This window comes from Anas platyrhynchos, chromosome 11, assembly GCF_047663525.1.
Source record: "Anas platyrhynchos isolate ZD024472 breed Pekin duck chromosome 11, IASCAAS_PekinDuck_T2T, whole genome shotgun sequence".
NCBI classification, from domain to species: Eukaryota; Metazoa; Chordata; class Aves; order Anseriformes; family Anatidae; genus Anas; species Anas platyrhynchos.
This window is the reverse complement of record NC_092597.1, coordinates 1,708,225-1,852,403: the sequence shown is the minus strand read 5'-3', so window position 1 is coordinate 1,852,403 and position 144,179 is coordinate 1,708,225.

Below are 144,179 nucleotides of genomic sequence, written 5' to 3'. Positions count from 1 at the left end.
GTTCGTCCATCCAGAAGTGCCCCTAAAGGAAGGCTTTGGGTACAAGTGAACTCCCCAGGGGAGCCTTTATGCAGCCCCACATGCAACTGGACCCTCCGTATTCGCACTTTCACCACAAGCCTAAATATAGCCCTCGGCGCAATGGGAGAAGGCTGAAAAAGCGGGCCTCAGAAAACGCATTGCGATTCCCCTTGGACCATCCAAAGGTGGCCCCAAAGGAAGGCTTTGGGTACAAGTGAACTCCCCAGGGGAGCCTTTACGCAGCCCCACATGCAACTGGACCCTCCGTGTTCGCTCTTTACAAGCAACCCTAAATATAACACTAGCCAGCATGGCAGAAGACTGAAAACTCGGGACACAGAAAAAGAGTTTCAAGCCCCATTCACCCATCCAGAAGTGCCCCCAGAGGAAGGCTTTGGGTACAACTGAACTCCCCAGGGGAGCCTTTATGCAGCCCCACATGCAACATGACCCTCCGTATTCGCTCTTTCACAGCAACCCTAAATATAACCCTGGCCCGCATGGCAGACGACTGAAAAATCGGGCCCCAGAAAACGCGTTACAAGCCCCATTCGCCCATACAGAAGTGCCCCCAGAGGAAGGCTTTGGGTACAACTGAACTCCCCAGGGGAGCCTTTATGCAGCCCCACATGCAACTGGACCCTCCGCGTTCACTCTTTCACCGCAAGCCTAGATACATCCCTCGGCGCAATGGGAGAAGACTGAAAAAGCGGGCCTCACAAAACGCATTAAGATTCCCCTGGGACCATCCAAAAGTGCCGCCAGAGGAAGGCTTTGGGTACAAGTGAACTCCCCAAGGGAGCCTCTATGAAGCCCCACATGCAACTGGACCCTCCGGGTTCGCTCTTTCCAAGCAACCCTAAATATAACACTAGCCAGCATGGCAGTCGACTGAAAACTCGGGACACAGAAAAAGCGTTACAAGCCCCATTCGCCCATCGAGATGTGCCCCCCGAGGAAGGCTTTGGGTACAACTGAACTCCCCAGGGGAGCCTTTATGCAGCCCCACATGCAACATGACCCTCCGTATTCGCACTTTCACAGCAACACTAAACATAACCCTAGCCGGCATGGGAGACGACTGAAAACTCGGGCCCCAGAAAACGCTTTCCGAGCCCCTTTCGACCATTCAAAAGTGCCCCCAGAGGAAGGCTTAAGGTACAACTGAACTCTCCAGGGGAGACTTTATGCAGCCCCACATGCAACTGGACCCTCCGGGTTCGCTCTTTCCAAGCAACCCTAAATATAACCCTAGCCAGCATGGCAGTTGACTGAAAACTTGGGCCACAGTAAAAGAGTTTCAAGCCCCGTTCGTCCATCCAGAATTGCCCCTAAAGGAAGGCTTTGGGTACAAGTGAACTCCCCAGGCGAGCCTTTATGCAGCCCCACATGCAACTGGACCCTCCGTATTCGCTCTTTCACAGCAACCCTAAATATAACCCTGGCCCGCATGGAAGATGACTGAAAAATCGGGCCCCAGAAAACGCGTTACAAGCCTCATTCGCCCATCCAGAAGTGCCCCCAGAGGAAGGCTTTGGGTACAACTGAACCCCCCAGGGGAGCCTTTATGCAGCCCCACATGCAACTGGACCCTCCGTATTCGCACTTTCACCGCAAGCCTAAATATAGCCCTCGGCGCAATGGGAGAAGACTGAAAAAGCGGGCCTCAGAAAACGCATTGCGATTCCCCTTGGACCATCCAAAAGTGCCTCCAAAGGAAGGCTTTGGGTACAAGTGAACTCCCCAGGGGAGCCTTTATGCAGCCCCACATGCAACTGGACCCTCCGGGTTCACTCTTTGACCGCAAGCCTAGATATAGCCCTCGGCGCAATGGGAGAAGACTGAAAAAGCGGGCCTCAGAAAACGCATTGCGATTTGCCTTGGACCATCCAAAAGTGTCCCCAAAGGAAGGCTTTAGGTACATCTGAACTCCCCAGGCGAGCCTTTATGCAGCCCCACATGCAACTGGACCCTCCGGGTTCACTCTTTCAATGCAAGCCTAGATATAGCCCTCGGCGCAATGGGAGAAGACTGAAAAAGCGGGCCTCAGAAAACGCATTGCGATTCCCCTTGGACCATCAAATAGTGGCCCCAAAGGAAGGCTTTGGGTACAACTGAACTCCCCAGGGGAGCCTTTATGCAGCCCCACATGCAACTGGACCCTCCGGGTTCGCTCCTTCCGAGCAACACTAAACATAACCCTAGCCGGCATGGGAGACGACTGAAAATTCAAGCCCCATTAAACGCTTTCCGAGCCCCTTTCGCCCATTCAAAAGTGCCCCCAGAGGAAGGCTTTGGGTACAACTGAACTCCCCAGGGGAGCCTTTAGGCAGCCCCACATGCAACTGGACCCTCCGGGTTCGCTCTTTCACAGCAACTCTAAATATAACCCTAGACAGCATGGCAGAAGACTGAAAACTGGGGCCACAGAAAAAAAGTTTCATGCCTCGTTCGTCCATCCAGAAGTGCCCCTAAAGGAAGGCTTTGGGTACAAGTGAACTCCCCAGGGGAGCCTTTATGCAGCCCCACATGCAACTGGACCCTCCGTATTCGCACTTTCACCACAAGCCTAAATATAGCCCTCGGCGCAATGGGAGAAGGCTGAAAAAGCGGGCCTCAGAAAACGCATTGCGATTCCCCTTGGACCATCCAAAGGTGGCCCCAAAGGAAGGCTTTGGGTACAAGTGAACTCCCCAGGGGAGCCTTTACGCAGCCCCACATGCAACTGGACCCTCCGTGTTCGCTCTTTACAAGCAACCCTAAATATAACACTAGCCAGCATGGCAGAAGACTGAAAACTCGGGACACAGAAAAAGAGTTTCAAGCCCCATTCACCCATCCAGAAGTGCCCCCAGAGGAAGGCTTTGGGTACAACTGAACTCCCCAGGGGAGCCTTTATGCAGCCCCACATGCAACATGACCCTCCGTATTCGCTCTTTCACAGCAACCCTAAATATAACCCTGGCCCGCATGGCAGACGACTGAAAAATCGGGCCCCAGAAAACGCGTTACAAGCCCCATTCGCCCATACAGAAGTGCCCCCAGAGGAAGGCTTTGGGTACAACTGAACTCCCCAGGGGAGCCTTTATGCAGCCCCACATGCAACTGGACCCTCCGGGTTCACTCTTTCACCGCAAGCCTAGATACATCCCTCGGCGCAATGGGAGAAGACTGAAAAAGCGGGCCTCACAAAACGCATTAAGATTCCCCTGGGACCATCCAAAAGTGCCGCCAGAGGAAGGCTTTGGGTACAAGTGAACTCCCCAAGGGAGCCTCTATGAAGCCCCACATGCAACTGGACCCTCCGGGTTCGCTCTTTCCAAGCAACCCTAAATATAACACTAGCCAGCATGGCAGTCGACTGAAAACTCGGGACACAGAAAAAGCGTTACAAGCCCCATTCGCCCATCGAGATGTGCCCCCCGAGGAAGGCTTTGGGTACAACTGAACTCCCCAGGGGAGCCTTTATGCAGCCCCACATGCAACATGACCCTCCGTATTCGCACTTTCACAGCAACACTAAACATAACCCTAGCCGGCATGGGAGACGACTGAAAACTCGGGCCCCAGAAAACGCTTTCCGAGCCCCTTTCGACCATTCAAAAGTGCCCCCAGAGGAAGGCTTAAGGTACAACTGAACTCTCCAGGGGAGACTTTATGCAGCCCCACATGCAACTGGACCCTCCGGGTTCGCTCTTTCCAAGCAACCCTAAATATAACCCTAGCCAGCATGGCAGTTGACTGAAAACTTGGGCCACAGTAAAAGAGTTTCAAGCCCCGTTCGTCCATCCAGAATTGCCCCTAAAGGAAGGCTTTGGGTACAAGTGAACTCCCCAGGCGAGCCTTTATGCAGCCCCACATGCAACTGGACCCTCCGTATTCGCTCTTTCACAGCAACCCTAAATATAACCCTGGCCCGCATGGAAGATGACTGAAAAATCGGGCCCCAGAAAACGCGTTACAAGCCTCATTCGCCCATCCAGAAGTGCCCCCAGAGGAAGGCTTTGGGTACAACTGAACCCCCCAGGGGAGCCTTTATGCAGCCCCACATGCAACTGGACCCTCCGTATTCGCACTTTCACCGCAAGCCTAAATATAGCCCTCGGCGCAATGGGAGAAGACTGAAAAAGCGGGCCTCAGAAAACGCATTGCGATTCCCCTTGGACCATCCAAAAGTGCCTCCAAAGGAAGGCTTTGGGTACAAGTGAACTCCCCAGGGGAGCCTTTATGCAGCCCCACATGCAACTGGACCCTCCGGGTTCACTCTTTGACCGCAAGCCTAGATATAGCCCTCGGCGCAATGGGAGAAGACTGAAAAAGCGGGCCTCAGAAAACGCATTGCGATTTGCCTTGGACCATCCAAAAGTGTCCCCAAAGGAAGGCTTTAGGTACATCTGAACTCCCCAGGCGAGCCTTTATGCAGCCCCACATGCAACTGGACCCTCCGGGTTCACTCTTTCAATGCAAGCCTAGATATAGCCCTCGGCGCAATGGGAGAAGACTGAAAAAGCGGGCCTCAGAAAACGCATTGCGATTCCCCTTGGACCATCAAATAGTGGCCCCAAAGGAAGGCTTTGGGTACAACTGAACTCCCCAGGGGAGCCTTTATGCAGCCCCACATGCAACTGGACCCTCCGGGTTCGCTCCTTCCGAGCAACACTAAACATAACCCTAGCCGGCATGGGAGACGACTGAAAATTCAAGCCCCATTAAACGCTTTCCGAGCCCCTTTCGCCCATTCAAAAGTGCCCCCAGAGGAAGGCTTTGGGTACAACTGAACTCCCCAGGGGAGCCTTTAGGCAGCCCCACATGCAACTGGACCCTCCGGGTTCGCTCTTTCACAGCAACTCTAAATATAACCCTAGACAGCATGGCAGAAGACTGAAAACTGGGGCCACAGAAAAAAAGTTTCATGCCTCGTTCGTCCATCCAGAAGTGCCCCTAAAGGAAGGCTTTGGGTACAAGTGAACTCCCCAGGGGAGCCTTTATGCAGCCCCACATGCAACTGGACCCTCCGTATTCGCACTTTCACCACAAGCCTAAATATAGCCCTCGGCGCAATGGGAGAAGGCTGAAAAAGCGGGCCTCAGAAAACGCATTGCGATTCCCCTTGGACCATCCAAAGGTGGCCCCAAAGGAAGGCTTTGGGTACAAGTGAACTCCCCAGGGGAGCCTTTACGCAGCCCCACATGCAACTGGACCCTCCGTGTTCGCTCTTTACAAGCAACCCTAAATATAACACTAGCCAGCATGGCAGAAGACTGAAAACTCGGGACACAGAAAAAGAGTTTCAAGCCCCATTCACCCATCCAGAAGTGCCCCCAGAGGAAGGCTTTGGGTACAACTGAACTCCCCAGGGGAGCCTTTATGCAGCCCCACATGCAACATGACCCTCCGTATTCGCTCTTTCACAGCAACCCTAAATATAACCCTGGCCCGCATGGCAGACGACTGAAAAATCGGGCCCCAGAAAACGCGTTACAAGCCCCATTCGCCCATACAGAAGTGCCCCCAGAGGAAGGCTTTGGGTACAACTGAACTCCCCAGGGGAGCCTTTATGCAGCCCCACATGCAACTGGACCCTCCGCGTTCACTCTTTCACCGCAAGCCTAGATACATCCCTCGGCGCAATGGGAGAAGACTGAAAAAGCGGGCCTCACAAAACGCATTAAGATTCCCCTGGGACCATCCAAAAGTGCCGCCAGAGGAAGGCTTTGGGTACAAGTGAACTCCCCAAGGGAGCCTCTATGAAGCCCCACATGCAACTGGACCCTCCGGGTTCGCTCTTTCCAAGCAACCCTAAATATAACACTAGCCAGCATGGCAGAAGACTGAAAACTCGGGACACAGAAAAAGCGTTACAAGCCCCATTCGCCCATCGAGATGTGCCCCCCGAGGAAGGCTTTGGGTACAACTGAACTCCCCAGGGGAGCCTTTATGCAGCCCCACATGCAACATGACCCTCCGTATTCGCACTTTCACAGCAACACTAAACATAACCCTAGCCGGCATGGGAGACGACTGAAAACTCGGGCCCCAGAAAACGCTTTCCGAGCCCCTTTCGACCATTCAAAAGTGCCCCCAGAGGAAGGCTTAAGGTACAACTGAACTCTCCAGGGGAGACTTTATGCAGCCCCACATGCAACTGGACCCTCCGGGTTCGCTCTTTCCAAGCAACCCTAAATATAACCCTAGCCAGCATGGCAGTTGACTGAAAACTTGGGCCACAGTAAAAGAGTTTCAAGCCCCGTTCGTCCATCCAGAATTGCCCCTAAAGGAAGGCTTTGGGTACAAGTGAACTCCCCAGGCGAGCCTTTATGCAGCCCCACATGCAACTGGACCCTCCGTATTCGCTCTTTCACAGCAACCCTAAATATAACCCTGGCCCGCATGGAAGATGACTGAAAAATCGGGCCCCAGAAAACGCGTTACAAGCCTCATTCGCCCATCCAGAAGTGCCCCCAGAGGAAGGCTTTGGGTACAACTGAACCCCCCAGGGGAGCCTTTATGCAGCCCCACATGCAACTGGACCCTCCGTATTCGCACTTTCACCGCAAGCCTAAATATAGCCCTCGGCGCAATGGGAGAAGACTGAAAAAGCGGGCCTCAGAAAACGCATTGCGATTCCCCTTGGACCATCCAAAAGTGCCTCCAAAGGAAGGCTTTGGGTACAAGTGAACTCCCCAGGGGAGCCTTTATGCAGCCCCACATGCAACTGGACCCTCCGGGTTCACTCTTTGACCGCAAGCCTAGATATAGCCCTCGGCGCAATGGGAGAAGACTGAAAAAGCGGGCCTCAGAAAACGCATTGCGATTTGCCTTGGACCATCCAAAAGTGTCCCCAAAGGAAGGCTTTAGGTACATCTGAACTCCCCAGGCGAGCCTTTATGCAGCCCCACATGCAACTGGACCCTCCGGGTTCACTCTTTCAATGCAAGCCTAGATATAGCCCTCGGCGCAATGGGAGAAGACTGAAAAAGCGGGCCTCAGAAAACGCATTGCGATTCCCCTTGGACCATCAAATAGTGGCCCCAAAGGAAGGCTTTGGGTACAACTGAACTCCCCAGGGGAGCCTTTATGCAGCCCCACATGCAACTGGACCCTCCGGGTTCGCTCCTTCCGAGCAACACTAAACATATCCCTAGCCGGCATGGGAGACGACTGAAAACTCGAGCCCCATTAAACGCTTTCCGAGCCCCTTTCGCCCATTCAAAAGTGCCCCCAGAGGAAGACTTTGGGTACAAGTGAACTCCCCAGGGGAGCCTTTACGCAGCCCCACATGCAACTGGACCCTCCAGGTTCGCACTTTCCAAGCAACCCTAAATATAACACTAGCCAGCATGGCAGAAGGCTGAAAACTCGGGCCACAGAAAAAGAGTTTCAAGCTTCGTTCGTCCATCCAGAAGTGCCCCTAAAGGAAGGCTTTGGGTACAACTGAACTCCCCAGGGGAGCCTTTATGCAGCCCCACATGCAACTGGACCCTCCGTATTCGCTCTTTCACAGCAACCCTAAATATAACCCTGGCCCACATGGCAGACGACTGAAAACTCGGGCCCCAGAAAACGCGTTACAAGCCCCATTCACCCATACAGAAGTGCCCCCAGAGGAAGGCTTTGGGTACAACTGAACTCCCCAGGGGAGCCTTTATGCAGCCCCACATGCAACTGGACCCTCCGGGTTCACTCTTTGACCGCAAGCCTAGATACAGCCCTAGGCGCAATGGGAGAAGACTGAAAAAGCGGGCCTCAGAAAACGTATTGGAGTCCCCTTGGACCATCCAAAAGTGGCCCCAAAGGAAAGCTTTGGGTACAAGTGAACTACCCAGGGGAGCCTTTATGAAGCCCCACATGCAACTGGACCCTCCGGGTTCGCTCTTTCCAAGCAACCCTAAATATAACACTAGCCAGCATGTTAGAAGACTGAAAACTCGGGACACAGAAAAAGCGTTACAAGCCCCATTCGCCCATCGAGAAGTGCCCCCCGAGGAAGGCTTTGGGTACAACTGAACTCCCCAGGGGAGCCTTTATGCAGCCCCACATGCAACATGACCCTCCGTATTCGCACTTTCACAGCAACAGTAAACATAACCCTAGCCGGCATGGGAGACGACTTAAAACTCGGGCCCCAGAAAACGCTTTCCGAGCCCCTTTCACCCATTCAAAAGTGCCCTCAGAGGAAGGCTTTAGGTACAACTGAACTCTCCAGGGGAGACTTTACGCAGCCCCACATGCAACTGGACCCTCCGTGTTCGCTCTTTCCAAGCAACCCTAAATATAACCCTAGCCAGCATGGCAGTCGACTGAAAACTCGGGCCACAATAAAGGAGTTTCAAGCCCCGTTCGTCCATCCAGAATTGCCCCTAAAGGAAGGCTTTGGGTACAAGTGAACTCCCCAGGCGAGCATTTATGCAGCCTCACATGCAACTGGACCCTCCGTATTTGCACTTTCACAGCAAGCCTAAATATAGCCCTCGGCGCAATGGAAGAAGACTGAAAAAGCGGGCCTCAGAAAACGCATTGCGATTCCCCTTGGACCATCCAAAAGTGCCTCCAAAGGAAGGCTTTGGGTACAAGTGAACTCCCCAGGGGAGCCTGTATGCAGCCCCACATGCAACTGGACCCTCCGGGTTCACTCTTTGACCGCAAGCCGAGATATAGCCCTCGGCGCAATGGGAGAAGACTGAAAAAGCGGGCCTCAGAAAACGCATTGCGATTCCCCTTGGACCATCCAAAAGCACCCCCAAAGAAGGTTTAGTTACAAGTGAAGTCCCCAGGGGAGCATTTATGTAGCCCCACATGCAACTGGACCCTTCGGGTTCGCTGTTTCCGAGCAACACTAAATATAACACTAGCCGGCATTGGAGAGAACTGAAAACTCGGCCCCCAGAAAACGCATTCCGAGCCCCTTTCACCCATCCAAAAGTGCCCCCAGAGGAAGCCTTTGAGTACAAGTGAACTCCCCAGGGGAGCCTTTATGCAGCCCCACATGCAACTGGACCCTCCCGGTTCTCTGTGTCCGAGCAAAACTAAATATATCCCTAGCCGGCATGGGAGACGACTGAAAACTCGGGCCACAGTAAAAGAGTTTCAAGCCCCGTTCGTCCATCCAGAAGTGCCCCTAAAGGAAGGCTTTGGGTACAAGTGAACTCCCCAGGGGAGCCTTTACGCAGCCCCACATGCAACTGGACCCTCCTGGTTCGCTATTCAAAAGCAACCCTAAATATAACACTAGCCAGCATGGCAGAAGGCTGAAAACTCGGTCCACAGAAAAAGAGTTTCAAGCCCCGTTCGTCCATCCAGAAGTGCCCCTAAAGGAAGGCTTTGGGTACAAGTGAACTCCCCAGGGGAGCCTTTATGCAGCCCCACATGCAACTGGACCCTCCGTATTCGCTCTTTCACAGCAACCCTAAATATAACCCTGGCCCGCATGGCAGACGACTGAAAAATCGGGCCCCAGAAAACGCGTTACAAGCCCCATTAGCCCATACAGAAGTGCCCCCAGAGGAAGGCTTTGGGTACAAGTGAACTCCCCAGGGGAGCCTTTATGCAGCCCTACATGCAACTGGACCCTCCGGGTTCACTCTTTGACCGCAAGCCTAGATACAGCCCTAGGCGCAATGTGAGAAGACTGAAAATGCGGGCCTCAGAAAACGCATTGCGATTCCCCTTGGACCATCCAAAAGTGGCCCCAAAGGAAGGCTTTGGGTACAAGTGAACTACCCAGGGGAGCCTTTATGAAGCCCCACATGCAACTGGACCCTCCGGGTTCGCTCTTTCCAAGCAACCCTAAATATAACACTAGCCAGCATGTTAGAAGACTGAAAACTCGGGACACAGAAAAAGCGTTACAAGCCCCATTAGCCCATCGAGAAGTGCCCCCCGAGGAAGGCTTTGGGTACAACTGAACTCCCCAGGGGAGCCTTTATGCAGCCCCACATGCAACATGACCCTCCGTATTCGCACTTTCACAGCAACACTAAACATAACCCTAGCCGGCATGGGAGACGACTGAAAACTCGGGCCCCAGAAAACGCTTTCCGAGCCCCTTTCACCCATTCAAAAGTGCCCTCAGAGGAAGGCTTTAGGTACAACTGAACTCTCCAAGGGAGACTTTACGCAGCCCCACATGCAACTGGACCCTCTGGGTTCGCTCTTTCCAAGCAACCCTAAATATAACCCTAGCCAGCATGGCAGTCGACTGAAAAATCGGGCCACAGTAAAAGAGTTTCAAGCCCCGTTCGTCCATCCAGAATTGCCCCTAAAGGAAGGCTTTGGGTACAAGTAAACTCCCCAGGCGAGCCTTTATGCAGCCCCACATGCAACTGGACCCTCCGTATTCACACTTTCACAGCAAGCATAAATATAGCCCTCGGCGCAATGGGAGAACACTGAAAAAGCGGGCCTCAGAAAACGCATTGCGATTCCCCTTGGACCATCCAGAAGTGCCCCTAAAGGAAGGCTTTGGGTACAAGTGAACTCCCCAGGGGAGCCTTTATGCAGCCCCACATGCAACTGGACCCTCCGTATTCGCTCTTTCACAGCAACCCTAAATATAACCCTGGCCCGCATGGAAGACGACTGAAAACTCGGGCCCCAGAAAACGCGTTACAAGCCCCATTCGCCCATCCAGAAGTGCCCCAGAGGAAGGCTTTGGGTACAACTGAACCCCCCAGGCGAGCCTTTATGCAGCCCCACATGCAACTGGACCCTCCGGGTTCACTCTTTCACCGCAAGCCTAAATATAGCACTCGGCGCAATGGGAGAAGACTGAAAAAGCGGGCCTCAGAAAACGCATTACGATTCCTCTTGGACCATCCAAAAGTGCCCCCAAAGGAAGGCTTTGGGTACATCTGAACTCCCCAGGGGAGCCTTTATGCAGCCCCACATGCAACTGGACCCTCCGGGTTCGCTCTTTCCGAGCAACACTAAACATAGCCCTAGCCGGCATGGGAGACGACTGAAAACTCGAGCCCCATTAAACGCATTCCGAGCCCCTTTCGCCGATTCAAAAATGCCCCCAGAGGAAGGCTTTGGGTACAAGTGAACTCCCCAGGGGAGCCTTTACGCAGCCCCACATGCAACTGGACCCTCCGTGTTCGCTCTTTAAAAGCAACCCTAAATACAACCCTAGCCAGCATGGCAGAAGACTGAAAACTCGGGCCACAGAAAAAGAGTTTCAAGCCCCGTTCTTCCATCCAGAAGTGCCCCTAAAGGAAGGCTTTGGGTACAAATGAACTCCCCAGGGGAGACTTTATGCAGCCCCACATGCAACTGGACCCTCCCGGTTCGCTGTATCCGAGGAACACTAAATAGAGCCTTAGCCGGCATAGCAGACGACTGAAAAAAATGGCCAAAAAAAACGCATTACAAGACCCTTACGCCCATCGAAAAATGTCCCTGAAGGAAGGCTTTAAGTACAACTGAACTCCCCAGGGGAGCCTTTATGCAGCCCCACATGCAACTGGACCCTCCGTATTCGCACTTTCACAGCAACTCTAAATATAGCCCTGGCCCGCATGGCAGACGACTGAAAACTCGGGCCCAGAAAACGCGTTACAAGCCCCATTTGACCATCCAAAAGTGCCCTTAAAGTAAGGCTTTGGGTACAAGTGAAATCCCCATGGGAGCTTTTATGCAGCCCCACATGCAACTGGACCCTCCGGGTTCACTCTTTAACCGCAAGCCTAAATATAGCCCTCGGCGCAATGGGAGAAGACTGAAAAAGCGGGCCTCAGAAAACGCATTGCGATTCCCCTTGGACCATCCAGAAGTGCCCCCATAACAAGGCTTTGGGTACATCTGAACTCCCCAGGGGAGCCTTTATGCAGCCCCACATGCAACATGACCCTCCGTATTCGCTCTTTCACAGCAACCATTAATATAACCCTGGCCCGCATGGCAGACGACTGAAAACTCGGGCCACAGAAAACACGTTACAAGCCCCATTCACCCATCCAGAAGTGCCCCCAAAGGAAGGCTTTGGGTACAACTGAACTCCCCAGGGGAGCCTTTATGCAGCCCCACATGCAACTGGACCCTCCGGGTTCGCTCTTTCCAAGCAACACTAAACATAGCCCTAGCCGGCATGGGAGACGACTGAAAACTCGGGCCCCAGAAAACGCATTCCGAGCCCCTTTCGCCGATTCAAAAATGCCCCCAGAGGAAGGCTTGGGGTACAAGTGAACTCCCCAGGGAGCCTTTACGCAGCCCCACATGCAGCTAGACCCTCCGGGTTCGCTCTTTACAAGCAACCCTAAATATAACACTAGCCAGCATGGCAGAAGACTGAAAACTCGGGCCACAGAAAAAGAGTTTCAAGCCCCGTTCGTCCATCCAGAAGTGCCCCTAAAGGAAGGCTTTGGGTACAAGTGAACTCCCCAGGGGAGCCTTTATGCAGCCCCACATGCAACTGGACCCTCCGTATTCGCTCTTTCACAGCAACCCTAAATATAACCCTGGCCCGCATGGCAGACGACAGAAAAATCAGGCCCCAGAAAACGCGTTACAAGCCCCATTCGCGAATCCAGAAGTGCCCCCAGAGGAAGGCTTTGGGTACAAGTGAACTCCCCAGGGGAGCCTTTATGCAGCCCCACATGCAACTGGACCCTCCGGGTTCACTCTTTCACCGCAAGACTAAATATATCGCTCGGCGCAATGGGAGAAGAGTGAAAAAGCGGGCCTCAGAAAACGCATTGCGATTCCCCTTGGACCATCCAAAAGCACCCCCAAAGAAGGTTTAGTTACAAGTGAAGTCCCCAGGGGAGCATTTATGTAGCCCCACATGCAACTGGACCCTTCGGGTTCGCTGTTTCCGAGCAACACTAAATATAGCACTAGCCGGCATTGGAGAGAACTGAAAACTCGGCCCCCAGAAAACGCATTCCGAGCCCCTTTCGCCCATCCAAAAGTGCCCCCAAAGGAAGGCTTTGGGTACATCTGAACTCCCCAGGGGAGCCTTTATGCAGCCCCACATGCAACTGGACCCTCCGGGTTCGCTCTTTCCGAGCAACACTAAACATAGCCCTAGCCGGCATGGGAGACGACTGAAAACTCGAGCCCCATTAAACGCATTCCGAGCCCCTTTCGCCGATTCAAAAATGCCCCCAGAGGAAGGCTTTGGGTACAAGTGAACTCCCCAGGGGAGCCTTTACGCAGCCCCACATGCAACTGGACCCTCCGTGTTCGCTCTTTAAAAGCAACCCTAAATATAACCCTAGCCAGCATGGCAGAAGACTGAAAACTCGGGCCACAGAAAAAGAGTTTCAAGCCCCGTTCTTCCATCCAGAAGTGCCCCTAAAGGAAGGCTTTGGGTACAAATGAACTCCCCAGGGGAGACTTTATGCAGCCCCACATGCAACTGGACCCTCCCGGTTCGCTGTATCCGAGGAACACTAAATAGAGCCTTAGCCGGCATAGCAGACGACTGAAAAAAATGGCCAAAAAAAACGCATTACAAGACCCTTACGCCCATCGAAAAATGTCCCTGAAGGAAGGCTTTAAGTACAACTGAACTCCCCAGGGGAGCCTTTATGCAGCCCCACATGCAACTGGACCCTCCGTATTCGCACTTTCACAGCAACTCTAAATATAGCCCTGGCCCGCATGGCAGACGACTGAAAACTCGGGCCCCAGAAAACGCGTTACAAGCCCCATTTGACCATCCAAAAGTGCCCTTAAAGTAAGGCTTTGGGTACAAGTGAAATCCCCATGGGAGCTTTTATGCAGCCCCACATGCAACTGGACCCTCCGGGTTCACTCTTTAACCGCAAGCCTAAATATAGCCCTCGGCGCAATGGGAGAAGACTGAAAAAGCGGGCCTCAGAAAACGCATTGCGATTCCCCTTGGACCATCCAGAAGTGCCCCCATAACAAGGCTTTGGGTACATCTGAACTCCCCAGGGGAGCCTTTATGCAGCCCCACATGCAACATGACCCTCCGTATTCGCTCTTTCACAGCAACCATTAATATAACCCTGGCCCGCATGGCAGACGACTGAAAACTCGGGCCACAGAAAACACGTTACAAGCCCCATTCACCCATCCAGAAGTGCCCCCAAAGGAAGGCTTTGGGTACAACTGAACTCCCCAGGGGAGCCTTTATGCAGCCCCACATGCAACTGGACCCTCCGGGTTCGCTCTTTCCAAGCAACACTAAACATAGCCCTAGCCGGCATGGGAGACGACTGAAAACTCGAGCCCCAGAAAACGCATTCCGAGCCCCTTTCGCCGATTCAAAAATGCCCCCAGAGGAAGGCTTGGGGTACAAGTGAACTCCCCAGGGAGCCTTTACGCAGCCCCACATGCAGCTAGACCCTCCGGGTTCGCTCTTTACAAGCAACCCTAAATATAACACTAGCCAGCATGGCAGAAGACTGAAAACTCGGGCCACAGAAAAAGAGTTTCAAGCCCCGTTCGTCCATCCAGAAGTGCCCCTAAAGGAAGGCTTTGGGTACAAGTGAACTCCCCAGGGGAGCCTTTATGCAGCCCCACATGCAACTGGACCCTCCGTATTCGCTCTTTCACAGCAACCCTAAATATAACCCTGGCCCGCATGGCAGACGACTGAAAACTCGGGCCACAGAAAACACGTTACAAGCCCCATTCACCCATCCAGAAGTGCCCCCAAAGGAAGGCTTTGGGTACAACTGAACTCCCCAGGGGAGCCTTTATGCAGCCCCACATGCAACTGGACCCTCCGGGTTCGCTCTTTCCAAGCAACACTAAACATAGCCCTAGCCGGCATGGGAGACGACTGAAAACTCGAGCCCCAGAAAACGCATTCCGAGCCCCTTTCGCCGATTCAAAAATGCCCCCAGAGGAAGGCTTGGGGTACAAGTGAACTCCCCAGGGAGCCTTTACGCAGCCCCACATGCAGCTAGACCCTCCGGGTTCGCTCTTTACAAGCAACCCTAAATATAACACTAGCCAGCATGGCAGAAGACTGAAAACTCGGGCCACAGAAAAAGAGTTTCAAGCCCCGTTCGTCCATCCAGAAGTGCCCCTAAAGGAAGGCTTTGGGTACAAGTGAACTCCCCAGGGGAGCCTTTATGCAGCCCCACATGCAACTGGACCCTCCGTATTCGCTCTTTCACAGCAACCCTAAATATAACCCTGGCCCGCATGGCAGACGACAGAAAAATCAGGCCCCAGAAAACGCGTTACAAGCCCCATTCGCGAATCCAGAAGTGCCCCCAGAGGAAGGCTTTGGGTACAAGTGAACTCCCCAGGGGAGCCTTTATGCAGCCCCACATGCAACTGGACCCTCCGGGTTCACTCTTTCACCGCAAGACTAAATATAGCCCTCGGCGCAATGGGAGAAGAGTGAAAAAGCGGGCCTCAGAAAACGCATTGCGATTCCCCTTGGACCATCCAAAAGCACCCCCAAAGAAGGTTTAGTTACAAGTGAAGTCCCCAGGGGAGCATTTATGTAGCCCCACATGCAACTGGACCCTTCGGGTTCGCTGTTTCCGAGCAACACTAAATATAGCACTAGCCGGCATTGGAGAGAACTGAAAACTCGGGCCCCAGAAAACGCATTCCGAGCCCCTTTCGCCCATCCAAAATTGCCCCCAGAGGAAGGCTTTGAGTACAAGTGAACTCCCCAGGGGAGCCTTTATGCAGCCCCACAGGCAACTGGACCCTCCCGGTTCTCTGTGTCCGAGCAAAACTAAATATATCCCTAGCCGGCATGGGAGACGACTGAAAAATCGGGCCAAAAAAAACGCATTACAAGACGCTTTCGCCCATCGAAATATGCCCATAAAAGAAGGCTTTGGGTACAACTGAACTCCCCAGGGGAGCCTTTATGCAGCCCCACATGCAACTGGACCCTCCGTATTCGCTCTTTCACAGCAACCCTAAATATAGCCCTGGCCCGAATGGCATACGACTGAAAAATAGGGTGCCAGAAAACGCGTTACAAGCCCCATTCGCCCATCCAGAAGTGCCCCCAAAGGAAGGCTTTGGGTACAACTGAACTCCCCAGGGGAGCCTTTATGCAGCCCCACATGCAACTGGACCCTCCGGTTTTGCTCTTTCCGAGAAACACTAAACATATCCCTAGCTGGCATGGCAGACGATTGAAAACTCGGGCCCCAGAAAACGCTTTCCAAGACCCTTTCGCCCATCCAAAAGTGCCCCCAGAGGAAGGCTTTGGGTACAAGTGAACTCCCCAGGGGAGCCTTTATGCAGCCCCACATGCAACTGGACCCTCCGTATTCGCTCTTTCACAGCAAGCCTAAATATAGCCCTGGCCCGAATGGCATATGACTGAAAACTCGGGCCACAGAAAAAGCGTTTCAAGCCCCATTCACCCATCCAGAAGTGCCCCCAAAGGAAGGCTTTGGGTACATCTGAACTCCCCAGGGGAGCCTTTATGCAGCCCCACATGCAACTGGACCCTCCGGTTTCGCTCTTTCCGAGAAACACTAAACATATCCCTAGCTGGCATGGCAGACGATTGAAAACTCTGGCCCGAGAAATCGCTTTCCGAGACCCTTTCGCCCATCCAAAAGTGCCCCCAGAGGAAGGCTTTGGGTACAACTGAACTCCCCAGGGGAGCCTTTATGCAGCCCCACATGCAACTGGACCCTCCGGTTTCACTCTTTCACCGCAAGACTAAATATAGGCCTCGGCGCAATGGGAGAAGATTGAAAAAGCGGGCCTCAGAATACGCATTGCGATTCCCCTTGGAACATCCAGAAGTGCCCCCAAAGGAAGGATTAGTTACAAGTGAACTCCCCAGGGGAGCCTTTATGCAGCCCCACATGCAACTGGACCCTCCGGGTTCACTCTTTCACCGCAAGCCTAAATATATCCCTCGGCGCAATGGGAGAAGACTGAAAAAGCAGGCTCAGAATACGCATTGCCATTCCCCTTGGACCATCCAGAAGTGCCCCCAAAGGAAGGTTCAGTTACAAGTGGACTCCCCAGGGGAGCCTTTATGCAGCCCCACATGCAACTGGACCCTCCGGGTTCGCTCTTTCCGAGCAACACTAAACATAGCCCTAGCCGGCATGGGAGACGACTGAAAACTCGGGCCAAAGAAAACGCTTTCCGAGCAGCTTTCGCCCATCCAAAAGTGCCCCCAGAGGAAGGCTTTGGGTACAAATGAACTCCCCAGGGGAGACTTTATGCAGCCCCACATGCAACTGGACCCTCCCGGTTCGCTGTATCCGAGGAACACTAAATAGATCCCTAGCCGTCATGGCAGACGACTGAAAAATCTGGCCAAAAAAAACGCCTTACAAGACCCTTTCGCCCATCGAAAAGTGTCCCTAATGGAAGGCTTTGGGTACATGTGAGCTCCCCAGGGGAGCCTTTATGCAGCCCCACATGCAACATGACCCTCCGTATTCGCTCTTTCACAGCAACCCTAAATATATCCCTGGCCCTCATGGCAGACGACTGAAAAATCGGGCCCCAGAAAACGCGTTACAAGCCCCATTCGCCCATCCAGAATTGCCCCCAAAGGAAGGCTTTGGGTACAACTGAACTCCCCAGGGGAGCCTTTATGCAGCCCCCCATGCAACTGGACCCTCCGGGTTTGCTCTTTCCGAGCAACACTAAACATAGCCCTAGCCGGCATTGGGATACGACTGAAAACATGGGCCCCAGAAAACGCATTCCGAGCCCCTTTCGCCCATCCAAAAGTGCCCCCAGAGGAAGGCTTTGGGTACAAGTGAACTCCCCAGGGGAGCCTTTATGCAGCCCCCCATGCAACTGGACCCTCCCGGTTCGCTGTGTCCGAGCAACACTAAATATATCCCTAGCCGGCAAGGGAGACGACTGAAAAATCGGGCCAAATAAAACGCCTTACGAGACCCTTTCGCCCATCCAGAAGTGCCCCCAGAGGAAGGCTTTGGGTACAAGTGATCTCCCCAGGGGAGCCTTTATGCAGCCCCACATGCAACTGGACCCTCCGGGTTCACTCTTTCACCGTAAGCCTAAATATATCCCTCGGCGCAAAGGGAGAAGACTGAGAAGTCGGGCCTCAGAAAACGCATTGCGATTCCCCTTGGACCATCCAAAAGTGCCCCCAGAGGAAGGCTTTGGGTACAAGTGAACTCCCCAGGGGAGCCTTTATGCAGCCCCACATGCAACTAGACCCTCCGGGTTCGCTCTTTCCGAGCAACACTAAACATATCCCTAGCCGGCATGGGAGACGACTGAAAACTCAGGCCCCTGAAAACTCATTCCAAACCCTTTCGCCCATCCAGAAGTGCCCCCAAAGGAAGGCTTTGGGTAGAACTGAACTCCCCAGGAGAGCCTTAACGCAGCCCCACATGCAAGTGGACCCTTCGGGTTCGCTGTTTCCGAGCAACACTCAATATAGCCCTAGCTGGCATGGCAGACGACTGAAAACTCGGGCCTCAGAGAACGCATTCCGAGCCCCTTTCGCCCATCCAAAAGTGCCCCCAAAGGAAGGCTTTGGGTACATCTGAACTCCCCAGGGGAGACTTTATGCAGCCCCACATGCAACTGGACCCTCCGGGTTCACACTTTCACCGCAAGACTAAATATAGCCCTCGGCGCAATGGGAGAAGACTGAAAAAGCGGGCCTTAGAATACGCATTGCGATTCCCCTTGGACCATCCATATGTGCCCCAAAGGAAGGCTTTGGGTACAGGTGAACTCCCCAGGGGAGCCTTTATGCAGCCCCACGTGCAACTGGACACTCCGGATTCGCTCTTTCCGAGCAACCCTAAATATAACACTAGCCAGCATGGCAGAAGACTGAAAACTCGGGCCACAGAAAAAGTGTTTCAAGCCCCATTCACCCATCCAGAAGTGCCCCCAAAGGAAGGCTTTAGGTACAAGTGAACTCCCCAGGGGAGCCTTTACGCAGCCCCACATGCAACTGGACCCTCCTTTTTCGCTCTTTCACCGCAAGCCTATATATATCCCTCGGATCAATGCGAGAAGACTGAAAAAGCGGGCTCAGAATACGCATTGCGATTCCCCTTAGACCATCCAGAAGTGCCCCCAAAGTAAGGTTTAGTTACAAGTGAACTCCCAAGGGGAGCCTTTATGCAGCCCCACATGCAACTGGACTCTCCGGGTTCGCTCTTTCAAAGCAACCCTAAATATAGCCCTGGCCCGCATGGCAGACGACTTAAAAATCGGGCCCCAGAAAAGGCGTTACAAGCCCCATTCGCCCATCCAAAAGTGCCCCCAAAGGAAGGCTTTGGGTACAAGTGAACTCCCCAGGGGAGCCCTTACGCAGCCCCACATGCAACTGGACGCTCCTTTTACGCTCTTTCACCGCAACCCTAAATATATCCCTCGGCTCAATGGGAGAAGACTGAAAATGCGGGCTCAGAATACGCATTGCCATTCACCTTGGACCATCCAGAAGTGCCCCCAAAGGAAGGTTCAGTTACAAGTGGACTCCCCAGGGGAGCCTTTATGCAGCCCCACATGCAACTAGACGCTCCGAGTTCGCTCTTTCCGAGCAACACTAAACATAGCCCTAGCCGGCATGGGAGACGACTGAAAACGCGGGCCACAGAAAACGCTTTCCGAGCCCCTTTCGCCCATCCAAAAGTGCCCCCAAAGAAAGGCTTTGGGTACAAATGAACTCCCCAGGGGAGACTTTATGCAGCCCCACATGCAACTGGACCCTCCCGGTTCGCTGTATCCGAGGAACACTAAATAGATCCCTAGCCGGCATGGCAGACGACTGAAAAATCTAGCCAAAAAAAACGCCTTACAAGACCCTTTCGCCCATCGAAAAGTGTCCCTAAAGGAAGGCTTTGGGTACAACTGAACTCCCCAGGGGAGCCTTTATGCAGCCCCACATGTAACATGACCCTCCGGGTTCGCTCTTTCCGAGCAACACTAAACATATCCCTAGCCGGCATGGCAGACGACTGAAAACTCGGGCCCCAGAAAACGATTTCCGAGCCCCTTTCGCCCATTCAAAAGTGCACCCAGAGAAAGGCTTTGGGTACAAGTGAACTCCCCAGGGGAGCCTTTATGCAGCCCCACATGCAACTGGACCCTCCGGATTCGCAGTTTCCGAGCAACCCTAAATATAACACTGGCCAGCATGGCAGAAGACTGAAAACTCGGGCCACAGAAAAAGCGTTTCAAGCCCCATTCACCCATCCAGAAGTTACACCAAAGGAAGGCTTTGGGTACAAGTGAACTCCCCAGGGGAGCCTTTATGCAGCCCCACACGTAACTGGACCCTCCGGATTCGCTCTTTCACAGCAACACTATACATATCACTAGCCGGCATGGGAGACGACTGAAAACTCGGGCCCCAGAAAACGCCTTACAAGCACCATTCGCCCATCCAAAAGTGCCCCCAAAGGAAGGCTTTGGGTACAAGTGAACTCCCCAGGGGAGCCTTTATGCAGCCCCACATGCAACTGGACCCTCCGGATTCGCTCTTTCACAGCAACGCTATACATATCACTAGCCGGCATGGGAGACGACTGAAAACTCGGGCCCAAGAAAACGCTTTTCAAGCCCCTTTCGCCCATCCAGAAGAGCCCCCAAAGGAAGGCTTTGGGTACAAGTGAACTCCCCAGGGGAGCCTTTATGCATCCCCACATGCAACTGGAACCTCCGGGTTCGCTCTTTCCGAGCAACACTAAACATAGCCCAAGCCGGCATGGGAGACGACTGAAAACTCGGGCCCCAGAAAACGCTTTTCAAGCCCCTTTCGCCCACCCAGAAGTGCCCCCAGAGGAAGGCTTTGGGTACAAGTGAACTCCCCAGGGGAGGCTTTACGCAGCCCCACATGCAACTGGACCCTCCCGGTTCGCTCTTTACAAGCAACCCTAAATATAACCATAGCCAGCATGGCAGAAGACTGAAAACTCGGGCCACAGAAAAAGAGATTCAATTTTCGGTCGTCCATCCAGAAGTGCCCCCAGAGGAAGGCTTTGGGTACAAGTGAACTCCCCAGGGGAGCCTTTATGCAGCCCCACATGCAACTGGACCCTCCGGGTTCACACTTTCACCTTAAGCCTAAATATAGTCCTCGGTGCAATGGGAGAAGTCTGAAAAAGCCGGCCTCAGAAAACGCAATGCGATTCCCCTTGGACCATCCAAAAGTGCCCCCAGAGGAAGGCTTTGGGTACAACTGAACTCCCCAGGGGAGCCTTTATGCAGCCCCACATGCAACTGGACCCTCCGGGTTCGCTGTTTCCGAGCAACACTCAATATAGCCCTAGCTGGCATGGCAGAAGACTGAAAACTCGGGCCTCAGAGATCGCATTCCGAGCCCCTTTCGCCCACACAAAAGTGCCCCCAAAGGAAGGCTTTGGGTACATCTGAACTCCCCAGGGGAGCGTTTATGCAGCCCCACATGCAACTGGACCCTCCGGGTTCCCTCTTTCACCCCAAGCCTAAATATAACCCTCAGCGCAATGGGAGAAGACTGAAAAGCGGGCCTCAGAAAACGCATTTTGATTCCCCTTTCACCATCCAAAAGTGCCCCCAAAGGAAGGCTTTGGGTACATCTGAACTCCCCAGGGGAGCCTTTATGCAGCCCCACATGCAACTGGACCCTCGAGGTTCGCTGTTTTCGAGCAACCCTAAATATAACACTAGCCAGCATGGGAGACGACTGAAAACTCGGGCCACAGAAAAAGCGTTTCAAGCCCCATTCACCCATCCAGAAGTGCCCCCAAAGGAAGGCTTTGGGTACAAGTGGACTCCCGAGGGGAGCCTTTATGCAGCCCCATATGCAACTGGACCCTCCGGGTTCGCTCTTTACAAGCAACCCTATATATAACCCTAGCCAGCATGGCAGAAGACTGAAAACTCGGGCCACAGAAAAAGAGTTTCAAGCCCCGTTCGTACATCCAGAAGTGCCCCTAAAGGAAGGCTTTGGGTACAAGTGAACTCCCCAGGGGAGCCTTTATGCAGCCCCACATGCAACTGGACCCTCCGGATTCGCTCTTTCCGAGCAACACTAAATATATCCTTAGACGGCATGGGAGACGACTGAAAACTCGGGCCCAGGAAACGATTTCTGAGACCCTTTCGCCCATTCAAAAGTGCCCCCAGAGGAAGGCTTTGGGTACAAGTGAACTCCCCAGGGGAGACTTTACGCAGCCCCAAATGCTACTGGACCCTACGGGTTCGCTCTTTACAAGCAACCCTAAATATAACCCTATCCAGCATGGCAGAAGACTGAAAACTCGGGCCACAGAAAAAGAGTTTCAAGCCCCGTTCGTCCATCCAGAAGTGCCCCTAAACGAAGGCTTTGGGTAGAAGTGAACTCCCCAGGGGAGCCTTTATGCAGCCCCACATGCAACTGGACCCTCCGGGTTCGCTCTTTCGAAGCAACACTAAATATAGCCTTAGCCGGCATGGGAGACGACTGAAAACTCGGGCTCAGGAAACGCTTTCTGAGACCCTTTCGCCCATTCAAAACTGCCCCTAGAGGAAGGCTTTGGGTACAAGTGAACTCCCCAGGGGAGACTTTACGCAGCCCCAAATGCTACTGGACCCTCCGGGTTCGCTCTTTACAAGCAACCCTAAATATAACCCTATCCATCATGGCAGAAGACTGAAAACTCGGGCCACAGAAAAAGAGTTTCAAGCCCCGTTCCTCCATCCAGAAGTGCCCCTAAAGGAAGGCTTTGGGTACAACTGAACTCCCCAGGGGAGCCTTTATGCGGCCCCACATGCAACTGGAGCCTCATTATTCGCTCTTTCACAGCAACATTAAATATAACCCTGGCCTGCATGGCAGACGACTGAAAACTTGGGACACAGAAAACGCCTTACAAGCCCCATTCGCCCATCCAGAAGTGCTCCCAGAGGAAGGCTTTGGGTACAACTGAACTCCCCAGGGGAGCCTTTATGCAGCCCCACATGCAACTGGACCCTCCGGGTTCGCTCTTTCCGAGCAACACTAAACATAACCCTAGCCGGCATGGGAGACGACTGAAAACTCGGCCCCCAGAAAACGCATTCCGAGCCCCTTTCGCTCATTCAAAAGTGCCCCCAGAGGAAGGCTTTGGGTACAACTGAACTCCCCAGGGGAGATTTTACGCAGCTCCCCTTGCAACTGGACCCTCCAGGTTCGCTGTTTCCCAACAACCCTAAATATAACACTAGCCAGAAGAGCAAAAGACTGAAAACTCGGGCCACAGAAAAAGAGTTTCAAGCCCCATTCACCCATCCAGAAGTGCCCCCAAAGGAAGGCTTTGGGTACAAGTGAACTCCCCAGGGGAGCCTTTACGCAGCCCCACATGCAACTGGACCCTCCGTATTCACTCTTTCACAGCAACACTATATATAACCCTGGCCCGCATGGCAGACGACTGAAAACTCGGGCCACAGAAAAAGAGTTTCAAGTCCCGGTCGTCCATCCAGAAGTGCCCCCAGAGGAAGGCTTTGGGTACATCTGAACTCCGCAGGGGAGCCTTTATGCAGCCCCACATGCAACTGGACCCACCCGGTTCGCTCTTTACAAGCAACCCTAAATATAACCCTAGCCAGCATGGCAGAAGACTGAAAACTCGGGCCACAGAAAAAGAGTTTCAAGTCCCGGTCGTCCATCCAGAAGTGCCCCCAGAGGAAGGCTTTGGGTACATCTGAACTCCCCAGGGGAGCCTTTATGCAGCCCCACATGCAACTGGACCCTCCGGGTTCACACTTTCACCTCAAGCCTAAATATATTCCTCGGTGCAATGGGAGAAGTCTGAAAAAGCCGGCCTCAGAAAACGCAATGCGATTCCCCTTGGACCATCCAAAAGTGCCCCCAGAGGAAGGCTTTGGGTACAACTGAACTCCCCAGGGGAGCCTTTATGCAGCCCCACATGCAACTGGACCCTCCGGGTTCGCTGTTTCCGAGCAACACTCAATATAGCCCTACCTGGCATGGCAGAAGACTGAAAACTCGGGCCTCAGAGATCGCATTCCGAGCCCATTTCGCCCATACAAAAGTGCCCCCAAAGGAAGGCTTTGGGTACAAGTGAACTCCCCAGGGGAGCCTTTATGCAGCCCCACATGCAACTGGACCCTCCGGGTTCACTCTTTCCCGCCAATAATAAATATAACCCTCAGCGCAATGGGAGAAGACTGAAAAGCGGGCCTCAGAAAACGCATTTTGATTCCCCATTGACCATCCAAAAGTGCCCCCAAAGGAAGGCTTTGGGTACATCTGAACTCCCCAGGGGAGCCTTTATGCAGCCCCACATGCAACTGGACCCTCCAGGTTCGCTGTTTTCGAGCAACCCTAAATATAACACTAGCCAGCATGGGAGACGACTGAAAACTCGGGCCACAGAAAAAGCGTTTCAAGCCCCATTCACCCATCCAGAAGTGCCCCCAGAGGAAGGCTTTGGGTACAAGTGAACTCCCCAGGGGAGCCTTTATGCAGCCCCATATGCAACTGGACCCTCCGGGTTCGCTCTTTCCGAGCAACACTAAACATATCCCTAGCGGGCATGGGAGGAGACTGAAAAGAAGGGCCTGAGAAAACGCATTCCGAGCCCCATTCGCCCATCCAAAAGTGCCCCCAGAGAAAGGCTTTGGGTACAAGTGAACTCCCCAGGGGAGCCTTTATGCAGCCCCACATGCAACTGGAACCTCCGGGTTCGCTCTTTCCGAGCAACACTATACATAGCCCTAGCTGGCATTGGAGACCACTGAAAAGTCGGGTCCCAGAAAACGCATTCCGAGCCCCTTTCGCCCAACCAGAAGTGCCCCTAAAGGAAGGCTTTGGGTACAAGTGAACTCCCCAGGGGAGCCTTTATGCAGCCCCACATGCAACTGGAACCTCCGGGTTCGCTGTTTCCGAGCAACCCTAAATATAACACTAGCCAGCATGGCAGAAGACTGAAAACTTCGGCCACAGAAAAAGGGTTTCAAGCCCCATTCACCCATCCAGAAGTGCCCCCACAGGAAGGCTTTGGGTACAAGTGAACTCCCCAGGGGAGCTTTATGAAGCCCCACATGCAACTGGACCCTCCAGATTCACTCTTTCACCGCAAGCCTATATATAGCCCTTGGCGCAATGGGAGAAGAATGAAAAAGCGGGCTTAAGAAAAGGCATTGCTCTTCCCCTTTGAACATCCAAAAGTGCCCCCAAAGGAAGGCTTTGGGTACAAGTGAACTCCCCAGGGGAGCCTTTATGCAGCCCCACGTGCAACTGGACCCTCCGGGTTTGCTCTTTCCGAGCAACACTAAACATAGCCCTAGCTGGCATGGCAGACGACTGAAAACTCGGGCCTCAGGGAACGCATTCCGAGCCCCTTTCGCCCATCCAAAAGTGCCCCCAAAGGAAGGCTTTGGGTACATCTGAACTCCCCAGGGGAGACTTTATGCAGCCCCACATGCAACTGGACCCTCCGGGTTCACACTTTTACCGCAAGACTAAATATAGCCCTCGGCGCATTGGGAGAAGACTGAAAAAGCGGGCCTCAGAATACGCATTGCGATTCCCCTTGGACCATCTATATGTGCCCCAAAGGAAGGCTTTGGGTACAGGTGAACTCCCCAGGGGAGCCTTTATGCAGCCCCACGTGCAACTGGACACTCCGGATTCGCTCTTTCCGAGCAACCCTAAATATAACACTAGCCAGCATGGCAGAAGACTGAAAACTCGGGCCACAGAAAAAGAGTTTCAAGCCCCGTTCCTCCATCCAGAAGTGCCCCTAAAGGAAGGCTTTGGGTACAAGTGAACTCCCCAGGGGAGCCTTTACGCAGCCCCACATGCAACTGGACCCTCCTTTTTCGCTCTTTCACCGCAAGCCTATATATATCCCTCGGATCAATGGGAGAAGACTGAAAAAGCGGGCTCAGAATACGCATTGCGATTCCCCTTAGACCATCCAGAAGTGCCCCCAAAGGAAGGATTAGTTACAAGTGATCTCCCCAGGGGAGCCTTTATGCAGCCCCACATGCAACTGGACTCTCCGGGTTCGCTCTTTCACAACAACCCTAAATATAGCCCTGGCCCGCATGGCAGACGACTTAAAAATCGGGCCCCAGAAAAGGCGTTACAAGCCCCATTCGCCCATCCAAAAGTGCCCCCAAAGGAAGGCTTTGGGTACAAGTGAACTCCCCAGGGGAGCCCTTACGCAGCCCCACATGCAACTGGACGCTCCTTTTACGCTCTTTCACCGCAAGCCTATATTTATCCCTCGGATCAATGGGAGAAGACTGAAAAAGCGGGCTCAGAATACGCATTGCGATTCCCCTTAGACCATCCAGAAGTGCCCCCAAAGTAAGGTTTAGTTACAAGTGAACTCCCCAGGGCATCCTTTATGCAGCCCCACATGCAACTGGACTCTCCGGGTTCGCTCTTTCACAGCAACCCTAAATATAGCCCTGGCCCGCATGGCAGACGACTTAAAAATCGGGCCCCAGAAAACGCGTTACAAGCCCCATTCGCCCATCCAAAAGTGCCCCCAAAGGAAGGCTTTGGGTACAAGTGAACTCCCCAGGGGAGCCTTTATGCAGCCCCATATGCAACTGGACCCTCCGGGTTCGCTCTTTCCGAGCAACACTAAACATATCCCTAGCGGGCATGGGAGGAGACTGAAAACAAGGGCCTGAGAAAACGCATTCCGAGCCCCATTCGCCCATCCAAAAGTGCCCCCAGAGAAAGGCTTTGGGTACAAGTGAACTCCCCAGGGGAGCCTTTATGCAGCCCCACATGCAACTGGAACCTCCGGGTTCGCTCTTTCCGAGCAACACTATACATAGCCCTAGCTGGCATTGGAGACCTCTGAAAAGTCGGGTCCCAGAAAACGCATTCCGAGCCCCTTTCGCCCAACCAGAAGTGCCCCTAAAGGAAGGCTTTGGGTACAAGTGAACTCCCCAGGGGAGCCTTTATGCAGCCCCACATGCAACTGGAACCTCCGGGTTCGCTGTTTCCGAGCAACCCTAAATATAACACTAGCCAGCATGGCAGAAGACTGAAAACTTCGGCCACAGAAAAAGGGTTTCAAGCCCCATTCACCCATCCAGAAGTGCCCCCACAGGAAGGCTTTGGGTACAAGTGAACTCCCCAGGGGAGCTTTATGAAGCCCCACATGCAACTGGACCCTCCAGATTCACTCTTTCACCGCAAGCCTATATATAGCCCTTGGCGCAATGGGAGAAGAATGAAAAAGCGGGCTTAAGAAAAGGCATTGCTCTTCCCCTTTGAACATCCAAAAGTGCCCCCAAAGGAAGGCTTTGGGTACAAGTGAACTCCCCAGGGGAGCCTTTATGCAGCCCCACGTGCAACTGGACCCTCCGGGTTTGCTCTTTCCGAGCAACACTAAACATAGCCCTAGCTGGCATGGCAGACGACTGAAAACTCGGGCCTCAGGGAACGCATTCCGAGCCCCTTTCGCCCATCCAAAAGTGCCCCCAAAGGAAGGCTTTGGGTACATCTGAACTCCCCAGGGGAGACTTTATGCAGCCCCACATGCAACTGGACCCTCCGGGTTCACACTTTTACCGCAAGACTAAATATAGCCCTCGGCGCAATGGGAGAAGACTGAAAAAGCGGGCCTCAGAATACGCATTGCGATTCCCCTTGGACCATCCATATGTGCCCCAAAGGAAGGCTTTGGGTACAGGTGAACTCCCCAGGGGAGCCTTTATGCAGCCCCACGTGCAACTGGACACTCCGGATTCGCTCTTTCCGAGCAACCCTAAATATAACACTAGCCAGCATGGCAGAAGACTGAAAACTCGGGCCACAGAAAAAGAGTTTCAAGCCCCGTTCCTCCATCCAGAAGTGCCCCTAAAGGAAGGCTTTGGGTACAAGTGAACTCCCCAGGGGAGCCTTTACGCAGCCCCACATGCAACTGGACCCTCCTTTTTCGCTCTTTAACCGCAAGCCTATATATATCCCTCGGATCAATGGGAGAAGACTGAAAAAGCGGGCTCAGAATACGCATTGCGATTCCCCTTAGACCATCCAGAAGTGCCCCCAAAGGAAGGATTAGTTACAAGTGATCTCCCCAGGGGAGCCTTTATGCAGCCCCACATGCAACTGGACTCTCCGGGTTCGCTCTTTCACAGCAACCCTAAATATAGCCCTGGCCCGCATGGCAGACGACTTAAAAATCGGGCCCCAGAAAACGCGTTACAAGCCCCATTCGCCCATCCAAAAGTGCCCCCAAAGGAAGGCTTTGGGTACAAGTGAACTCCCCAGGGGAGCCTGTATGCAGCCCCACATGCAACTGGACCCTCCGTATTCGCTCTTTCACAGCAACCCTAAATATCACCCTGGCCCGCATGGCATATAACTGAAAAATAGGGCCCCAGAAAACGTGTTACAAGCCCCATTCGCCCATCCAGAAGTGCCCCCAGAGGAAGGCTTTGTGTACATCTGAACTCCCCAGGGGAGCCTTTACGCAGCCCCACATGCAACTGGACCCTCCGGGTTCGCTCTTTACAAGCAACCCTAAATATAACCCTAGCCAGCATGGCAGTCGACTGAAAACTCAGGTGACAGAAAAAGCGTTTCAAGCCCCATTCACCCATCCAGAAGTGCCCCCACAGGAAGGCTTTGGGTACAACTGAACTCCCCAGGGGAGCCTTTATGCAGCCCCACATGCAACTGGACCCTCCGGGTTCGCTCTTTACATGCAACACTAAACATAGCCCTAGCCGGCATGGGAGACGACTGAAAACTCGGGCCCCAGAAAACGCTTTCCGAGCCCCTTTCGCCCATTCAAAAGTGCTCCCAGAGGAAGGCTTTGGGTACAAGTGAACTCTACAGGAGAGACTTTACGCAGCCCCACATGCAACTGGACCCTCCGGGTTCGCTCTTTACAAGCAACCCTAAATATAACCCTAGCCAGCATGGCAGAAGACTGAAAACTCGGGCCACAGAAAAAGAGTTTCAAGCCCCGTTCGTCCATCCAGAAGTGCCCCTAAAGGAACGCTTTGGGTACAAGTGAACTCCCCAGGGGAGCCTTTATGCAGCCCCACATGCAACTGGACCCTCTGTGTTCGCTCTTTCACAGCAACCCGAAATATAACCCTTGCCCGCATGGCAGAAGACTGAAAAATCGGGCCCCAGAAATCGGGTTACAAGCCCCATTCGCCCATCCAGAAGTGCCCCCAGAGGAAGGCTTTGGGTACAACTGAACTCCCCAGGGGAGCTTTTATGCAGCTCCACATGCAACTGGACCATCCAAGTTCACTCTTTCACCGCAAGCCTAAATATAGCCCTCGGCGCAATGGGAGAAGACTGAAAAAGCGGGCCTCAGAAAACGCATTGCGATTCCCCTTGGACCATCCAAAAGTGGCCCCAAAGGAAAGCTTTGGGTACAAGTGAACTCCCCAGGGGAGCCTTTATGCAGCCCCACATGCAACTGGACCCTCCAGGTTCGCTCTTTCCGAGCAACACTAAACATAGCCTTAGCCGGCATGGGAGATGACTGAAAACTCGGGCCCAAGGAAACGCTCTCCGAGCCCCTTTCGCCCATTCAAAAGTGTCCCCAGAGGAAGGCTTTGGGTACAACTGAACTCCCCAGGGGAGCCTTTATGCAGCCCCACATGCAACTGGACCCTCCGTGTTCGCTGATTCCAAGCAACCCTAAATATATCCCTAGCCAGCATGGCAGACGACTGAAAAATCAGGCCCCAGAAAACGCGTTACAAGCCCCATTCGCCCATCCAGAAGTGCCCCCAGAGGAAGGCTTTGGGTACAACTGAACTCCCCAGGGGAGCCTTTATGCAGCCCCACATGCAACTGGACCCTCCGGGTTCACTCTTTCACCGCAAGCCTAAATATAGCACTCTGCGCAATGGGAGAAAAGTGAAAAAGCGGGCCTCAGAAAACGCATTGCGATTCCCCTTGGACCATCCAAAAGTGCCCCCAAAGGAAGGCTTTGGGTACAACTGAACTCCCCAGGGGAGCCTTTATGCAGCCCCACATGCAACTGGACCCTCCGGGTTCGCTCTTTACAAGCAACCCGAAATATATCCCTGGCCCGCATGGCAGACGACTGAAAAATCGGGCCCTTGAAAACGCGTTACAAGCCCCATTCGCCCATCCACAAGTGCCCCCAGAGGAAGGCTTTGGGTACAAGTGAACTCCCCAGGGGAGCCTTTACGCAGCCCCACATGCAACTGGACCCTCCTTTTTCGCTCTTTCACCGCAAGCCTATATATATCCCTCGGATCAATGGGAGAAGACTGAAAAAGCGGGCTCAGAATACGCATTGCGATTCCCCTTAGACCATCCAGAATTGCCCCCAAAGGAAGGCTTTGGGTACAAGTGAACTCCCCAGGGGAGCCTTTATGCAGCCCCACATGCAACTGGACTCTCCGGGTTCGCTCTTTCACAGCAACCCTAAATATAGCGCTGGCCCGCATGGCAGACGACTTAAAAATCGGGCCCCAGAAAAGGCGTTACAAGCCCCATTCGCCCATCCAAAAGTGCCCCCAAAGGAAGGCTTTGGGTACATCTGAACTCCCCAGGGGAGACTTTATGCAGCCCCACATGCAACTGGATGCTCCTTTTACGCTCTTTCACCGCAAGCCTATATTTATCCCTCGGATCAATGGGAGAAGACTGAAAAAGCGGGCTCAGAATACACATTGCGATTCCCCTTAGACCATCCAGAAGTGCCCCCAAAGTAAGGTTTAGTTACAAGTGAACTCCCCAGGGGATCCCTTATGCAGCCCCACATGCAACTGGACCCTCCGTATTCGCTCTTTCACAGCAACCCTAAATATCACCCTGGCCCGCATGGCATATAACTGAAAAATCGGGCCCCAGAAAACACGTTACAAGCCCCATTCGCCCATACAAAAGTGCCCCCAAAGGAAGGCTTTGGGTACAAGTGAACTCCGCAGGGGAGCCTTTATGCAGCCCCACATGCAACTGGACCCTCCGTATTCGCTCTTTCACAGCAACCCTAAATATCACCCTGGCCCGCATGGCATATAACTGAAAAATAGGGCCCCAGAAAACGCGTTACAAGCCCCATTCGCCCATCCAGAAGTGCCCCCAGAGGAAGGCTTTGTGTACATCTGAACTCCCCAGGGGACCCTTTACGCAGCCCCACATGCAACTGGACCCTCCAGGTTCGCTCTTTCCGAGCAACACTAAACATAGCCGTAGCCGGCATGGGAGATGACTGAAAACTCGGGCCCCAGAAAACGCTTTCCGAACCCCTTTCACCCATTCAAATGTGCCCCCAGAGGAAGGCTTTGGGTACAAGTGAACTCCCCAGGGGAGGCTTTACGCAGCCCCACATGCAACTGGACCCTCCGTGTTCGCTGATTCCAAGCAACCCTAAATATATCCCTAGCCAGCATGGCAGACGACTGAAAAATCAGGCCCCAGAAAACGCGTTACAAGCCCCATTCGGCCATCCAGAAGTGCCCCCAGAGGAAGGCTTTGGGTACAACTGAACTCCCCAGGGGAGCCTTTATGCAGCCCCACATGCAACTGGACCCTCCGGGTTCACTCTTTCACCACAAGCCTAAATATAGCACTCTGCGCAATGGGAGAAGACTGAAAAAGCGGGGCCCAGAAAACGCATTGCGATTCCCCTTGGACCATCCAAAAGTGCCCCCAAATGAAGGCTTTGGGTACAACTGAACTCCCCAGGGGAGCCTTTATGCAGCCCCACATGCAACTGGACCCTCCGGGTTCGCTCTTTACAAGCAACCCGAAATATATCCCTGGCCCGCATGGCAGACGACTGAAAAATCGGGCCCCCGAAAACGCGTTACAAGCCGCATTCGCCCATCCACAAGTGCCCTCAGAGGAAGGCTTTGGGTACATCTGAACTCCCCAGGGGAGCCTTTATGCAGCCCCACATGCAACTGGACCCTCCGGGTTCGCTCTTTCCGAGCAACACTAAACATAACCCTAGCCGGCATGGGAGACGACTGAAAACTCGGCCCCCAGAAAACGCTTTCCGAGCCCCTTTCGCTCATTCAAAAGTGCCCCCAGAGGAAGGCTTTGGGTACAACTGAACTCCCCAGGGGAGATTTTACGCAGCTCCACATGCAACTGGACCCTCCAGGTTCGCTGTTTCCCAACAACCCTAAATATAACACTAGCCAGCATAGCAAAAGACTGAAAACTCGGGCCACAGAAAAAGAGTTTCAAGCCCCATTCACCCATCCAGAAGTGCCCCCAAAGGAAGGCTTTGCGTACAACTGAACTCCCCAGGGGAGCCTTTATGCAGCCCCACATGCAACTGGACCCTCCGTATTCACTCTTTCACAGCAACCCTAAATATAACCCTGGCCCGCATGGCAGACGACTGAAAAATCGGGCCCCAGAAAACGAGTTACAAGCCCCATTCGCCCATCCAGAATTGCCCCCAAAGGAAGTCTTTGGGTACAAGTGAACTCCCCAGGGGAGCCTTTATGCAGCCCCACATGCAACTGGACCCTACGGGTTCACTCTTTCACCGCAAGCCCAAATAGAGCCCTCGGCGCAATGGGAGAAGACTGAAAAAGAAGGCCTCAGAAAACGCATTGCGGTTCCCCTTGGACCATCCAAAAGTGCCCCCAAATGAAGGCTTTGGGTACATCTGAACTCCCCAGGGGAGCCTTTATGCAGCCCCACATGCAACTGGACCTTCCGGGTTCGCTCTTTCCGAGCAACACTAAACATAACCCTAGCCGGCATGGGAGACGACTGAAAAGTCGGGCCCCAGAAAACGCTTTCCGAACCCCTTTCACCCATTCAAAAGTGTCCCCAGAGGAAGGCTTTGGGTACAAGTGAACTCCCCAGGGTAGACTTTACGCAGCCCCACATGCAACTGGACCCTCCGGGATTGCTGATTCCGAGCAATCCTAAATATATCCCTAGCCAGCATGGCAAAAGACTGAAAACTCGGGCCACAGAAAATGCGTTTCAAGCCCCATTCGCCCATCCAGACGTGCCCCCAATGGAAGGCTTTGGGTACAAGTGAACTCCCCAGGGGAGCCTTTATGCAGCCCCACATGTAACTGGACCCTCCGTATGCGCTCTTTCACAGCAACCCTAAATATAACCCTGGCCCGCATGGCAGACGACTGAAAAATCGGGCCCCAGAAAACGCGTTACAAGCCCCATTCGCCCATCCAAATGTGCCCCCAGAGGAAGGCTTTGGGTACAACTGAACTCCCCAGGGGAGCCTTTATGCAGCCCCACATGCAACTGGACCCTCCGGGTTTGCTCTTTAAAAGCAACCCTAAATATAACCCTTGACAGCATGGCAGAAGACTGAAAACTCGGGCCACAGAAAAAGAGTTTCAAACCCCGTTTGTCCATCTAGATGTGCCCCTAAAGGAAGGCTTTGGGTACAAGTGAACTCCCCAGGGGAGCCTTTATGCAGCCCCACATGCAACTGGACCCTCCGGGTTCGCTCTTTCCGAGCAACACTAAACATAACCCTAGCCGGCATGGGACACGACTGAAAACTCCGGCCCCAGAAAACGCTTTCCGAGCCCCTTTCGCCCATCCAAAATGCCCCCAGAGGAAGCCTTTGGGTACAAGTGAACTCCCCATGGGAGCCTTTATGCAGCCCCACATGCAACATGACCCTCCGTATTCGCTCTTTACAAGCAACCCTAAATATAACCCTGGCCCGCATGGCAGACGACTGAAAAATCGGGCCCTAGAAAACGCGTTACAAGCCCCATTCGCCCATCCAGAATTGCTCCCAAAGGGAGGCTTTGGGTACAACTGAAATCCTCAGGGGATCCTTTATGCAGCCCCACGTGCAACTGGACCCTCCGGGTTTGCTCTTTCCGAGCAACACTAAACATAGCCCTAGCCGGCTTTGGGAGACGACTGAAAACATTGGCCCCAGAAAACGCATTCCGAGCCCCTTTCGCCCATCCAAAAGTGCCCCCAGAGGAAGGCTTTGGGTACAAGTGAACTCCCCAGGGGAGCCTTTATGCAGCCCCACATGCAACTGGACCCTCCCGGTTCGCTGTGTCCGAGCAACACTAAATATATCCCTAGCCGGCAAGGGAGACGACTGAAATATCGGGCCAAATAAAACGCCTTACAAGACCCTTTCGCCCATCCAGAAGTGCCCCTAAAGGAATGCTTTGGGTACAACTCAAATCCCCAGGGGAGCCTTTATGCAGCCTCACATGCAACTGGACCCTCCGGGTTCACTATTTCACCTCAAGCCTAAATATAGCCCTCGGCGCAATGGGAGAAGTCTGAGAAATCGGGCCTCAGAAAAGGCATTGCGATTAACCTTGGACCATCCAAAAGTGCCCCCAGAGGAAGGCTTTGGGTACAAGTGAACTCCCCAGGGGAGCCTTTATGCAGCCCCACATGCAACTAGACCCTCCGGGTTCGCTCTTTCCGAGCAACACTAAACATAGCCCTAGCCGGCATGGGAGACGACTGAAAACTCGGGCCCCTGAAAACTCATTCCAAACCCCTTTCGCCCATCCAGAAGTGCCCCCAAAGGAAGGCTTTGGGTAGAAATGAACTCCCCAGGAGAGCCTTAACGCAGCCCCACATGCAACTGGACCCTCTGGGTTCGCTGCTTCCGAGCAAGACTCAATATAGCCCTAGCTGGCATGGCAGACGACTGAAAACTTGGGCCTCAGAGAACGCATTCCGAGCCCCTTTCGCCCATCCAAAAGTGCCCCCAAAGGAAGGCTTTGGGTACATCTGAACTCCCCAGGGGAGACTTTATGCAGCCCCACATGCAACTGGACCCTCCGGGTTCACACTTTCACCGCAAGACTAAATATAGCCCTCGGCGCAATGGGAGAAGACTGAAAAAGCGGGCCTCAGAATACGCATTGCGATTCCCCTTTGACCATCCATATGTGCCCCAAAGGAAGGCTTTGGGTACAGGTGAACTCCCTAGGGGAGCCTTTATGCAGCCCCACGTGCAACTGGACACTCCGGATTCGCTCTTTCCGAGCAACCCTAAATATAACACTAGCCAGCATGGCAGAAGACTGAAAACTCGGGCCACAGAAAAAGAGTTTCAAGCCCCATTCACCCATCCAGAAGTGCCCCTAAAGGAAGGCTTTGGGTACAAGTGAACTCCCCAGGGGAGCCTTTACGCAGCCCCACATGCAACTGGACCCTCCGGGATCACTCTTTCACCGCAAGCCTATATATAGCCCTTGGAGCAATGGGAGAAGAATGAAAAAGCGGGCTTCAGAAAAGGCATTGCCCTTCCCTTTGGACCATCCAAAAGAGCCCCCAAAGGAAGGCTTTGGGTACAAGTGAACTCCCCAGGGGAGCCTTAACGCAGCCCCACATGCAACTGGACCCTCCGGGTTCGCTCTTTCCGAGCAATACTATACATAGCCCTAGCCGGCATGGGAGACGACTGAAAAATTGGGCCAAATAAAACGCGTTACAAGCCCCAATCGCCCATTCAAAAGTGCCCCCAGAGGAAGGCTTTGGGTACAAGTGAACTAACCAGGGGAGACTTTATGCAGCCCCACATGCAACTGGACCCTCCAGGTTCGCTGTTTCCGATCAGCCCTAAATATAACACTAGCCATCATGGCAGAAGACTGAAAACTCGGGCCACAGAAAAAGCGTTACAAGCCCCGTTCACCCATATATAAGTGACCCCAGAGGAAGGCTTTGGGTACAAGTGAACTCCCCAGGGGAGCCTTTATGCAGCCCTGCATGCAACTGCACCCTCCGGGTTCACTCTTTCACCGCAAGCCTATATATAGCCCTTGGCGCAATGGGAGAAGAATGAAAAAGCGGACTTCAGAAAATGCATTGTTCTTCCCCTTGGACTATCCAAAAGTTCCCCCAAAGGAAGGCTTTGGGTACAAGTGAACTCCCCAGGGGAGCCTTTACGCAGCCCCACATGCAACTGGACCCTCCGGGTTCGCTCTTTCCGAGCAACACTTAACATAGCCCTAGCCGACATGGGAGACGACTGAAAACTCGGGCCCCAGAAAACGCTTTCCGAGCCCCTTTCGCCTATTCAAAAGTGCCCCCAGAGGAAGGCTTTGGGTACAAGTGAACTCCCCAGGGGAGACTTTATGCAGCCCCACATGCAACTGGACCCTCCGCGTTCACTCTTTCACCGCAAGCTTAAATATAACCCTCGGTGCAATGGGAGAAGACTGAAAAAGCGGGCCTCAGAAAACGCATTGCGATTCCCCTTGGACCATTCAAAAGTGCCCCCAAAGGAAGGCTTTGGGTACACCTGAACTCCCCAGGGGAGCTTTTATGCAGCCCCACATGCAACTGGACCCTCCGGGTTCTCTCTTTCCGAGCAACACTAAACATAGCCCTAGCCGGCATGGGAGACGACTGAAAACTCGGGCCCCAGAAAAAGCTTTCCGAGCCCCTTTCGCCCATTCAAAAGTTCCCCCAGAGGAAGGCTTTGGGAACAAGTGAACTCCCCAGGGGAGCCTTTACACAGCCCCACATGCAACTGGACCCTCCGTGTTCGCTCTTTACAATCAAACCTAAATATATCCTAGCGAGCATGGCAGAAGGCTGAAAATTCGGGCCACAGAAAAAGAGTTTCAAGCCCCGTTCGTCCATCCAGAAGTGCCCCTAAACGAAGGCTTTGGGTACAACTGAACTCCCCAGGGGAGCCTTTATGCAGCCCCATATGCAACTGGACCCTCCGTATGCGCTCTTTCACAGCAACCCTAAATATATCCCTGGCCCGCATGGCAGACGACTGAAAAATCGGGCCCCAGAAAACGAGTTACAAGCCATATTCGCCCATCCAGAAGTGCCCCCAGAGGAAGGCTTTGGGTACAAGTGAACTCCCCAGGGGAGCCTTTATGCAGCCCCACATGCAACTGGACCCTCCGGGTTCACTCTTTCACCGCAAGCCTAAATAGAGCCTTCGGCGCAATGGGAGAAGTCTGAAAAAGCGGGCCCCAGAAAACGCATTACGATTCCCCTTGGACCATCCAAAATTGGCCCCAAAGGAAGGCTTTGGGTACAAGTGAACTCCCCAGGGGAGCCTTTATGCAGCCCCACATGCAACTGGACCCTCCGGGTTCACTCTTTCACCGCAAGCCTAAATACAGCACTCGGCGCAATGGGAGAAGACTGAAAAAGAAGGCCTCACAAAACGCATTGCGGTTCCCCTTGGACCACCCAAAAGTGCCCCCAAAGGAAGGCTTTGGGTACATCTGAACTCCCCAGGGGAGCCTTTACGCAGCCCCACATGAAACTGGACCCTCCGGGTTCGCTCTTTCCGAGCAACACTAAACATAAAACTGCCGGCATGGGAGACGACTGAAAACTCGGGCCCCAGAAAACGTATTCCGAACCCCATTCAGCCATTCAAAAGTGCCCCCAGAGGAAGGCTTTGGGTACAAGTGAACTCCCCAGGGGAGACTTTACGCAGCCCCACATGCAACTGGACCCTCCGGGTTCGCTCTTTCCGAGCAATCATAAATATAACCCTAGCCAGCATGGCAAAAGACTGAAAAGTCGGGACACAGAAAAAGCGTTTCAAGCCCCATTCGCCCATCCAGACGTGACCCCAATGGAAGGCTTTGGGTACAAGTGAACTCCCCAGGGGAGACTTTACGCAGCCCCACATGCAACTGGACCCTCCGGGTTCGCTGTTTCCGAGCAATCCTAAATATAACCCTAGCCAGCATGGCAGACGACTGAAAAATCGGGCCACAGAAAACGCGTTACAAGCCCCATTCGCCCATCCAGAAGTGCCCCCAGAGGAAGGCTTTGGGTACATCTGAACTCCCCAGGGGAGCCTTTATGCAGCCCCACATGCAACTGGACCCTCCGGGTTCGCTCTTTACAAGCAACCCTAAATATAACCCTAGCCAGCATGGCAGTCGACTGAAAATTCGGGCCACAGAAAAAGAGTTTCAAGCCCCATTCACCCATCCAGAAGTGCCCCCAAAGGAAGGCTTTGGGTACAAGTGAACTCCCCAGGGGAGCCTTTACGCAGCCCCACATGCAACTGGACCCTCCGTATTCGCTCTTTCACAGCAACCCTAAATATCACCCTGGCCCGCATGGCAGACGACTGAAAAATCGGGCCACAGAAAACGAGTTACAAGCCCCATTCGCCCATCAAAAAGTGCCCCCAAAGGAAGGCTTTGGGTACAACTGAACTCCCCAGGGGAGCCTTTATGCAGCCCCACATGCAACTGGACCCTCCGGGTTCGCTCTTTCCGAGCAACACTAAACATAACCCTAGCCGGCATGGGACACGACTGAAAACTCGGGCCCCAGAAAACGCTTTCCGAGCCCTTTTCGCCCACTCAAAAGTGCCCCCAGAGGAAGGCTTTGGGTACCAGTGAACTCCCCAGGGGAGACTTTACGCAGCCCCAAATGCAACTGGACCCTCCAGGTTCGCTCTTTACAAGCAACCCTAAATATAACCCTAGCCACCATGGGAGAAGACAGAAAACTCGGGCCACAGAAAAAGAGTTTCAAGCCCCGTTCGTCCATCCAGAAGTGCCCCCAAAGGAAGGCTTTGGGTACAACTGAACTCCCCTGGGGAGCCTTTATGCAGCCCCACATGAACTGGACCCTTCGGGTTCGCTCTTTCCGAGCAACCCTAAATATCACCCTGGCCCGCATGGCAGACGACTGAAAAATCGGGCCCCAGAAAACGAGTTACAAGCCCCATTCGCCCATCAAAAAGTGCCCCCAAAGGAAGGCTTTGGGTACAAGTGAACTCCCCAGGGGAGCCTTTATGCAGCCCCACATGCAACTGGACCCTCCGGGTTCGCTCTTTACAAGCAACCCTAAATATAACCCTATCCACCATGGGAGAAGACAGAAAACTCGGGCCACAGAAAAAGAGTTTCAAGCCCCGTTCGTCCATCCAGAAGTGCCCCTAAACGAAGGCTTTGGGTACAAGTGAACTCCCCAGGGGAGCCTTTATGCAGCCCCACATGCAACTGGACCCTCCGGGTTCGCTCTTTCACAGCAACCCTAAATATAACCCTGGCCCGCATGGCAGACGACTGAAAAATCGGGCCCCAGAAAACGCGTTACAAGCCCCATTCGCCCATCCAGAAGTGCCCCCAGAGGAAGGCTTTGGGTACAAGTGAACTCCCCAGGGGAGCCTTTATGCAGCCCCACATGCAACTGGACCCTCCGGGTTCACTCTTTCACCGCAAGCCTAAATAGAGCCCTCGGCGCAATGGGAGAAGACTGAAAAAGCGGGCCTCAGAAAACGCATTGCGATTCCCCTTGGACCATCCAAAAGTGCCCCCAAAGGAAGGCTTTGGGTACAAGTGAACTCCCCAGGGGAGCCTTTATGCAGCCCCACATGCAACTGGACCCTCCGGGTTCACTCTTTCACTGCAAGCCTAAATAGAGCCCTCGGCGCAATGGGAGAAGACTGAAAAAGCGGGCCTCAGAAAACGCATTGCGATTCCCATTGGACCGTCCAAAAGTTCCCCCAAAGGAAGGCTTTGGGTACATCTGAACTCCCCAGGGGAGCCTTTATGCAGCCCCACATGCAACTGGACCCTCCGGGTTCTCTCTTTCCGAGCAACACTAAACATAGCCCTAGCCGGCATGGGAGACGACTGAAAACTCGGGCCCCAGAAAAAGCTTTCCGAGCCCCTTTCGCCCATTCAAAAGTGCCCCCAGAGGAAGGCTTTGGGAACAAGTGAACTCCCCAGGGGAGCCTTTACACAGCCCCACATGCAACTGGACCCTCCGTGTTCGCTCTTTACAATCAAACCTAAATATATCCTAGCGAGCATGGCAGAAGGCTGAAAATTCGGGCCACAGAAAAAGAGTTTCAAGCCCCGTTTGTCCATCCAGAAGTGCCCCTAAAGGAAGGCTTTGGGTACAACTGAACTCCCCAGGGGAGCCTTTATGCAGCCCCACATGCAACTGGACCCTCCGTATGCGCTCTTTCACAGCAACCCTAAATATAACCCTGGCCCGCATGGCAGACGACTGAAAAATCGGGCCCCAGAAAACGAGTTACAAGCCATATTCGCCCATCCAGGAGTGCCCCCAGAGGAAGGCTTTGGGTACAAGTGAACTCCCCAGGGGAGCCTTTATGCAGCCCCACATGCAACTGGACCCTCCGGGTTCACTCTTTCACCGCAAGCCTAAATAGAGCCCTCGGCGCAATGGGAGAAGTCTGAAAAAGCGGGCCCCAGAAAACGCATTGCGATTCCCCTTGGACCATCCAAAATTGGCCCCAAAGGAAGGCTTTGGGTACAAGTGAACTCCCCAGGGGAGCTTTTATGCAGCCCCACATGCAACTGGACCCTCCGGGTTCACTCTTTCACCGCAAGCCTAAATACAGCACTCGGCGCAATGGGAGAAGACTGAAAAAGAAGGCCTCACAAAACGCATTGCGGTTCCCCTTGGACCACCCAAAAGTGCCCCCAAAGGAAGGCTTTGGGTACATCTGAACTCCCCAGGGGAGCCTTTACGCAGCCCCACATGAAACTGGACCCTCCGGGTTCGCTCGTTCCGAGCAACACTAAACATAACCCTGCCGGCATGGGAGACGACTGAAAACTCGGGCCCCAGAAAACGTATTCCGAACCCCTTTCAGCCATTCAAAAGTGCCCCCAGAGGAAGGCTTTGGGTACAAGTGAACTCCCCAGGGGACACTTTACGCAGCCCCACATGCAACTGGACCCTCCGGGTTCGCTCTTTCCGAGCAATCATAAATATAACCCTAGCCAGCATGGCAAAAGACTGAAAACTCGGGCCACAGAAAAAGTGTTTCAAGCCCCATTCGCCCATCCAGACGTGACCCCAATGGAAGGCTTTGGGTACAAGTGAACTCCCCAGGGGAGACTTTACGCAGCCCCACATGCAACTGGACCCTCCGGGTTCGCTGTTTCCGAGCAATCCTAAATATATCCCTAGCCAGCATGGCAAAAGACTGAAAACTCGGGCCACAGAAAAAGCGTTTCAAGCCCCATTCGCCCATCCAGACGTGACCCCAATGGAAGGCTTTGGGTACAAGTGAACTCCCCAGGGGAGCCTTTACACAGCCCCACATGCAACTGGACCGTCCGTATTCGCTCTTTCACAGCAACACTAAACATAACCCTAGCCGGCATGGGACACGACTGAAAACTCGGGCCCCAGAAAACGCTTTCCGAGCCCTTTTCGCCCACTCAAAAGTGCCCCCAGAGGAAGGCTTTGGGTGCAAGTGAACTCCCCAGGGGAGACTTTACGCAGCCCCAAATGCAACTGGACCCTCCAGGTTCGCTCTTTACAAGCAACCCTAAATATATCCCTAGCCACCATGGGAGAAGACAGAAAACTCGGGCCACAGAAAAAGAGTTTCAAGCCCCGTTCGTCCATCCAGAAGTGCCCCCAAAGGAAGGCTTTGGGTACAACTGAACTCCCCTGGGGAGCCTTTATGCAGCCCCACATGAACTGGACCCTTCGGGTTCGCTCTTTCCGAGCAACCCTAAATATCACCCTGGCCCGCATGGCAGACGACTGAAAAATCGGGCCCCAGAAAACGAGTTACAAGCCCCATTCGCCCATCAAAAAGTGCCCCCAAAGGAAGGCTTTGGGTACAAGTGAACTCCCCAGGGGAGCCTTTATGCAGCCCCACATGCAACTGGACCCTCCGGGTTCGCTCTTTACAAGCAACCCTAAATATAAACCTAGCCACCATGGGAGAAGACAGAAAACTCGGGCCACAGAAAAAGAGTTTCAAGCCCCGTTCGTCCATCCAGAAGTGCCCCTAAACGAAGGCTTTGGGTACAAGTGAACTCCCCAGGGGAGCCTTTATGCAGCCCCACATGCAACTGGACCCTCCGGGTTCGCTCTTTCACAGCAACCCTAAATATAACCCGGGCCCGCATGTCAGAAGACTGAAAAATCGGGCCCCAGAAAACGCATTGCGATTCCCATTCGCCCATCCAAAAGTGCCCCCAAAGGAAGGCTTTGGGTACAAGTGAACTCCCCAGGGGAGCCTTTATGCAGCCCCACATGCAACTGGACCCTCCGGGTTCGCTCTTTACAAGCAACCCAAATATAACCCTAGCCAGCATGGCAGAAGACTGAAAACTCGGGCCACAGAAAAAGAGTTTCAAGCCACGTTCGTCCATCTAGAAGTGCCCCTAAAGGAACGCTTTGGGTACAAGTGAACTCCCCAAGGGAGCCTTTATGAATCCCCAAATGCAATTGGACCCTCCGTATTCGCTCTTTCACAGCAACCCTAAATATATCCCTGGCCCGCATGGAAGAAGACTGAAAAATCGGGCCCCAGAAAACGCGTTACAAGCCCCATTCGCCCATCTAGAAGTGCCCCCAGAGGAAGGCTTTGGGTACAAGTGAACTCCCCAGGGGTGCCTTTATGCAGCCCCACATGCAACTGGACCCTCCGGGTTCACTCTTTCACCGCAAGCCTAAATAGATCCCTCGGCGCAATGGGAGAAGACTGAAAAAGAAGGCCTCAGAAAACGCATTGCTGTTCCCCTTGGACCACCCAAAAGTGCCCCCAAAGGAAGGCTCTGGGTACATCTGAACTCCCCAGGGGAGCCTTTATGCAGCCCCACATGAAACTGGACCCTCCGGGTTCGCTCTTTCCGAGCAACACTAAACATAACCCTGCCAGCATGGGAGACGACTGAAAACTCGGGCCCCAGAAAACGCATTCCGAACCCCTTTCAGCCATTCAACAGTGCCCCCAGAGGAAGGCTTTGGGTACAAGTGAACTCCCCAGGGGAGACTTTACGCAGCCCCACATGCAACTGGACTCTCCGGGTTCGCTGTTTCCGAGCAATCCTAAATATAACCCTAGCCAGCATGGCAAAAGACTGAAAATTCGGGCCATAGAAAAAGCGTTTCAAGCCCCATTCGCCCATCCAGACGTGACCCCAATGGAAGGCTTTGGGTACAACTGAACTCCCCAGGGGAGCCTTTACACAGCCCCACATGCAACTGGACCCTCCGTATTCGCTCTTTCACAGCAACCCTAAATATCACCCTGGCCCGCATGGCAGACGACTGAAAAATCGGGCCACAGAAAACGCGTTACAAGCCCCATTCGCCCATCCAGAAGTGCCCCCAGAGGAAGGCTTTGGGTACATCTGAACTCCCCAGGGGAGCCTTTACGCAGCCCCACATGCAACTGGACCCTCCGGGTTCGCTCTTTACAAGCAACCCTAAATATAACCCTAGCCAGCATGGCAGTCGACTGAAAACTCGGGCCACAGAAAAAGAGTTTCAAGCCCCATTCACCCATCCAGAAGTGCCCCCAAAGGAAGGCTTTGGGTACAAGTGAACTCCCCAGGGGAGCCTTTCTGCAGCCCCACATGCAACTGGACCCTCCGTATTCGCTCTTTCACAGCAACTCTAAATATCACCCTGGCCCGCATGGCAGACGACTGAAAAATTGGGCCCCAGAAAACGAGTTTCAAGCCCCATTCGCCCATCAAAAAGTGCCCCCAAAGGAAGGCTTTGGGTACAAGTGAACTCCCCAGGGGAGCCTTTATGCAGCCCCACATGCAACTGGACCCTCCGGGTTCGCTCTTTCCGAGCAACACTAAACATAACCCTAGCCGGCATGGGACACGACTGAAAACTCGGGCCCCAGAAAATGCTTTCCGAGCCCTTTTCGCCCACTCAAAAGTGCCCCCAGAGGAAGGCTTTGGGTACAAGTGAACTCCCCAGGGGAGACTTTACGCAGCCCCACATGCAACTGGACCCTCCGGGTTCGCTCTTTACAAGCAACCCTAAATATAACCCTAGCCACCATGGGAGAAGACAGAAAACTCGGGCCACAGAAAAAGAGTTTCAAGCCCCGTTCGTCCATCCAGAAGTGCCCCTAAACGAAGGATTTGGGTACAAGTGAACTCCCCAGGGGAGCCTTTATGCAGCCCCACATGCAACTGGACCCTCCGGGTTCGCTCTTTCGCAGCAACCCTAAATATCACCCTGGCCCGCATGGCAGACGACTGAAAAATCGGGCCCCAGAAAACGAGTTACAAGCCCCATTCGCCCATCCAAAAGTGCCCCCAAAGGAAGGCTTTGGGTACAAGTGAACTCCCCAGGGGAGCCTTTATGCAGCCCCACATGCAACTGGACCCTCCGGGTTCGCTCTTTACAAGCAACCCTAAATATAACCCTAGCCACCATGGGAGAAGACAGAAAACTCGGGCCACAGAAAAAGAGTTTCAAGCCCCGTTCGTCCATCCAGAAGTGCCCCTAAACGAAGGCTTTGGGTACAAGTGAACTCCCCAGGGGAGCCTTTATGAGGCCCACATGCAACTGGACCCTTCGGGTTCGCTCTTTCACAGCAACCCTAAATATCACCCTGGCCCGCATGGCAGACGACTGAAAAATCGGGCCCCAGAAAACGAGTTACAAGCCCCATTCGCCCATCAAAAAGTGCCCCCAAAGGAAGGCTTTGGGTACAAGTGAACTCCCCAGGGGAGCCTTTATGCAGCCCCACATGCAACTGGACCCTCCGGGTTCGCTCTTTACAAGCAACCCTAAATATAACCCTAGCCACCATGGGAGAAGACAGAAAACTCAGGCCACAGAAAAAGAGTTTCAAGCCCCGTTCGTCCATCCAGAAGTGCCCCTAAAGGAAGGCTTTGGGTACAAGTGAACTCCCCAGGGGAGCCTTTATGCAGCCCCACATGCAACTGAACCCTCCGGGTTCGCTCTTTCACAGCAACCCTAAATATAACCCTGGCCCGCATGGCAGACGACTGAAAAATCGGGCCCCAGAAAACGCGTTACAAGCCCCATTCGCCCATCCAGAAGTGCCCCCAGAGGAAGGCTTTGGGTACAAGTGAACTCCCCAGGGGAGCCTTTATGCAGCCCCACATGCAACTGGACCCTCCGGGTTCACTCTTTCACCGCAAGCCTAAATAGAGCCCTCGGCGCAATGGGAGAAGACTGAAAAAGCGGGTCCAGAAAACGCATTGCGATTCCCCTTGGACCATCCAAAAGTGCCCCCAAAGGAAGGCTTTGGGTACAAGTGAACTCCCCAGGGGAGCCTTTATGCAGCCCCACATGCAACTGGACCCTCCGGGTTCACTCTTTCACCGCAAGCCTATATAGAGCCCTCGGCGCAATGGGAGAAGTCTGAAAAAGAAGGCCTCAGAAAACGCATTGCTGTTCCCCTTGGACCACCCAAAAGTGCCCCCAAAGGAAGGCTCTGGGTACATCTGAACTCCCCAGGGGAGCCTTTATGCAGCCCCACATGAAACTGGACCCTCCGGGTTCGCTCTTTCCGAGCAACACTAAACATAACCCTGCCGGCATGGGAGACGACTGAAAACTCGGGCCCCAGAAAACGCATTCCGAACCCCTTTCAGCCATTCAAAAGTGCCCCCAGAGGAAGGCTTTGGGTACAAGTGAACTCCCCAGGGGAGCCTTTACGCAGCCCCACATGCAACTGGACCCTCCGGGTTCGCTGTTTCCGAGCAATCCTAAATATAACCCTAGCCAGCATGGCAAAAGACTGAAAATTCGGGCCATAGAAAAAGCGTTTCAAGCCCCATTCGCCCATCCAGACGTGACCCCAATGGAAGGCTTTGGGTACAAGTGAACTCCCCAGGGGAGCCTTTACACAGCCCCACATGCAACTGGACCCTCCGTATTTGCTCTTTCACAGCAACCCTAAATATCACCCTGGCCCGCATGGCAGACGACTGAAAAATCGGGCCACAGAAAACTCGTTACAAGCCCCATTCACCCATCCAGAAGTGCCCCCAGAGGAAGGCTTTGGGTACATCTGAACTCCCCAGGGGAGCCTTTACGCAGCCCCACATGCAACTGGACCCTCCGGGTTCGCTCTTTACAAGCAACCCTAAATATAACCCTAGCCAGCATGGCAGTCGACTGAAAACTCGGGCCACAGAAAAAGAGTTTCAAGCCCCATTCACCCATCCAGAAGTGCCCCCAAAGGAAGGCTTTGGGTACAAGTGAACTCCCCAGGGGATCCTTTATGCAGCCCCACATGCAACTGGACCCTCCGTATTCGCTCTTTCACAGCAACCCTAAATATCACACTGGCCCGCATGGCAGACGACTGAAAAATCTGGCCCCAGAAAACGAGTTACAAGCCCCATTCGCCCATCAAAAAGTGCCCCCAAAGGAAGGCTTTGGGTACAAGTGAACTCCCCAGGGGAGCCTTTATGCAGCCCCACATGCAACTGGACCCTCCGGGTTCGCTCTTTACAAGCAACCCTAAATATAACCCTAGCCACCATGGGAGAAGACAGAAAACTCGGGCCACAGAAAAAGAGTTTCAAGCCCCGTTCGTCCATCCAGAAGTGCCCCTAAACGAAGGCTTTGGGTACAAGTGAACTCCCCAGGGGAGCCTTTATGCAGCCCCACATGCAACTGGACCCTCCGGGTTCGCTCTTTCACAGCAACCCTAAATATCACCCTGGCCCGCATGGCAGACGACTGAAAAATCGGGCCCCAGAAAACGCGTTACAAGCCCCATTCGCCCATCAAAAAGTGCCCCCAAAGGAAGGCTTTGGGTACAAGTGAACTCCCCAGGGGAGCCTTTATGCAGCCCCACATGCAACTGGACCCTCCGGGTTCACTCTTTCACCGCAAGCCTAAATAGATCCCTCGGCGCAATGGGAGAAGACTGAAAAAGCGGGCCTCAGAAAACGCATTGCGATTCCCCTTGGACCATCCAAAAGTGCCCCCAAAGGAAGGCTTTGGGTACAAGTGAACTCCCCAGGGGAGCCTTTATGCAGCCCCACATGCAACTGGACCCTCCGGGTTCACTCTTTCACTGCAAGCCTAAATAGAGCCCTCGGCGCAATGGGAGAAGACTGAAAAAGCGGGCCTCAGAAAACGCATTGCTGTTCCCCTTGGACCACCCAAAAGTGCCCCCAAAGGAAGCCTCTGGGTACATCTGAACTCCCCAGGGGAGCCTTTATGCAGCCCCACATGAAACTGGACCCTCCGGGTTCGCTCTTTCCGAGCAACACTAAACATAACCCTGACGGCATGGGAGACGACTGAAAACTCGGGCCCCAGAAAACGCATTCCGAACCCCTTTCAGCCATTCAAAAGTGCCCCCAAAGGAAGGCTTTGGGTACAAGTGAACTCCCCAGGGGAGCCTTTACGCAGCCCCACATGCAACTGGACCCTCCGGGTTCGCTGTTTCCGAGCAATCCTAAATATAACCCTAGCCAGCATGGCAAAAGACTGAAAATTCGGGCCATAGAAAAAGCGTTTCAAGCCCCATTCGCCCATCCAGACGTGACCCCAATGGAAGGCTTTGGGTACAAGTGAACTCCCCAGGGGAGCCTTTACACAGCCCCACATGCAACTGGACCCTCCGGGTTCGCTGTTTACAAGCAACCCTAAATATAACCCTAGCCAGCATGGCAGAAGACTGAAAACTCGGGCCACAGAAAAAGAGTTTCAAGCCCCGTTCGTCCATCTAGAAGTGAACCTAAAGGAAGGCTTTGGGTACAAGTGAACTCCCCAGGGGAGCCTTTATGAAGCCCCAAATGCAACTGGACCCTCCGTATTCGCTCTTTCACCGCAACCCTAAATATCACGCTGGCCCGCATGGCAGACGACTGAAAAATCGGGCCCCAGAAAACGCGTTACAAGCCCCATTCGCCCATCCAAAAGTGCCCCCAAAGGAAGGCTTTGGGTACAACTGAACTCCCCAGGGGAGCCTTTATGCAGCCCCACATGCAACTGGACCCTCCGTATTCGCTCTTTCACAGCAACCCTAAATATCACCCTGGCCCGCATGGCAGACGACTGAAAAATCGGGCCCCAGAAAACGAGTTACAAGCCCATTTCGCCCATCAAAAAGTGCCCCCAGAGGAAGGCTTTGGGTACAAGTGAACTCCCCAGGGGAGCCTTTATGCAGCCCCACATGCAACTGGACCCTCCGGGTTCGCTCTTTCCGAGCAACACTAAACATAACCCTAGCCGGCATGGGAGACGACTGAAAACTCGGGCCCCAGAAAACGCTTTCCGAGCCCCTTTCGCCCATTCAAAAGTGCCCCCAGAGGAAGGCTTTGGGTACAAGTGAACTCCCCAGGGGAGACTTTATGCAGCCCCAAATGCAACTGGACCATCCGGGTTCGCTCTTTACAAGCAACCCTAAATATAACCCTAGCCACCATGGGAGAAGACTGAAAACTCGGGCCACAGAAAAAGAGTTTCAAGCCCCGTTCGTCCAACCAGAAGTGCCCCTAAAGGAAGGCTTTGGGTACAAGTGAACTCCCCAGGGGAGCCTTTATGCAGCCCCACATGCAACTGGACCCTCCGTATTCGCTCTTTCACAGCAACCCTAAATATAACCCTGGCCCGCATGTCAGAAGACTGAAAAATCGGGCCCCAGAAAATGCGTTACAAGCCCCATTCGCCCATCTAGAAGTTCCCCCAGAGGAAGGCTATGGGTACAAGTGAACTCCCCAGGGGAGCCTTTATGCAGCCCCATATGCAACTGGACCCTCCGGGTTCACTCTTTCACCGCAAGCCTAAATAGATCCCTCGGCGCAATGGGAGAAGACTGAAAAAGAAGGTCTCAGAAAACGCATTGCTGTTCCCCTTGGACCATCCAAAAGTGCCCGCAAAGGAAGGCTTTGGGTACATCTGAACTCCCCAGGGGAGCCTTTATGCAGCCCCACATGCAACTGGACCCTCCGGGTTCGCTCTTTCCGAGCAACACTAAACATATGCCTAGCCGGCATGGGAGACGACTGAAAACTCGGGCCCCAGAAAACGCTTTCCGAACCCCTTTCACCCATTCAAAAGTGCCCCCAGAGGAAGGCTTTGGGTACAAGTGAACTCCCCAGGGGAGACTTTATTCAGCCCCACATGCAACTGAACCCTCCGGGTTCGCTGATTCCAAGCAACCCTAAATATAACACTAGGCAGCATGGCAAAAGACTGAAAACTCGGGCCACAGAAAAAGAGTTTCAAGCCCCGTTCGCCCATCCAGAAGTGCCCCCAAAGGAAGGCTTTGGGTACAAGTGAACTCCCCAGGGGAGCCTTTATGCAGCCCCACATGCAACTGGACCCTCCGTATTCGCTCTTTCACAGCAACCCTAAATATATCCCTGGCCCGCATGGCAGACGACTGAAAAATCGGGCCCCAGAAAACGAGTTACAAGCCCCATTCACCCATCAAATAGTGCCCCCAAAGGAAGTCTTTGGGTACAAGTGAACTCCCCAGGGGAGCCTTTATGCAGCCCCACATGCAACTGGACCCTCCGGGTTCGCTCTTTCCGAGCAAAACTAAGCATATCCCTAGCCGGCATGGGAGACGACTGAAAACTCGGGCCCCAGAAAACGCATTCCGAGCCCTTTTCGCCCATTCAAAAGTGCCCCTAAAGGAAGGCTTTGGGTACAAGTGAACTCCCCAGGGGAGCCTTTACGCAGCCCCACATGCAACTGGACCCTCCGGGTTCACTCTTTCACCGCAAGCCTAAATAGAGCCCTCGGCGCAATGGGAGAAGACTGAGAAACGGCCCTCCGAAAACGCATTGCGATTCCCCTTGGACCATCCAAAAGCGCCCCCAAAGAAAGATTTGGGTACAAGTGAATTCCACAGGGGTTGCCTTTCTGCCTCCCCACATGCAACTGGACCCTCCGGGTTCTCTGTTTCCGAGCAACCCTAAATATAACACTAGCCAGCATGGCAGAAGACTGAAAACTCGGGCCCCAGAAAAAGCGTTTCAAGCCCCATTCACCCATCCAGAAGAGCCCCTAAAGGAAGGCTTTGGGTACAAGTGAACTCCCCAGGGGAGCCTTTATGCAGCCCCACATGCAACTGGACCCTCCGGGTTCACTATTCACCGCAAGCCGAAATATAGCCCTCGGCGCAATGGGTGAAGACTGAAAAATCGGGCCTCAGAAAACGCATTGCGATTACCCTTGGACCATCCAAAAGTGCCCCCAAAGGAAGGCTTTGGGTACAAGTGAACTCCCCAGGGGAGCCTTTATGCAGCCCCACATGCAACTGGACCCTGAGGGTTCCCTCTTTCACAGCAACCCTAAATAAAACCCTGGCCCGCATGGCAGACGACTGAAAAAGCGGGGCCTAGAAAACGAGTTACAAGCTCCATTTGCCCATCAAAAAGTGCCCCCAAAGGAAGGCTTTGGGTACAACCGAACTGCCCAGGGGAGCCTTTACGCAGCCCCACATGCAACTGGACCCTCCGGGTTCGCTCTTTCCGAGCAAGCCTAAATATAACACTAGCCAGCATGGCAGAAGACTGAAAACTCGGGCCCCAGAAAAAGCGTTTCAAGCCCCATTCACCCATCCAGAAGAGCCCCTAAAGGAAGGCTTTGGGTACAAGTGAACTCCCCAGGGGAGCCTTTATGCAGCCCCACATGCAACTGGACCCTCCGGGTTCACTATTCACCGCAAGCCGAAATATAGCCCTCGGCGCAATGGGTGAAGACTGAAAAATCGGGCCTCAGAAAACGCATTGTGATTCCCCTTGGACCATTCAAAAGTGCCCCCAAAGGAAGGCTTTGGGTACATCTGAACTCCCCAGGGGAGCCTTTTTGCAGCCCCACATGCAACTGGACCCTCCGGGTTCACTCTTTCACCGCAAGCCTAGATATAGCCCTCGGCGCAATGGGAGAAGACTGAAAAAGCGGGCCTCAGAAAACGCATTGCGATTCCCCTTGGACCATCCAAAAGTGCCCCCAAAGGAAGGCTTTGGGTACAAGTGAACTCCCCAGGGGAGCCTTTATGCAGCCCCACATGCAACTGGACCCTGAGGGTTCCCTCTTTCACAGCAACCCTAAATAAATCCCTGGCCCGCATGGCAGACGACTGAAAAAGCGGGGCCTAGAAAACGAGTTACAAGCTCCATTTGCCCATCAAAAAGTGCCCCCAAAGGAAGGCTTTGGGTACAACCGAACTCCCCAGGGGAGCCTTTACGCAGCCCCACATGCAACTGGACCCTCCGGGTTCGCTCTTTCCGAGCAACCCTAAATATAACCCTAGCCAGCATGGCAGAAGACTGAAAACTCGGGCCACAGAAAAAGCGTTTCAAGCCCCATTCACCCATCCAGAAGTGCCCCAAAGGAAGGCGTTGGGTACAACTGAACTCCCCAGGGGAGCCTTTATGCAGCCCCACATGCAACTGGACCCTCCGGGTTCACTCTTTCACCGCAAGCCTAAATATAGCCCTCGGCGCAATGGGAGAAGACTGAGAAAGCGGGCCTCCGAAAACGCACTGCGATTCCCCTTGGACCATTCAAAAGTGCCCCCAAAAGAAGGCTTTGGGTACAAGTGAATTCCCCAGTGGTTGCCTTTCTGCCTCCCCACATGCAACTGGACCCACCGGGTTCTCTGTTTCCGAGCAACCCTAAATATAACACTAGCCAGCATGGCAGAAGACTGAAAACTCGGGCCACAGAAAAAGCGTTTCAAGACCCATTCACCCATCCAGAAGTGCCCCTAAAGGAAGGCTTTGGGTACAAGTGAACTCCCCAGGGGAGCCTTTATGCAGCCCCACATGCAACTGGACCCTCCAGGTTCACTCTTTCACCGCAAGCCTAGATATAGCCCTCGGCGCAATGGGAGAAGACTGAAAAAGCGGGCCTCCGAAAACGCATTGCGATTCCCCTTGGACCATCCAAAAGTGCCCCCAAAGGAAGGCTTTGGGTACAAGTGAACTCCCCAGGGGAGCCTTTACGCAGCCCCACATGCAACTGGACCCTGCGGGTTCCCTCTTTCACAGCAACCCTAAATATAACCCTGGCCCGCATGGAAGACGACTGAAAAATCGGGCCCTAGAGAACGAGTTACAAGCCCCATTTGCCCATCAAAAAGTGCCCCCAAAGGAAGGCTTTGGGTACAACTGAACTGCCCAGGGGAGCCTTTACGCAGCCCCACATGCAACTGGACCCTCCTGGTTCGCTCTTTCCGAGCAAAACTAAACATAGCCCTAGCCAGCATGGCAGAAGACTGAAAACTCGGTCCACAGAAAAAGAGTTTCAAGACCCCTTCGTCCATCCACAAGTGCCCCTAAAGGAAGGCTTTGGGAACAAGTGAACACCCCAGGGGAGACTTTATGCAGCCCCACATGCAACTGGACCCTCCGGGTTCGCTGATTCCAAGCAACCCTAAATATAACACTAGCCAGCATGGCAAAAGACTGAAAACTCGGGCCCCAGAAAACGAGTTACAAGCCCCATTCGCCCATCAAAAAGTGCCCCCAAAGGAAGGCTTTGGGTACAAGTGAACTCCCCAGGGGAGCCTTTATGCAGCCCCACATGCAACTGGACCCTCCGGGTTCACTCTTTCACCGCAAGCCTAAATAGAGCCCTCGGCGCATTGGGAGAAGACTGAAAAAGAGGGCCTCAGAAAACGCATTGCGATTCCCCTTGGACAATCCAAAAGTGCCCCCAGAGGAAGGCTTTGGGTACAAGTGAACTTCCGAGGGGAGCCTTTATGCAGCCCCACATGCAAATGGACCCTCCAGGTTCGCTGTTTCCGAGCAACCCTAAATATAACACTAGCCAGCATGGCAGAAGACTGAAAACTCGGGCCCCAGAAAAAGCGTTTCAAGACCCATTCACCCATCCAGAAGTGCCCCCAAAGGAAGGCGTTGGGTACAACTGAACTCCCCAGGGGAGCCTTTATGCAGCCCCACATGCAACTGGACCCTCCGGGTTCACTCTTTCACCGCAAGCATATATATAGCCCTCGGCGCAATGGGTGAAGACTGAAAAATCGGGCCTCAGAAAACGCACTGCGATTCCCCTTGGACCATCCATAAGTGCCCCCAAAGGCAGGCTTTGGGTACAAGTGAACTTCTCAGGGGAGCCTTTACGCAGCCCCACATGCAACTGGACCCTCCGGGTTCACTCTTTCACCGCAAGCCTAGATATAGCCGTCGGCGCAATGGGAGAAGACTGAAAAAGCAGGCCTCAGAAAACGCATTTCGATTCCCCTTGGACCATCCAAAAGTGCCCCCAAAGGAAGGCTTTGGGTACAAGTGAACTCCCCAGGGGAGCCTTTATGCAGCCCCACATGCAACTGGACCCTGCGGGTTCGCTGTTTACGAGCAACCAAAAATATCACTCTAGCCAGCATGGCAGACGACTGAAAACTCGGGCCACAGAAAAAGCGTTTCAAGCCCCATTCACCCATCCAGAAGTGCCCCCAAAGGAAGGCTTTGGGTACAAGTGAACTCCCCAGGGGAGCCTTTATGCAGCCCCACATGCAACTGGACCCTCCGTATTCGCTCTTTCACAGCAACTCTAGATATATCCCTGGCCCGCATGGCAGACGACTGAAAAATCGGGCCCCAGAAAACGCGTTACAAGCCCCATTCACCCATCCAGAAGTGCCCCCAGAGGAAGGCTTTGGGTACAAGTGAACTCCCCAGGGGAGCCTTTACGCAGCCCCACATGCAACTGGATCCTCCGTATTCGCTCTTTCACAGCAACCCTAAATATAACCCTGGCCCGCATGGCAGACGACTGAAAAATCGGGCCCCAGAAAATGCGTTACAAGCCCCTTTCGCCCATCCAGAAGTGCCCCCAGAGGAAGGCTTTGGGTACAAGTGAACTCCCCAGGGGAGCCTTTATGCAGCCCCACATGCAACTGGACCCTCCGGGTTCACTCCTTCACCGCAAGCCCAAATATAGCACTCGGCGCAATGAGAGAAGACTGAAAAAGCGGGCCTCAGAAAACGCATTGCGATTCCCCTTGGACCATCCAAAGGTGCCCCCAAAGGAAGGCTTTGGGTACAAGTGAACTCCCAAGGGAGCCTTTATGTAGCCCCACATGCAACTGGACCCTCCGTATTCGCTCTTTCAAAGCAACCCTAAATATAACCCTGGCCCGCATGGCAGACGACTGAAAAATCGGGCCCCAGAAAACGAGTTACAAGCCCCATTCACCCATCCAGAAGTGCCCCCAAAGGAAGGCTTTGGGTACAACTGAACTCCCCAGGGGAGCCTTTATGCAGCACCACGTGCAACTGGACCCTCCGGGTTCACTCTTTCCGAGCAACACTAAACATAGCCCTAGCCGGCATGGGAGACGACTGAAAACGCGGGCCCCAGAAAACTCTTTCAGAGCCCTTTTCGCCCATTCAAAAGTGCCCCCAGAGGAAGGCTTTGGGTACAAGTTTACTCCGCAGGGGAGCCTTTATTCAGCCCCACATGCAACTGGACCCTCCGGGCTCGCTCTTTCCGAGCAACACTAAACATAGCCCTAGCCGGCATAGCAGACGATTGAAAAATCGGACCGCAGAAAACGCGTTACAAGCCCCATTCGCCCATCCAGAAATGCCCCCAGAGGAAGGCTTTGGGTACAACTGAACTCCCCAGGGGAGCCTTTCCGCAGCCCCACATGCAACTGGACCCTCCGGGTTCACTCTTTCACCGCAAGCCTAGATATATCCCTCGGCGCAATGGGAGAAGACTGAAAAAGCGGGCCTCAGAAAACGCATTTCGATTCCCCTTGGACCATCCAAAAGTGCCCCAAAAGGAAGGCTTTGGGTACAAGTGAACTCCCCAGGGGAGCCTTTACGCAACCCCACATGCAACTGGACCCTCCGTGTTCGCTCTTTACAAACAACCCTAAATATAACCCTAGCCAGCATGGCAGAAGACTGAAAACTTGGGCCACAGAAAAAGCGTTTCAAGCCCCATTCACCCATCCAGAAGTGCCCCCAAAGGAAGGCTTTGGGTACAAGTGAACTCCCCAGGGGAGCCTTTCCGCAGCCCCACATGCAACTGGACCCTCCGCGTTCACTCTTTCACTGCAAGCCTAAATATATCCCTCGGCACAATGGGTGAAGACTGAAAAATCGGGCCTCAGAAAACGCATTGCGATTCCCCTTTCACCATCCAAAAGTGCCCCCAAAGGAAGGCTTTGGGTACATCTGAACTCCCCAGGGGAGCCTTTATGCAGCCCCACATGCAACTGGACCCTCCGGGTTCGCTGTTTACAAGCAACCCTAAATATAACACTAGCCAGAATGGTAGATGACTGAAAACTCGGGCCACAGAAAAAGCGTTTCAAGCCCCATTCACCCATCCAGAAGTGCCCCCAAAGGAAGGCTTTGGGTACAACTGAACTCCCCAGGGGAGCCTTTATGCAGCCCCACATGCAACTGGACCCTCCGGGTTCGCTCTTTCCGAGCAACCCTAAACATAGCCCTAGCCGGTATAGCAGACGACTGAAGAATCGGGCCCCAGAAAACGCGTTACAAGACCCATTCGCCCATCCAGAAATGCCCCCAGAGGAAGGCTTGGGGTACAACTGAACTCCCCAGGGGAGCCTTTATGCAGCCCCACATGCAACTGGACCCTCCGCGTTCACTCTTTCACCGCAATCCTAAATATATCCCTCGGCGCAATGGGAGAAGACTGAAAAAGCGGGCCTCAGAAAAAGCATTGCGATTCCCCTTTGACCATCCAAAAGTGCCCCAAAAGGAAGACTTTGGGTACAAGGGAACTCCCCAGGGGAGCCTTTACGCAGCCCCACATGCAACTGGACCCTCCGTTTTCGCTCTTTACAAACAACCCTAAATATAACCCTAGCCAGCATGGCAGAAGACTGAAAACTCGGGCCACAGAAAAAGCGTTTCAAGCCCCATTCACCCATCCAGAAGTGCCCCCAAAGGAAGGCTTTGTGTACAACTGAACTCCCCATGGGAGCCTTTATGCAGCCCCACATGCAACTGGACCCTCCGTATTCGCTCTTTCACAGCAACCCTAAATATATCCCTGGCCCGCATGGCAGACGACTGAAAAATCGGGCCCCAGAAAACGCGTTACAAGCCCCATTCACCCATCCAGAAGTGCCCCCAGAGGAAGGCTTTGGGTACAAGTGAACTCCCCAGGGGAGCCTTTATGCAGCCCCACATGCAACTGGACCCTCCGGGTTCACTATTTCACCGCAAGCCCAAATATATCACTCGGCGCAATGGGTGAAGACTGAAAAATCGGGCCTCAGAAAACGCATTGCGATTCCCCTTGGACCATCCAAAAGTGCCCCCAAAGGAAGGCTTTGGGTACAACTGAACTCCCAAGGGGAGCCTTTATGCAGCCCCACATGCAACTGGACCCTCCGTATTCGCTCTTTCACAACAACCCTAAATATAGCCCTGGCCCGCATGGCAGACGACTGAAAAATCGGGCCCCAGAAAACGAATTACAAGCCCCATTTGCCCATCAAAAAGTGCCCCCAAAGGAAGGCTTTGGGTACAACTGAACTCCCCAGGGGAGCCTTTACGCAGCCCCACATGCAACTGGACCCTCCGTATTCGCTCTTTCCGAGCAACACTAAACATATCCCTAGCCAGCATGGCAGAAGACTGAAAACTCGGGCCACAGAAAAAGAGTTTCAAGCCCCGTTCGCCCATCCAGAAGTGCCCCCAAAGGAAGGCTTTGGGTACAACTGAACTCCCCTTTGGGAGCCTTTATGCAGCCCCACATGCAACTGGACCCTCCGTATTCACTCTTTCACAGCAACCCTAAATATATCCCTGGCCCGCATGGCAGACGATTGAAAAATCGGGCCCCAGAAAACGAGTTACAAGCCCCATTCGCCCATCAAAAAGTGCCCCCAAAGGAAGGCTTTGGGTACAAGTGAACTCCCCAGGGGAGCCTTTATGCAGCCCCACATGCAACTGGACCCTCCGGGTTCACTCTTTCACCGCAAGCCTAAATAGAGCCCTCGGCGCAATGGGAGAAGACTGAAAAAGAGGGCCTCAGAAAACGCATTGCGATTCCCCTTGGACCATCCAAAAGTGCCCCCAAAGGAAGGCTTTGGGTACAAGTGAACTTCCGAGGGGAGCCTTTATGCAGCCCCACATGCAAATGGACCCTCCAGGTTCGCTGTTTCCGAGCAACCCTAAATATAACACTAGCCAGCATGGCAGAAGACTGAAAACTCGGGCCCCAGAAAAAGCGTTTCAAGACCCATTCACCCATCCAGAAGTGCCCCCAAAGGAAGGCGTTGGGTACAACTGAACTCCCCAGGGGAGCCTTTATGCAGCCCCACATGCAACTGGACCCTCCGGGTTCACTCTTTCACCGCAAGCATATATATAGCCCTCGGCGCAATGGGTGAAGACTGAAAAATCGGGCCTCAGAAAACGCACTGCGATTCCCCTTGGACCATCCATAAGTGCCCCCAAAGGCAGGCTTTGGGTACAAGTGAACTTCTCAGGGGAGCCTTTACGCAGCCCCACATGCAACTGGACCCTCCGGGTTCACTCCTTCACCGCAAGCCCAAATATAGCACTCGGCGCAATGAGAGAAGACTGAAAAAGCGGACCTCAGAAAACGCATTGCGATTCCCCTTGGACCATCCAAAAGTGCCCCCAAAGGAAGGCTTTGAGTACAAGTGAACTCCCCTTTGGGAGCCTTTATGCAGCCCCACATGCAACTGGACCCTCCGTATTCGCTCTTTCACAGCAACCCTAAATATAACCCTGGCCCGCATGGCAGACGACTGAAAAATCGGGCCCCAGAAAACGAGTTACAAGCCCCATTCACCCATCCAGAAGTGCCCCCAAAGGAAGGCTTTGGGTACAACTGAACTCCCCAGGGGAGCCTTTATGCAGCCCCACATGCAACTGGACCCTCCGGGTTCGCTCTTTCCGAGCAACACTAAACATAGCCCTAGCCGGCATGGGAGACGACTGAAAACTCGGGCCCCAGAAAACGCGTTACAAGCCCCATTCGCTCATCCAGAAATGCCCCCAGAGGAAGGCTTTGGGTACAAGTGAACTCCCCAGGGGAGCCTTTCCGCAGCCCCACATGCAACTGGACCCTCCGGGTTCACTCTTTCACCGCAAGCCTAAATAGAGCCCTCGGCGCAATGGGAGAAGACTGAAAAAGCGGGCCTCAGAAAACGCATTGCGATTCCCCTTTGACCATCCAAAAGTACCCCCAAAAGAAGGATTTGGGTACATCTGAACTCCCCAGGGGAGCCTTTATGCAGCCCCACATGCAACTGGACCCTCCGGGTTCACTCTTTCACCGCAAGCCTATATATAGCCCTCGGCGCAATGGGAGAAGACTGAAAAAGCGGGCCTCAGAAAACGCATTTCGATTTCCCTTGGACCATCCAAAAGTGCCCCCAAAGGAAGGCTTTGGGTACAAGTGAACTCCCCAGGGGAGCCTTTATGCAGCCCCACATGCAACTGGACCCTGCGGGTTCGCTGTTTACGAGCAACCCTAAATATCACCCTAGCCAGCATGGCAGACGACTGAAAACTCGGGCCACAGAAAAAGAGTTTCAAGCCCCGTTTGCCCATCCAGAAGTGCCCCTAAAGGAAGGCTTTGGGTACAAGTGAACTCCCCAGGGGAGCCTTTATGCAGCCTCACATGCAACTGGACCATCCGTATTCGCTCTTTCACAGCAACCCTAAATATAACCCTGGCCCGCATGGCACATAACTGAAAAATCGGGCCCCAGAAATTGCGTTACAAGCCCCATTCGCCCATCCAGAAGTGCCCCCAGAGGAAGGCTTTGGGTACAAGTGAACTTCTCAGGGGAGCCTTTACGCAGCCCCACATGCAACTGGACCCTCCGGGTTCACTCCTTCACCGCAAGCCTAGATATATCCCTCGGCGCAATGGGAGAAGACTGAAAAAGCGGGCCTCAGAAAACGCATTGCGATTCCCCTTTGACCATCCAAAAGTACCCCCAAAGGAAGGCTTTGGGTACATCTGAACTCCCCAGGGGAGCCTTTATGCAGCCCCACATGCAACTGGACCCTCCGGGTTCACTCTTTCACCGCAAGCCTAGATATATCCCTCGGCGCAATGAGAGAAGACTGAAAAAGCGGGCCTCAGAAAACGCATTTCGATTCCCCTTGGACCATCCAAAAGTGCCCCAAAAGGAAGGCTTTGGGTACAAGTGAACTCCCCAGGGGAGCCTTTACGCAACCCCACGTGCAACTGGACCCTCCGTTTTCGCTCTTTACAAACAACCCTAAATATAACCCTAGCCAGCATGGCAGAAGACTGAAAACTCGGGCCACAGAAAAAGCGTTTCAAGCCCCATTCACCCATCCAGAAGTGCCCCCAAAGGAAGGCTTTGGGTACAACTGAACTCCCCTGGGGAGCCTTTATGCAGCCCCACATGCAACTGGACCCTCCGTATTCGCTCTTTCACAGCAACCCTAAATATATCCCTGGCCCGCATGGCAGACGACTGAAAAATCGGGCCCCAGAAAATGCGTTACAAGCCCCTTTCGCCCATCCAGAAGTGCCCCCAAAGGAAGGCTTTGGGTACAACTGAACTCCCCAGGGGAGCCTTTATGCAGCCCCACATGCAACTGGACCCTCCGGGTTCGCTCTTTCCGAGCAACACTAAACATAGCCCTAGCCGGCATAGCAGACGATTGAAAAATCGGACCCCAGAAAACGCGTTACAAGCCCCATTCGCCCATCCAGAAATGCCCCCAGAGGAAGGCTTTGGGTACAAGTGAACTCCCCAGGGGAGCCTTTCCGCAGCCCCACATGCAACTGGACCCTCCGGGTTCACTCTTTCACCGCAAGCCTAGATATATCCCTCGGCGCAATGGGAGAAGACTGAAAAAGCGGGCCTCAGAAAACGCATTTCGATTCCCCTTGGACCATCCAAAAGTGCCCCAAAAGGAAGGCTTTGGGTACAAGTGAACTCCCCAGGGGAGCCTTTACGCAACCCCACATGCAACTGGACCCTCCGTGTTCGCTCTTTACAAACAACCCTAAATATAACCCTAGCCAGCATGGCAGAAGACTGAAAACTCGGGCCACAGAAAAAGCGTTTCAAGCCCCATTCACCCATCCAGAAGTGCCCCCAAAGGAAGGCTTTGGGTACAAGTGAACTCCCCAGGGGAGCCTTTATGCAGCCCCACATGCAACTGGACCCTCCTTATTCGCTCTTTCACAGCAACCCTAAATATAACCCTGGCCCGCATGGCAGACGACTGAAAAATCGGGCCCCAGAAAACGCGTTACAAGCCCCATTCGCCCATCCAGAAGTGCCCCCAGAGGAAGGCTTTGGGTACAAGTGAACTCCCCAGGGGAGCCTTTCCGCAGCCCCACATGCAACTGGACCCTCCGGGTTCACTCTTTCACCGCAAGCCTAAATATAGCCCTCGGCGCAATGGGAGAAGACTGAAAAAGCGGGCCTCAGAAAATGCATTGCGATTCCCCTTGGACCATCCAAAAGTGCCCCCAGAGGAAGGCTTTGGGTACAAGTGAACTCCCCAGGGGAGCCTTTATGCAGCCCCACATGCAACTGGACCCTGCGGGTTCGCTGTTTACGAGCAACCCTAAATATCACCCTGGCCAGCATGGCATATAACTGAAAAATCGGGCCACAGAAAATGCGTTACAAGCCCCATTCGCCCATCCAGAAGTGCCCCCAGATTAAGGCTTTGGGTACAAGTGAACTCCCCAGGGGAGCCTTTATGCAGCCCCACATGCAACTGGACCCTCCGTATTCGCTATTTCACAGCAACCCTAAATATAACCCTGGCCCGCATAGCAGACGACTGAAAAATCGGGCCCCAGAAAACGCGTTACAAGCCCCATTCGCCCATCCAAAAGTGCCCCCAGAGGAAGGCTTTGGGTACAAGTGAACTCCCCAGGGGAGACGTTATGCAGCCCCACATGCAACTGGACCCTTCCGGTTCGCTGTATCCGAGGAACACTAAATAGAGCCCTAGCCGGCATGAGAGACGACTGAAAAAGCTGGCCAAAAAAAACGCCTTACAAGACCCTTTCGCCCATCGAAAAGTGTCCCTGAAGGAAGGCTTTGGGTACAACTGAACTCCCCAGGGGAGCCTTTATGCAGCCCCACATGCAACATGACCCTCCGTATTCACACTTTCACAGCAACCCTAAATATAACCCTGGCCCGCAGGGCAGACGACTGAAAACCCGGTCCCCAGATAACGCGTTACAAGCCCCATTCGCCCATCAAAAAGTGCCCCCAAAGGAAGGCTTTGGGTACAAGTGAACTCCCCAGGGGAGCCTTTATGCAGCCCCACATGCAACTGGACCCTCCGTATTCACACTTTCACAGCAACCCTAAATATAACCCTGGCCCGCAGGGCAGACGACTGAAAACTCGGGCCCCAGAAAACGATTTACAAGCCTCATTCGCCCATCCAGAAGTGCCCCCAGAGGAAGGCTTTGGGTACAAGTGAACTCCCCAGGGGAGCCTTTATGCAGCCCCACATGCAACTGGACCCTCCGGGTTCACTATTTCATCGCAAGCCTAAATATATCCCTCGGCGCAATGGGTGAAGACTGAAAAAGCGGGCCTCAGAATACGCATTGCGATTCCCCTTGGACCATCCAAAAGTGCCCCCAAAGGAAGGCTTTGGGTACAACTGAACTCCCCAGGGGAACCTTTATGCAGCCCCACATGCAACTGGACCCTCCGGGTTCGCTCTTTCCGAGCAACACTAAACATAGCCCTAGCCGGCATGGGAAGCGACTGAAAACTCGGGCCCCAGAAAACGCTTTCTTAGCCCCTTTCACCCATTCAAAAGTGCCCCCAGAGGAAGGCTTTGGGTACAAGTGAACTCCCTAGCGGAGCCTTTATGCAGCCCCACATGCAACTGGACCCTCCGGGTTCGCTCTTTCCGAGCAACCCTTAATATACCACTAGCCAGCATGTCAGAAGACTGAAAACTCGGGCCACAGAATAAGAGTTTCAAGCCACGTTCGTCCATCCAGAAGTGCCCCTAAACGAAGGCTTTGGGTACAAGTGAACTCCCCAGGGGAGCCTTTATGCAGCCCCACATGCAACTGGACCCTCCGTATTCGCTCTTTCACAGCAATCCTATATATAAAACTGGCCCGCATGGCAGACGACTGTAAAATCGGACCCCAGAAAACGATTTACCAGCCCCATTCCTCCATCGAGATGTGCCCCCAAAGGAAGGCTTTGGGTACAACTGAACTCCCCAGGGGAGCCTTTATGCAGCCCCACATGCAACTGGAGCCTCCGGGTTCGCTGTTTCCGAGCAATCCAAAATATAGCACTAGCCAGAATGGCAGAAGCCTGAAAACTCGGGCCACAGAAAAAGAGTTTCAAGCCCCATTCACCCATCCAGAAGTGCCCCCAAAGGAAGGCTTTTGTACAACTGAACTCCCCAGGGGAGCCTTTATGCAGCCCCACATGCAACTGGTCCCTCCGGGTTCGCTTTTTCCGAGCAACACTAAACTTAGCCATAGCCGGGCTGGGAGACGACTGAAAACTCGGGCCCCAGAAAACGCATTCCGAGCCCCTTTAGCCCATTCAAAAGTTCCCCCAGAGGAAGGCTTTGCGTACAAGTGAACTCTCCAGGAGAGCCTTTACGCAGCCCCACATGCAACTGGACCCTCCGTATTCGCTCTTTCACAGCAACCCTAAATATAACACTAGCCAGCATGGCAGAAGACTGAAACCTCGGGCCACAGAAAAAGAGTTTCAAGCCCAGTTCGTCCATCCAGAAGTGCCCCTAAAGGAAGGCTTTGGGTACAAGTGAACTCCCCAGGGGAGCCTTTATGCAGCCCCACATGCAACTGGACCCTCCGGGTTCACTCTTCCTCCGCAAGCCTAAATATATCCCTCGGTGCAATGGGAGAACACTGAAAATGCGGGCCTCAGAAAACGCATTGCGATTCCCCTTGGACCATCCAGAAGTGCCCCCAAAGGAAGGCTTTGGGTACAAGTGAACTCCCCAGGGGAGCCTTTATGCAGCCCCACATGACACTGGACCCTCCGGGTTCGCTGTTTCCGAGCAACCCTAAATATAACACTAGCCAGCATGGCAGAAGACTGAAAACTCGGGCCACAGAAATAGCGTTTCAAGCCCCATTCACCCATCCAGAAGTGCCCCCAAAGGAAGGCTTTGGGTACAACTGAACTCCCCAGGGGAGCCTTTATGCAGCCCCACATGCAACTGGACCCTCCGGGTTCGCTCTTTCCGAGCAACACTAAACATAGCCCTAGCCGGCATGGGAGACGACTGAAAACTCGGGCCCCAGAAAACGATTTCCGAGTCCCTTTCGCCCATTCAAAAGTGCCCCCAGAGGAAGGCTTTGGGTACAAGTGAACTCCCCAGGGGAGCCTTTATGCAGCCCCACATGACACTGGACTTTCCGGGTTCGCTGTTTCCGAGCAACCATTAATATAACCCTATCCAGCATGGCAGAAGACTGAAAACTCGGGCCACAGAAAAAGCGTTTCAAGCCCCATTCACCCATCCAGAAGTGCCCCCAAAGGAAGGCTTTGGGTACAAGTGAACTCCCCAGGGGAACCTTTATGCAGCCCCACATGCAACTGGACCCTCCGTATTCGCTCTTTCACAGCAACCTTAAATATAACCCTGGCCCGCATGGCAGACGATTGAAAAATCGGGCCCCAGAAAACTCTTTCAGAGCCCTTTTCGCCCATTCAAAAGTGCCCCCAGAGGAAGGCTTTGGGTACATCTGAACTCCCCAGGGGAGCCTTTCCGCATCCCCACATGCAACTGGACCCTCCGTGTTCACTCTTTCACCGCAAGCCTAAATATAGCCCTCGGCGCAATGGGAGAAGACTGAAAAAGCGGGCCTCAGAAAATGCATTGCGATTCCCCTTGGACCATCCAAAAGTGCCCCCAGAGGAAGGCTTTGGGTACAAGTGAACTCCCCAGGGGAGCCTTTATGCAGCCCCACATGCAACTGGACCCTGCGGGTTCGCTGTTTACGAGCAACCCTAAATATCACCCTGGCCAGCATGGCATATAACTGAAAAATCGGGCCACAGAAATGCGTTACAAGCCCCATTCGCCCATCCAGAAGTGCCCCCAGATTAAGGCTTTGGGTACAAGTGAACTCCCCAGGGGAGCCTTTATGCAGCCCCACATGCAACTGGACCCTCCGGATTCGCTCTTTCCGAGCAACACTATACATAGCCCTAGCCGGCATGGGAGACAGCTGAAAACTCGGGCCCCAGAAAACGCTTTCCGAGCCCTTTTCGCCCATTCAAAAGAGCCCCCAGAGGAAGGCTTTGGGTACAAGTGAACTCCCCAGGGGAGCCTTTATGCAGCCCCACATGCAACTGGACCCTCCGGGTTCGCTCTTTCCGAGCAACACTAAACATAGCCCTAGCCGGCATGGGAGACGACTGAAAACTCGGGCCCCAGAAAACTCTTTCAGAGCCCTTTTCGCCCATTCAAAAGTGCCCCCAGAGGAAGGCTTTGGGTACAAGTGAACTCCCCAGGGGAGCCTTTCCGCATCCCCACATGCAACTGGACCCTCCGGGTTCACTCTTTCACCGCAAGCCTAAATATAGCCCTCGGCGCAATGGGAGAAGACTGAAAAAGCGGGCCTCAGAAAATGCATTGCGATTCCCCTTGGACCATCCAAAAGTGCCCCCAGAGGAAGGCTTTGGGTACAAGTGAACTCCCCAGGGGAGCCTTTATGCAGCCCCACATGCAACTGGACCCTGCGGGTTCGCTGTTTACGAGCAACCCTAAATATCACCCTGGCCAGCATGGCATATAACTGAAAAATCGGGCCACAGAAAATGCGTTACAAGCCCCATTCGCCCATCCAGAAGTGCCCCCAGATTAAGGCTTTGGGTACAAGTGAACTCCCCAGGGGAGCCTTTATGCAGCCCCACATGCAACTGGACCCTCCGTATTCGCTATTTCACAGCAACCCTAAATATAACCCTGGCCCGCATAGCAGACGACTGAAAAATCGGGCCCCAGAAAACGCGTTACAAGCCCCATTCGCCCATCCAAAAGTGCCCCCAGAGGAAGGCTTTGGGTACAAGTGAACTCCCCAGGGGAGACGTTATGCAGCCCCACATGCAACTGGACCCTTCCGGTTCGCTGTATCCGAGGAACACTAAATAGAGCCCTAGCCGGCATGAGAGACGACTGAAAAAGCTGGCCAAAAAAAACGCCTTACAAGACCCTTTCGCCCATCGAAAAGTATCCCTGAAGGAAGGCTTTGGGTACAACTGAACTCCCCAGGGGAGCCTTTATGCAGCCCCACATGCAACATGACCCTCCGTATTCACACTTTCACAGCAACCCTAAATATAACCCTGGCCCGCAGGGCAGACGACTGAAAACCCGGTCCCCAGATAACGCGTTACAAGCCCCATTCGCCCATCAAAAAGTGCCCCCAAAGGAAGGCTTTGGGTACAAGTGAACTCCCCAGGGGAGCCTTTATGCAGCCCCACATGCAACTGGACCCTCCAGGTACGCTCTTTCCGAGCAACACTATACATAACCCTAGCCGGCATGGGAGACGACTGAAAACTCGGGCCCCAGAACACGCGTTTCAAGCCCCTTTCGCCCATCCAGAAGAGCCCCCAAAGGAAGGCTTTGGGTACCAGTGAACTCCCCAGGGGAGCCTTTACGCAGCCCCACATGAAACTGGACCCTTTGGATTCGCTCTCTCACAGCAACCCGAAATAAAACCCTGCCTGCATGGCAGACGACTGAAAACTCGGGCCCCAGAAAACGATTTACAAGCCTCATTCGCCCATCCAGAAGTGCCCCCAGAGGAAGGCTTTGGGTACAAGTGAACTCCCCAGGGGAGCCTTTATGCAGCCCCACATGCAACTGGACCCTCCGGGTTCACTATTTCATCGCAAGCCTAAATATATCCCTCGGCGCAATGGGTGAAGACTGAAAAAGCGGGCCTCAGAATACGCATTGCGATTCCCCTTGGACCATCCAAAAGTGCCCCCAAAGGAAGGCTTTGGGTACAACTGAACTCCCCAGGGGAACCTTTATGCAGCCCCACATGCAACTGGACCCTCCGGGTTCGCTCTTTCCGAGCAACACTAAACATAGCCCTAGCCGGCATGGGAAGCGACTGAAAACTCGGGCCCCAGAAAACGCTTTCTTAGCCCCTTTCGCCCATTCAAAAGTGCCCCCAGAGGAAGGCTTTGGGTACAAGTGAACTCCCTAGGGGAGCCTTTATGCAGCCCCACATGCAACTGGACCCTCCGGGTTCGCTCTTTCCGAGCAACCCTTAATATACCACTAGCCAGCATGTCAGAAGACTGAAAACTCGGGCCACAGAATAAGAGTTTCAAGCCACGTTCGTCCATCCAGAAGTGCCCCTAAACGAAGGCTTTGGGTACAAGTGAACTCCCCAGGGGAGCCTTTATGCAGCCCCACATGCAACTGGACCCTCCGTATTCGCTCTTTCACAGCAATCCTATATATAAAACTGGCCCGCATGGCAGACGACTGTAAAATCGGACCCCAGAAAACGATTTACCAGCCCCATTCCTCCATCGAGATGTGCCCCCAAAGGAAGGCTTTGGGTACAACTGAACTCCCCAGGGGAGCCTTTATGCAGCCCCACATGCAACTGGAGCCTCCGGGTTCGCTGTTTCCGAGCAACCCAAAATATAGCACTAGCCAGAATGGCAGAAGCCTGAAAACTCGGGCCACAGAAAAAGAGTTTCAAGCCCCATTCACCCATCCAGAAGTGCCCCCAAAGGAAGGCTTTTGTACAACTGAACTCCCCAGGGGAGCCTTTATGCAGCCCCACATGCAACTGGTCCCTCCGGGTTCGCTTTTTCCGAGCAACACTAAACTTAGCCATAGCCGGGCTGGGAGACGACTGAAAACTCGGGCCCCAGAAAACGCATTCCGAGCCCCTTTAGCCCATTCAAAAGTTCCCCCAGAGGAAGGCTTTGCGTACAAGTGAACTCTCCAGGAGAGCCTTTACGCAGCCCCACATGCAACTGGACCCTCCGTATTCGCTCTTTCACAGCAACCCTAAATATAACACTAGCCAGCATGGCAGAAGACTGAAACCTCGGGCCACAGAAAAAGAGTTTCAAGCCCAGTTCGTCCATCCAGAAGTGCCCCTAAAGGAAGGCTTTGGGTACAAGTGAACTCCCCAGGGGAGCCTTTATGCAGCCCCACATGCAACTGGACCCTCCGGGTTCGCTCTTTCCGAGCAACACTAAACATAGCCCTAGCCGGCATGGGAGACGACTGAAAACTCGGGCCCCAGAAAACTCTTTCAGAGCCCTTTTCGCCCATTCAAAAGTGCCCCCAGAGGAAGGCTTTGGGTACAAGTGAACTCCCCAGGGGAGCCTTTCCGCATCCCCACATGCAACTGGACCCTCCGGGTTCACTCTTTCACCGCAAGCCTAAATATAGCCCTCGGCGCAATGGGAGAAGACTGAAAAAGCGGGCCTCAGAAAATGCATTGCGATTCCCCTTGGACCATCCAAAAGTGCCCCCAGAGGAAGGCTTTGGGTACAAGTGAACTCCCCAGGGGAGCCTTTATGCAGCCCCACATGCAACTGGACCCTGCGGGTTCGCTGTTTACGAGCAACCCTAAATATCACCCTGGCCAGCATGGCATATAACTGAAAAATCGGGCCACAGAAAATGCGTTACAAGCCCCATTCGCCCATCCAGAAGTGCCCCCAGATTAAGGCTTTGGGTACAAGTGAACTCCCCAGGGGAGCCTTTATGCAGCCCCACATGCAACTGGACCCTCCGTATTCGCTATTTCACAGCAACCCTAAATATAACCCTGGCCCGCATAGCAGACGACTGAAAAATCGGGCCCCAGAAAACGCGTTACAAGCCCCATTCGCCCATCCAAAAGTGCCCCCAGAGGAAGGCTTTGGGTACAAGTGAACTCCCCAGGGGAGACGTTATGCAGCCCCACATGCAACTGGACCCTTCCGGTTCGCTGTATCCGAGGAACACTAAATAGAGCCCTAGCCGGCATGAGAGACGACTGAAAGAGCTGGCCAAAAAAAACGCCTTACAAGACCCTTTCGCCCATCGAAAAGTGTCCCTGAAGGAAGGCTTTGGGTACAACTGAACTCCCCAGGGGAGCCTTTATGCAGCCCCACATGCAACATGACCCTCCGTATTCACACTTTCACAGCAACCCTAAATATAACCCTGGCCCGCAGGGCAGACGACTGAAAACCCGGTCCCCAGATAACGCGTTACAAGCCCCATTCGCCCATCAAAAAGTGCCCCCAAAGGAAGGCTTTGGGTACAAGTGAACTCCCCAGGGGAGCCTTTATGCAGCCCCACATGCAACTGGACCCTCCAGGTACGCTCTTTCCGAGCAACACTATACATAACCCTAGCCGGCATGGGAGACGACTGAAAACTCGGGCCCCAGAACACGCGTTTCAAGCCCCTTTCGCCCATCCAGAAGATCCCCCAAAGGAAGGCTTTGGGTACCAGTGAACTCCCCAGGGGAGCCTTTACGCAGCCCCACATGAAACTGGACCCTCCGGATTCGCTCTCTCACAGCAACCCGAAATAAAACCCTGCCTGCATGGCAGACGACTGAAAACTCGGGCCCCAGAAAACGAGTTACAAGCCTCATTCGCCCATCCAGAAGTGCCCCCAGAGGAAGGCTTTGGGTACAAGTGAACTCCCCAGGGGAGCCTTTATGCAGCCCCACATGCAACTGGACCCTCCGGGTTCACTATTTCATCGCAAGCCTAAATATATCCCTCGGCGCAATGGGTGAAGACTGAAAAAGCGGGCCTCAGAATACGCATTGCGATTCCCCTTGGACCATCCAAAAGTGCCCCCAAAGGAAGGCTTTGGGTACAACTGAACTCCCCAGGGGAACCTTTATGCAGCCCCACATGCAACTGGACCCTCCGGGTTCGCTCTTTCCGAGCAACACTAAACATAGCCCTAGCCGGCATGGGAAGCGACTGAAAACTCGGGCCCCAGAAAACGCTTTCTTAGCCCCTTTCGCCCATTCAAAAGTGCCCCCAGAGGAAGGCTTTGGGTACAAGTGAACTCCCTAGGGGAGCCTTTATGCAGCCCCACATGCAACTGGACCCTCCGGGTTCGCTCTTTCCGAGCAACCCTTAATATACCACTAGCCAGCATGTCAGAAGACTGAAAACTCGGGCCACAGAATAAGAGTTTCAAGCCACGTTCGTCCATCCAGAAGTGCACCTAAACGAAGGCTTTGGGTACAAGTGAACTCCCCAGGGGAGCCTTTATGCAGCCCCACATGCAACTGGACCCTCCGTATTCGCTCTTTCACAGCAATCCTATATATAAAACTGGCCCGCATGGCAGACGACTGTAAAATCGGACCCCAGAAAACGATTTACCAGCCCCATTCCTCCATCGAGATGTGCCCCCAAAGGAAGGCTTTGGGTACAACTGAACTCCCCAGGGGAGCCTTTATGCAGCCCCACATGCAACTGGAGCCTCCGGGTTCGCTGTTTCCGAGCAACCCAAAATATAGCACTAGCCAGAATGGCAGAAGCCTGAAAACTCGGGCCACAGAAAAAGAGTTTCAAGCCCCATTCACCCATCCAGAAGTGCCCCCAAAGGAAGGCTTTTGTACAACTGAACTCCCCAGGGGAGCCTTTATGCAGCCCCACATGCAACTGGTCCCTCCGGGTTCGCTTTTTCCGAGCAACACTAAACTTAGCCATAGCCGGGCTGGGAGACGACTGAAAACTCGGGCCCCAGAAAACGCATTCCGAGCCCCTTTAGCCCATTCAAAAGTTCCCCCAGAGGAAGGCTTTGCGTACAAGTGAACTCTCCAGGAGAGCCTTTACGCAGCCCCACATGCAACTGGACCCTCCGTATTCGCTCTTTCACAGCAACCCTAAATATAACACTAGCCAGCATGGCAGAAGACTGAAACCTCGGGCCACAGAAAAAGAGTTTCAAGCCCAGTTCGTCCATCCAGAAGTGCCCCTAAAGGAAGGTTTTGGGTACAAGTGAACTCCCCAGGGGAGCCTTTATGCAGCCCCACATGCAACTGGACCCTCCGGGTTCACTCTTCCTCCGCAAGCCTAAATATATCCCTCGGTGCAATGGGAGAACACTGAAAATGCGGGCCTCAGAAAACGCATTGCGATTCCCCTTGGACCATCCAGAAGTGCCCCCAAAGGAAGGCTTTGGGTACAAGTGAACTCCCCAGGGGAGCCTTTATGCAGCCCCACATGACACTGGACCCTCCGGGTTCGCTGTTTCCGAGCAACCCTAAATATAACACTAGCCAGCATGGCAAAAGACTGAAAACTCGGGCCACAGAAATAGCGTTTCAAGCCCCATTCACCCATCCAGAAGTGCCCCCAAAGGAAGGCTTTGGGTACAACTGAACTCCCCAGGGGAGCCTTTATGCAGCCCCACATGCAACTGGACCCTCCGGGTTCGCTCTTTCCGAGCAACACTAAACATAGCCCTAGCCGGCATGGGAGACGACTGAAAACTCGGGCCCCAGAAAACGATTTCCGAGTCCCTTTCGCCCATTCAAAAGTGCCCCCAGAGGAAGGCTTTGGGTACAAGTGAACTCCCCAGGGGAGCCTTTATGCAGCCCCACATGACACTGGACTTTCCGGGTTCGCTGTTTCCGAGCAACCATTAATATAACCCTATCCAGCATGGCAGAAGACTGAAAACTCGGGCCACAGAAAAAGCGTTTCAAGCCCCATTCACCCATCCAGAAGTGCCCCCAAAGGAAGGCTTTGGGTACAAGTGAACTCCCCAGGGGAACCTTTATGCAGCCCCACATGCAACTGGACCCTCCGTATTCGCTCTTTCACAGCAACCTTAAATATAACCCTGGCCCGCATGGCAGACGATTGAAAAATCGGGCCCCAGAAAACTCTTTCAGAGCCCTTTTCGCCCATTCAAAAGTGCCCCCAGAGGAAGGCTTTGGGTACATCTGAACTCCCCAGGGGAGCCTTTCCGCATCCCCACATGCAACTGGACCCTCCGTGTTCACTCTTTCACCGCAAGCCTAAATATAGCCCTCGGCGCAATGGGAGAAGACTGAAAAAGCGGGCCTCAGAAAATGCATTGCGATTCCCCTTGGACCATCCAAAAGTGCCCCCAGAGGAAGGCTTTGGGTACAAGTGAACTCCCCAGGGGAGCCTTTATGCAGCCCCACATGCAACTGGACCCTGCGGGTTCGCTGTTTACGAGCAACCCTAAATATCACCCTGGCCAGCATGGCATATAACTGAAAAATCGGGCCACAGAAATGCGTTACAAGCCCCATTCGCCCATCCAGAAGTGCCCCCAGATTAAGGCTTTGGGTACAAGTGAACTCCCCAGGGGAGCCTTTATGCAGCCCCACATGCAACTGGACCCTCCGGATTCGCTCTTTCCGAGCAACACTATACATAGCCCTAGCCGGCATGGGAGACAGCTGAAAACTCGGGCCCCAGAAAACGCTTTCCGAGCCCTTTTCGCCCATTCAAAAGAGCCCCCAGAGGAAAGCTTTGGGTACAAGTGAACTCCCCAGGGGAGCCTTTATGCAGCCCCACATGCAACTGGACCCTCCGTATTCGCTATTTCACAGCAACCCTAAATATAACCCTGGCCCGCATAGCAGACGACTGAAAAATCGGGCCCCAGAAAACGCGTTACAAGCCCCATTCGCCCATCCAAAAGTGCCCCCAGAGGAAGGCTTTGGATACAAGTGAACTCCCCAGGGGAGACGTTATGCAGCCCCACATGCAACTGGACCCTTCCGGTTCGCTGTATCCGAGGAACACTAAATAGAGCCCTAGCCGGCATGAGAGACGACTGAAAAAGCTGGCCAAAAAAAACGCCTTACAAGACCCTTTCGCCCATCGAAAAGTGTCCCTGAAGGAAGGCTTTGGGTACAACTGAACTCCCCAGGGGAGCCTTTATGCAGCCCCACATGCAACATGACCCTCCGTATTCACACTTTCACAGCAACCCTAAATATAACCCTGGCCCGCAGGGCAGACGACTGAAAACCCGGTCCCCAGATAACGCGTTACAAGCCCCATTCGCCCATCAAAAAGTGCCCCCAAAGGAAGGCTTTGGGTACAAGTGAACTCCCCAGGGGAGCCTTTATGCAGCCCCACATGCAACTGGACCCTCCAGGTACGCTCTTTCCGAGCAACACTATACATAACCCTAGCCGGCATGGGAGACGACTGAAAACTCGGGCCCCAGAACACGCGTTTCAAGCCCCTTTCGCCCATCCAGAAGAGCCCCCAAAGGAAGGCTTTGGGTACCAGTGAACTCCCCAGGGGAGCCTTTACGCAGCCCCACATGAAACTGGACCCTCCGGATTCGCTCTCTCACAGCAACCCAAAATATAACCCTGCCTGCATGGCAGACGACTGAAAACTCGGGCCCCAGAAAACGATTTACAAGCCTCATTCGCCCATCCAGAAGTGCCCCCAGAGGAAGGCTTTGGGTACAAGTGAACTCCCCAGGGGAGCCTTTACCTAGCCCCACATGCAACTGGACTCTCCGGGTTCACTCTTTCACCGCAAGCCTAAATAGAGCCCTCGGCGCAATGGGAGAAGACTGAAAATGCGGGCCTCAGAAAACGCATTGCGATTCCCCTTGGACCATCCAAAAGTGCCCCCAAAGGAAGGCTTTGGGTACAAGTGAACTCCCCAGGGGAGCCTTTATGCAGCCCCACATGCAACTGGACCCTCCGGGTACACTCTTTCACCGCAAGCCTAAATAGAGCCCTCGGCGCAATGGGAGAAGACTGAAAAATCGTACTCAGAAAACGCATTGCGATTCCCATTGGACCGTCCAAAAGTTCCCCCAAAGGAAGGCTTTGGGTACATCTGAACTCCCCAGGGGAGCCTTTATGCAGCCCCACATGCAACTGGACCCTCCGGGTTCACTCTTTCACCGCAAGCCTAAATAGAGCCCTCGGCGCAATGGGAGAAGACTGAAAAAGCGGGCTCAGAAAACGCATTGCGATTTCCATTGGACCGTCCAAAAGTTCCCCCAAAGGAAGGCTTTGGGTACATCTGAACTCCCCAGGGGAGCCTTTATGCAGCCCCACATGCAACTGGACCCTCCGGGTTCGCTCTTTACAAGCAACCCAAATATAACCCTAGCCAGCATGGCAGAAGACTGAAAACTCGGGCCACAGAAAAAGAGTTTCAAGCCACGTTCGTCCATCTAGAAGTGCCCCTAAAGGAAGGCTTTGGGTACAAGTGAACTCCCCAAGGGAGCCTTTATGAATCCCCAAATGCAATTGGACCCTCCGTATTCGCTCTTTCACAGCAACCCTAAATATAACCCTGGCCCGCATGGCAGAAGACTGAAAAATCGGGCCCCAGAAAACGCGTTACAAGCCCCATTCGCCCATCTAGAAGTGCCCCCAGAGGAAGGCTTTGGGTACAAGTGAACTCCCCAGGGGAGCCTTTATGCAGCTCCACATGCAACTGGACCCTCCGGGTTCACTCTTTCACCGCAAGCCTAAATAGATCCCTCGGCGCAATGGGAGACGACTGAAAACTCGGGCCCCAGAAAACGCATTCCGAACCCCTTTCAGCCATTCAAAAGTGCCCCCAGAGGAAGGCTTTGGGTACAAGTGAACTCCCCAGGGGAGCCTTTACGCAGCCCCACATGTAACTGGACCCTCCGGGTTCGCTGTTTCCGAGCAATCCTAAATATAACCCTAGCCAGCATGGCAAAAGACTGAAAACTCGGGCCACAGAAAAAGCGTTTCAAGCCCCATTCGCCCATCCATACGTGACCCCAATGGAAGGCTTTGGGTACAAGTGAACTCCCCAGGGGAGCCTTTACACAGCCCCACATGCAACTGGACCCTCCGTATTCGCTCTTTCACATTAACCCTAAATATCACCCTGGCCCGCATGGTAGACGACTGAAAAATCAGGCCACAGAAAACGCGTTACAAGCCCCATTCGCCCATCCAGAAGTGCCCCCAGAGGAAGGCTTTGGGTACATCTGAACTCCCCAGGGGAGCCTTTACGCAGCCCCACATGCAACTGGACCCTCCGGGTTCGCTCTTTCCGAGCAACACTAAACATAACCCTAGCCGGCATGGGACACGACTGAAAACTCGGGCCCCAGAAAATGCATTCCGAGCCCTTTTCGCCCACTCAAAAGTGCCCCCAGAGGAAGGCTTTGGGTACAAGTGAACTCCCCAGGGGAGACTTTACGCAGCCCCAAATGCAACTGGACCCTCCGGGTTCGCTCTTTACAAGCAACCCTAAATATAACCCTAGTCACCATGGGAGAAGACAGAAAACTCGGGCCACAGAAAAAGAGTTTCAAGCCCCGTTCGTCCATCCAGAAGTGCCCCTAAACGAAGGCTTTGGGTACAAGTGAACTCCCCAGGGGAGCCTTTATGCAGCCCCACATGCAACTGGACCCTCCGGGTTCGCTCTTTCACAGCAACCCTAAATATAACCCTGGCCCGCATGGCAGACGACTGAAAAATCGGGCCCCAGAAAACGCGTTACAAGCCCCATTCGCCCATCCAGAAGTGCCCCCAGAGGAAGGCTTTGGGTACAAGTGAACTCCCCAGGGGAGCCTTTATGCAGCCCCACATGCAACTGGACCCTCCGGGTTCACTCTTTCACCGCAAGCCTAAATAGAGCCCTCGGCGCAATGGGAGAAGACTGAAAAAGCGGTCCACAGAAAACGCATTGCGATTCCCCTTGGACCATCCAAAAGTGCCCCCAAAGGAAGGCTTTGGGTACAAGTGAACTCCCCAGGGGAGCCTTTAAGCATCCCCACATGCAACTGGACCCTCCGGGTTCACTCTTTCACCGCAAGCCTAAATAGATCCCTCGGCGCAATGGGAGAAGACTGAAAAAGCGGGCCTCAGAAAACGCATTGCGATTCCCATTGGACCGTCCAAAAGTTCCCCCAAAGGAAGGCTTTGGGTACATCTGAACTCCCCAGGGGAGCCTTTATGCAGCCCCACATGCAACTGGACCCTCCGGGTTCACTCTTTCACCGCAAGCCTAAATAGAGCCCTCGGCGCAATGGGAGAAGACTGAAAAATCGTACTCAGAAAACGCATTGCGATTCCCATTGGACCGTCCAAAAGTTCCACCAAAGGAAGGCTTTGGGTACAACTGAACTCCCCAGGGGAGCCTTTATGCAGCCCCACATGCAACTGGAACCTCCGGGTTCGCTGTTTACAAGCAACCCTAAATATAACCCTAGCCAGCATGGCAGAAGACTGAAAACTCGGGCCACAGAAAAAGAGTTTCAAGCCCCGTTCGTCCATCTAGAAGTTCCCCTAAAGGAAGGCTTTGGGTACAAGTGAACTCCCCAGGGATGCCTTTATGAAGCCCCAAATGCAACTGGACCCTCCGTATTGGCTCTTTCACCGCAACCCTAAATATCACCCTGGCCCGCATGGCAGAAGACTGAAAAATCGGGCCCCAGAAAACGCGTTACAAGCCCCATTCGCCCATCCAAAAGTGCCCCCAAAGGAAGGCTTTGGGTACAAGTGAACTCCCCAGGGGAGCCTTTATGCAGCCCCACATGCAACTGGACCCTCCGTATTCGCTCTTTCACAGCAACCCTAAATATAACCCTGGCCCGCATGGCAGATGACTGAAAAATCGGGCCCCAGAAAACGCGTTACAAGCCCCATTCGCCCATCCAGAAGTGCCCCCAGAGGAAGGCTTTGGGTACAAGTGAACTCCCCAGGGGAGCCTTTATGCAGCCCCACATGCAACTGGACCCTCCGGGTTCACTCTTTCACCGCAAGCCTAAATAGAGCCCTCGGCGCAATGGGAGAAGACTGAAAAAGCGGTCCTCAGAAAACGCATTGCGATTCCCCTTGGACCATCCAAAAGTGCCCCCAAAGGAAGGCTTTGGGTACAAGTGAACTCCCCAGGGGAGCCTTTATGCAGCCCCACATGCAACTGGACCCTCCGGGTTCACTCTTTCACCGCAAGCCTAAATAGAGCCCTCGGCGCAATGGGAGAAGACTGAAAAAGCGGGCCTCAGAAAACGCATTGCGATTCCCATTGGACCGTCCAAAAGTTCCCCCAAAGGAAGGCTTTGGGTACATCTGAACTCCCCAGGGGAGCCTTTATGCAGCCCCACATGCAACTGGACCCTGCGGGTTCCCTCTTTCACAGCAACCCTAAATATAACCCTGGCCCGCATGGCAGACGACTGAAAAATCGGGCCCTAGAAAACGAGTTACAAGCCCCATTTGCCCATCAAAAAGTGCCCCCAAAGGAAGGCTTTGGGTACAACTGAACTGCCCAGGGGAGCCTTTACGCAGCCCCACATGCAACTGGACCCTCCGTATTTGCTCTTTCCGAGCAACACTAAACATAGCCCTAGCCAGCATGGCAGAAGACTGAAAACTCGGGCCACAGAAAAAGAGTTTCAAGACCCCTTCGTCCATTCACAAGTGCCCCTAAAGGAAGGCTTTGGGAACAAGTGAACACCCCAGGGGAGACTTTATGCAGCCCCACATGCAACTGGACCCTCCGGGTTCGCTGATTCCAAGCAACCCTAAATATAACACTAGCCAGCATGGCAAAAGACTGAAAACTCGGGCCACAGAAAAAGAGTTTCAAGCCTCGTTCGCCCATCCAGAAGTGCCCCCAAAGGAAGGCTTTGGGTACAACTGAACTCCCCTTTGGGAGCCTTTATGCAGCCCCACATGCAACTGGACCCTCCGTATTCACTCTTTCACAGCAACAAAAAATATATCCCTGGCCCGCATGGGAGACGATTGAAAAATCGGGCCCCAGAAAACGAGTTACAAGCCCCATTCGCCCATCAAAAAGTGCCCCCAAAGGAAGGCTTTGGGTACAAGTGAACTCCCCAGGGGAGCCTTTATGCAGCCCCACATGCAACTGGACCCTCCGGGTTCACTCTTTCACCGCAAGCCTAAATATAGCCCTCGGCGCAATGGGAGAATACTGAAAAACAGGGCCTCAGAAAACGCATTGCGATACCCCTTGGACCGTCCAAAAGTGCCCCCAAAGGAAGGCTTTGGGTACAAGTGAACTTCCGAGGGGAGCCTTTATGCAGCCCCACATGCAAATGGACCCTCCAGGTTCGCTGTTTCCGAGCAACCCTAAATATAACACTAGCCAGCATGGCAGAAGACTGAAAACTCGGGCCCCAGAAAAAGCGTTTCAAGACCCATTCACCCATCCAGAAGTGCCCCCAAAGGAAGGCGTTGGGTACAACTGAACTCCCCAGGGGAGCCTTTATGCAGCCCCACATGCAACTGGACCCTCCGGGTTCACTCTTTCACCGCAAGCCTAAATATAGCCCTCGGCGCAATGGGTGAAGACTGAAAAATCGGGCCTCAGAAAACGCACTGCGATTCCCCTTGGACCATCCATAAGTGCCATCAAAGGCAGGCTTTGGGTACAAGTGAACTTCTCAGGGGAGCCTTTACGCAGCCCCACATGCAACTGGACCCTCCGGGTTCACTCTTTCACCGCAAGCCTAGATATAGCCGTCGGCGCAATGGGAGAAGACTGAAAAAGCAGGCCTCAGAAAACGCATTTCGATTCCCCTTGGACCATCCAAAAGTGCCCCCAAAGGAAGGCTTTGGGTACAAGTGAACTCCCCAGGGGAGCCTTTATGCAGCCCCACATGCAACTGGACCCTGCGGGTTCGCTGTTTACGACTAACCAAAAATATCACTCTAGCCAGCATGGCAGACGACTGAAAACTCGGGCCACAGAAAAAGAGTTTCAAGCCCCGTTTGCCCATCCAGAAGTGCCCCCAAAGGAAGGCTTTGGGTACAACTGAACTCCCCAGGGGAGCCTTTATGCAGCCCCACATGCAACTGGACCCTCCGGGTTCGCTCTTTCCGAGCAACACTAAACATAGCCCTAGCCGGTATAGCAGACGACTGAAGAATCGGGCCCCAGAAAACGCGTTACAAGCCCCATTCGCCCATCCAGAAGTGCCCCCAGAGGAAGGCTTTGGGTACAAGTGAACTCCCCAGGGGAGCCTTTATGCAGCCCCACATGCAACTGGACCCTCCGGGTTCACTATTTCACCGCAAGCCCAAATATAACACTCGGCGCAATGGGTGAAGACTGAAAAATCGGGCCTCAGAAAACGCATTGCGATTCCCCTTGGACCATCCAAAAGTGCCCCCAAAGGAAGGCTTTGGGTACAACTGAACTCCCCTTTGGGAGCCTTTATGCAGCCCCACATGCAACTGGACCCTCCGTATTCGCTCTTTCACAGCAACCCTAAATATAACCCTGGCCCGCATGGCAGACGACTGAAAAATCGGGCCCCAGAAAACGAGTTACAAGACCCATTCACCCATCCAGAAGTGCCCCCAAAGGAAGGCTTTGGGTACAAATGAACTCCCCAGGGGAGCCTTTATGCAGCCCCACATGCAACTGGACCCTCCGGATTCGCTCTTTCCGAGCAACACTAAACATAGCCCTAGCCGGCATGGGAGACGACTGAAAACTCGGGCCCCAGAAAACTCTTTCAGAGCCCTTTTCGCCCATTCAAAAGTGCCCCCAGAGGAAGGCTTTGGGTACATCTGAACTCCCCAGGGGAGCCTTTATGCAGCCCCACATGCAACTGGACCCTCCTTATTCGCTCTTTCACAGCAACCCTAAATATAGCCCTCGGCGCAATGGGAGAAGACTGAGAAAGCGGGCCTCCGAAAACGCATTGCGATTCCCCTTGGACCATCCAAAAGTGCCCCCAAAGGAAGGCTTTGGGTACAACTGAACTCCCCAGGGGAGCCTTTATGCAGCCCCACATGCAACTGGACCCTGCGGGTTCCCTCTTTCACAGCAACCCTAAATATAACCCTGGCCCGCATGGCAGACGACTGAAAAATCGGGCCCTAGAAAACGAGTTACAAGCCCCATTTGCCCATCAAAAAGTGCCCCCAAAGGAAGGCTTTGGGTACAACTGAACTGCCCAGGGGAGCCTTTACGCAGCCCCACATGCAACTGGACCCTCCGTATTCGCTCTTTCCGAGCAACACTAAACATAGCCCTAGCCAGCATGGCAGAAGACTGAAAACTCGGGCCACAGAAAAAGAGTTTCAAGACCCCTTCGTCCATCCACAAGTGCCACTAAAGGAAGGCTTTGGGAACAAGTGAACACCCCACGGGAGACTTTATGCAGCCCCACATGCAACTGGACCCTCCGTATTCGCTCTTTCACAGCAACTCTAAATATATCCCTGGCCCGCATGGCAGACGACTGAAAAATCGGGCCCCAGAAAACGCGTTACAAGCCCCATTCACCCATCCAGAAGTGCCCCCAGAGGAAAGCTTTGGGTACAAGTGAACTCCCCAGGGGAGCCTTTACGCAGCCCCACATGCAACTGGATCCTCCGTATTCGCTCTTTCACAGCAACCCTAAATATAACCCTGGCCCGCATGGCAGACGACTGAAAAATCGGGCCCCAGAAAATGCGTTACAAGCCCCTTTCGCCCATCCAGAAGTGCCCCCAGAGGAAGGCTTTGGGTACAAGTGAACTCCCCAGGGGAGCCTTTATGCAGCCCCACATGCAACTGGACCCTCCGGGTTCACTCCTTCACCGCAAGCCCAAATATAGCACTGGGCGCAATGAGAGAAGACTGAAAAAGCGGGCCTCAGAAAACGCATTGCGATTCCCCTTGGACCATCCAAAAGTGCCCCCAAAGGAAGGCTTTGGGTACAAGTGAACTCCCAAGGGGAGCCTTTATGCAGCCCCACATGCAACTGGACCCTCCGTATTCGCTCTTTCACAGCAACCCTAAATATAACCCTGGCCCGCATGGCAGACGACTAAAAAATCGGGCCCCAGAAAACGAGTTACAAGCCCCATTCACCCATCCAGAAGTGCCCCCAAAGGAAGGCTTTGGGTACAACTGAACTCCCCAGGGGAGCCTTTATGCAGCCCCACATGCAACTGGACCCTCCGGGATCGCTCTTTCCGAGCAACACTAAACATAGCCCTAGCCGGCATAGCAGACGATTGAAAAATCGGACCCCAGAAAACGCGTTACAAGCCCCATTCGCCCATCCAGAAATGCCCCCAGAGGAAGGCTTTGGGTACAACTGAACTCCCCAGGGGAGCCTTTCCGCAGCCCCACATGCAACTGGACCCTCCGGGTTCACTCTTTCAATGCAAGCCTAGATATATCCCTCGGCGCAATGGGAGAAGACTGAAAAAGCGGGCCTCAGAAAACGCATTTCGATTCCCCTTGGACCATCCAAAAGTGCCCCAAAAGGAAGGCTTTGGGTACAAGTGAACTCCCCAGGGGAGCCTTTACGCAACCCCACATGCAACTGGACCCTCCGTGTTCGCTCTTTACAAACAACCCTAAATATAACCCTAGCCAGCATGGCAGAAGACTGAAAACTCGGGCCACAGAAAAAGCGTTTCAAGCCCCATTCACCCATCCAGAAGTGCCCCCAAAGGAAGGCTTTGGGTACAAGTGAACTCCCCAGGGGAGCCTTTCCGCAGCCCCACATGCAACTGGACCCTCCGGGTTCACTCTTTCACTGCAAGCCTAAATATATCCCTCGGCACAATGGGTGAAGACTGAAAAAGCGGGCCTCAGAAAACGCATTGCGATTCCCCTTTCACCATCCAAAAGTGCCCCCAAAGGAAGGCTTTGGGTACATCTGAACTCCCCAGGGGAGCCTTTATGCAGCCCCACATGCAACTGGACCCTCCGGGTTCGCTGTTTACGAGCAACCCTAAATATAACACTAGCCAGAATGGCAGATGACTGAAAACTCGGGCCACAGAAAAAGCGTTTCAAGCCCCATTCACCCATCCAGAAGTGCCCAAAAAGGAAGGCTTTGGGTACAAGTGAACTCCCCAGGGGAGACTTTATGCAGCCCCACATGCAACTGGACCCTCCTTATTCGCTCTTTCACAGCAACCCTAAATATAACCCTGGCCCGCATGGCAGACGACTGAAAAATCGGGCCCCAGAAAACGAGTTACAAGCCCCATTCACCCATCCAGAAGTGCCCCCAAAGGAAGGCTTTGGGTACAACTGAACTCCCCAGGGGACCCTTTATGCAGCCCCACATGCAACTGGACCCTCCGGGTTCGCTCTTTCCGAGCAACACTAAACATAGCCCTAGCCGGTATAGCAGACGACTGAAGAATCGGGCCCCAGAAAACGCGTTACAAGCCCCATTCACCCATCCAGAAATGCCCCCAGAGGAAGGCTTGGGGTACAACTGAACTCCCCAGGGGAGCCTTTCCGCAGCCCCACATGCAACTGGACCCTCCGCGTTCACTCTTTCACCGCAATCCTAAATATAGCACTCGGCGCAATGGGAGAAGACTGAAAAAGCGGGCCTCAGAAAACGCATTGCGATTCCCCTTTGACCATCCAAAAGTGCCCCAAATGGAAGACTTTGGGTACAAGGGAACTCCCCAGGGGAGCCTTTACGCAGCCCCACATGCAACTTGACCCTCCGTGTTCGCTCTTTACAAACAACCCTAAATATAACCCTAGCCAGCATGGCAGAAGACTGAAAACTCGGGCCACAGAAAAAGCGTTTCAAGCCCCATTCACCCATCCAGAAGTGCCCCCAAAGGAAGGCTTTGGGTACAACTGAACTCCCCAGGGGAGCCTTTATGCAGCCCCACATGCAACTGGACCCTCCGTATTCGCTCTTTCACAGCAACCCTAAATATATCCCTGGCCCGCATGGCAGACGACTGAAAAATCGGGCCCCAGAAAACGCGTTACAAGCCCCATTCGCCCATCCAGAAGTGCCCCCAAAGGAAGGCTTTGGGTACAACTGAACTCCCCTTTGGGAGCCTTTATGCAGCCCCACATGCAACTGGACCCTCCGGGATCACTCTTTCACCGCAAGAGTAAATATAGCCCTCGGCGCAATGGGAGAAGACTGAAAAAGCGGGCCTCAGAAAACGCATTGCGATTCCCCTTGGACCATCCAAAAGTGCCCCCAAAGGAAGGCTTTGGGTACAACTGAACTCCCCTTTGGGAGCCTTTATGCAGCCCCACATGCAACTGGACCCTCCGTATTCGCTCTTTCACAGCAACCCTAAATATAACCCTGGCCCGCATGGCAGACGACTGAAAAATCGGGCCCCAGAAAACGAGTTACAAGACCCATTCACCCATCCAGAAGTGCCCCCAAAGGAAGGCTTTGGGTACAAATGAACTCCCCAGGGGAGCCTTTATGCAGCCCCACATGCAACTGGACCCTCCGGATTCGCTCTTTCCGAGCAACACTAAACATAGCCCTAGCCGGCATGGGAGACGACTGAAAACTCGGGCCCCAGAAAACTCTTTCAGAGCCCTTTTCGCCCATTCAAAAGTGCCCCCAGAGGAAGGCTTTGGGTACATCTGAACTCCCCAGGGGAGCCTTTATGCAGCCCCACATGCAACTGGACCCTCCGGGTTCACTCTTTCACCGCAAGCCTAAATATAGCCCTCGGCGCAATGGGAGAAGACTGAGAAAGCGGGCCTCCGAAAACGCATTGCGATTCCCCTTGGACCATCCAAAAGTGCCCCCAAAGGAAGGCTTTGGGTACAACTGAACTCCCCAGGGGAGCCTTTATGCAGCCCCACATGCAACTGGACCCTGCGGGTTCCCTCTTTCACAGCAACCCTAAATATAACCCTGGCCCACATGGCAGACGACTGAAAAATCGGGCCCTAGAAAACAAGTTACAAGCCGCATTTGCCTATCAAAAAGTGCCCCCAAAGGAAGGCTTTGGGTACAACTGAAGTGCCCAGGGGAGCCTTTACGCAGCCCCACATGCAACTGGACCCTCCGGATTCGCTCTTTCCGAGCAACACTAAACATAGCCCTAGCCAGCATGGCAGAAGACTGAAAACTCGGGCCACAGAAAAAGAGTTTCAAGACCCCTTCGTCCATCCACGAGTGCCCCTAAAGGAAGGCTTTGGGAACAAGTGAACTCCCCAGGGGAGCCTTTATGCAGCCCCACATGCAACTGGACCCTCCGTATTCACTCTTTCACAGCAACCCTAAATATATCCCTGGCCCGCATGGCAGACGATTGAAAAATCGGGCCCCAGAAAACGAGTTACAAGCCCCATTCGCCCATCAAAAAGTGCCCCCAAAGGAAGGCTTTGGGTACAAGTGAACTCCCCAGGGGAGCCTTTATGCAGCCCCACATGCAACTGGACCCTCCGGGTTCACTCTTTCACCGCAAGCCTAAATATAGCCCTCGGCGCAATGGGAGAAGACTGAAAAAGAGGGCCTCAGAAAACACATTGCGATTCCCCTTGGACCATCCAAAAGTGCCCCCAGAGGAAGGCTTTGGGTACAAGTGAACTTCCGAGGGGAGCCTTTATGCAGCCCCACATGCAAATGGACCCTCCGGGTTCGCTGTTTCCGAGCAACCCTAAATATAACACTAGCCAGCATGGCAGAAAACTGAAAAATCGGGCCCCAGAAAAAGCGTTTCAAGACCCATTCACCCATCCAGAAGTGCCCCCAAAGGAAGGCGTTGGGTACAAGTGAACTTCTCAGGGGAGCCTTTACGCAGCCCCACATGCAACTGGACCCTCCGGGTTCACTCTTTCACCGCAAGCCTAGATATAGCCGTTGGCGCAATGGGAGAAGACTGAAAAAGCAGGCCTCAGAAAACGCATTTCGATTCCCCTTGGACCATCCAAAAGTGCCCCCAAAGGAAGGCTTTGGGTACAAGTGAACTTCCGAGGGGAGACTTTATGCAGCCCCACATGCAACTGGACCCTGCGGGTTCGCTGTTTACGAGCAACCCTAAATATCACCCTAGCCAGCATGGCAGACGACTGAAAACTCGGGCCACAGAAAAAGAGTTTCAAGCCCCGTTTGCCCATCCAGAAGTGCCCCTAAAGGAAGGCTTTCAGTACAAGTGAACTCCCCAGGGGAGCCTTTATGCAGCCTCACATGCAACTGGACCATCCGTATTCGCTCTTTCACAGCAACCCTAAATATAACCCTGGCCCGCATGGCAGATAACTGAAAAATCAGGCCCCAGAAATTGCGTTACAAGCCCCATTCGCCCATCCAGAAGTGCCCCCAGAGGAAGGCTTTGGGTACAAGTGAACTTCTCAGGGGAGCCTTTACGCAGCCCCACATGCAACTGGACCCTCCGGGTTCACTCCTTCACCGCAAGCCCAAATATAGCACTCGGCGCAATGGGAGAAGACTGAAAAAGCGGGCCTCACAAAACGCATTGCGATTCCTCTTGGACCATCCAAAAGTGCCCCCAAAGGAATGCTTTGGGTACAAGTGAACTCCCAAGGGGAGCCTTTATGCAGCCCCACATGCAACTGGACCCTCCGTATTCGCTCTTTCACAGCAACCCTAAATATAACCCTGGCCCGCATGGCAGACGACTGAAAAATCGGGCCCCAGAAAACGAGTTACAAGCCCCATTCACCCATCCAGAAGTGCCCCCAAAGGAAGGCTTTGGGTACAAGTGAACTCCCCAGGGGAGCCTTTATGCAGCCCCACATGCAACTGGACCCTCCGGGTTCGCTCTTTCCGAGCAACACTAAACATAGCCCTAGCCGGCATGAGAGACGACTGAAAACGCGGGCCCCAGAAAACTCTTTCAGAGCCCTTTTCGCCCATTCAAAAGTGCCCCCAGAGGAAGGCTTTGGGTACAACTGAACTCCCCAGGGGAGCCTTTATGCAGCCCCACATGCAACTGGACCCTCCGGGTCCGCTCTTTCCGAGCAACACTAAACATAGCCCTAGCCGGCATGGGAGACGACTGAAAACTCGGGCCCCAGAAAACGCGTTACAAGCCCCATTCGCTCATCCAGAAATGCCCCCAGAGGAAGGCTTTGGGTACAAGTGAACTCCCCAGGGGAGCCTTTCCGCAGCCCCACATGCAACTGGACCCTCCGCGTTCACTCTTTCACCGCAATCCTAAATATAGCACTCGGCGCAATGGGAGAAGACTGAAAAAGCGGGCCTCAGAAAACGCATTGCGATTCCCTTTTGACCATCCAAAAGTACCCCCAAAGGAAGGCTTTGGGTACATCTGAACTCCCCAGGGGAGCCTTTATGCAGCCCCACATGCAACTGGACCCTCCGGGTTCACTCTTTCACCGCAAGCCTAGATATATCCCTCGGCGCAATGGGAGAAGACTGAAAAAGCGGGCCTCAGAAAACGCATTTCGATTCCCCTTTGACCATCCAAAAGTACCCCCAAAGGAAGGCTTTGGGTACATCTGAACTCCCCAGGGGAGCCTTTATGCAGCCCCACATGCAACTGGACCCTCCTGGTTCACTCTTTCACCGCAAGCCTAGATATATCCCTCGGCGCAATGGGAGAAGACTGAAAAAGCGGGCCTCACAAAACGCATTGCGATTCCCCTTGGACCATCCAAAAGTGCCCCCAAAGGAAGGCTTTGAGTACAAGTGAACTCCCAAATGGAGCCTTTATGCAGCCCCACATGCAACTGGACCCTCCGTATTCGCTCTTTCACAGCAACCCTAAATATAACCCTGGCCCGCATGGCAGACGACTGAAAAATCGGGCCCCCGAAAACGAGTTACAAGCCCCATTCACCCATCCAGAAGTGCCCCCAAAGGAAGGCTTTGGGTACAACTGAACTCCCCAGGGGAGCCTTTATGCAGCCCCACATGCAACTGGACCCTCCGGGTTCGCTCTTTCCGAGCAACACTAAACATATCCCTAGCCGGCATGAGAGACGACTGAAAACGCGGGCCCCAGAAAACTCTTTCAGAGCCCTTTTCGCCCATTCAAAAGTGCCCCCAGAGGAAAGCTTTGGGTACAAGTGAACTCCCCAGGGGAGCCTTTATGCAGCCCCACATGCAACTGGACCCTCCGGGTCCGCTCTTTCCGAGCAACACTAAACATAGCCCTAGCCGGCATGGGAGACGACTGAAAACTCGGGCCCCAGAAAACGCGTTACAAGCCCCATTCGCTCGTCCAGAAATGCCCCCAGAGGAAGGCTTTGGGTACAAGTGAACTCCCCAGGGGAGCCTTTCCGCAGCCCCACATGCAACTGGACCCTCCGCGTTCACTCTTTCACCGCAATCCTAAATATAGCACTCGGCGCAATGGGAGAAGACTGAAAAAGCGGGCCTCAGAAAACGCATTGCGATTCCCCTTTGACCATCCAAAAGTACCCCCAAAGGAAGGCTTTGGGTACATCTGAACTCCCCAGGGGAGCCTTTATGCAGCCCCACATGCAACTGGACCCTCCGGGTTCACTCTTTCACCGCAAGCCTAGATATATCCCTCGGCGCAATGGGAGAAGACTGAAAAAACGGGCCTCAGAAAACGCATTTCGATTCCCCTTGGACCATCCAAAAGTGCCCCAAAAGGAAGGCTTTGGGTACAAGTGAACTCCCCAGGGGAGCCTTTACGCAACCCCATATGCAACTGGACCCTCCGTGTTCGCTCTTTACAAACAACCCTAAATATAACCCTAGCCAGCATGGCAGACGACTGAAAAATCGGGCCCCAGAAAATGCGTTACAAGCCCCTTTCGCCCATCCAGAAGTGCCCCCAGAGGAAGGCTTTGGGTACAAGTGAACTCCCCAGGGGAGCCTTTATGCAGCCCCACATGCAACTGGACCCTCCGGGTTCACTCCTTCACCGCAAGACCAAATATAGCACTCGGCGCAATGAGAGAAGACTGAAAAAGCGGGCCTCAGAAAACGCATTGCGATTCCCCTTGGACCATCCAAAAGTGCCCCCAAAGGAAGGCTTTGGGTACAAGTGAACTCCCAAGGGGAGCCTTTATGCAGCCCCACATGCAACTGGACCCTCCGTATTCGCTCTTTCACAGCAACCCTAAATATAACCCTGGCCCGCATGGCAGACGACTGAAAAATCGGGCCCCAGAAAACGAGTTACAAGACCCATTCACCCATCCAGAAGTGCCCCCAAAGGAAGGCTTTGGGTACAACTGAACTCCCCAGGGGAGCCTTTATGCAGCCCCACGTGCAACTGGACTCTCCGGGTTCGCTCTTTCCGAGCAACACTAAACATAGCCCTAGCCGGCATGGGAGACGACTGAAAACGCGGGCCCCAGAAAACTATTTCAGAGCCCTTTTCGCCCATTCAAAAGTGCCCCCAGAGGAAGGCTTTGGGTACATCTGAACTCCCCAGGGGAGCCTTTATGCAGTCCCACAGGCAACTGGACCCTCCGGGTTCACTCTTTCACCGCAAGCCTAAATATAGCCCTCGGCGCAATGGGAGAAGACTGAGAAAGCGGGCCTCAGAAAACGCATTGCGATTCCCCTTGGACCATCCAAAAGTGCCCCCAAAGGAAGGCTTTGGGTACAACTGAACTCCCCAGGGGAGCCTTTATGCAGCCCCACATGCAACTGGACCCTGCGGTTCCCTCTTTCACAGCAACCCTAAATATAACCCTGGCCCGCATGGCAGACGACTGAAAAATCGGGCCCTAGAAAACAAGTTACAAGCCGCATTTGCCTATCAAAAAGTGCCCCCAAAGGAAGGCTTTGGGTACAACTGAACTGCCCAGGGGAGCCTTTACGCAGCCCCACATGCAACTGGACCCTCCGGATTCGCTCTTTCCGAGCAACACTAAACATAGCCCTGGCCCGCATGGCAGACGACTGAAAAATCGGGCCCTAGAAAACAAGTTACAAGCCGCATTTGCCTATCAAAAAGTGCCCCCAAAGGAAGGCTTTGGGTACAACTGAACTCCCCAGGGGAGCCTTTATGCAGCCCCACATACAACTGGACCCTCCGGGTTCACTCTTTCACCGCAAGCCTAAATATAGCCCTCGGCGCAATGGGAGAAGACTGAAAAAGAGGGCCTCAGAAAACACATTGCGATTCCCCTTGGAGCATCCAAAAGTGACCCCAAAGGAAGGCTTTGGGTACAAGTGAACTTCCGAGGGGAGCCTTTATGCAGCCCCACATGCAAATGGACCCTCCAGGTTCGCTGTTTCCGAGCAACCCTAAATATAACACTAGCCAGCATGGCAGAAGACTGAAAACTCGGGCCCCAGAAAAAGCGTTTCAAGACCCATTCACCCATCCAGAAGTGCCCCCAAAGGAAGGCGTTGGGTACAAGTGAACTTCCCAGGGGAGCCTTTACGCAGCCCCACATGCAACTGGACCCTCCGGGTTCACTCTTTCACCGCAAGCCTAGATATACCCGTTGGCGCAACGGGAGAAGACTGAAAAAGCAGGCCTCAGAAAACGCATTTCGATTCCCCTTGGACCATCCAAAAGTGCCCCCAAAGGAAGGCTTTGGGTACAAGTGAACTTCCGAGGGGAGCCTTTATGCAGCCCCACATGCAACTGGACCCTCCGGGTTCGCTCTTTCCGAGCAACACTAAACATAGACCTAGCCGGCATGAGAGACGACTGAAAACGCGGGCCCCAGAAAACTCTTTCAGAGCCCTTTTCGCCCATTCAAAAGTGCCCCCAGAGGAAGGCTTTGGGTACAACTGAACTCCCCAGGGGAGCCTTTATGCAGCCCCACATGCAACTGGACCCTCCGGGTCCGCTCTTTCCGAGCAACACTAAACATAGCCCTAGCCGGCATGGGAGACGACTGAAAACTCGGGCCCCAGAAAACGCGTTACAAGCCCCATTCGCTCATCCAGAAATGCCCCCAGAGGAAGGCTTTGGGTACAAGTGAACTCCCCAGGGGAGCCTTTCCGCAGCCCCACATGCAACTGGACCCTCCGCGTTCACTCTTTCACCGCAATCCTAAATATATCCCTCGGCGCAATGGGAGAAGACTGAAAAAGCGGGCCTCAGAAAACGCATTTCGATTCCCCTTTGACCATCCAAAAGTACCCCCAAAGGAAGGCTTTGGGTACATCTGAACTCCCCAGGGGAGCCTTTATGCAGCCCCACATGCAACTGGACCCTCCGTATTCGCTCTTTCACAGCAACCCTAAATATAACCCTGGCCCGCATGGCAGACGACTGAAAAATCGGGCCCCAGAAAACGAGTTACAAGCCCCATTCACCCATCCAGAAGTGCCCCCAAAGGAAGGCTTTGGGTACAACTGAACTCCCCAGGGGAGCCTTTATGCAGCCCCACGTGCAACTGGACTCTCCGGGTTCGCTCTTTCCGAGCAACACTAAACATAGCCCTAGCCGGCATGGGAGACGACTGAAAACGCGGGCCCCAGAAAACTCTTTCAGAGCCCTTTTCGCCCATTCAAAAGTGCCCCCAGAGGAAGTCTTTGGGTACAACTGAACTCCCCAGGGGAGCCTTTATGCAGCCCCACATGCAACTGGACCCTCCGGGTTCGCTCTTTCCGAGCAACACTAAACATATCCCTAGCCGGCATAGCAGACGATTGAAAAATCGGACCCCAGAAAACGCGTTACAAGCCCCATTCGCCCATCAAGAAATGCCCCCAGAGGAAGGCTTTGGGTACAACTGAACTCCCCAGGGGAGCCTTTACGCAGCCCCACATGCAACTGGACCCTCCGGGTTCACTCTTTCACCGCAAGCCTAGATATATCCCTCGGCGCAATGGGAGAAGACTGAAAAAGCGGGCCCCAGAAAACGATTTACCAGCCCCATTCCTCCATAGAGATGTGCCCCCAAAGGAAGGCTTTGGGTACAACTGAACTCCCCAGGGGAGCCTTTATGCAGCCCCACATGCAACTGGACCCTCCGGGTTCGCTCTTTCCGAGCAACACTAAACATAGCCCTAGCCGGCATGGGAGACGACTGAAAACTCGGGCCCCAGAAAACTCTTTCAGAGCCCTTTTTGCCCTTTCAAGAGTGCCCCCAGAGGAAGGCTTTGGGTACAAGTGAACTCCCCAGGGGAGCCTTTCCGCATCCCCACATGCAACTGGACCCTCCGGGTTCACTCTTTCACCGCAAGCCTGAATACAGCCCTCGGCGCAATGGGAGAAGACTGAAAAAGCGGGCCTCAGAAAATGCATTGCGATTCCCCTTGGACCATCCAAAAGTGCCCCCAGAGGAAGGCTTTGGGTACAAGTGAACTCCCCAGGGGAGCCTTTATGCAGCCCCACATGCAACTGGACCCTGCGGGTTCGCTGTTTACGAGCAACCCTAAATATCACCCTGGCCAGCATGGCATATAACTGAAAAATCGGGCCACAGAAAATGCGTTACAAGCCCCATTCGCCCATCCAGAAGTGACCCCAGATTAAGGCTTTGGGTACCAGTGAACTCCCCAGGGGAGCCTTTACGCAGCCCCACATGAAACTGGACCCTCCGGATTCGCTCTCTCACAGCAACCCGAAATATAACCGTGCCTGCATGGCAGACGACTGAAAACTCGGGTCCCAGAAAACGATTTACAAGCCTCATTCGCCCATCCAGAAGTGCCCCCAGAGGAAGGCTTTGGGTACAACTGAACTCCCCAGGGGAGCCTTTACCTAGCCCCACATGCAACTGGACCCTCCGGGTTCACTATTTCACCGCAAGCCTAAATATATCCCTCGGCGCAATGGGTGAAGACTGAAAAAGCGGGCCTCAGAATACGCATTGCGATTCCCCTTGGACCATCCAAAATGCCCCCAAAGGAAGGCTTTGGGTACAACTGAACTCCCCAGGGGAGCCTTTATGCAGCCCCACATGACACTGGACCCTCCGGGTTCGCTCTTTCCGAGCAACACTAAACATAGCCCTAGCCGGCATGGGAAGCGACTGAAAACTCGGGCCCCAGAAAACGCTTTCTTAGCCCCATTCGCCCATTCAAAAGTGCCCCCAGAGGAAGGCTTTGGGTACAAGTGAACTCCCTAGGGGAGCCTTTATGCAGCCCCACATGCAACTGGACTCTCCGGGTTCGCTCTTTCCGAGCAACCCTTAATATACCACTAGCCAGCCTGTCAGAAGACTGAAAACTCGGGCCACAGAATAAGAGTTTCAAGCCACGTTCGTCCATCCAGAAGTGCCCAAAAAGGAAGGCTTTGGGTACAAGTGAACTCCCCAGGGGAGCCTTTATGCAGCCCCACATGCAACTGGACCCTCCGTATTCGCCCTTTCAGAGCAATCCTAAATATCACCCTGGCCCGCATGGCAGACGACTTAGAAATCGTGCCCCAGAAAACGAGTTACAAGCCCCATTCGCCCATCCAGAAGTGCCCACAAAGGAAGGCTTTGGGTACAAGTGAACTCCCCAGGGGAGCCTTTATGCAGCCCCACATGCAACTGGACCCTCCGTATTCGCTCTTTCACAGCAACCCTATGTATAAAACTGGCCCGCATGGCAGACGACTGTAAAATCGGACCCCAGAAAACGATTTACCAGCCCCATTCCTCCATCGAGATGTGCCCCCAAAGGAAGGCTTTGGGTACAACTGAACTCCCCAGGGGAGCCTTTATGCAGCCCCACATGCAACTGGACCCTCCGGGTTCGCTGTTTACGAGCAACCCTAAATATAGCACTAGCCAGAATGGCAGAAGCCTGAAAACTCGGGCCACAGAAAAAGAGTTTCAAGCCCCATTCACCCATCCAGAAGTGCCCCCAAAGGAAGGCTTTTGTACAACTGAACTCCTCAGGGGAGCCTTTATGCAGCCCCACATGCAACTGGTCCCTCCGGGTTCGCTTTTTCCGAGCAACACTAAACTTAGCCATAGCCGGGCTGGGAGACGACTGAAAACTCGGGCCCCAGAAAACGCATTCCGAGCCCCTTTAGCCCATTCAAAAGTTCCCCCAGAGGAAGGCTTTGGGTACAAGTGAACTCTCCAGGGGAGCCTTTACGCAGCCCCACATGCAACTGGACCCTCCGTATTCGCTCTTTCACAGCAACCCTAAATATAACACTAGCCAGCATGGCAGAAGACTGAAACCTCGGGCCACAGAAAAAGAGTTTCAAGCCCAGTTCGTCCATCCAGAAGTGCCCCTAAAGGAAGGCTTTGGGTACAAGTGAACTCCCCAGGGGAGCCTTTATGCAGCCCCACATGCAACTGGACCCTCCGGGTTCACTCTTCCTCCGCAAGCCTAAATATATCCCTCGGTGCAATGGGAGAACACTGAAAATGCGGGCCTCAGAAAATGCATTGCGATTCCCCTTGGACCATCCAGAAGTGCCCCCAAAGGAAGGCTTTGGGTACAAGTCAACTCCCCAGGGGAGCCTTTATGCAGCCCCACATGACACTGGACCCTCCGGGTTCGCTGTTTCCGAGCAACCCTAAATATAACACTAGCCAGCATGGCAGAAGACTGAAAACTCGGGCCACAGAAATAGCGTTTCAAGCCCCATTCACCCATCCAGAAGTGCCCCCAAAGGAAGGCTTTTGTACAACTGAACTCCTCAGGGGAGCCTTTATGCAGCCCCACATGCAACTGGTCCCTCCGGGTTCGCTTTTTCCGAGCAACACTAAACTTAGCCATAGCCGGGCTGGGAGACGACTGAAAACTCGGGCCCCAGAAAACGCATTCCGAGCCCCTTTAGCCCATTCAAAAGTTCCCCCAGAGGAAGGCTTTGCGTACAAGTGAACTCTCCAGGGGAGCCTTTACGCAGCCCCACATGCAACTGGACCCTCCGTATTCGCTCTTTCACAGCAACCCTAAATATAACACTAGCCAGCATGGCAGAAGACTGAAATCTCGGGCCACAGAAAAAGAGTTTCAAGCCCAGTTCGTCCATCCAGAAGTGCCCCTAAAGGAAGGCTTTGGGTACAACTGAACTCCCCAGGGGAGCCTTTATGCAGCCCCACATGCAACTGGACCCTCCGGGTTCACTCTTCCTCCGCAAGCCTAAATATATCCCTCGGTGCAATGGGAGAACACTGAAAAAGCCGGCCTCAGAAAACACATTGCGATTCCCCTTGGACCATCCAGAAGTGCCCCCAAAGGAAGGCTTTGGGTACAAGTCAACTCCCCAGGGGAGCCTTTATGCAGCCCCACATGACACTGGACCCTCCGGGTTCGCTGTTTCCGAGCAACCCTAAATATAACACTAGCCAGCATGGCAGAAGACTGAAAACTCGGGCCACAGAAATAGCGTTTCAAGCCCCATTCACCCATCCAGAAGTGCCCCCAAAGGAAGGCTTTGGGTACAAGTGAACTCCCCAGGGGAGCCTTTATGCAGCCCCACATGCAACTGGACCCTCCGGGTTCGCTGTTTCCGAGCAACCCTAAATATAACACTAGCCAGAATGGCAGAAGCCTGAAAACTCAGGCCACAGAAAAAGAGTTTCAAGCCCCATTCACCCATCCAGAAGTGCCCCCAAAGGAAGGCTTTGGGTACAAGTGAACTCCCCAGGGGAGCCTTTATGCAGCCCCACATGCAACTGGACCCTCCGGGTTCGCTGTTTCCGAGCAACCCTAAATATAACACTAGCCAGCATGGCAGAAGACTGAAAACTCGGGACACAGAAAAAGCGTTTCAAGCCCCATTCACCCATCCAGAAGTGCCCCCAAAGGAAGGCTTTGGGTACAAGTGAACTCCCCAGGGGAGCCTTTATGCAGCCCCACATGCAACTGGACCCTCCGGGTTCGCCCTTTCACAGCAATCCTAAATATAACCCTGGCCCGCATGGCAGACGACTTAAAAATCGTGCCCCAGAAAACGAGTTACAAGCCCCATTCGCCCATCCAGAAGTGCCCACAACGGAAGGCTTTGGGTACAAGTGAACTCCCCAGGGGAGCCTTTATGCAGCCCCACATGCAACTGGACCCTCCGTATTCGCTCTTTCACAGCAACCCTATATATAAAACTGGCCCGCATGGCAGACGACTGTAAAATCGGACCCCAGAAAACGATTTACCAGCCCCATTCCTCCATCGAGATGTGCCCCCAAAGGAAGGCTTTGGGTACAACTGAACTCCCCAGGGGAGCCTTTATGCAGCCCCACATGCAACTGGACCCTCCGGGTCCGCTGTTTCCGAGCAACCCTAAATATAGCACTAGCCAGAATGGCAGAAGCCTGAAAACTCGGGCCACAGAAAAAGAGTTTCAAGCCCCATTCACCCATCCAGAAGTGCCCCCAAAGGAAGGCTTTTGTACAACTGAACTCCCCAGGGGAGCCTTTATGCAGCCCCACATGCAACTGGTCCCTCCGGGTTCGCTTTTTCCGAGCAACACTAAACTTAGCCATAGCCGGGCTGGGAGACGACTGAAAACTCGGGCCCCAGAAAACGCATTCTGAGCCCCTTTAGCCCATTCAAAAGTTCCCCCAGAGGAAGGCTTTGCGTACAAGTGAACTCTCCAGGGGAGCCTTTACGCAGCCCCACATGCAACTGGACCCTCCGTATTCGCTCTTTCACAGCAACCCTAAATATAACACTAGCCAGCATGGCAGAAGACTGAAACCTTGGGTCACAGAAAAAGAGTTTCAAGCCCAATTCGTCCATCCAGAAGTGCCCCTAAAGGAAGGCTTTGGGTACAAGTGAACTCCCCAGGGGAGCCTTTATGCAGCCCCACATGCAACTGGACCCTCCGGGTTCACTCTTCCTCCGCAAGCCTAAATATATCCCTCGGTGCAATGGGAGAACACTGAAAATGCGGGCCTCAGAAAACGCATTGCGATTCCCCTTGGACCATCCAGAAGTGCCCCCAAAGGAAGGCTTTGGGTACAAGTCAACTCCCCAGGGGAGCCTTTATGCAGCCCCACATGACACTGGACCCTCCGGGTTCGCTGTTTCCGAGCAACCCTAAATATAACACTAGCCAGCATGGCAGAAGACTGAAAACTCGGGCCACAGAAATAGCGTTTCAAGCCCCATTCACCCATCCAGAAGTGCCCCCAAAGGAAGGCTTTGGGTACAACTGAACTCCCCAGGGGAGCCTTTATGCAGCCCCACATGCAACTGGACCCTCCGGGTACGCTCTTTCCGAGCAACACTAAACATAGCCCTAGCCGGCATGGGAGACGACTGAAAACTCGGGCCCCAGAAAACGCATTCCGAGTCCCTTTCGCCCATTCAAAAGTGCCCCCAGAGGAAGGCTTTGGGTACAAGTGAACTCCCCAGGGGAGCCTTTATGCAGCCCCACATGACACTGGACTTTCCGGGTTCGCTGTTTCCGAGCAACCATTAATATAACCCTATCCAGCATGGCAGAAGACTGAAAACTCGGGCCACAGAAAAAGCGTTTCAAGCCCCATTCACCCATCCAGAAGTGCCCCCAAAGGAAGGCTTTGGGTACAACTGAACTCCCCAGGGGAGCCTTTATGCAGCCCCACATGCAACTGGACCCTCCGCGTTCACTCTTTCACCGCAAGCCTAAATATAGCCCTCGGCGCAATGGGAGAAGACTGAAAAAGCCGGCCTCAGAAAACACATTGCGATTCCCCTTGGACTATCCAAAAGTGCCCCCAGAGGAAGGCTTTGGGTACAAGTGAACTCCCCAGGGGAGCCTTTACGCAGCCCCACATGCAACTGGACCCTCCTGGTTCGCTCTTTCCGAGCAACACTAAACATAGCCCTAGCCAGCATGGGAGACGACTGAAAAATCGGGCCCCAGAAAACGCATTACAAGCCCCATTCGCCCATCCAGAAGTGCCCCCAGAGGAAGGCTTTGGGTACAAGTGAACTCCCCAAGGGGAGCCTTTATGCAGCCCCACATGCAACTGGACCCTCCCAGTTCGCTGTATCCGAGGAACAATAAATATAGCCCTAGCCGGCATGGGAGACGACTGAAAAATCTGGCCAAAAAAAACGCCTTACAAGACCCTTTCGCCCATCGAAAAGTGTCCCTAAAGGAAGGCTTTGGGTACAAGTGAACTCCCCAGGGGAGCCTTTATGCAGCCCCACATGCAACTGGACCCTCCGGGTTCGCTCTTTCCGAGCAACACTAAATGTAACACTAGCCAGCATGGCAGAAGACTTAAAACTCGGGCCACAGAAAAAGCGTTTCAAGCCCCATTCACCCATCCAGAAGTGCCCCCAAAGGAAGGCTTTGGGTACAAGTGAACTCCCCAGGGGAGCCTTTATGCAGCCCCCTATGCAACTGGACCCTCCGGGTTCGCTCTTTCTGAGCAACACTAAATATAGCCGTAGCCGGCATGGGAGGCCACTGAAAAATCTCGTCAAAAAAAACGCCTTACAAGACCCATTCGCCCATCGAAAAGTGTCTCTGAAGGAAGGCTTTGGGTACAACTGAACTCCCCAGGGGAGCCTTTATGCAGCCCCACATGCAACTGGACCCTCTGGGTTCGCTGTTTCCGAGCAACACTCAATATAGCCCTAGCTGGCATGGCAGACGACTGAAAACTCGGGCCTCAGAGAACGCATTCCGAGCCCCTTTCGCCAATACAAAAGTGCCCCAGAGGAAGGCTTTGGGTACAAGTGAACTCCCCAGGGGAGCCTTTATGCAGCCCCACATGGAACTGGACCCTCCGGGTTCACTCTTTCACCGCAAGCCTAAATATAGCCCTCGGCGCAATGGGAGAAGACTGAAAAAGCGGGCCTCAGAATACGCATTGCGATTCCCCTTGTGTAATCAACAAGCAGGTCCCCATTACAGGTGGTGAGGGCATCGTATAGGGTATACAGGAACCTTCCATGGAAATAAAATTTGCAAGGTTCTATATATAAATGTAACAAACTTGATGATACTAGCTGGGTACTAGGAAAAATGTGAGGTGTCAGATTTTACAAACACAGAAGAGATAGGGGAGAACTGATACTAATAAAAAGGAGGATGCCGATAGGCCCCAGGCAGTAGGACCAAATGAGGTATTGTCAGAAAATGTCCAGGGAATCCAGCCTGCGGAAAATACTACACTTCCAACCCTCGGCAGCCCTACGAGCTCAGGTAAAGCCGAGAATGATAACATAGCTGAGAATAACATATGGGGGGGTCATGAATGCCAGCTACCAATTACTAAACAAAACAAACCCAAATGTAACAAAACATTGTTGATTATGCTTTAGTATAAGGCCTTCATATTATGATGCTATCGGGAATCCTGGGGAGCCCTCCCGCACAAACGAGAACAGCCCTCTACATTACAGTTGGGAAAAGACATAAGGGTAACACTAACACAAGTCACTGGAGGTGGTAGGTGTGTGTGCATGGTTCCTAGTGGGAAGTGTCACCTATGCAATATCACGGAGAATGGAAAACAATCAGCCGAGTGGTTAATCCCAGCCAACAACGCTAGGTGGGTTTGTTTGTGAGTGGGCGTAACTCCTTGTCTATCACTAAAACTCTTTAATGCATCTCGTGATTTCTGTATACAGGTGATAATTATACCAAGGATTCTATACCACTCTGAGGATTATATGTACACCCAGACACAGTGGAAAGTCATCATCTGGAAAGATGGGAACCATTCACGGCTCTAACTTTGGCCACCCTAATAATCCTGGGAGGAGCTGGAGTGGGAACCAGGGTAGCCTCATTGGTTAAACAAAATCAAGAATTTACTTCCTTATGCATTGCTGTGGACGAGGACCTGACCCAAATTGAACAATCCATCTCGGCCCTGGAAAATCTATCAGGTTGCTTTCAGAGGTAGTGTTACAAAATCATAGGGGATTAGATTTGGTATTTTTTTACAACAGGACGGGCTGTGTGCAGCCTCGAAAGAGGAATGCTGTGTGTATGCTGATCACACTGGAGAGGTAAGAGATACAATGGCAAGACCCAGGGAAGGGTTGAAAAAAAAAAAAAAAGGAAACGGGAGAATGAAGCCCGACAGAGCTGGTACGAATCTTGGTTTAATTATTCACCTTGGCTTACTACTTTATTATCAACAATAACAGGACCTTTGTTGTTCTTAATAATAGCACTAACTTTTGGACCATGTATTTTTAATAAATTGATTGCGATTGTAAAGGGACATTTAGAAGCGGCACATTTAATGCTCATACATGCCAGATACGAGCCAATAAGTACCAACAAAGGAATCGAGGAAACATTAGTTCTTAGTAGCCAGGCATTGCAGAGCTTCAATGAACAAAATGAGTAACTAAAAGAAAAAGGAGGGATTGTAATACACAATAAATGTTGGTTCATTGTCTTTTGTAAAAACAAGGAGTTCTGTTTGAGGAACGGGAGTTGTGAAAACTCCCTGCTGAAGTAAGGAGCTGTATAATGCTTAGCTAGACACTATGAAAATTCCTTTGCTAAATGTAACAAAAAAAAGAACCCTCTCCCCTTCTCTCCTTCTGCATCTCAGTAGCCTCTTTTGTTCAAAAAACACTGCTGCAAAGTTCATGTAACCATCTCCTGATAAGTTGTTAAACTAGTGTATCAACATCTTGCCTTCCTGTCTCACGCTGGGCCAACATGACCAAATAAAGAAAGAAGTTGAACCACAACGCCGAGGAAGACTACGGCCTTCATCTTCACGACCACCAGAGGGACAGAGACGACCCCCTAGCAACAGTGCGCACAGTCGCAGAACATACCGGGACGTGCTGCGTAATCCTGAAATCACCAAGATATAAAAAGGGACACTGGGGGGGGTGAGGTGCGCGCCGTTGGCGGAGCCGAGACACCCCGGCCGCCCAGCGCTGTTTTACTTGCTGTTGCTTACTCAATAAATTCCTTTCTATTATTAATGCAATGCTCTCTGAAAATTAATTAAGGGGGAAACTTATAACACTTGGACCATCCAAAAGTGCCCCCAAAGGAAGGCTTTGGGTACAACTGAACTCCCCAGGGGAGCCTTTATGCAGCCCCACATGACACTGGACCCTCCGGGTTCGCTCTTTCGGAGCAACACTAAACATAGCCATAGCTGGCATGGGAGACGACTGAAAACTCGGGCCACAGAAAACGCTTTCCGAGCCCCTTTCGCCCATTCAAAAGTGCCCCCAGAGGAAGGCTTTGGGTACAAGTGAACTCCCCAGGGGAGCCTTTACGCAGCCCCACATGCAACTGGACCCTCCAGGTTCGCTGTGTCCGAGCAACCCTAAATATAACACTAGCCAACATGGGAGATGACTGAAAACTCGGGCCCCAGAAAAAGCGTTTAAAGCCCCGTTCGTCCATCCAGAAGTGCCCCCAAAGGAAGGCTTTGGGTACAAGTGAACTCCCCAGGGGAGCCTTTATGCAGCCCCACATGCAACTGGACCCTCCGGGTTCGCTGTTTCCGAGCAACCCTAAATATAACACTAGCCAGCATGGCAGAAGACTGAAAACTCGGGCCACAGAAAAAGCGTTTCAAGCCCCATTCACCCATCCAGAAGTGCCCCCAAAGGAAGGCTTTGGGTACAAGTGAACTCCCCAGGGGAGCCTTTATGCAGCCCCACATGCAACTGGACCCTCCGGGTTCGCTATTTCACAGCAACACAAAACATAGCCCTAGCCGGTATGGGAGACGACTGAAAACTCGGGCCCCAGAAAAAGGATTTCCGAGCCCCTTTCGCCCATTCAAAAGTGTCCCTTAAGGAAAGCTTTGGGTACAAGTGAACTCCCCAGGGGAGCCTTTATGCAGCCCCACATGCAACATGACCCTCCGTATTCGCACTTTCACAGCAACCCTAAATATAGCCCTGGCCCGCATGGCAGACGACTGAAAACTCGGGCCCCAGAAAACGCGTTACAAGCCCCATTTGCCCATCCAAAAGTGCCCCCAAACGAAGGCTTTGGGTACAACTGAACTCCCCACGGAAGCCTTTATGCAGCCCCACATGCAACTGGACCCTCCATAATCGCTCTTTCACAGCAACACTATACATAACCCTAGACGGCATGGGAGACAACTGAAAACTCGGGCCCCAGAAAACGCATTTAAAGCCCCTTTCGCCCATCCAGAAGAGCCCCCAAAGGAAGGCTTTGGGTACATCTGAACTACCCAGGGGAGCCTTTATGCAGCCCCACATGCAACTGGACCCTCCGGGTTCGCTCTTTCACAGCAACCCTAAATATAACCGTTGCCCGCATGGCAGATGAATGAAAAATCAGGCCCCTGAAAATGCCTTTTGATTCCCCTTTGACCATGCAAAAGTGCCCCCAAAGGAAGGCTTTGGGTACAAGTGAACTCCCCAGGGGAGCCTTTACGCAGCCCCACATGCAACTGGACCCTCCGGGTTCGCTATTTCACAGCAACACTAAACATAGCCCTAGCCGGCATGGGAGACGACTGAAAAATCTAGCCAAAAAAAACGCCTTACAAGACCCTTTCACCCATCGAAAAGTGTCCCTAAAGGAAGGCTTTGGGTACAACTGAACTCCCCAGGGGAGCCTTTATGCAGCCCCACATGCAACTGGACCCTCCGTATTCGCACTTTCACAGCAACCCTCAATATATACCTGGCCCGCATGGCGGACGACTGAAAATTCGGGCCCCAGAAAACGAGTTACAAGCCCCATTTGCCCATCCAAAAGTGCCCCTAAAGGAAGGCTTTGGGTACAAGTGAACTCCCCAGGGGAGCCTTTATGCAGCCCCACATGCAACTGGACCCTCCGGGTTCGCTGTTTCCGAGCAACCCTTAATATAACACTAGCCAGCATGGCAGAAGACTGAAAACTCGGGCCACAGAAAAAGCGTTTCAAGCCCCATTCACCCATCCAGAAGTGCCCCCAAAGGAAGGCTTTGGGTACAAGTGAACTCCCCAGGGGAGCCTTTATGCAGCCCCACATGCAACTGGACCCTCCGGGTTCGCTATTTCACAGCAACACTAAACATAGCCCTAGCCGGTATGGGAGACGACTGAAAACTCGGGCCCCAGAAAAAGGATTTCCGAGCCCCTTTCGCCCATTCAAAAGTGTCCCTTAAGGAAAGCTTTGGGTACAAGTGAACTCCCCAGGGGAGCCTTTATGCAGCCCCACATGCAACATGACCCTCCGTATTCGCACTTTCACAGCAACCCTAAATATAGCCCTGGCCCGCATGGCAGACGACTGAAAACTCGGGCCCCAGAAAACGCGTTACAAGCCCCATTTGCCCATCCAAAAGTGCCCCCAAACGAAGGCTTTGGGTACAACTGAACTCCCCACGGAAGCCTTTATGCAGCCCCACATGCAACTGGACCCTCCATAATCGCTCTTTCACAGCAACACTATACATAACCCTAGACGGCATGGGAGACAACTGAAAACTCGGGCCCCAGAAAACGCATTTAAAGCCCCTTTCGCCCATCCAGAAGAGCCCCCAGAGGAAGGATTTGGGTACAAGTGAACTCCCCAGGGGAGCCTTTATGCAGCCCCACATGCAACTGGACCCTCCGGGTTCGCTCTTTCACAGCAACCCTAAATATAACCGTTGCCCGCATGGCAGATGAATGAAAAATCAGGCCCCTGAAAATGCCTTTTGATTCCCCTTTGACCATGCAAAAGTGCCCCCAAAGGAAGGCTTTGGGTACAAGTGAACTCCCCAGGGGAGCCTTTACGCAGCCCCACATGCAACTGGACCCTCCGGGTTCGCTATTTCACAGCAACACTAAACATAGCCCTAGCCGGCATGGGAGACGACTGAAAAATCTAGCCAAAAAAAACGCCTTACAAGACCCTTTCACCCATCGAAAAGTGTCCCTAAAGGAAGGCTTTGGGTACAACTGAACTCCCCAGGGGAGCCTTTATGCAGCCCCACATGCAACTGGACCCTCCGTATTCGCACTTTCACAGCAACCCTCAATATATACCTGGCCCGCATGGCGGACAACTGAAAATTCGGGCCCCAGAAAACGAGTTACAAGCCCCATTTGCCCATCCAAAAGTGCCCCTAAAGGAAGGCTTTGGGTACAAGTGAACTCCCCAGTGGAGCCTTTACGCAGCCCCACATGCAACTGGACCCTCCGGGTTCGCTGTTTCCGAGCAACCCTTAATATAACACTAGCCGGCATGGCAGAAGACTGAAAACTCGGGCCACAGAAAAAGCGTTTCAAGACCCATTCACCCATCCAGAAGTGCCTCCAAAGGAAGGCTTTGGGTACAAGTGAACTCCCCAGGGGAGCCTTTATGCAGCCCCACATGCAACTGGACCCTCCGGATTCGCTATTTCACAGCAACACTAAACATAGCCCTAGCCGGCATGGGAGACGAGTGAAAATTCGGGCCCCAGAAAACGATTTCCGAGCCCCTTTCGCCCATTCAAAAGTGTCCCTTAAGGAAAGCTTTGGGTACAAGTGAACTCCCCAGGGGAGCCTTTATGCAGCCCCACATGCAACATGACCCTCCGTATTCGCACTTTAACAGCAACCCTAAATATAGCCCTGGCCCGCATGGCAGACGACTGAAAACTCGGGCCCCAGAAAACGCGTTACAAGCCCCATTTGCCCATCCAAAAGTGCCCCCAAAGGAAGGCTTTGGGTACATCTGAACTCCCCAGGGGAGCCTTTATGCAGCCCCACATGCAACTGGACCCTCCGTATTCGCTCGTTCCGAGCAACACTAAACATATTCCTAGCCGGCATGGGAGACGACTGAAAACTCGGGCCCCTGAAAACTCATTCCAATCCCCTTTCGCCCACCCAGAAGTGCCCCCAAAGGAAGGCTTGGGGTACAACTGAACTACCCAGGGGAGCTTTTATGCAGCCCCACATGCAATTGGACCCTCCGGGTTCGCTCTTTCCAAGCAACCCTAAATATAACCCTGGCCCGCATGACAGAAGACTGAAAACTCGGGCCCCAGAAAACGCGTTACAAGCCCCATTTGCCCATCCAAAAGTGCCCCCAGAGGAAGGCTTTGGGTACAACTGAACTCCCCAGGGGAGCCTTTATGCAGCCCCACATGCAACATGACCCTCCGTATTCGCACTTTCACAGCAACACTAAACATAGCCCTGGCCCGCATGGCAGACGACTGAAAACTCGGGCCCCAGAAAACGCGTTACAAGCCCCATTTGCTCAACCAAAAGTGCCCCCAAAGGAAGGCTTTGGGTACATCTGAACTCCCCAGGGGAGCCTTTATGCAGCCCCACATGCAACATGACCCTCCGTATTCGCACTTTCACAGCAACCCTAAACATAGCCCTGGCCCGCATGGCAGACGACTGAAAACTCGGGCCCCAGAAAACGCGTTACAAGCCCCATTTGCCCATCCAGAAGTGCCCCCAACGGAAGGCTTTGGGTACATCTGAACTACCCAGGGGAGCCTTTATGCAGCCCCACATGCAACTGGACCCTCCGTATTCGCTCGTTCCGAGCAACACTAAACATATTCCTAGCCGGCATGGGAGACGACTGAAAACTCGGGCCCCTGAAAACTCACTCCAATCCCTTTTCGCCCACCCAGAAGTGCCCCCAAAGGAAGGCTTGGGGTACAACTGAACTACCCAGGGGAGCTTTTATGCAGCCCCACATGCAATTGGACCCTCGGGGTTCGCTCTTTCCAAGCAACCCTAAATATAACCCTGGCCCGCATGACAGAAGACTGAAAACTCGGGCCCCAGAAAACGCGTTACAAGCCCCATTTGCCCATCCAAAAGTGCCCCCAGAGGAAGGCTTTGGGTACAACTGAACTCCCCAGGGGAGCCTTTATGCAGCCCCACATGCAACTGGACCCTCCGTATTCGCTCTTTCACAGCAACACTATACATAGCACTAGCCGGCATGGGAGACGACTGAAAATTCGGGCCCCGGAAAATGCTTTTCAAGCCCTTTTCGCCCATCCAGAAGAGCCCCCAAAGGAAGGCTTTGGGTACAACTGAACTCCCCAGGGGAGTCTTTATGCAGCCCCACATGCAACTGGACCCTCCGTATTCGCTCTTTCACAGCAACCCTAAATATAACCCTGGCCCGCATGGCAGAAGACTGAAAAAACGGGCCACAGAAAACGCGTTACAAGCCCCATTCGCCCATCCAGAAGTGCCCCCAAAGGAAGGCTTTGGGTACAAGTGAACTCCCCTGGGGAGGCTTTATGCAGCCCCACATGCAACTGGACCCTCCGTATTCACTCTTTCACCGCAAGCCTAAATATAGCCCTCGGAGCAATGGGAGAAGACTGAAAAAGCGGGCCTCAGAATTCGCATTGCGATTCCCCTTGGACCATCCAAAAGTGCCCCCAAAGGAAGGCTTTGGGTACAACTGGACTCCCTAGGGGAGCCTTTATGCAGCCCCACATGCAACTGGACCCTCCGGATTCGCTGTTTCCGAGCAAACCTAAATATAACACTAGCCAGCATGGCAGAAGACTGAAAACTCGGGCCAAAGAAAAAGCGTTTCAAGCCCCATTCACCCATTCAGAAGTGCCCCCAAAGGAAGGCTTTGGGTATAAGTGAACTCCCCAGGGGAGCCTTTATGCAGCCCCACATGCAACTGGACCCTCCGGGTTCGCTCTTTCCGAGCAACACTAAATATAGCCCTAGCAGGCATGGGAGACGACTGAAAACTCGGGCCCCAGAAAACGATTTCCGAGCCCCTTTCGCCCATTCAAAGGTGCCCCCAGAGGAAGGTTTTGGGTACAAGTGAACTCCCCAGGGGAGCCTTTACGCAGCCCCACATGCAACTGGACCCTCCGTATTCGCTGTTTACGAGCAACCCTAAATATAACCCTAACCAGCATGCCAGAAGACTGAAAACTCGGGCCACAGAAAAAGAATTTCAAGCCCCGTTCGCCCATCCAGAGTGCCTCCAGAGGAAGGCTTTGGGTACAAGTGAACTCCCCAGGGGATCCTTTATGCAGCCCCACATGCAACTGGACCCTCCGGGTTTGCTCTTTCACAGCAACCCTAAATATAACCCTGGCCCGCATGGCAGACGACTGAAAAATCGGGCCCCAGAAAACGCGTTTCAAGCCCCATTCGCCCATCCAGAGGTGCCCCCAGAGGAAGGCTTTGGGTACAAGTGAACTCCCCAGGGCAGCCTTTATGCAGCCCCACATGCAACTGGACCCTCCGGGTTCACTCTTTCCAAGCAACCCTAAATATAGCCTTCGGCGCAATGGGAGAATACTGAAAAAGAGGGCCTTAGGAAACGCATTGTGATTCCCCTTGGACCACCAAAAGAGCCCACAAACTAAGGTTTTGGGTACATCTGAACTACCCAGAGGAGCCTTTATGCAGCCCCACATGCAACTGGACCCTCCGGGTTCGCTCTTTCACAGCAACCCTAAAAATAACCCTGGCCCGCATGGCAGACGACTGAAAAATCGGGCCCCAGAAAACGCGTTACAAGCCCCATTCGCCCATCCAGAAGTGCCCCCAGAGGAAGGCTTTGGGTACAAGTGAACTCCCCAGGGGAGCCTTTATGCAGCCCCACATGCAACTGGACCCTCCGTGTTCGCTGTTTACGAGCAACCCTAAATATATCCCTAGCCATCCTGGCACTCGACTGAAAACTCGGGCCACAGAAAAAGCGTTTCAAGCCCCATTCACCCATCCAGAAGTGCCCCCAAAGAAAGGCTTTGGGTACATCTGAACTCCCCAGGGGAGCCTTTATGCAGCCCCACATGCAACTGGACCCTCCGGGTTCTCTCTTTCCGAGCAACACTAAACATAGCCCTAGCGGGCATGGGAGGCGACTGAAAACTCGGGCCCCAGAAAACGCTTTCTGAGCCCCTTTCGCCCATCCAAAAGTGCCCCCAAAGGAAGGCTTTGGGTACAAGTGAACTCCCCAGGGGAGCCTTTATGCAGCTCCACATGCAACTGGACCCTCCGGGTTCACTCTTTCACCGCAAGAGTAAATATAGCCCTAGCCTCAAAGGGAGAAGACTTAAAAAGCGGGCCTCAGAAAACGCATTTCGATTTCCCTTGGACCATCCAAAAGTGCCCCCAAAGGAAGGCTTTGGGTACATCTGAACTCCCCAGGGGAGCCTTTATGCAGCCCCACATGCAACTGGACCCTCCGGGTTCTCTCTTTCCGAGCAACACTAAACATAGCCCTAACCGTCACGGTAGACGACTGAAAGATCGGGCCCCAGAAAACGCGTTGCAAGCCCCATTCTCCAATCCAGAAGTGCCCCCAGAGGAAGGCTTTGGGTACAAGTGAACTCCCCAGCTGAGCTTTTATGCAGCCCCACATGCAACTGGACCCTCCGTATTCGCTCTTTCACAGCAACCCTAAATATAAACCTAGCCGGCATGGCAGACGACTGAAAAATCGGGCCCCAGAAAACGCGTTACAAGCCCCATTCGCCCATCCAGAAGTGCCCCCAGAGGAAGGCTTTGGGTGCAAGTGAACTCCCCAGGGGAGCCTTTATGCAGCCCCACATGCAACTGGACCCTCCGGGTTCACTCTTTCACCGCAAGCCTGAATATATCCCTCGGCGCAATGGGAGAAGACTGAAAACTCGGGCCCCAGAAAACGCTTTCTGAGCCCCTTTCGCCCATTCAAAAGTGCCCCCAGAGGAAGGCTTTGGGTACAAGTGAACTCCCCAGGGGAGCCTTTACGCAGCCCCACATGCAACTGGACCCTGCGTGTTCGCTGTTTACAAGCAACCCTAAATATAACCCTAGCCAGCATGGCAGAAGACTGAAAATTCGGGCCACAGAAAAAGAGTTTCAAGCAACGTTCGCCCATCCAGAAGTGCCCCCAAAGGAAGGCTTTGGGTACAAGTGAACTCCCCAGGGGAGCCTTTATGCAGCCCCACATGCAACTGGACCCTCCGTATTCGCTCTTTCACAGCAACACTAAATATAACCCTGGCCCTCATGACAGACGACTGAAAAATCGGGCCCCAGAAAACGCGTTACAAGCCCCATTCGCCCATCCAGAAGTGCCCCCAAATGAAGGCTTTGGGTACATCTGAACTCCCCAGGGGAGCCTTTATGCTGTCCCACATGCAACTGGACCCTCCGAGTTCACTCTTCCACCGCAAGAGTAAATATATCCCTCGGCGCAATGGGAGAAGACTGAAAAAGCGGGCCTCAGAAAACGCATTGGGATTCCCCTGGGACCATGCAAAAGTGCCCCCAAAGGAAGGCTTTGGGTACATCTGAACTCCCCAGGGGAGCCTTTATGCAGCCCCACATGCAACTGGACCCTCCGGGTTCTCTCTTTCCGAGCAACACTAAACATAGCCCTAGCCGGCATGGGAGGCGACTGAAAACTCGGGCCCCAGAAAACGCTTTCTGAGCCCCTTTCGCCCATTCAAAAGTGCCCCCAGAGGAAGGCTTTGGGTACAAGTGAACTCCCCAGGGGAGCCTTTATGCAGCTCCACATGCAACTGGACCCTCCGGGTTCACTCTTTCACCGCAAGAGTAAATATAGCCCTAGCCTCAAAGGGAGAAGACTGAAAAAGCGGGCCTCAGAAAACGCATTGCGATTCCCCTTGGACCATCCAAAAGTGCCCCCAAAGGAAGGCTTTGGGTACATCTGAACTCCCCAGGGGAGCCTTTATGCAGCCCCACATGCAACTGGACCCTCCGGGTTCTCTCTTTCCGAGCAACACTAAACATAGCACTAGCCGGCATGGCAGACGACTGAAAAATCGGGCCCCAGAAAACGCGTTACAAGCCCCATTCGCCAATCCAGAAGTGCCCCCAGAGGAAGGCTTTGGGTACAAGTGAACTCCCCAGGGGAGCCTTTATGCAGCCCCACATGCAACTGGACCCTCCGGGTTCACTCTTTCACCGCAAGCCTAAATATAGCCCTCGGCGCAATGGGAGAAGACTGAAAACTCGGACCCCAGAAAACGCTTTCTGAGCCCCTTTCGCCCATTCAAAAGTGCCCCCAGAGGAAGGCTTTGGGTACAAGTGAACTCCCCAGGGGAAACTTTACGCAGCCCCACATGCAACTGGACCCTCCGGGTTCACTCTTTCACCGCAAGCCTATATAAAGCCCTCGGCGCAATTGGAGAAGACTGAAAAAGCGGGCCTCAGAAAACGCATTGGGATTCCCCTTGGACCATCCAAAAGTGCCCCCAAAGGAAGGCTTTGGGTACATCTGAACTCCCCAGGGGAGCCTTTATGCAGCCCCACATGCAACTGGACCCTCCGGGTTCGCTCTTTCCGAGCAACCCTAAATATAACCCTAGCCAGCATGGCAGAAGACTGAAAACTCGGGCCACAGAAAAAGCGTTTCAAGCCCCATTCACCCATCCAGAAGTGCCCCCAAAGGAAGGCTTTGGGTACAAGTGAACTCCCCAGGGGAGCCTTTATGCAGCCCCACATGCAACTGGACCCTCCGGGTTCACTCTTTCACCGCAAGCCTAAATATAACCCTCGGCGCAAAGGGAGAAGACTGAAAAAGCGGGCCTCAGAAAACGTATTGCGATTCCCCTGGGACCATCCAAAAGTGCCCCCAGAGGAAGGCTTTGGGTACAAGTGAACTCCCCACGGGAGCCTTTACGCAGCCCCACATGCAACTGGACCCTCCGTGTTCGCTGTTTACAAGCAACCCTAAATATAACCCTAGCCAGCATGGCAGAAGACTGAAAACTCGGGCCACAGAAAATGAGTTTCAAGCCACGTTCGCCCATCCAGAAGTGCCCCCAAAGGAAGGCTTTGGGTACAAGTGAACTCCCCAGGGGAGCCTTTATGCAGCCCCACATGCAACTGGACCCTCCGTATTCGCTCTTTCACAGCAACCCTAAATATAACCCTGGCCCTCATGGCAGACGACTGAAAAATCGGGCCCCAGAAAACGCGTTACAAGCCCCATTCGCCCATCCAGAAGTGCCCCCAGAGGAAGGCTTTGGGTACAAGTGAACTCCCCAGGGGAGCCTTTATGCAGCTCCACATGCAACTGGACCCTCCGGGTTCACTCTTTCACCGCAAGCCTAAATATAGCCCTCGGCGCAATTGGAGAAGACTGAATAAGCGGGCCTCAGAAAACGCATTGTGATTCCCCTTGGACCATCCAAAAGTGCCCCCAAAGGAAGGATTTGGGTACATCTGAACTCCCCAGGGAAGCATTTATGCAGCCCCACATGCAACTGGACGCTCCGTGTTCGCTGTTTCCGAGCAACCCTAAATATAACCCTAGCCAGCATGGCAGAAGACTGAAAACTCGGGCCACAGAAACAGAGTTTCAAGCCCCGTTCGCCCATCCAGAAGTGCCCCCAGAAGAAGGCTTTGGGTACAAGTGAACTCCCCAGGGGATCCTTTATGCAGCCCCACATGCAACTGGACCCTCCGTATTCGCTCTTTCACAGCAACCCTAAATATAACCCTGGCCCGCATGGCAGACTACTGAAAAATCGGGCCCCAGAAAACGCGTTACAAGCCCCATTCGCCCATCCAGAAGTGCCCCCAGAGAAAGGTTTGGGTACAAGTGAACTCCCCAGGCGAGCCTTTATGCAGCCCCACATGCAACTGGACCCTCCGGGTTCACTCTTTCACCGCATGCCTAAATATAGCCCTCGGCGCAATGGGAGAAGACTGAAAAAGCGGGCCTCAGAAAACGCATTGCGATTCCCCTTGGACCATCCAAATGTTCCCCCAAAGGAAAGCTTTGGGTAAATCTGAACTTCCCAGGGGAGCCTTTATGCAGCCCCACATGCAACTGGACCCTCCGTATTCGCTGTTTACAAGCAACCCTAAATATAACACTAGCCAGCATGGCAGAAGACTGAAAACTGGGGCCACAGAAAAAGCGTTTCAAGCCCCATTCACCCATCCAGAAGTGCCCCCAGAGGAAGGCTTTGGGTACAAGTGAACTCCCCAGGGGAGCCTTTATGCAGCCCCACATGCAACTGGACCCTCCGGGTTCACTCTTTCACCGCAAGCCTGAATACATCCCTCGGCGCAATGGGAGAAGACTGCAAAAGCGGGCCTCAAAAAATGCATTGTGATTCCCCTGGGACCATCCAAAAGTGCCCCCAGAGGAAGGCTTTGGGTACAAGTGAACTCCCCACGGGAGCCTTTACGCAGCCCCACATGCAACTGGACCCTCCGGGTTCACTCTTTCACCGCAAGCCTAAATATAGCCCTCGGCGCAATGGGAGAAGACTGAAAACTCGGGCCCCAGAAAACGCTTTCTGAGCCCGTTTCGCCCATTCAAAAGTGCCCCCAGAGGAAGGCTTTGGGTACAAGTGAACTCCCCACGGGAGCCTTTACGCAGCCCCACATGCAACTGGACCCTCTGGGTTCACTCTTTCACCGCAAGCCTAAATATAACCCTCGGCGCAAAGGGAGAAGACTGAAAAAGCGGGCCTCAGAAAACGTATTGCGATTCCCCTGGGACCATCCAAAAGTGCCCCCAAAGGAAGGCTTTGGGTACATCTGAACTCCCCAGGGGAGCCTTTATGCAGCCCCACATGCAACTGGACCCTCCGTATTCGCTCTTTCACAGCAACCCTAAATATAACCCTGGCCCGCATGGCAGACGACTGAAAAATCGGGCCCCAGAAAACGCGTTACAAGCCCCATTCGCCCATCCAGAAGTGCCCCCAGAGGAAGTCTTTGGGTACAAGTGAACTCCCCAGGGGAGCCTTTATGCAGCTCCACGTGCAACTGGACCCTCCGGGTTCACTCTTTCACCGCAAGCCTAAATATAGCCCTGGGCGCAATGGGAGAAGACTGAAAAAGCGGGCCTCAGAAAACGCATTGCGATTCCCCTTGGACCATCCAAAAGTGCGTCCAGAGGAAGGCTTTGGGTACAAGTGAACTCCCCAGGGGAGCCTTTACGCAGCCCCACATGTAACTGGACCCTGCGTGTTCGCTGTTTACAAGCAACCCTAAATATAACCCTAGCCAGCATGGCAGAAGACTGAAAGCTCGGGCCACAGAAAAAGAGTTTCAAGCAACGTTCGCCCATCCAGAAGTGCCTCTAAAGGAAGGCTTTGGGTACAAGTGAACTCCCCATGGGAGCATTTATGCAGCCCCACATGCAACTGGACCCTCCGTATTCGCTCTTTCACAGCAACCCTAAATATAACCCTGGCCCTCATGACAGACGACTGAAAAATCGGACCCCAGAAAACGCGTTACAAGCCCCATTCGCCCATCCAGAAGTGCCCCCAAAGGAAGGCTTTGGGTACATCTGAACTCCCCAGGGGAGAATTTATGCAGCCCCACATGCAACTGGACCCTCCGGGTTCACTCTTCCACCGCAAGCCTAAATATAGCCCTCGACGCAATGGGAGAAGACTTAGAAAGCGGGCCTCAGAAAACGCATTGGGATTCCCCTTGGACCATCCAAAAGTGCCCCCAAAGGAAGGCTTTGGGTACATCTGAACTCCCCAGGGGAGCCTTTATGCAGCCCCACATGCAACTGGACCCTCCGGGTTCTCTCTTTCCGAGCAACACTAAATATAACCCTGGCCCGCATGGCAGACGACTGAAAAATCGGGCCCCAGAAAACGCGTTTCAAGCCCCATTCGCCCATCCAGAAGTGCCCCCAGAGGAAGGCTTTGGGTACAACTGAACTCCCCAGGGGAGCCTTTATGCAGCCCCACATGCAATTGGACCCTCCGGGTTCACTCTTTCACCGCAAGCCTAAATATAGCCCTCGGCGCAATGGGAGAAGACTGAAAACTCGGGCCCCAGAAAACGCTTTCTGAGCCCCTTTCGCCCATTCAAAAGTGCCCCCAGAGTAAGGCTTTGGGTACAAGTGAACTCCCCAGGGGAGCCTTTATGCAGCCTCACATGCAACTGGACCCTCCGTATTCGCTCTTTCACAGCAACCCTATATATAACCCTGGCCCGCATGGCAGACGACTGAAAAATCGGGCCCCAGAAAACGCGTTACAAGCCCCATTCGCCCATCCAGAAGTGCCCCCAGAGGAAGGCTTTGGGTACAAGTGAACTCCCCAGGGGAGCCTTTATGCAGCTCCACATGCAACTGGACCCTCCGGGTTCACTCTTTCACCGCAAGCCTAAATATAGCCCTCGGCGCAATTGGAGAAGACTGAAAAAGCGGGCCTCAGAAAACGCATTGCGATTCCTCTTGGACCATCCAAAAGTGCCCCCAAAGGAAGGCTTTGGGTACATCTGAACTCCCCAGGGGAGCCTTTATGCAGCCCCACATGCAACTGGACTCTCCGGGTTCGCGGTTTCCGAGCAACCCTAAATATAACACTAGCCAGAATGGCAGAAGACTGAAAACTCGGGCCACAGAAAAAGCGTTTCAAGCCCCATTCACCCATCCAGAAGTGCCCCCAAAGGAAGGCTTTGGGTACAAGTGAACTCCCCAGGGGAGCCTTTATGCAGCCCCACATGCAACTGGACCCTCCGGGTTCACTCTTTCACCGCAAGCCTAAATATAGCCCTCGGCGCAAATGGAGAAGACTGAAAAAGCGGGCCTCAGAAAACGCGTTACAAGCCCCATTCGCCCATCCAGAAGTGCCCCCAGAGGAAGGCTTTGGGTACAAGTGAACTCCCCAGGGGAGCCTTTACGCAGCCCCACATACAACTGGACCCTCCGGGTTCACTCTTTCACCGCAAGCCTAAATATAGCCCTCGGCGCAAAGGGAGAAGACTGAAAAATCGGGCCCCAGAAAACGCGTTACAAGCCCCATTCGCCCATCCAGAAGTGCCCCCAGAGGAAGGCTTTGGGTACATCTGAATTCCCAGGGGAGCCTTTATGCAGCCCCACATGCAACTGGACCCTCCGGGTTCACTCTTCCACCGCAAGCCTAAATATAGCCCTCGGCGCAATGGGAGAAGACTGAATAAGCGGGCCTCAGAAAACGCATTGGGATTCCCCTTGGACCATCCAGAAGTCGCCCCAAAGGAAGGCTTTGGGTACATCTGAACTCCCCAGGGGAGCCTTTATGCAGCCCCACATGCAACTGGACCCTCCGGGTTCTCTCTTTCCGAGCAACACTAAATATAACCCTGGCCCGCAATGGCAGACGACTGAAAAATAGGGCCCCAGAAAACGCGTTACAAGCCCCATTCGCCCATTCAGAAGTGCCCTCAGAGGAAGGCTTTGGGTACAAGTGAACTCCCCAGGGGAGCCTTTATGCAGCCCCACATGCAACTGGACCCTCCGGGTTCACTCTTTCACCGCAAGCCTAAATATAGCCCTCGGCGCAATGGGAGAAGACTGAAAACTCGGGCCCCAGAATACGCTTTCTGAGCCCGTTTCGCCCATTCAAAAGTGCCCCCAGAGGAAGGCTTTGGGTACAAGTGAACTCCCCACGGGAGCCTTTACGCAGCCCCACATGCAACTGGACCCTCCGTGTTCGCTGTTTACAAGCAACCCTAAATATAACACTAGCCAGCATGGCAGAAGACTGAAAACTCGGGCCACAGAAAATGAGTTTCAAGCCACGTTCGCCCATCCAGAAGTGCCCCTAAAGGAAGGCTTTGGGTACAAGTGAACTCCCCAGGGGAGCCTTTATGCAGCCCCACATGCAACTGGACCCTCCGTATTCGCTCTTTCACAGCAACCCTAAATATAACCCTGGCCCTCATGGCAGACGACTGAAAAATCGGGCCCCAGAAAACGCGTTACAAGCCCCATTCGCCCATCCAGAAGTGCCCCCAGAGGAAGGCTTTGGGTACAAGTGAACTCCCCAGGGGAGCCTTTATGCAGCTCCACATGCAACTGGACCCTCCGGGTTCTCTCTTTCCGAGCAACACTAAACATAGCCCTAGCCGGCATGGGAGGCGACTGAAAACTCAGGCCCCAGAAAACGCTTTCTGAGTCCCTTTCGCCCATTCAAAAGTGCCCCCAGAGGAAGGCTTTGGGTACAAGTGAACTCCCCAGGGGAGCCTTTATGCAGCCCCACATGCAACTGGACCCTCCGGGTTCACTCTTTCACCGCAAGAGTAAATATAGCCCTAGCCTCAAAGGGAGAAGACGGAAAAAGCGGGCCTCAGAAAACGCATTGCGATTCCCCTTGGACTATCCAAAAGTGCCCCCAGAGGAAGGCTTTGGGTACAAGTGAACTCCCCAGGGGAGCCTTTATGCAGCTCCACATGCAACTGGACCCTCCGGGTTCACTCTTTCACCGCAAGCCTAAATATAGCCCTCGGCGCAATTGGAGAAGACTGAATAAGCGGGCCTCAGAAAACGCATTGCGATTCCCCTTGGACCATCCAAAAGTGCCCCCAAAGGCAGGATTTGGGTACATCTGAACTCCCCAGGGAAGCATTTATGCAGCCCCACATGCAACTGCACGCTCCGTGTTCGCTGTTTCCGAGCAACCCTAAATATAACCCTAGCCAGCATGGCAGAAGACTGAAAACTCGGGCCCCAGAAAACGCTTTCCGAGCCACTTTCGCCCATTCAAAAGTGCCCCCAGAGGAAGGCTTTGGGTACAAGTGAACTCCCCAGGGGAGCCTTTATGCAGCCCCACATGCAACTGGACCCTCCGTGTTCGCTGTTTACGAGCAACCCTAAATATAACCCTAGCCCGCATGGCAGTCGATTGAAAAATCGGGCCCCAGAAAACGCGTTACAAGCCCCATTCGCCCATCCAGAAGTGCCCCCAGAGGAAGGCTTTGGGTACAAGTGAACTCCCCAGGGGAGCCTTTATGCAGCCCCACATGCAACTGGACCCTCCGTATTCACTCTTTCACCGCAAGCCTGAATACAGCCCTCGGCGCAATGGGAGAAGACTGAAAAAGCGGGCCTCAGAAAACGCATTGCGATTCCCCTGGGACCATCCAAAAGTGCCCCCAGAGGAAGGCTTTGGGTACAAGTGAACTCCCCAGGGGAGCCTTTACGCAGCCCCACATGCAACTGGACCCTGCGTGTTCGCTGTTTACAAGCAACCCTAAATATAACCCTAGCCAGCATGGCAGAAGACTGAAAACTCGGGCCACAGAAACAGAGTTTCAAGCCCCGTTCGCCCATCCAGAAGTGCCCCCAGAAGAAGGCTTTGGGTACAAGTGAACTCCCCAGGGGATCCTTTATGCAGCCCCACATGCAACTGGACCCCTCCGTATTCGCTCTTTCACAGCAACCCTAAATATAACCCTGGCCCGCATGGCAGACGACTGAAAAATCGGGCCCCAGAAAACGCGTTACAAGCCCCATTCGCCCATCCAGAAGTGCCCCCAGAGGAAGGCTTTGGGTACAAGTGAACTCCCCAGGCGAGCCTTTATGCAGCCCCACATGCAATTGGACCCTCCGGGTTCACTCTTTCACCGCATGCCTAAATATAGCCCTCGGCGCAATGGGAGAAGACTGAAAAAGCGGGCCTCAGAAAACGCATTGCGATTCCCCTTGGACCATCCAAATGTTCCCCCAAAGGAAAGCTTTGGGTAAATCTGAACTCCCCAGGGGAGCCTTTATGCAGCCCCACATGGAACTGGACCCTCCGTATTCGCTGTTTACAAGCAACCCTAAATATAACTCTAGCCAGCATGGCAGAACACTGAAAACTGGGGCCACAGAAAAAGCGTTTCAAGCCCCATTCACCCATCCAGAAGTGCCCCCAGAGGAAGGCTTTGGGTACAAGTGAACTCCCCAGGGGAGCCTTTATGCAGCCCCACATGCAACTGGACCCTCCGGGTTCACTCTTTCACCGCAAGCCTGAATACATCCCTCGGCGCAATGGGAGAAGACTGAAAAAGCGGGCCTCAGAAAACGCATTGCGATTCCCCTTGGACCATCCAAAAGTGCCCCCAGAGGAAGGCTTTGGGTACAAGTGAACTCCCCAGGGGAGCCTTTATGCAGCCGCACGTGCAACTGGACCCTCCGGGTTCTCTCTTTCCGAGCAACACTAAACATAGCCCTAGCCGGCATGGGAGGCGACTGAAAACTCAGGCCCCAGAAAACGCTTTCTGAGTCCCTTTCGCCCATTCAAAAGTGCCCCCAGAGGAAGGCTTTGGGTACAAGTGAACTCCCCAGGGGAGCCTTTATGCAGCCCCACATGCAACTGGACCCTCCGGGTTCACTCTTTCACCGCAAGAGTAAATATAGCCCTAGCCTCAAAGGGAGAAGACGGAAAAAGCGGGCCTCAGAAAACGCATTGTGATTCCCCTTGGACTATCCAAAAGTGCCCCCAGAGGAAGGCTTTGGGTAAATCTGAACTCCCCAGGGGAGCCTTTATGCAGCCCCACATGCAACTGGACCCTCCGGGTTCACTCTTTCACCGCAAGAGTAAATATAGCCCTAGCCTCAAAGGGAGAAGACGGAAAAAGCGGGCCTCAGAAAACGCATTGCGATTCCCCTTGGACCATCCAAAAGTGCCCCCAAAGGAAGGCTTTGGGTACATCTGAACTCCCCAGGGGAGCCTTTATGCAGCCCCACATGCAACTGGACCCTCCGTATTCGCTCTTTCACAGCAACCCTAAATATAACCCTGGCCCGCATGGCAGACGACTGAAAAATCGGGCCCCAGAAAACGCGTTACAAGCCCCATTCGCCAATCCAGAAGTGCCCCCAGAGGAAGGCTTTGGGTACAAGTGAACTCCCCAGGGGAGCCTTTATGCAGCCCCACATGCAACTGGACCCTCCGGGTTCACTCTTTCACCGCAAGCCTGAATACAGCCCTCGGCGCAATGGGAGAAGACTGAAAAAGCGGGCCTCAGAAAACGCATTGCGATTCCCCTGGGACCATCCAAAAGTGCCCCCAGAGGACGGCTTTGGGTACAAGTGAACTCCCCAGGGGAGCCTTTACGCAGCCCCACATGCAACTGGACCCTCCGTGTTCGCTGTTTACCAGCAACCCTAAATATAACCCTAGCCAGCATGGGAGAAGACTGAAAACTCGGGCCACAGAAAAAGAGTTTCAAGCCCCGTTCACCCATCCAGAAGGGCCCCTAAAGGAAGGCTTTGGGTACAAGTGAACTCCCCAGGGGAGCCTTTATGCAGCCCCACATGCAACTGGACCCTCCGTATTCGCTCTTTCACAGCAACCCAAAATATAACCCTGGCCCGCATGGCAGACGACTGAAAATTCGGGCCCCAGAAAACGCGTTACAAGCCCCATTCGCCCATGCAGAAGTGCCCCCAGAGGAAGGCTTTGGGTACAAGTGATCTCCCCAGGGGAGCCTTTATGCAGCCCCACATGCAACTGGACCCTCCGGGTTCACTCTTTCTCCGCAAGCCTAAATATAGCCCTCGGCGCAATGGGAGAAGACTGAAAAAGCGGGCCTCAGAAAACGCATTGCGATTCCCCTTGGACCATCCAAATGTTCCCCCAAAGGAAGGCTTTGGGTAAATCTGAACTCCCCAGGGGAGCCTTTATGCAGCCCCACATGCAACTGGACCCTCCGTATTCGCTGTTTACAAGCAACCCTAAATATAACCCTAGCCAGCATGGAAGAAGACTGAAAACTGGGGCCACAGAAAAAGCGTTTCAAGCCCCATTCACCCATCCTGAAGTGCCCCCAGAGGAAGGCTTTGGGTACAAGTGAACTCCCCAGGGGAGCCTTTATGCAGCCCCACATGCAACTGGACCCTCCGGGTTCACTCTTTCACCGCAAGCCTGAATACAGCCCTCGGCGCAATGGGAGAAGACTGAAAAAGCGGGCCTCAGAAAACGCATTGCGATTCCCCTGGGACCATCCAAAAGTGCCCCCAGAGGAAGGCTTTGGGTACAAGTGAACTCCCCAGGGGAGCCTTTATGCAGCCCCACGTGCAACTGGACCCTCCGGGTTCTCTCTTTCCGAGCAACACTAAACATAGCCCTAGCCGGCATGGGAGGCGACTGAAAACTCAGGCCCCAGAAAACGCTTTCTGAGTCCCTTTCGCCCATTCAAAAGTGCCCCCAGAGGAAGGCTTTGGGTACAAGTGAACTCCCCAGGGGAGCCTTTATGCAGCCCCACATGCAACTGGACCCTCCGGGTTCACTCTTTCACCGCAAGAGTAAATATAGCCCTAGCCTCAAAGGGAGAAGACGGAAAAAGCGGGCCTCAGAAAACGCATTGCGATTCCCCTTGGACCATCCAAAAGTGACCCCAAAGGAAGGCTTTGGGTAAATCTGAACTCCCCAGGGGAGCCTTTATGCAGCCCCACATGCAACTGGACCCTCCGTATTCGCTGTTTACAAGCAACCCTAAATATAACTCTAGCCAGCATGGCAGAAGACTGAAAACTCGGGCCACAGAAAAAGCTTTTCAAGCCCCATTCCCCATCCAGAAGGGCCCCTAAAGGAAGGCTTTGGGTACAAGTGAACTCCCCAGGGGAGCCTTTATGCAGCCCCACATGCAACTGGACCCTCCGGGTTCGCTCTTTCCGAGCAACACTAAACATAGCCCTAGCCGGCATGGGAGACGACTGAAAACTCGGGCCCCAGAAAACGCTTTCTGAGCCCCTTTCGCCCATTCAAAAGTGCCCCCAGAGGAAGGCTTTGGGTACAAGTGAACTCCCCAGGGGAGCCTTTATGCAGCCGCACGTGCAACTGGACCCTCCGGGTTCTCTCTTTCCGAGCAACACTAAACATAGCCCTAGTCGGCATGGGAGGCGACTGAAAACTCGGGCCCCAGAAAACTCTTTCTGAGTCCCTTTCGCCCATTCAAAAGTGCCCCCAGAGGAAGGCTTTGGGTACAAGTGAACTCCCCAGGGGAGCCTTTATGCAGCCCCACATGCAACTGGACCCTCTGGGTTCACTCTTTCACCGCAAGAGTAAATATAGCCCTAGCCTCAAATGGAGAAGACGGAAAAAGCGGGCCTCAGAAAACGCATTGCGATTCCCCTTGGACCATACAAAAGTGCCCCCAAAGGAAGGCTTTGGGTACAGCTGAACTCCCCAGGGGAGCCTTTATGCAGCCCCACATGCAACTGGACCCTCCGTATTCGCTCTTTCACAGCAACCCTAGATATAACCCTGGCCCGCATGGCAGACGACTGAAAAATCGGGCCCCAGAAAACGCGTTACAAGCCCCATTCGCCAATCCAGAAGTGCCCCCAGAGGAAGGCTTTGGGTACAAGTGAACTCCCCAGGGGAGCCTTTATGCAGCCCCACATGCAACTGGACCCTCCGGGTTCACTCTTTCACCGCAAGCCTGAATACAGCCCTCGGCGCAATGGGAGAAGACTGAAAAAGCGGGCCTCAGAAAACGCATTGCGATTCCCCTGGGACCATCCAAGGGTGCCCCCAGAGGAAGGCTTTGGGTACAAGTGAACTCCCCAGGGGAGCCTTTACGCAGCCCCACATGCAACTGGACCCTCCGTGTTCGCTGTTTACAAGCAACCCTAAATATAACACTAGCCAGCATGGCAGAAGACTGAAAACTCGGGCCACAGAAAAAGCGTTTCAAGCCCCATTCACCCATCCAGAAGTGCCCCCAAAGGAAGGCTATGGGTACAAGTGAACTCCCCATGGGAGCCTTTATGCAGCCCCACATGCAACTGGACCCTCCGTATTCGCTCTTTCACAGCAACCCAAAATATAACCCTGGCCCACATGGCAGACAACTGAAAATTCGGGCCCCAGAAAACGCGTTACAAGCCCCATTTGCCCATCCAAAAGTGCCCCCAGAGGAAGGCTTTGGGTACAAATGAACTCCCCAGGGGAGCCTTTATGCAGCCCCACATGCAACTGGACCCTCCGTGTTCGCTGTTTACCAGCAACCCTAAATATAACCCTAGCCAGCATGGGAGAAGACTGAAAACTCGGGCCACAGAAAAAGAGTTTCAAACCCCGTTCACCCATCCAGAAGGGCCCCTAAAGGAAGGCTTTGGGTACAAGTGAACTCCCCAGGGGAGCCTTTATGCAGCCCCACATGCAACTGGACCCTCCGTATTCGCTCTTTCACAGCAACCCAAAATATAACCCTGGCCCGCATGGCAGACGACTGAAAATTCGGGCCCCAGAAAACGAGTTACAAGCCCCATTCGCCCATCCAGAAGTGCCCCCAGAGGAAGGCTTTGGGTACAAGTGAACTCCCCAGGGGAGCCTTTATGCAGCCCCACATGCAACTGGACCCTCCGGGTTCACTCTTTCACCGCAAGCCTAAATATAGCCCTCGGCGCAATGGGAGAAGACTGAAAAAGAGGGCCTCAGAAAACGCATTGGGATTCCCCTTGGACCATCCAAAAGTGACCCCAAAGGAAGGCTTTGGGTAAATCTGAACTCCCCAGGGGAGCCTTTATGCAGCCCCACATGCAACTGGACCCTCCGTATTCGCTGTTTACAAGCAACCCTAAATATAACTCTAGCCAGCATGGCAGAAGACTGAAAACTCGGGCCACAGAAAAAGCGTTTCAAGCCCCATTCCCCAACCAGAAGTGCCCCCAAAGGAAGGCTTTGGGTACAAGTGAACTCCCCAGGGGAGCCTTTATGCAGCCCCACATGCAACTGGACCCTCCGGGTTCGCTCTTTCCGAGCAACATTAAACATAGCCCTAGCCGGCATGGGAGACGACTGAAAACTCGGGCCCCAGAAAACGCTTTCTGAGCCCCTTTCGCCCATTCAAAAGTGCCCCCAGAGGAAGGCTTTGGGTACAAGTGAACTCCCCAGGGGAGCCTTTATGCAGCCCCACATGCAACTGGACCCTCCGGGTTCACTCTTTCACCGCAAGCCTGAATACAGCCCTCGGCGCAATGGGAGAAGACTGAAAAAGCGGGCCTCAGAAAACGCATTGCGATTCCCCTGGGACCATCCAAAAGTGCCCCCAGAGGAAGGCTTTGGGTACAAGTGAACTCCCCAGGGGAGCCTTTATGCAGCCCCACATGCAACTGGACCCTCCGGGTTCTCTCTTTCCGAGCAACACTAAACATAGCCCTAGCCGGCATGGGAGACGACTGAAAACTCGGGCCCCAGAAAACTCTTTCAGAGCCCTTTTCGCCCTTTCAAGAGTGCCCCCAGAGGAAGGCTTTGGGTACAAGTGAACTCCCCAGGGGAGCCTTTATGCAGCCCCACATGCAACTGGACCCTCCGGGTTCTCTCTTTCCGAGCAACACTAAACATAGCCCTAGCCGGCATGGGAGACGACTGAAAACTCGGGCCCCAGAAAACGCTTTCTGAGCCCCTTTCGCCCATTCAAAAGTGCCCCCAGAGGAAGGCTTTGGGTACAAGTGAACTCCCCAGGGGAGCCTTTATGCAGCCCCACATGCAACTGGACCCTCCGGGTTCACTCTTTCACCGCAAGCCTAAATATAACCCTCGACGCAATGGGAGAAGACTGAATAAGCGGGCCTCAGAAAACGCATTGCGATTCCCCTTGGACCATCCAAAAGTGCCCCCAAAGGAAGGCTTTGTGTACATCTGAACTCCCCAGGGGAGCCTTTATGCAGCCCCACATGCAACTGGACCCTCCGGGTCCGCTGTTTCCGAGCAACCCTAAATAAAACCCTAGCCATCCTGGCACTCAACTGAAAACTCGGGCCACAGAAAAAGCGTTTCAAGCCCCATTCACCCACCCAGAAGTGCCCCCAAAGGAAGGTTTTGGGTACAAGTGAACTCCCCAGGGGAGCCTTTATGCAGCCCCACATGCAACTGGACCCTCCGGGTTCTCTCTTTCCGAGAAACACTAAACATAGCCCTAGCCGGCATGGGAGGCGACTGAAAACTCGGGCCCCAGAAAACACTTTCTGAGCCCCTTTCGCCCTTTCAAAAGTGCCCCCAGAGGAAGGCTTTGGGTACAACTGAACTCCCCAGCGGAGCTTTAATGCAGCCCCACATGCAACTGGACCCTGCGTGTTCGCTGTTTACAAGTAACCCTAAATATAACCCTAGCCAGCATGGCAGAAGACTGAAAACTCGGGCCACAGAAAAAGAGTTTCAAGCCCCGTTCGCCCATCCAGAAGTGCCCCTAAAGGAAGGCTTTGGGTACAAGTGAACTCCCCAGGGGAGCCATTATGCAGCCCCACATGCAACTGGACCCTCCGTGTTCGCTGTTTACGAGCAACCCTAAATATAACCCTAGCCCTCATGGCAGACGACTGAAAAATCGGGCCCCAGAAAACGCGTTACAAGCCCCATTCGCCCATCCAGAAGTGCCCCCAAAGGAAGGCTTTGGCTACAAGTGAACTCCCCAGGGGAGCCTTTATGCAGCCCCACATGCAACTGGACCCTCCGGGTTCGCTGTTTCCGAGCAACCCTAAATATAACCCTGGCCCGCATGGCAGACGACTGAAAAATCGGGCCCCAGAAAACGCGTTACAAGCCCCATTCGCCCATCCAGAAGTGCCCCCAGAGGAAGGCTTTGGGTACAAGTGAACTCCCCAGGGGAGCCTTTATGCAGCCCCACATGCAACTGGACCCTCCGGGTTCACTCTTTCACCACAAGCCTAAATATAGCCCTCGGCGCAATGGGAGAAGACTGAAAAAGAGGGCCTCAGAAAACGCATTGCGATTCCCCTTGGACCATCCAAAAGTGACCCCAAAGGAAGGCTTTGGGTAAATCTGAACTCCCCAGGGGAGCCTTTATGCAGCCCCACATGCAACTGGACCCTCCGTATTCGCTGTTTACAAGCAACCCTAAATATAACTCTAGCCAGCATGGCAGAAGACTGAAAACTCGGGCCACAGAAAAAGCGTTTCAAGCCCCATTCACCCATCCAGAAGTGCCCCCAAAGGAAGGCTTTGGGTACAAGTGAACTCCCCAGGGGAGCCTTTATGCAGCCCCACATGCAACTGGACCCTCCGGGTTCTCTCTTTCCGAGCAACACTAAACATAGCCCTAGCCGGTATGGGAGACAACTGAAAACTCGGGCCCCAGAAAACGCGTTACAAGCCCCATTCGCCCATTCAAAAGTGCCCCCAGAGGAAGGCTTTGGGTACAAGTGAACTCCCCAGGGGAGCCTTTATGCAGCCCCACATGCAACTGGACCCTCCGGGTTCACTCTTTCACCGCAAGCCTGAATACAGCCCTCGGCGCAATGGGAGAAGACTGAAAAAGCGGGCCTCAGAAAACGCATTGCGATTCCCCTGGGACCATCCAAAAGTGCCCCCAGAGGAAGTCTTTGGGTACAAGTGAACTCCCCAGGGGAGCCTCTACGCAGCCCCACATGCAACTGGACCCTCCGTGTTCGCTGTTTACGAGCAACCCTAAATATAACACTAGCCAGCATGGGAGAAGACTGAAAACTCGGGCCACAGAAAAAGCGTTTGAAGCCACGTTCGCCCATCCAGAAGTGCCCCTAAAGGAAGGCTTTGGGTACAACTGAACTCCCCAGCGGAGCTTTTATGCAGCCCCACATGCAACTGGACCCTCCGTATTCGCTCTTTCAAAGCAACCCTAAATATAACCCTAGCCCGCATGGCAGACGACTGAAAAATCGGGCCCCAGAAAACGCGTTACAAGCCCCATTTGCCCATCCAGAAGTGCCCCCAGAGGAAGGCTTTGGGTACAAGTGAACTCCCCAGGGGAGCCTTTATGCAGCCCCACATGCAACTGGACCATCCGGGTTCACTCTTTCACCGCAAGCCTAAATATATCCCTCGGCGCAATGGGAGAAGACTGAATAAGCGGGCCTCAGAAAACGCATTGCGATTCCCCTTGGACCATCCAAAAGTGCCCCCAAAGGAAGGCTTTGTGTACATCTGAACTCCCCAGGGGAGCCTTTATGCAGCCCCACATGCAACTGGACCCTCCGGGTTCGCTGTTTCCGAGCAACCCTAAATAAAACCCTAGCCATCCTGGCACTCAACTGAAAACTCGGGCCACAGAAAAAGCGTTTCAAGCCCCATTCACCCATCCAGAAGTGCCCCCAAAGGAAGGCTTTGGGTACAAGTGAACTCCCCAGGGGAGCCTTTATGCAGCCCCACATGCAACTGGACCCTCCGGGTTCTCCCTTTCCGAGCAACACTAAACATAGCCCTAGCCGGCATGGGAGACAACTGAAAAATCGGGCCCCAGAAAACGCTTTCTGAGCCCCTTTCGCCCATTCAAAAGTGCCCCCAGAGGAAGGCTTTGGGTACAAGTGAACTCCCCAGGGGAGCCTTTATGCAGCCCCACATGCAACTGGACCCTCCGGGTTCACTCTTTCACCGCAAGCCTAAATATAGCCCTCGGCGCAATGGGAGAAGACTGAAAAAGAGGGCCTCAGAAAACGCATTGGGATTCCCCTTGGACCATCCAAAAGTGACCCCAAAGGAAGGCTTTGGGTAAATCTGAACTCCCCAGGGGAGCCTTTATGCAGCCCCACATGCAACTGGACCCTCCGTATTCGCTGTTTACAAGCAACCCTAAATATAACTCTAGCCAGCATGGCAGAAGACTGAAAACTCGGGCCACAGAAAAAGCGCTTCAAGCCCCATTCCCCAACCAGAAGTGCCCCCAAAGGAAGGCTTTGGGTACAAGTGAACTCCCCAGGGGAGCCTTTATGCAGCCCCACATGCAACTGGACCCTCGGGGTTCGCTCTTTCCGAGCAACACTAAACATAGCCCTAGCCGGCATGGGAGACGACTGAAAACTCGGGCCCCAGAAAACGCTTTCTGAGCCCCTTTCGCCCACTCAAAAGTGCCCCCAGAGGAAGGCTTTGGGTACAAGTGAACTCCCCAGGGGAGCCTTTATGCAGCCCCACATGCAACTGGACCCTCCGGGTTCTCTCTTTCCGAGCAACACTAAACATAGCCCTAGCCGGCATGGGAGGCGACTGAAAACTCGGGCCCCAGAAAACGATTTCTGAGCCCCTTTCGCCCTTTCAAAAGTGCCCCCAGAGGAAGGCTTTGGGTACAACTGAACTCCCCAGCGGAGCTTTAATGCAGCCCCACATGCAACTGGACCCTGCGTGTTCGCTGTTTACAAGCAACCCTAAATATAACCCTAGCCAGCATGGCAGAAGACTGAAAACTCGGGCCACAGAAAAAGAGTTTCAAGCCCCGTTCGCCCATCCAGAAGTGCCCCTAAAGGAAGGCTTTGGGTACAAGTGAACTCCCCAGGGGAGCCTTTATGCAGCACCACATGCAACTGGACCCTCCGGGTTCGCTCTTTCCGAGCAACCCTAAATATAACCCTAGCCCGCATGGCAGACGACTGAAAAATCGGGCCCCAGAAAACGCGTTACAAGCCCCATTCGCCCATCCAGAAGTGCCCCCAAAGGAAGGCTTTGGCTACAAGTGAACTCCCCAGGGGAGCCTTTATGCAGCCCCACATGCAACTGGACCCTCCGGGTTCGCTGTTTCCGAGCAACCCTAAATATAACCCTGGCCCGCATGGCAGACGACTGGAAAATCGGGCCCCAGAAAACGCGTTACAAGCCCCATTTGCCCATCCAGAAGTGCCCCCAGAGGAAGGCTTTGGGTACAAGTGAACTCCCCAGGGGAGCCTTTATGCAGCCCCACATGCAACTGGACCCTCCGTATTCGCTGTTTACAAGCAACCCTAAATATAACTCTAGCCAGCATGGCAGAAGACTGAAAACTCGGGCCACAGAAAAAGCGCTTCAAGCCCCATTCCCCAACCAGAAGTGCCCCCAAAGGAAGGCTTTGGGTACAAGTGAACTCCCCAGGGGAGCCTTTATGCAGCCCCACATGCAACTGGACCCTCGGGGTTCGCTCTTTCCGAGCAACACTAAACATAGCCCTAGCCGGCATGGGAGACGACTGAAAACTCGGGCCCCAGAAAACGCTTTCTGAGCCCCTTTCGCCCACTCAAAAGTGCCCCCAGAGGAAGGCTTTGGGTACAAGTGAACTCCCCAGGGGAGCCTTTATGCAGCCCCACATGCAACTGGACCCTCCGGGTTCTCTCTTTCCGAGCAACACTAAACATAGCCCTAGCCGGCATGGGAGGCGACTGAAAACTCGGGCCCCAGAAAACGATTTCTGAGCCCCTTTCGCCCTTTCAAAAGTGCCCCCAGAGGAAGGCTTTGGGTACAACTGAACTCCCCAGCGGAGCTTTAATGCAGCCCCACATGCAACTGGACCCTGCGTGTTCGCTGTTTACAAGCAACCCTAAATATAACCCTAGCCAGCATGGCAGAAGACTGAAAACTCGGGCCACAGAAAAAGAGTTTCAAGCCCCGTTCGCCCATCCAGAAGTGCCCCTAAAGGAAGGCTTTGGGTACAAGTGAACTCCCCAGGGGAGCCTTTATGCAGCACCACATGCAACTGGACCCTCCGGGTTCGCTCTTTCCGAGCAACCCTAAATATAACCCTAGCCCGCATGGCAGACGACTGAAAAATCGGGCCCCAGAAAACGCGTTACAAGCCCCATTCGCCCATCCAGAAGTGCCCCCAAAGGAAGGCTTTGGCTACAAGTGAACTCCCCAGGGGAGCCTTTATGCAGCCCCACATGCAACTGGACCCTCCGGGTTCGCTGTTTCCGAGCAACCCTAAATATAACCCTGGCCCGCATGGCAGACGACTGGAAAATCGGGCCCCAGAAAACGCGTTACAAGCCCCATTTGCCCATCCAGAAGTGCCCCCAGAGGAAGGCTTTGGGTACAAGTGAACTCCCCAGGGGAGCCTTTATGCAGCCCCACATGCAACTGGACCCTCCGGGTTCACTCTTTCACCGCAAGCCTAAATATAGCCCTCGGCGCAATGGGAGAAGACTGAAAAAGAGGGCCTCAGAAAACGCATTGCGATTCCCCTTGGACCATCCAAAAGTGACCCCAAAGGAAGGCTTTGGGTAAATCTGAACTCCCCAGGGGAGCCTTTATGCAGCCCCACATGCAACTGTACCCTCCGTATTCGCTGTTTACAAGCAACCCTAAATATAACTCTAGCCAGCATGGCAGAAGACTGAAAACTCGGGCCACAGAAAAAGCGTTTCAAGCCCCATTCACCCATCCAGAAGTGCCCCCAAAGGAAGGCTTTGGGTACAAGTGAACTCCCCAGGGGAGCCTTTATGCAGCCCCACATGCAACTGGACCCTCCGGGTTCTCTCTTTCCGAGCAACACTAAACATAGCCCTAGCCGGCATGGGAGACAACTGAAAACTCGGGCCCCAGAAAACGCTTTCTGAGCCCCTTTCGCCCACTCAAAAGTGCCCCCAGAGGAAGGCTTTGGGTACAAGTGAACTCCCCAGGGGAGCCTTTATGCAGCCCCACATGCAACTGGACCCTCCGGGTTCACTCTTTCACCGCAACCCTAAATATAGCCCTCGGCGCAATGGGAGAAGACTGAAAAAGAGGGCCTCAGAAAACGCATTGGGATTCCCCTTGGACCATCCAAAAGTGACCCCAAAGGAAGGCTTTGGGTAAATCTGAACTCCCCAGGGGAGCCTTTATGCAGCCCCACATGCAACTGGACCCTCCGTATTCGCTGTTTACAAGCAACCCTAAATATAACTCTAGCCAGCATGGCAGAAGACTGAAAACTCGGGCCACAGAAAAAGTGTTTCAAGCCCCATTCCCCAACCAGAAGTGCCCCCAAAGGAAGGCTTTGGGTACAACTGAACTCCCCAGGGGAGCCTTTATGCAGCCCCACATGCAACTGGACCCTCCGGGTTCGCTCTTTCCGAGCAACACTAAACATAGCCCTAGCCGGCATGGGAGACGACTGAAAACTCGGGCCCCAGAAAACGCTTTCTGAGCCCCTTTCGCCCATTCAAAAGTGCCCCCAGAGGAAGGCTTTGGGTACAAGTGAACTCCCCAGGGGAGCCTTTATGCAGCCCCACATGCAACTGGACCCTCCGGGTTCTCTCTTTCCGAGCAACACTAAACATAGCCCTAGTCGGCATGGGAGGCGACTGAAAACTCGGGCCCCAGAAAACTCTTTCTGAGTCCCTTTCGCCCATTCAAAAGTGCCCCCAGAGGAAGGCTTTGGGTACAAGTGAACTCCCCAGGGGAGCCTTTATGCAGCCCCACATGCAACTGGACCCTCCGGGTTCACTCTTTCACCGCAAGCCTGAATACAGCCCTCGGCGCAATGGGAGAAGACTGAAAAAGCGGGCCTCAGAAAACGCATTGCGATTCCCCTGGGACCATCCAAAAGTGCCCCCAGAGGAAGGCTTTGGGTACAAGTGAACTCCCCAGGGGAGCCTTTACGCAGCCCCACATGCAACTGGACCCTCCGTGTTCGCTGTTTACAAGCAACCCTAAATATAACCCTAGCCAGCATGGCAGAAGACTGAAAACTCGGGCCACAGAAAAAGCGTTTCAAGCCCCATTCACCCATCCAGAAGTGCCCCCAAAGGAAGGCTATGGGTACAAGTGAACTCCCCATGGGAGCCTTTATGCAGCCCCACATGCAACTGGACCCTCCGTATTCGCTCTTTCACAGCAACCCTAAATATAACCCTGGCCCACATGGCAGACAACTGAAAATTCGGGCCCCAGAAAACGCGTTACAAGCCCCATTTGCCCATCCAAAAGTGCCCCCAGAGGAAGGCTTTGGGTACAAATGAACTCCCCAGGGGAGCCTTTATGCAGCCCCACATGCAACTGGAACCTCCGTGTTCGCTGTTTACCAGCAACCCTAAATATAACCCTAGCCAGCATGGCAGAAGACTGAAAACTCGGGCCACAGAAAAAGAGTTTCAAGCCCCGTTCACCCATCCAGAAGGGCCCCTAAAGGAAGGCTTTGGGTACAAGTGAACTCCCCAGGGGAGCCTTTATGCAGCCCCACATGCAACTGGACCCTCCGTATTCGCTCTTTCACAGCAACCCAAAATATAACCCTGGCCCGCATGGCAGACGACTGAAAATTCGGGCCCCAGAAAACGCGTTACAAGCCCCATTCGCCCATCCAGAAGTGCCCCCAGAGGAAGGCTTTGGGTACAAGTGAACTCCCCAGGGGAGCCTCTACGCAGCCCCACATGCAACTGGACCCTCCGTGTTCGCTGTTTACGAGCAACCCTAAATATAACACTAGCCGGCATGGCAGAAGACTGAAAACTCGGGCCACAGAAAAAGCGTTTCAAGCCCCATTCACCCATCCAGAAGTGCCCCCAAAGGAAGGCTTTGGGTACAAGTGAACTCCCCCGGGGAGCCTTTATGCAGCCCCACATGCAACTGGACCCTCCGGGTTCTCTCTTTACGAGCAACACTAAACATAGCCCTAGCCGGCATGGGAGACGACTGAAAACTCGGGCCCCAGAAAACGCTTTCTGAGCCCCTTTCGCCCATTCAAAAGTGCCCCCAGAGGAAGGCTTTGGGTACAAGTGAACTCCCCAGGGGAGCCTTTATGCAGCCCCATATGCAACTGGACCCTCCGGGTTCACTCTTTCACCGCAAGCCTGAATACAGCCCTCGGCGCAATGGGAGAAGACTGAAAAAGCGGGCCTCAGAAAACGCATTGCGATTCCCCTGGGACCATCCAAAAGTGCCCCCAGAGGAAGGCTTTGGGTACAAGTGAACTCCCCAGGGGAGCCTCTACGCAGCCCCACATGCAACTGGACCCTCCGTGTTCGCTGTTTACGAGCAACCCACATATAACACTAGCCAGCATGGGAGAAGTCTGAAAACTCGGGCCACAGAAAAAGCGTTTGAAGCCCCGTTCGCCCATCCAGAAGTGCCCCTAAAGGAAGGCTTTGGGTACAACTGAACTCCCCAGCGGAGCTTTTATGCAGCCCCACATGCAACTGGACCCTCCGTATTCGCTCTTTCAAAGCAACCCTAAATATAACCCTAGCCCGCATGGCAGACGACTGAAAAATTGGGCCCCAGAAAACGCGTTACAATCCCCATTTGCCCATCCAGAAGTGCCCCCAGAGGAAGGCTTTGGGTACAAGTGAACTCCCCAGGGGAGCCTTTATGCAGCCCCACATGCAACTGGACCCTCCGGGTTCACTCTTTCACCGCAAGCCTAAATATAACCCTCGGCGCAATGGGAGAAGACTGAATAAGCGGGCCTCAGAAAACGCATTGCGATTCCCCTTGGACCGTCCAAAAGTGCCCCCAAAGGAAGGCTTTGTGTACATCTGAACTCCCCAGGGGAGCCTTTATGCAGCCCCACATGCAACTGGACCCTCCGGGTCCGCTGTTTCCGAGCAACCCTAAATAAAACCCTAGCCATCCTGGCACTCAACTGAAAACTCGGGCCACAGAAAAAGCGTTTCAAGCCCCATTCACCCACCCAGAAGTGCCCCCAAAGGAAGGCTTTGGGTACAAGTGAACTCCCCAGGGGAGCCTTTATGCAGCCCCACATGCAACTGGACCATCCGTGTTCGTTGTTTACCAGCAACCCTAAATATAACTCTAGCCAGCATGGCAGAAGACTGAAAACTCGGGCCACAGAAAAAGAGTTTCAAGCCCCGTTCACCCATCCAGAAGTGCCCCTAAAGGAAGGCTTTGGGTACAAGTGAACTCCCCCGGGGAGCCTTTCTGCAGCCCCACATGCAACTGGACCCTCCGGGTTCACTCTTTCACCGCAAGCCTAAATAAATCCCTCGGCGCAATGGGAGAAGACTTAAAAAGCGGGCCTCAGAAAACGCATTGCGATTCCCCTTGGACCATCCAAAAGTGCCCCCAGAGGAAGGCTTTGGGTAAATCTGAACTCCCCAGGGGAGCCTTTATGCAGCCCCACATGCAACTGGACCCTCCGTATTCGCTGTTTACAAGCAACCCTAAATATAACTCTAGCCAGCATGGCAGAAGACTGAAAACTCGGGCCACAGAAAAAGCGTTTCAAGCCCCATTCACCCATCCAGAAGTGCCCCCAAAGGAAGGCTTTGGGTACAAGTGAACTCCCCAGGGGAGCCTTTATGCAGCCCCACATGCAACTGGACCCTCCGTATTCGCTCTTTCACAGCAACCCTAAATATAACCCTGGCCCGCATGGCAGACGACTGAAAAATCGGGCCCCAGAAAACGCGTTACAAGCCCCATTCGCCAATCCAGAAGTGCCCCCAGAAGAAGGCTTTGGGTACAAGTGAACTCCCCAGGGGAGCCTTTATGCAGCCCCACATGCAACTGGACCCTCCGGGTTCACTCTTTCACCGCAAGCCTGAATACAGCCCTCGGCGCAATGGGAGAAGACTGAAAAAGCGGGCCTCAGAAAACGCATTGCGATTCCCCTGGGAACGTCCAAAAGTGCCCCCAGAGGAAGGCTTTGGGTACAAGTGAACTCCCCAGGGGAGCCTTTACGCAGCTCCACATGCAACTGGACCCTCCGGGTTCTCTCTTTCCGAGCAACACTAAACATAGCCCTAGCCGGCATGGGAGACGACTGAAAAATCGGGCCCCAGAAAACGCGTTACAAGCCCCATTCGCCCATCCAGAAGTGCCCCCAGAGGAAGGCTTTGGGTACAACTGAACTCCCCAGGGGAGCATTTATGCAGCCCCACATGCAACTGGACCTTCCGGGTTCACTCTTTCACCGCAAGCCTAAATATAGCCCTCGGAGCAATGGGAGAAGACTGAAAAGTCAGGCCCCAGAAAACGCTTTCTGAGCCCCTTTCGCCCATTCAAAAGTGCCCCCAGAGGAAGGCTGTGGGTACAAGTGAACTCCACAGGGGAGCCTTTACGCAGCCCCACATGCAACTGGACCCTCCGGGTTCGCTGTTTACAAGCAACCCTAAATATAACACTAGCCAGCATGGCAGAAGACTGAAAACTCGGGCCACAGAATAAGAGTTTCAAGCCACGTTCGCCTATACAGAAGTGCCCCTAAAGGAAGGCTTTGGGTAAATCTGATCTCCCCAGGGGAACCTTTATGCAGCCCCACATGCAACTGGACCCTCCGGGTTCGCTCTTTCCGAGCAACCCTAAATATAACACTATCCATCATGGCAGAAGACTGAAAACTCGGGCCACAGAAAAAGCATTTCAAGCCCCATTCACCCATCCAGAAGTGCCCCCAAAGGAAGGCTTTGGGTAGAACTGAACTCCCCAGGGGAGCCTTTATGCAGCCCCACATGCAACTGGACCCTCCGTATTCGCTCTTTCACAGCAACCTTATATATAACCCTGGCCCACATGGCAGACGACTGAAAAATCGGGCCCCAGAAAACGCGTTACAAGCCCCATTCGCCCATCCAGAAATGCCCCCAGAGGAAGGCTTTGGGTACAAGTGAACTCCCCAGGGGAGCCTTTATGCAGCCCCACATGCAACTGGACCATCCGGGTTCACTCTTTCACCGCAAGCCTAAATATATCCCTCGGCGCAATGGGAGAAGACTGAATAAGCGGGCCTCAGAAAACGCATTGCGATTCCCCTTGGACCATCCAAAAGTGCCCCCAAAGGAAGGCTTTGTGTACATCTGAACTCCCCAGGGGAGCCTTTATGCAGCCCCACATGCAACTGGACCCTCCGGGTTCGCTGTTTCCGAGCAACCCTAAATAAAACCCTAGCCATCCTGGCACTCAACTGAAAACTCGGGCCACAGAAAAAGCTTTTCAAGCCCCATTCACCCATCCAGAAGTGCCCCCAAAGGAAGGCTTTGGGTACAAGTGAACTCCCCAGGGGAGCCTTTATGCAGCCCCACATGCAACTGGACCCTCCGGGTTCTCTCTTTCCGAGCAACACTAAACATAGCCCTAGCCGGCATGGGAGACGACTGAAAACTCGGGCCCCAGAAAACGCTTTCTGAGCCCCTTTCGCCCATTCAAAAGTGCCCCCAGAGGAAGGCTTTGCGTACAAGTGAACTCCCCAGGGGAGCCTTTATGCAGCCCCACATGCAACTGGACCCTCCGGGTTCACTCTTTCACCGCAACCCTAAATATAACCTTCGGCGCAATGGGAGAAGACTGAAAACTCGGGCCCCAGAAAACGCTTTCTGAGCCCCGTTCGCCCATTCAAAAGTGCCCCCAGAGGAAGGCTTTGGGTACAAGTGAACTCCCCAGGGGAGCCTTTACGCAGCCCCACATGCAACTGGACCCTCCGTGTTCGCTGTTTACAAGCAACCCTAAATATAACCCTAGCCAGCATGGCAGAAGACTGAAAACTCGGGCCACAGAAAAAGAGTTTCAAGCCCCGTTCGCCCATCCAGAAGTGCCCCTAAAGGAAGGCTTTGGGTACAACTGAACTCCCCAGGGGAGCCTTTATGCAGCCCCACATGCAACTGGACCCTCCGTATTCGCTCTTTCACAGCAACCCTAAATATAACCCTAGCCCGCATGGAATACGACTGAAAAATCGGGCCCCAGAAAACGCGTTACAAGCTCCATTCGCCCATGCAGAAGTGCCCCAGAAAAAGGCTTTGGGTACAAGTGAACTCCCCAGGGGAGCCTTTATGCAGCCCCACATTCAATGGGACCCTCCAGGTTCACTCTTTCACTGCAAGACCATATATAGCCTTCGGCGCAATTGGAGAAGACTTAATAAGCGGGCCTCAGAAAACGCATTGCGATTCCCCTTGGACCATCCAAAAGTGCCCCCAAAGGAAGGCTTTGGGTACATCTGAACTCCCCAGGGGAGCCTTTATGCAGCCCCACATGCAACTGGACCCTCCGGGTTCGCTGTTTCCGAGCAACCATAAATATATCCCTAGCCATCCTGGCACTCGACTGAAAACTCGGGCCACAGAAAAAGCGTTTCATGCCCCATTCACCCATCCAGAAGTGCCCCCAAAGGAATGCTTTGGGTACAAGTGAACTCCCCAGGGGAGCCTTTATGCAGCCCCACATGCAACTGGACCCTCCGTATTCGCTCTTTCACAGCAACCTTAAATATACCCCTGGCCCACATGGCAGACGACTGAAAAATCGGGCCCCAGAAAACGCGTTACAAGCCCCATTCGCCCATCCAAAAGTGCCCCCAAAGGAAGGCTTTGGGTACAAGTGAACTCCCCAGGGGAGCCTTTATGCAGCCCCACATGCAACTGGACCCTCCGTGTTCGCTGTTTACGAGCAACCCTAAATGTAACACTACCCAGCATGGCCTAAGACTGAAAACTCGGGCCACAGAAAAAGCGTTTCAAGCCCCATTCACCCATCCAGAAGTGCCCCCAAAGGAAGGTTTTGGGTACAAGTGAACTCCCCAGGGGAGCCTTTATGCAGCCCCACATGCAACTGGACCCTCCGGGTTCTCTCTTTCCGAGCAACACTAAACATAGCCCTAGCCGGCATGGGAGGCGACTGAAAACTCGGGCCCCAGAAAACGCTTTCTGAGCCCCTTTCGCCCTTTCAAAAGTGCCCCCAGAGGAAGGCTTTGGGTACAACTGAACTCCCCAGCGGAGCTTTAATGCAGCCCCACATGCAACTGGACCCTGCGTGTTCGCTGTTTACAAGCAACCCTAAATATAACCCTAGCCAGCATGGCAGAAGACTGAAAACTCGGGCCACAGAAAAAGAGTTTCAAGCCCCGTTCGCCCATCCAGAAGTGCCCCTAAAGGAAGGCTTTGGGTACAAGTGAACTCCCCAGGGGAGCCTTTATGCAGCCCCACATGCAACTGGACCCTCCGGGTTCGCTCTTTCCGAGCAACCCTAAATATAACCCTAGCCCGCATGGCAGACGACTGAAAAATCGGGCCCCAGAAAACGCGTTACAAGCCCCATTCGCCCATCCAGAAGTGCCCCCAAAGGAAGGCTTTGGTTACAAGTGAACTCCCCAGGGGAGCCTTTATGCAGCCCCACATGCAACTGGACCCTCCGGGTTCGCTTTTTCCGAGCAACCCTAAATATAACCCTGGCCCGCATGGCAGACGACTGAAAAATCGGGCCGCAGAAAACGCGTTACAAGCCCCATTCGCCCATCCAGAAGTGCCCCCAGAGGAAGGCTTTGGGTACAAGTGAACTCCCCAGGGGAGCCTTTATGCAGCCCCACATGCAACTGGACCCTCCGGGTTCACTCTTTCACCGCAACCCTAAATATAGCCCTCGGCGCAATGGGAGAAGACTGAAAAAGAGGGCCTCAGAAAACGCATTGCGATTCCCCTTGGACCATCCAAAAGTGACCCCAAAGGAAGGCTTTGGGTAAATCTGAACTCCCCAGGGGAGCCTTTATGCAGCCCCACATGCAACTGTACCCTCCGTATTCGCTGTTTACAAGCAACCCTAAATATAACTCTAGCCAGCATGGCAGAAGACTGAAAAATCGGGCCACAGAAAAAGCGTTTCAAGTCCCATTCACCCATCCAGAAGTGCCCCCAAAGGAAGGCTTTGGGTACAAGTGAACTCCCCAGGGGAGCCTTTATGCAGCCCCACATGCAACTGGACCCTCCGGGTTCTCTCTTTCCGAGCAACACTAAACATAGCCCTAGCCGGCATGGGAGACAACTGAAAACTCGGGCCCCAGAAAACGCTTTCTGAGCCCCATTCGCCCATTCAAAAGTGCCCCCAGAGGAAGGCTTTGGATACAAGTGAACTCCCCAGGGGAGCCTTTATGCAGCCCCACATGCAACTGGACCCTCCGGGTTCACTCTTTCACCGCAAGCCTGAATACAGCCCTCGGCGCAATGGGAGAAGACTGAAAAAGCGGGCCTCAGAAAACGCATTGCGATTCCCCTGGGACCATCCAAAAGTGCCCCCAGAGGAAGGCTTTGGGTACAAGTGAACTCCCCAGGGGAGCCTCTACGCAGCCCCACATGCAACTGGACCCTCCGTGTTCGCTGTTTACGAGCAACCCTAAATATAACACTAGCCAGCATGGGAGAAGACTGAAAACTCGGGCCACAGAAAAAGAGTTTCAAGCCCCGTTCGTCCATCCAGAAGTGCCCCTAAACGAAGGCTTTGGGTACAACTGAACTCCCCAGCGGAGCTTTTATGCAGCCCCACATGCAACTGGACCCTCCGTATTCGCTCTTTCAAAGCAACCCTAAATATAACCCTAGCCCGCATGGCAGACGACTGAAAAATTGGGCCCCAGAAAACGCGTTACAAGCCCCATTTGCCCATCCAGAAGTGCCCCCAGAGGAAGGCTTTGGGTACAAGTGAACTCCCCAGGGGAGCCTTTATGCAGCCCCACATGCAACTGGACCATCCGGGTTCACTCTTTCACCGCAAGCCTAAATATATCCCTCGGCGCAATGGGAGAAGACTGAATAAGCGGGCCTCAGAAAACGCATTGCGATTCCCCTTGGACCATCCAAAAGTGCCCCCAAAGGAAGGCTTTGTGTACATCTGAACTCCCCAGGGGAGCCTTTATGCAGCCCCACATGCAACTGGACCCTCCAGGTTCGCTGTTTCCGAGCAACCCTAAATAAAACCCTAGCCATCCTGGCACTCAACTGAAAACTCGGGCCACAGAAAAAGCTTTTCAAGCCCCATTCACCCATCCAGAAGTGCCCCCAAAGGAAGGCTTTGGGTACAACTGAACTCCCCAGGGGAGCCTTTATGCAGCCCCACATGCAACTGGACCCTCCGGGTTCACTCTTTCACCGCAACCCTAAATATAACCTTCGGCGCAATGGGAGAAGACTGAAAACTCGGGCCCCAGAAAACGCTTTCTGAGACCCTTTCGCCCATTCAAAAGTGCCCCCAGAGGAAGGCTTTGGGTACAAGTGAACTCCCCAGGGGAGCCTTTACGCAGCCCCACATGCAACTGGACCCTCCGTGTTCGCTGTTTACAAGCAACCCTAAATATAACCCTAGCCAGCATGGCAGAAGACTGAAAACTCGGGCCACAGAAAAAGAGTTTCAAGCCCCGTTCGCCCATCCAGAAGTGCCCCTAAAGGAAGGCTTTGGGTACAACTGAACTCCCCAGGGGAGCCTTTATGCAGCCCCACATGCAACTGGACCCTCCGTATTCGCTCTTTCACAGCAACCCTAAATATAACCCTAGCCCGCATGGAAGACGACTGAAAAATCGGGCCCCAGAAAACGCGTTACAAGCTCCATTCGCCCATCCAGAAGTGCCCCAGAAAAAGGCTTTGGGTACAAGTGAACTCCCCAGGGGAGCCTTTATGCAGCCCCACATGCAATGGGACCCTCCAGGTTCACTCTTTCACTGCAAGCCCATATATAGCCTTCGGCGCAATGGGAGAAGACTTAAAAAGCGGGCCTCAGAAAACGCATTGCGATTCCCCTTGGACCATCCAAAAGTGCCCCCAAAGGAAGGCTTTGGGTACATCTGAACTCCCCAGGGGAGCCTTTATGCAGCCCCACATGCAACTGGACCCTCCGGGTTCGCTGTTTCCGAGCAACCCTAAATATATCCCTAGCCATCCTGGCACTCGACTGAAAATTCGGGCCACAGAAAAAGCATTTCATGCCCCATTCACCCATCCAGAAGTGCCCCCAAAGGAAGGCTTTGGGTACAAGTGAACTCCCCAGGGGAGCCTTTATGCAGCCCCACATGCAACTGGACCATCCGTGTTCGCTGTTTACCAGCAACCCTAAATATAACCCTAGCCAGCATGGCAGAAGACTGAAAACTCGGGCCACAGAAAAAGAGTTTCAAGCCCCGTTCACCCATCCAGAAGTGCCCCTAAAGGAAGGCTTTGGGTACAAGTGAACTCCCCCGGGGAGCCTTTATGCAGCCCCACATGCAACTGGACCCTCCGGGTTCACTCTTTCACCGCAACCCTAAATATAGCCCTCGGCGCAATGGGAGAAGACTGAATAAGCGGGCCTCAGAAAACGCATTGCGATTCCCCTTGGACCATCCAAAAGTGCCCCCAGAGGAAGGCTTTGGGTAAATCTGAACTCCCCAGGGGAGCCTTTATGCAGCCCCACATGCAACTGTACCCTCCGTATTCGCTGTTTACAAGCAACCCTAAATATAACTCTAGCCAGCATGGCAGAAGACTGAAAAATCGGGCCCCAGAAAACGCGTTACAAGCCCCATTCGCCCATCCAGAAGTGCCCCCAAAGGAAGGCTTTGGCTACAAGTGAACTCCCCAGGGGAGCCTTTATGCAGCCCCACATGCAACTGGACCCTCCGGGTTCGCTGTTTCCGAGCAACCCTAAATATAACCCTGGCCCGCATGGCAGACGACTGAAAAATCGGGCCGCAGAAAACGCGTTACAAGCCCCATTCGCCCATCCAGAAGTGCCCCCAGAGGAAGGCTTTGGGTACAAGTGAACTCCCCAGGGGAGCCTTTATGCAGCCCCACATACAACTGGACCCTCCGGGTTCACTCTTTCACCGCAAGCCTAAATATATCCCTCGGCGCACTGGGAGAAGACTGAAAAAGAGGGCCTCAGAAAACGCATTGCGATTCCCCTTGGACCATCCAAAAGTGACCCCAAAGGAAGGCTTTGGGTACATCTGAACTCCCCAGGGGAGCCTTTATGCAGCCCCACATGCAACTGGACCCTCCGTATTCGCTGTTTACAAGCAACCCTAAATATAACTCTAGCCAGCATGGCAGAAGACTGAAAACTCGGGCCACAGAAAAAGCGTTTCAAGCCCCATTCACACATCCAGAAGTGCCCCCAAAGGAAGGCTTTGGGTACAAGTGAACTCCCCAGGGGAGCCTTTATGCAGCCCCACATGCAACTGGACCCTCCGTATTCGCTCTTTCACAGCAACCTTAAATATAACCCTAGCCCACATGGCAGACGACTGAAAAATCGGGCCCCAGAAAACGCGTTACAAGCCCCATTCGCCCATCCAAAAGTGCCCCCAAAGGAAGGCTTTGGGTACAAGTGAACTCCCCAGGGGAGCCTTTATGCAGCCCCACATGCAACTGGACCCTCCGGGTTCACTCTTTCACCGCAACCCTAAATATAGCCCTCGGCGCAATGGGAGAAGACTGAAAAAGCGGGCCTCAGAAAACGCATTGCGATTCCCCTGGGACCATCCAAAAGTGCCCCCAGAGGAAGGCTTTGGGTACAAGTAAACTCCCCAGGGGAGCCATTACGCAGCCCCACATGCAACTGGACCCTCCGTGTTCGCTGTTTACGAGCAACCCTAAATGTAACACTACCCAGCATGGCAGAAGACTGAAAACTCGGGCCACAGAAAAAGCGTTTCAAGCCCCATTCAGCCATCCAGAAGTGCCCCCAAAGGAAGGTTTTGGGTACAAGTGAACTCCCCAGGGGAGCCTTTATGCAGCCCCACATGCAACTGGACCCTCCGGGTTCTCTCTTTCCGAGCAACACTAAACATAGCCCTAGCCGGCATGGGAGGCGACTGAAAACTCGGGCCCCAGAAAACGCTTTCTGAGCCCCTTTCGCCCTTTCAAAAGTGCCCCCAGAGGAAGGCTTTGGGTACAAGTGAACTCCCCAGCGGAGCTTTAATGCAGCCCCACATGCAACTGGACCCTGCGTGTTCGCTGTTTACAAGCAACCCTAAATATAACCCTAGCCAGCATGGCAGAAGACTGAAAACTCGGGCCACAGAAAAAGAGTTTCAAGCCCCGTTCGCCCATCCAGAAGTGCCCCTAAAGGAAGGCTTTGGGTACAAGTGAACTCCCCAGGGGAGCCTTTATGCAGCCCCACATGCAACTGGACCCTCCGGGTTCGCTCTTTCCGAGCAACCCTAAATATAACCCTAGCCCGCATGGCAGACGACTGAAAAATCGGGCCCCAGAAAACGCGTTACAAGCCCCATTCGCCCATCCAGAAGTGCCCCCAAAGGAAGGCTTTGGCTACAAGTGAACTCCCCAGGGGAGCCTTTATGCAGCCCCACCTGCAACTGTACCCTCCGTATTCGCTGTTTACAAGCAACCCTAAATATAACTCTAGCCAGCATGGCAGAAGACTGAAAACTCGGGCCACAGAAAAAGCGTTTCAAGCCCCATTCACCCATCCAGAAGTGCCCCCAAAGGAAGGCTTTGGGTACAAGTGAACTCCCCAGGGGAGCCTTTATGCAGCCCCACATGCAACTGGACCCTCCGGGTTCTCTCTTTCCGAGCAACACTAAACATAGCCCTAGCCGGCATGGGAGACAACTGAAAACTCGGGCCCCAGAAAACGCTTTCTGAGCCCCATTCGCCCATTCAAAAGTGCCCCCAGAGGAAGGCTTTGGGTACAAGTGAACTCCCCAGGGGAGCCTTTATGCAGCCCCACATGCAACTGGACCCTCCGGGTTCACTCTTTCACCGCAAGCCTGAATACAGCCCTCGGCGCAATGGGAGAAGACTGAAAAAGCGGGCCTCAGAAAACGCATTGCGATTCCCCTGGGACCATCCAAAAGTGCCCCCAGAGGAAGGCTTTGGGTACAAGTGAACTCCCCAGGGGAGCCTCTACGCAGCCCCACATGCAACTGGACCCTCCGTGTTCGCTGTTTACGAGCAACCCTAAATATAACACTAGCCAGCATGGGAGAAGACTGAAAACTCGGGCCACAGAAAAAGCGTTTGAAGCCCCGTTCGCCCATCCAGAAGTGCCCCTAAAGGAAGGCTTTGGGTACAACTGAACTCCCCAGCGGAGCTTTTATGCAGCCCCACATGCAACTGGACCCTCCGTATTCGCTCTTTCAAAGCAACCCTAAATATAACCCTAGCCCGCATGGCAGACGACTGAAAAATCGGGCCGCAGAAAACGCGTTACAAGCCCCATTCGCCCATCCAGAAGTGCCCCCAGAGGAAGGCTTTGGGTACAAGTGAACTCCCCAGGGGAGCCTTTATGCAGCCCCACATACAACTGGACCCTCCGGGTTCACTCTTTCACCGCAAGCCTAAATATAGCCCTCGGCGCACTGGGAGAAGACTGAAAAAGAGGGCCTCAGAAAACGCATTGCGATTCCCCTTGGACCATCCAAAAGTGACCCCAAAGGAAGGCTTTGGGTACATCTGAACTCCCCAGGGGAGCCTTTATGCAGCCCCACATGCAACTGGACCCTCCGTATTCGCTGTTTACAAGCAACCCTAAATATAACTCTAGCCAGCATGGCAGAAGACTGAAAACTCGGGCCACAGAAAAAGCGTTTCAAGCCCCATTCACACATCCAGAAGTGCCCCCAAAGGAAGGCTTTGGGTACAAGTGAACTCCCCAGGGGAGCCTTTATGCAGCCCCACATGCAACTGGACCCTCCGTATTCGCTCTTTCACAGCAACCTTAAATATAACCCTAGCCCACATGGCAGACGACTGAAAAATCGGGCCCCAGAAAACGCGTTACAAGCCCCATTCGCCCATCCAAAAGTGCCCCCAAAGGAAGGCTTTGGGTACAAGTGAACTCCCCAGGGGAGCCTTTATGCAGCCCCACATGCAACTGGACCCTCCGGGTTCACTCTTTCACCGCAACCCTAAATATAGCCCTCGGCGCAATGGGAGAAGACTGAAAAAGCGGGCCTCAGAAAACGCATTGCGATTCCCCTGGGACCATCCAAAAGTGCCCCCAGAGGAAGGCTTTGGGTACAAGTAAACTCCCCAGGGGAGCCATTACGCAGCCCCACATGCAACTGGACCCTCCGTGTTCGCTGTTTACGAGCAACCCTAAATGTAACACTACCCAGCATGGCAGAAGACTGAAAACTCGGGCCACAGAAAAAGCGTTTCAAGCCCCATTCAGCCATCCAGAAGTGCCCCCAAAGGAAGGTTTTGGGTACAAGTGAACTCCCCAGGGGAGCCTTTATGCAGCCCCACATGCAACTGGACCCTCCGGGTTCTCTCTTTCCGAGCAACACTAAACATAGCCCTAGCCGGCATGGGAGGCGACTGAAAACTCGGGCCCCAGAAAACGCTTTCTGAGCCCCTTTCGCCCTTTCAAAAGTGCCCCCAGAGGAAGGCTTTGGGTACAAGTGAACTCCCCAGCGGAGCTTTAATGCAGCCCCACATGCAACTGGACCCTGCGTGTTCGCTGTTTACAAGCAACCCTAAATATAACCCTAGCCAGCATGGCAGAAGACTGAAAACTCGGGCCACAGAAAAAGAGTTTCAAGCCCCGTTCGCCCATCCAGAAGTGCCCCTAAAGGAAGGCTTTGGGTACAAGTGAACTCCCCAGGGGAGCCTTTATGCAGCCCCACATGCAACTGGACCCTCCGGGTTCGCTCTTTCCGAGCAACCCTAAATATAACCCTAGCCCGCATGGCAGACGACTGAAAAATCGGGCCCCAGAAAACGCGTTACAAGCCCCATTCGCCCATCCAGAAGTGCCCCCAAAGGAAGGCTTTGGCTACAAGTGAACTCCCCAGGGGAGCCTTTATGCAGCCCCACCTGCAACTGTACCCTCCGTATTCGCTGTTTACAAGCAACCCTAAATATAACTCTAGCCAGCATGGCAGAAGACTGAAAACTCGGGCCACAGAAAAAGCGTTTCAAGCCCCATTCACCCATCCAGAAGTGCCCCCAAAGGAAGGCTTTGGGTACAAGTGAACTCCCCAGGGGAGCCTTTATGCAGCCCCACATGCAACTGGACCCTCCGGGTTCTCTCTTTCCGAGCAACACTAAACATAGCCCTAGCCGGCATGGGAGACAACTGAAAACTCGGGCCCCAGAAAACGCTTTCTGAGCCCCATTCGCCCATTCAAAAGTGCCCCCAGAGGAAGGCTTTGGGTACAAGTGAACTCCCCAGGGGAGCCTTTATGCAGCCCCACATGCAACTGGACCCTCCGGGTTCACTCTTTCACCGCAAGCCTGAATACAGCCCTCGGCGCAATGGGAGAAGACTGAAAAAGCGGGCCTCAGAAAACGCATTGCGATTCCCCTGGGACCATCCAAAAGTGCCCCCAGAGGAAGGCTTTGGGTACAAGTGAACTCCCCAGGGGAGCCTCTACGCAGCCCCACATGCAACTGGACCCTCCGTGTTCGCTGTTTACGAGCAACCCTAAATATAACACTAGCCAGCATGGGAGAAGACTGAAAACTCGGGCCACAGAAAAAGCGTTTGAAGCCCCGTTCGCCCATCCAGAAGTGCCCCTAAAGGAAGGCTTTGGGTACAAGTGAACTCCCCAGCGGAGCTTTTATGCAGCCCCACATGCAACTGGACCCTCCGTATTCGCTCTTTCAAAGCAACCCTAAATATAACCCTAGCCCGCATGGCAGACGACTGAAAAATCGGGCCCCAGAAAACGCGTTACAAGCCCCATTTGCCCATCCAGAAGTGCCCCCAGAGGAAGGCTTTGGGTACAAGTGAACTCCCCAGGGGAGCCTTTATGCAGCCCCACATGCAACTGGACCATCCGGGTTCACTCTTTCACCGCAAGCCTAAATATATCCCTCGGCGCAATGGGAGAAGACTGAAAAAGCGGGCCTCAGAAAACGCATTGCGATTCCCCTTGGACCATCCAAAAGTGCCCCCAAAGGAAGGCTTTGTGTACATCTGAACTCCCCAGGGGAGCCTTTATGCAGCCCCACATGCAACTGGACCCTCCGGGTTCGCTGTTTCCGAGCAACCCTAAATAAAACCCTAGCCATCCTGGCACTCAACTGAAAACTCGGGCCACAGAAAAAGCTTTTCAAGCCCCATTCACCCATCCAGAAGTGCCCCCAAAGGAAGGCTTTGGGTACAAGTGAACTCCCCAGGGGAGCCTTTATGCAGCCCCACATGCAACTGGACCCTCCGGGTTCTCTCTTTCCGAGCAACACTAAACATAGCCCTAGCCGGCATGGGAGACGACTGAAAACTCGGGCCCCAGAAAACGCTTTCTGAGCCCCTTTCGCCCATTCAAAAGTGCCCCCAGAGGAAGGCTTTGGGTACAAGTGAACTCCCCAGGGGAGCCTTTACGCAGCCCCACATGCAACTGGACCCTCCGTGTTCGCTGTTTACAAGCAACCCTAAATATAACCCTAGCCAGCATGGCAGAAGACTGAAAACTCGGGCCACAGAAAAAGTTTCAAGCCCCGTTCGCCCATCCAGAAGTGCCCCTAAAGGAAGGCTTTGGGTACAACTGAACTCCCCAGCGGAGCTTTTATGCAGCCCCACATGCAACTGGACCCTCCGTATTCGCTCTTTCACAGCAACCCTAAATATAACCCTAGCCCGCATGGCAGACGACTGAAAAATCGGGCCCCAGAAAACGCGTTACAAGCTCCATTCGCCCATCCAGAAGTGCCCCAGAAAAAGGCTTTGGGTACAAGTGAACTCCCCAGGGGAGCCTTTATGCAGCCCCACATGCAATGGGACCCTCCAGGTTCACTCTTTCACTGCAAGCCCATATATAGCCTTCGGCGCAATGGGAGAAGACTTAATAAGCAGGCCTCAGAAAACGCATTGCGATTCCCCATGGACCATCCAAAAGTGCCCCCAAAGGAAGGCTTTGGGTACATCTGAACTCCCCAGGGGAGCCTTTATGCAGCCCCACATGCAACTGGACCCTCCGGGTTCGCTGTTTCCGAGCAACCCTAAATATATCCCTAGCCATCCTGGCACTCGACTGAAAACTCGGGCCACAGAAAAAGCGTTTCATGCCCCATTCACCCATCCAGAAGTGCCCCCAAAGGAAGGCTTTGGGTACAAGTGAACTCCCCAGGGGAGCCTTTATGCAGCCCCACATGCAACTGGACCATCCGTGTTCGCTGTTTACCAGCAACCCTAAATATAACCCTAGCCAGCATGGCAGAAGACTGAAAACTCGGGCCACAGAAAAAGAGTTTCAAGCCCCGTTCACCCATCCAGAAGTGCCCCTAAAGGAAGGCTTTGGGTACAAGTGAACTCCCCCGGGGAGCCTTTATGCAGCCCCACATGCAACTGGACCCTCCGGGTTCTCTCTTTCCGAGCAACACTAAACATAGCCCTAGCCGGCATGGGAGACGACTGAAAACTCGGGCCCCAGAAAACGCTTTCTGAGCCCCTTTCGCCCATTCAAAAGTGCCCCCAGAGGAAGGCTTTGGGTACAAGTGAACTCCCCAGGGGAGCCTTTACGCAGCCCCACATGCAACTGGACCCTCCGTGTTCGCTGTTTACAAGCAACCCTAAATATAACCCTAGCCAGCATGGCAGAAGACTGAAAACTCGGGCCACAGAAAAAGAGTTTCAAGCCCCGTTCGCCCATCCAGAAGTGCCCCTAAAGGAAGGCTTTGGGTACAACTGAACTCCCCAGGGGAGCCTTTATGCAGCCCCACATGCAACTGGACCCTCCGTATTCGCTCTTTCACAGCAACCCTAAATATATCCCTAGCCCGCATGGCAGACTACTGAAAAATCGGGCCCCAGAAAACGCGTTACAAGCTCCATTCGCCCATCCAGAAGTGCCCCAGAAAAAGGCTTTGGGTACAAGTGAACTCCCCAGGGGAGCCTTTATGCAGCCCCACATGCAATGGGACCCTCCAGGTTCACTCTTTCACTGCAAGCCCATATATAGCCTTCGGCGCAATGGGAGTAGACTTAATAAGCGGGCCTCAGAAAACGCATTGCGATTCCCCATGGACCATCCAAAAGTGCCCCCAAAGGAAGGCTTTGGGTACATCTGAACTCCCCAGGGGAGCCTTTATGCAGCCCCACATGCAACTGGACCCTCCGGGTTCGCTGTTTCCGAGCAACCCTAAATATATCCCTAGCCATCCTGGCACTCGACTGAAAACTCGGGCCACAGAAAAAGCGTTTCATGCCCCATTCACCCATCCAGAA